This window comes from Vigna unguiculata, chromosome 5 (assembly GCF_004118075.2).
Source record: "Vigna unguiculata cultivar IT97K-499-35 chromosome 5, ASM411807v1, whole genome shotgun sequence".
Taxonomy (NCBI): domain Eukaryota; kingdom Viridiplantae; phylum Streptophyta; class Magnoliopsida; order Fabales; family Fabaceae; genus Vigna; species Vigna unguiculata.
This window is the reverse complement of record NC_040283.1, coordinates 45,918,655-46,058,762: the sequence shown is the minus strand read 5'-3', so window position 1 is coordinate 46,058,762 and position 140,108 is coordinate 45,918,655. Positions and strand designations below refer to the sequence as shown.

The 140,108-nt window shown below is 31.0% G+C and overlaps 22 protein-coding genes and 4 non-coding genes across 47 annotated transcripts in view; 16 read left to right on the top strand and 10 right to left on the bottom strand.

Annotated features, from left to right (window-relative positions):
* LOC114185157 (electron transfer flavoprotein-ubiquinone oxidoreductase, mitochondrial) overlaps nt 1-1,961 on the bottom strand; it is a 9,468-nt gene extending 7,507 nt beyond the window's left edge. Inside the window, exons 1-5 of the mRNA XM_028072713.1 lie at nt 1,397-1,961; nt 1,202-1,278; nt 990-1,096; nt 311-392; nt 132-240 (exon numbers count right to left, since the gene is read on the bottom strand). Of these exons, the coding sequence (XP_027928514.1) occupies nt 132-240; nt 311-392; nt 990-1,096; nt 1,202-1,278; nt 1,397-1,787 (766 nt within the window). The 5' untranslated portion in view covers nt 1,788-1,961. The remainder of the gene's footprint in view (nt 1-131; nt 241-310; nt 393-989; nt 1,097-1,201; nt 1,279-1,396) is intronic.
* An 836-nt stretch (nt 1,962-2,797) lies between these two features.
* On the bottom strand, nt 2,798-4,510 carry LOC114185158 (protein STRICTOSIDINE SYNTHASE-LIKE 13). Its single transcript, XM_028072714.1, has 4 exons — nt 4,131-4,510; nt 3,585-3,869; nt 3,321-3,488; nt 2,798-3,207 (listed from the first exon to the last, which is right to left on the bottom strand). The coding sequence occupies exons 1-4, from the start codon at nt 4,508-4,510 to the stop codon at nt 2,808-2,810; spliced, it is 1,233 nt and encodes a 410-aa protein (XP_027928515.1). The 3' UTR covers nt 2,798-2,807.
* Nucleotides 4,511-7,220: 2,710 nt separating this feature from the next.
* On the top strand, nt 7,221-7,371 carry LOC114186399. The gene has a single exon (XR_003605058.1). It is a non-coding gene; the product is annotated as a U4 spliceosomal RNA (small nuclear RNA).
* An 802-nt stretch (nt 7,372-8,173) lies between these two features.
* LOC114186406 lies at nt 8,174-8,290 on the top strand. The gene has a single exon (XR_003605064.1). It is a non-coding gene; the product is annotated as a U5 spliceosomal RNA (small nuclear RNA).
* A 1,638-nt stretch (nt 8,291-9,928) lies between these two features.
* Nucleotides 9,929-10,046, top strand: LOC114186407. Its single transcript, XR_003605065.1, has one exon. It is a non-coding gene; the product is annotated as a U5 spliceosomal RNA (small nuclear RNA).
* A 5,257-nt stretch (nt 10,047-15,303) lies between these two features.
* On the top strand, nt 15,304-17,847 carry LOC114183477 (protein ENHANCED DISEASE RESISTANCE 2-like). 3 transcript variants are annotated; one of them, XM_028070503.1, is made up of 3 exons: nt 15,304-15,500; nt 16,386-17,341; nt 17,632-17,847. In XM_028070503.1, coding segments are annotated over exons 2-3 (948 nt in total). In that variant the 5' UTR covers nt 15,304-15,500; nt 16,386-16,394; the 3' UTR covers nt 17,633-17,847. The 3 variants fall into 3 exon arrangements, with proteins under 3 accessions (XP_027926304.1, XP_027926305.1, XP_027926306.1); XM_028070504.1 differs by having other exon boundaries at nt 15,322-15,500; nt 16,383-17,341; XM_028070505.1 differs by having other exon boundaries at nt 15,322-15,500; nt 16,380-17,341.
* Nucleotides 17,848-23,472: 5,625 nt separating this feature from the next.
* Nucleotides 23,473-25,739, top strand: LOC114183169 (B-box zinc finger protein 24-like). Its single transcript, XM_028070085.1, has 3 exons — nt 23,473-23,956; nt 24,359-24,658; nt 25,222-25,739. The coding sequence occupies exons 1-3, from the start codon at nt 23,774-23,776 to the stop codon at nt 25,465-25,467; spliced, it is 729 nt and encodes a 242-aa protein (XP_027925886.1). The 5' UTR covers nt 23,473-23,773; the 3' UTR covers nt 25,468-25,739.
* A 365-nt stretch (nt 25,740-26,104) lies between these two features.
* On the top strand, nt 26,105-27,714 carry LOC114186280 (LRR receptor-like serine/threonine-protein kinase EFR). Its single transcript, XM_028074338.1, has one exon. It carries the CDS (start codon nt 26,379-26,381, stop codon nt 27,615-27,617), a length of 1,239 nt encoding a protein of 412 aa, XP_027930139.1. The 5' UTR covers nt 26,105-26,378; the 3' UTR covers nt 27,618-27,714.
* A 558-nt stretch (nt 27,715-28,272) lies between these two features.
* Nucleotides 28,273-32,958, top strand: LOC114183863. Its single transcript, XM_028071023.1, has 8 exons — nt 28,273-28,591; nt 28,672-28,781; nt 28,859-29,008; nt 29,106-29,347; nt 30,160-30,270; nt 30,521-30,565; nt 31,421-31,544; nt 32,853-32,958. Exons 1-8 carry the CDS (start codon nt 28,489-28,491, stop codon nt 32,916-32,918), a joined length of 951 nt encoding a protein of 316 aa, XP_027926824.1. The 5' UTR covers nt 28,273-28,488; the 3' UTR covers nt 32,919-32,958.
* On the bottom strand, nt 31,933-35,242 carry LOC114183862 (fructokinase-2-like). Its single transcript, XM_028071021.1, has 4 exons — nt 34,763-35,242; nt 33,197-33,529; nt 32,417-32,533; nt 31,933-32,283 (listed from the first exon to the last, which is right to left on the bottom strand). Exons 1-4 carry the CDS (start codon nt 35,174-35,176, stop codon nt 32,155-32,157), a joined length of 993 nt encoding a protein of 330 aa, XP_027926822.1. The 5' UTR covers nt 35,177-35,242; the 3' UTR covers nt 31,933-32,154.
* A 5,461-nt stretch (nt 35,243-40,703) lies between these two features.
* On the top strand, nt 40,704-43,643 carry LOC114183580 (protein FAR-RED ELONGATED HYPOCOTYL 3-like). The gene is made up of 3 exons (XM_028070653.1): nt 40,704-40,827; nt 42,049-42,617; nt 43,023-43,643. Exons 1-3 carry the CDS (start codon nt 40,725-40,727, stop codon nt 43,215-43,217), a joined length of 867 nt encoding a protein of 288 aa, XP_027926454.1. The 5' UTR covers nt 40,704-40,724; the 3' UTR covers nt 43,218-43,643.
* A 535-nt stretch (nt 43,644-44,178) lies between these two features.
* On the bottom strand, nt 44,179-47,719 carry LOC114183874 (serine/threonine-protein kinase-like protein ACR4). Its single transcript, XM_028071035.1, has one exon. The coding sequence runs from the start codon at nt 47,119-47,121 to the stop codon at nt 44,371-44,373; it is 2,751 nt and encodes a 916-aa protein (XP_027926836.1). The 5' UTR covers nt 47,122-47,719; the 3' UTR covers nt 44,179-44,370.
* Nucleotides 47,720-58,959: 11,240 nt separating this feature from the next.
* On the bottom strand, nt 58,960-61,174 carry LOC114185661. Of its 3 annotated transcripts, none has more exons than XM_028073525.1 (4): nt 61,104-61,174; nt 60,021-60,691; nt 59,467-59,504; nt 58,960-59,373 (listed from the first exon to the last, which is right to left on the bottom strand). In XM_028073525.1, exons 2-4 carry the CDS (start codon nt 60,666-60,668, stop codon nt 59,166-59,168), a joined length of 894 nt encoding a protein of 297 aa, XP_027929326.1. In that variant the 5' UTR covers nt 60,669-60,691; nt 61,104-61,174; the 3' UTR covers nt 58,960-59,165. The 3 variants fall into 3 exon arrangements, with proteins under 3 accessions (XP_027929326.1, XP_027929325.1, XP_027929327.1); XM_028073524.1 differs by lacking the exon at nt 61,104-61,174 and adding an exon at nt 60,780-61,050; XM_028073526.1 differs by lacking the exon at nt 61,104-61,174 and adding an exon at nt 60,842-61,047.
* Nucleotides 61,175-61,364: 190 nt separating this feature from the next.
* On the top strand, nt 61,365-61,446 carry TRNAS-GCU. Its single transcript has one exon. It is a non-coding gene; the product is annotated as a tRNA-Ser (tRNA).
* A 2,978-nt stretch (nt 61,447-64,424) lies between these two features.
* On the top strand, nt 64,425-65,802 carry LOC114183098 (calmodulin-like protein 7). Its single transcript, XM_028069964.1, has one exon. It carries the CDS (start codon nt 64,644-64,646, stop codon nt 65,295-65,297), a length of 654 nt encoding a protein of 217 aa, XP_027925765.1. The 5' UTR covers nt 64,425-64,643; the 3' UTR covers nt 65,298-65,802.
* A 314-nt stretch (nt 65,803-66,116) lies between these two features.
* Nucleotides 66,117-70,221, bottom strand: LOC114183513 (protein FAR1-RELATED SEQUENCE 5-like). Of its 3 annotated transcripts, none has more exons than XM_028070557.1 (4): nt 69,914-70,221; nt 69,593-69,655; nt 67,554-68,112; nt 66,117-66,587 (listed from the first exon to the last, which is right to left on the bottom strand). In XM_028070557.1, the coding sequence occupies exons 3-4, from the start codon at nt 68,103-68,105 to the stop codon at nt 66,483-66,485; spliced, it is 657 nt and encodes a 218-aa protein (XP_027926358.1). In that variant the 5' UTR covers nt 68,106-68,112; nt 69,593-69,655; nt 69,914-70,221; the 3' UTR covers nt 66,117-66,482. The 3 variants fall into 3 exon arrangements, with proteins under 3 accessions (XP_027926358.1, XP_027926356.1, XP_027926357.1); XM_028070555.1 differs by having other exon boundaries at nt 66,117-66,579; nt 69,914-70,140; XM_028070556.1 differs by having other exon boundaries at nt 66,117-66,579; nt 69,910-70,121.
* Nucleotides 70,222-70,908: 687 nt separating this feature from the next.
* On the top strand, nt 70,909-71,596 carry LOC114185760. The gene has a single exon (XM_028073665.1). It carries the CDS (start codon nt 70,974-70,976, stop codon nt 71,343-71,345), a length of 372 nt encoding a protein of 123 aa, XP_027929466.1. The 5' UTR covers nt 70,909-70,973; the 3' UTR covers nt 71,346-71,596.
* A 1,621-nt stretch (nt 71,597-73,217) lies between these two features.
* On the top strand, nt 73,218-82,995 carry LOC114184585. 9 transcript variants are annotated; one of them, XR_003604598.1, is made up of 22 exons: nt 73,218-73,365; nt 73,514-73,575; nt 73,847-74,007; nt 74,354-74,428; nt 75,244-75,359; nt 75,800-75,914; nt 76,159-76,287; nt 76,807-76,854; nt 77,036-77,238; nt 77,330-77,526; nt 77,618-77,910; nt 78,079-78,228; nt 78,318-78,596; nt 78,843-78,992; nt 79,726-79,801; nt 80,076-80,203; nt 80,340-80,534; nt 81,255-81,395; nt 81,472-81,594; nt 81,689-81,895; nt 82,224-82,522; nt 82,672-82,995. XR_003604598.1 is itself a non-coding variant. In XM_028071893.1 (22 exons), exons 3-21 carry the CDS (start codon nt 73,873-73,875, stop codon nt 82,383-82,385), a joined length of 2,922 nt encoding a protein of 973 aa, XP_027927694.1. In that variant the 5' UTR covers nt 73,218-73,365; nt 73,514-73,575; nt 73,847-73,872; the 3' UTR covers nt 82,386-82,433; nt 82,672-82,995. The 9 variants fall into 9 exon arrangements, 2 of the variants coding, with proteins under 2 accessions (XP_027927694.1, XP_027927693.1); XR_003604601.1 differs by having other exon boundaries at nt 82,224-82,545; XR_003604599.1 differs by having other exon boundaries at nt 73,514-73,579.
* Nucleotides 82,996-84,298: 1,303 nt separating this feature from the next.
* On the top strand, nt 84,299-87,517 carry LOC114184586 (endonuclease III homolog 1, chloroplastic-like). Of its 2 annotated transcripts, none has more exons than XM_028071895.1 (10): nt 84,299-84,454; nt 84,533-84,630; nt 84,829-84,883; nt 84,954-85,072; nt 85,532-85,598; nt 85,879-85,970; nt 86,072-86,209; nt 86,476-86,580; nt 86,852-86,935; nt 87,240-87,517. In XM_028071895.1, exons 1-10 carry the CDS (start codon nt 84,364-84,366, stop codon nt 87,294-87,296), a joined length of 906 nt encoding a protein of 301 aa, XP_027927696.1. In that variant the 5' UTR covers nt 84,299-84,363; the 3' UTR covers nt 87,297-87,517. The 2 variants fall into 2 exon arrangements, with proteins under 2 accessions (XP_027927696.1, XP_027927695.1); XM_028071894.1 differs by having other exon boundaries at nt 87,236-87,517.
* A 1,146-nt stretch (nt 87,518-88,663) lies between these two features.
* Nucleotides 88,664-92,027, bottom strand: LOC114186023 (protein farnesyltransferase/geranylgeranyltransferase type-1 subunit alpha). The gene is made up of 5 exons (XM_028074017.1): nt 91,714-92,027; nt 91,409-91,518; nt 90,540-90,660; nt 90,333-90,428; nt 88,664-89,352 (listed from the first exon to the last, which is right to left on the bottom strand). Exons 1-5 carry the CDS (start codon nt 91,954-91,956, stop codon nt 88,888-88,890), a joined length of 1,035 nt encoding a protein of 344 aa, XP_027929818.1. The 5' UTR covers nt 91,957-92,027; the 3' UTR covers nt 88,664-88,887.
* A 1,421-nt stretch (nt 92,028-93,448) lies between these two features.
* On the bottom strand, nt 93,449-97,397 carry LOC114185593 (histidine protein methyltransferase 1 homolog). Of its 6 annotated transcripts, none has more exons than XM_028073418.1 (9): nt 97,221-97,393; nt 96,892-97,022; nt 96,558-96,717; nt 96,401-96,466; nt 95,851-95,917; nt 95,361-95,461; nt 95,010-95,054; nt 94,119-94,589; nt 93,449-93,867 (listed from the first exon to the last, which is right to left on the bottom strand). In XM_028073418.1, the coding sequence occupies exons 3-9, from the start codon at nt 96,690-96,692 to the stop codon at nt 93,694-93,696; spliced, it is 1,059 nt and encodes a 352-aa protein (XP_027929219.1). In that variant the 5' UTR covers nt 96,693-96,717; nt 96,892-97,022; nt 97,221-97,393; the 3' UTR covers nt 93,449-93,693. The 6 variants fall into 6 exon arrangements, with proteins under 6 accessions (XP_027929219.1, XP_027929222.1, XP_027929218.1 ...); XM_028073421.1 differs by having other exon boundaries at nt 96,401-96,448; XM_028073417.1 differs by having other exon boundaries at nt 96,953-97,022.
* Nucleotides 97,398-99,602: 2,205 nt separating this feature from the next.
* On the bottom strand, nt 99,603-103,798 carry LOC114184376. Its single transcript, XM_028071689.1, has 2 exons — nt 103,693-103,798; nt 99,603-102,446 (listed from the first exon to the last, which is right to left on the bottom strand). Exon 2 carries the CDS (start codon nt 102,427-102,429, stop codon nt 99,940-99,942), a length of 2,490 nt encoding a protein of 829 aa, XP_027927490.1. The 5' UTR covers nt 102,430-102,446; nt 103,693-103,798; the 3' UTR covers nt 99,603-99,939.
* Nucleotides 103,799-113,423: 9,625 nt separating this feature from the next.
* LOC114185075 (probable E3 ubiquitin-protein ligase ARI7) lies at nt 113,424-121,408 on the bottom strand. 2 transcript variants are annotated; one of them, XR_003604743.1, is made up of 16 exons: nt 121,055-121,408; nt 120,362-120,486; nt 120,108-120,213; nt 119,886-119,976; nt 119,517-119,689; nt 119,089-119,193; nt 118,913-119,001; nt 116,165-116,272; nt 115,909-115,999; nt 115,685-115,774; nt 115,492-115,539; nt 114,896-114,967; nt 114,363-114,462; nt 114,151-114,277; nt 113,626-114,051; nt 113,424-113,535 (listed from the first exon to the last, which is right to left on the bottom strand). XR_003604743.1 is itself a non-coding variant. In XM_028072574.1 (15 exons), the coding sequence occupies exons 1-15, from the start codon at nt 121,229-121,231 to the stop codon at nt 113,781-113,783; spliced, it is 1,773 nt and encodes a 590-aa protein (XP_027928375.1). In that variant the 5' UTR covers nt 121,232-121,408; the 3' UTR covers nt 113,430-113,780. The 2 variants fall into 2 exon arrangements, 1 of the variants encoding a protein (XP_027928375.1); XM_028072574.1 differs by having other exon boundaries at nt 113,430-114,051.
* A 7,510-nt stretch (nt 121,409-128,918) lies between these two features.
* LOC114183633 lies at nt 128,919-130,993 on the top strand. The gene is made up of 3 exons (XM_028070715.1): nt 128,919-129,102; nt 129,278-129,354; nt 130,124-130,993. The coding sequence occupies exon 3, from the start codon at nt 130,163-130,165 to the stop codon at nt 130,577-130,579; it is 417 nt and encodes a 138-aa protein (XP_027926516.1). The 5' UTR covers nt 128,919-129,102; nt 129,278-129,354; nt 130,124-130,162; the 3' UTR covers nt 130,580-130,993.
* A 2,136-nt stretch (nt 130,994-133,129) lies between these two features.
* Nucleotides 133,130-136,504, top strand: LOC114185651 (cyanogenic beta-glucosidase-like). Its single transcript, XM_028073512.1, has 13 exons — nt 133,130-133,310; nt 133,489-133,558; nt 133,963-134,021; nt 134,139-134,214; nt 134,319-134,396; nt 134,492-134,579; nt 134,877-135,132; nt 135,223-135,338; nt 135,475-135,683; nt 135,773-135,804; nt 135,897-135,999; nt 136,127-136,235; nt 136,315-136,504. The coding sequence occupies exons 1-13, from the start codon at nt 133,149-133,151 to the stop codon at nt 136,484-136,486; spliced, it is 1,530 nt and encodes a 509-aa protein (XP_027929313.1). The 5' UTR covers nt 133,130-133,148; the 3' UTR covers nt 136,487-136,504.
* A 3,004-nt stretch (nt 136,505-139,508) lies between these two features.
* LOC114184117 (cyanogenic beta-glucosidase-like) overlaps nt 139,509-140,108 on the top strand; it is a 3,406-nt gene continuing 2,806 nt past the window's right edge. Inside the window, exons 1-3 of the mRNA XM_028071368.1 lie at nt 139,509-139,680; nt 139,842-139,911; nt 140,100-140,108. The exon at nt 140,100-140,108 is cut by the window's right edge and continues 50 nt beyond it. Of these exons, the coding sequence (XP_027927169.1) occupies nt 139,519-139,680; nt 139,842-139,911; nt 140,100-140,108 (241 nt within the window). The 5' untranslated portion in view covers nt 139,509-139,518. The remainder of the gene's footprint in view (nt 139,681-139,841; nt 139,912-140,099) is intronic.

The following is a 140,108-nucleotide window of genomic DNA, read 5'->3' as shown; positions in this document are numbered from 1 at the left end:
ACACAAAAAAATCTAGTAGAAAATCTGGACTAAAAAAAATTAAAGTATAATGTTCAGTAAAAAAACAACACCAAAAAATCTAGTAGAAAATCTGGACTCGTCTGAAAGAAAGAAACATGTGAAGTGAAAACCTTTGATCTCAACGCCACGTTGAAAATTCTCCTTCTTTGAACCATCTTTTGCAATTCCCATATCATTAGTTCCAATACCAATAACTTTGCTGTTTGCATCATATAATATCTGGCCAGGAAAAAAACTTGTAAACAGTAACAGACGTGGACAAGCAACATCCAAGCAAAAGCAGAAATACCTCACTAGCAGCAAATCCTGGATATATTTCCACTCCTAACTCTTCTGCTTTTGCTCCCATCCAACGTACTAACTGACTTAGGCTGTAACAGATGGTCTAAAATAAGAAGCTTCTCCAGAGTGAGAGGAAAGATACGTGAAGGAAAACATTAAACAAGCATCTTAATGCGGGGAAAATAACGAGATCTTCCAATCTCTATTTTTTCTTCAATCAACAAGAAAAACATTAGAAAGAAAGTATACAAGGAAACAACTATTTATTGACTAAAAAGTAAAAAAGAAAATTAAAATAATATGTTGTTCTTATAGGACTTCACATCATGAAAGACAGACTACGGATTGTATTCCAGATATATTCTCCATTTTAAAATTCTACTTTTGCAACCTTATGCTATGTATATTACACTCTCCAGCAATTTTAGTTTCTAATGGAACGTACCAACTGATCGATAATTTAAAACAATGTTTTTGTAAGGGAATAAAAGATCATTAAGCTTGAAACCATTATACATCAATTTCCAAAGAAAAAAAACACAGTTCCAAAATTGTAGATTCAGCAGTCAATCGAGTAAAAATAAAAAATTCACACAATTGATTCAGCACGAAGCAAAAGGTGTTGACTGCTCAGGTAAATTTATAGCCTCTAGCCGCATGAAATGAAAATAGAATGCTATAGAAACCTTATTACATAGTTGCCTTTGTTGTTGAAAGGAGACGGAAGCGAAATTGCACGACCTTTGGTCAGAAACCAAAACTTGTCAGAAGAAACAGGAGTAGTGATCGGAGCCTGCAGCAGATAAAAAACAAAACCTCCGTTCGAATCATCAATCAACGATCCTACAAACCACTTCGTAACACAATCAAGCACAAAAAAAAAAAAAACCGAACGCACCTCTTGCTCTTTCCACTGCGGAAGAAGCTCATTCAGTGCGCGAGGTTCAAAAACGTTTCCAGATATAATGTGAGCACCTAAACGCAACATCGCAGAAACCGCAGTTATCAACGAAGACGCATTCACATCAAGAAATAAAGTAACATAAAAAAATTCAACGAAAAAAAGGAATTAAGAACGTTAAACACTACTCACCTACTTCGGCACCTTTGTCAAGGACACAGACAGACAAATCGGCGTTTCTTTCGCGGCACATTTGCTTGAGGCGAATCGCCGCCGACAAGCCGGCGGGACCAGCGCCGACGATAACGACGTCGTACTCGATGGAGTCCCTCTCCGACGAGGAGGTGCAGAAAGTCCGAGAAGTCGGAACCCTAGAATCGGCGCGTGCAGGTGACTTAGAGAATGCGTAAGCGATGTGAGAATATCGAGGAGAAAATACATGATGAGAATTGTTAGCGTTGGAAGTATGGATGGTGGTAATGTTTGTGTGAAGGCATTGGGAAGTAGTGGTTGCACGAAGAAGATAACCGGTGCTGGCGATTTTGGATTTGGATTTGGAGAAGAGAGAGTGAAAATTGAGCATGATGCAATTGCAGGTTGTTCTCACTAAACTGAGTGATCTTTTTTTACATTATCATATCGCATACACGAGTTTGAACAGCGCACGTAACACGTTGACGTGTTCCAACACTTCTTCTACCACCATCTTCGCGGTTCAGTAATCTTTGGATATTCATCTGGATTATTAATACGGAAATCAAGAGAGAAATATAAATACAAGACCCAATTGATTTTCTAACTGAAAATTTTGATTGATCTAAATGATCACAAAATCAAGATTCTTTAAGATATTCTTTTCCTTTTATTCTATTTCTTTCCTTACCATTTCTTCCTACCAAATCAAAGGTTTATGATACGATAGAAGTAAAAATAAAAAATAAAAATAAAAACTCAATTGAATATTTAATTTTTTACTATAATAATGATATAAGTATTTATAAAATAATTTAAAATTAATCTTTATTTAAGATTAGACTCCACGAATCTTTTCTTATAGTATTTTTTTTAAATTTATAAAACTTGAATACAAAATTTAGTCAAAAATCTTTTTTTTACTATAATTTTACACATGAGAAAAATGGATCGGTTTGGCCTAATTTATTATAAGTTCGTCATAGGTAAAAAATCTTAGCCTAATTTATTAAACAGTGAGTTAATAGATTAGTTCATTAGCTTTGCTTTTTTATTTTTAATTTTAAAAAATGTGGATTAAGTCGTTTCGTCCTTACCCACTTTTGATAAGCTAGTTTGGATTCCAACTCATCAAATTTTGAGATGGACCAAGACACTTTGTCATCCTTAAATATAGTTGAATGGCAAAAATTTTCAAAGTTTTTTAAGCCATTCTTTAATCAGTGTTTGTATATTAGTATTATTGACGAAGGAGTTAAAAACACGACATTGAAGTTGGAAAGTTCATGTTATTGATTAATGCAATTACACCACTTAATAATGTAAGTAAAAGGAAAATCTAAATCCACACTACAACATGATAGCTTAAAAAAACAAAGGTAAATTACTGTTATATATATATTTGTTGATTTTAAGGGTAAGATAAAGTGGCAATGTGGTTATGAGCAACAGTTCCAATCCAAAGCTTCCCTTGTTCCTCCCTCACTTCACTGACCAGCTGCATAACTTCACCTTCTCGATCTTCAAGAACTTCCAAAACCTCTCCCTTATCGTTCAGACGTGAAATCACAGTGTACATTCTCATCCCCATCGCTCTAGCCAACAAGCTCATTCTAATGGGCAAACGGAAGTAAATGTTCCTCAACCATGGATTATTACTCAGAACTTCTTGTGCGGGAGTGCGACAACAATCTATTGCCACCCAGAATTGCCCTTTTCTGTTCATTCTTACGTTGTCGGGGAACCCCGGAAGATCAGCCAAAAGTTCCACACTTCCACTTCTGGGACCCTCTAGCCAAAACTTCATCAACCTGTCATCATTAAACAACACCAACTATAACGTTATTTTTAAGGTGGTTGGTGTCATTCTTTAGTTGTACCAATCATCTGGTATGAAACTGTTTAACATGGCTGGTGTAGTTACCTGCAATTGGTGGTTTCAGTGAAGAGGAGGAAGGATTGATCTTCAGAAAACTGCACCCCGTTAGGAAAAGCAAGACCATCCAAAACAACATGGGTTGTTTTTGTTGGAGGATCATATCTGAGGAGTCTACCAGTAGCTTCTCCTTCCAGTAATATAAAAAAGTGTGCACTACAAACAAAACAAGTAATCAAGGGAACCATTAGGATATTGCATGCATGAATATGAATCTAGTGAAATATAGTGTATGACTGAATGAACGTTTACACTCTGTTGTATCTTTTGCTGGTGTCAGTGAAGAAGATGGATCCGTTCCTATGAATGTCAAGGTCATTTGCAAAGAGAATGGGTTTTCCTTCAACATGTGTTGCCAATGATGTGGCTAATCCCCCATTTGGTCCAACCACAAGAAGGCCATAGTATGCATCTGCTATGTATAGATCTCCACTCTCTTTGTCAAATCTTAGACCTAAGGGACGCCCACATGTTTTCTCATGCTTCCATTGCTTCGCAGTGGTCGAATCATTGCCCCTAAAGCAAAGCTTCTCCGTCCTTTAAATCAAGAACAAAGACATAAACATAAGTAGACATATAAAAGAACGTTCTCAGAACATGTTTAGCTAAATTTAAAGTAGCATGTGAATTTGGTAGTTTGTTCAAACTTTTATTGGTATGATACCATATATGTCATTGACAAAAGACAATCTTATCTGGGTCAGCAAAATAAAACTCCTTTGAGTATTCAAAGTAGATGAATGACAGAATTGGTTTTTAAACTGAAACAAGTGTTGTGGTTTTGGTGACAATTATTACCAATTAGAAGTGACAACAGCAAATGTTTCCCAACCAAGTTCTTCTCCCATCCATCGAACAACGCGTCCATCGGCTAAACCAGTGTAAGGGCCACGACCCATGTTATCGAACTCGAGCGACTCTGGTCCAAAGACTTGGTTATTGAATTCTGATTTGGCATAGAGTGCTAACTTGCTCATGTTGTCCCTGGGCCAATTTTTCATGACTTGGTGGTATGGTGCAATGTCATGCTTCACGGGTCTGAATTCATGCTCAGATAGAGGACCCAGATGAAAAGGGTCCATCATAATGAGGCCAAAGAGCAGAACAAGAGTTAGCACAAAAGGGTGTTGGAGAAAGGTTTCATCCTTGAGGAGTAGTTTTAGTTTTATTTTCTCCATGCATGGAACGAGAGAATGAGAAAGGAAAGCAGAGAAAGCAGAGTTTAGGCACAATGGTGATGGCCTAACATGGTAGAAGTAGAAGCACTTGGTGGAGTCTGGTATTTGAAAGGTTTTTCAGACGTGTTGGTAACATGCATTGTTGATGAACAAATTTATGGTTTGGAGTAGGTTGTCTTTCGTTGTCCACGATGTTCGCATTGGGAACAACAATTGATTTGTGAAAAAGTGTTGTGGTAGTTCATTCCCAAATGTCGTGTGTGCTGACTCATTCATGACTATGAATGAACAAAACAAAATAACATAACCGTAGATATGAATTTATGAATGGTGATGCTGTGGTGAGAGTGACCAATGCTATGATCAAACAGGAACATGTAGTGTTGCTTTCATTATTTATGTATTTAGACTAAGGATACAGAAACCTTTTTTCACTCCTTTAACTTTATCTTTTTTCTATCGATGACAATTCAGGACGGGTCAAACGAATTGGTCCGCAAACTCGTAAAAAAAACGCGGAACGAGCTGGGATGTTGAACCCACTAGTCCACAATGGTCTGCTCGCAACCCGTGCGGACTAAAGTTGGGACGGGGCGGAGTAGGCCAAAAAAGTGAATCCGAAATTAAACTGCGGAACGGGTCAACCCGACCCGCACTTTACAGGCCAAAACGCGAAGCGAACCAAAATCGGCCGAGCAGACCCACTTTGTCATCCCTATCTTTTACTCTTTGTCTTTATAAATACAATAAAGTTCATTCTTTAATACAATATTTTGTAAATTGTCATCCATATCTTTATTCTTTGTCTATATAAATATAATAAAGTTCATTCTTTAGTACAATATTTTGTAAAACGAACGAAGAGTATGTCAAAATATTATTACTCATCTATTTATCATTTACGTATGTCTTCTATGTATATAGTAAAATAATATCTCATAAATTGCATATGATTTGTTGTTTTAATTCTTCATTTAATCATTTGTGGTAAATAAAGTTTAAGCATAAAAAAAATATTTTTATTTTTACTTGTTTACCTTTTACATAATTTAGTTTTGATATATTTCATAATCTTAATTAATCACATTGATCATGTTTAAAATATACGATTATTATTTAATTTTAATCACTTTGATTTATTGTAATGATAATTAGTATAATTTCATATATTTTATATTTTAAAACAAGTTTATTAGTTTTTTCAAATAATTTTGATGTATTTACTTTAATTATATAATATAAATATTTTTCATTTTGCATTTTTATAATAAATAATTACAATAAAAGTTATACATTAATTTTTAACAAGTAATCAATGCGATGAAAATTGAGAAAAATTAACTTTTAGAATTAAAAAAAATGTAAATTACAAAAAAATTCCTAGAATTTTTTAATTCTAATGTAATAGTCTCTCCCCTTTTCCTTATAAGTATCAATTGGATAATTCATCAATATTATAACAAATCTTTTATTTAGTTTATGAAAATAATAACTTATTTTTAATATATATATATATATATATATATATATATATATATATATATATATATATATATATATATATATATATATATATATATATATATATATATATATGACAATGTGACATCATCTTGACTAAAGTTAATTATGATGGATCATAATTGACAAATTTGTTATAAATAACATCATTGTTTACGAGGTTGATATCACAAATTTATTATAGTTTCTATTATGATCTAATACACATATATCTTGAAGTGTCAGAGTGTTTTTTGTATGAACACTCTTATCTCAAACACTGAAAATATTTGGTATCTAATCTGTCTCGAATTACCTAAAAGTATAGTGAAAACATTTCAAAGTGAAAAAAGAATTAGAAGATATTTCAACTTTGTAAGAATACTTATTTGATCTTAAATGTCCACATAAGAAATACTTAAATGCAATAAATGAATGTAAAACAGAATTAGAAATATTAAAATAAGTTTTAATCCCGAGATTTTTTGATCCACCACGAATTCAAACTAAATTTTTTTAGTTTTTTTCTTTTAATTTTTTCACACGTTTCTATTATGATTATTTTTTATTTCTAATTTTGTAGATTCACAATTTAATTGTTTTGAATATTAGAACGATGTTGAATAATATTTGTGTTCACTAATTTGAGATGTAAATAGGCATATGTTAAATATGGTACATGGTTGTGACATGTAATCATTAACATCCACTTAATTTCATTAAACGCCTAATGCATTTCTACTATATGACATATTCTGTCCTGAAATTAGCATAATTTCTAAGAGTATTAGTTAAATTTGGCACCAAGCAAGACATTAGATATCTACCTAAATAAACAAGAAAAATTATATGAAAACGAACAAGATTATTAGGTGAATATTGGTAGATGGATTTCCAATTTCCCAATGCACACACTACTCACCAGAACACTAATATGTTGCTTATGTACAACAAATAACATAATATAATATAATCAAACATGTGAAAAACATTAATGTTATCCAAAATATTTTAAATTTGTCCCTTAGTGGGTCTCCTCTCGTCTCTGAGTCATGAATTAATTTATACTTAAATCCTTCCTCTTTCTGAGTTTTTCTTGATCCAATATTGGATGTTCCACAGATGCATTGGCTAAGTCCCACATAGAATACAAGTATTTGTTGAGAGTGGCAAATGCTAATAAATTCCTTATGTGACAGCAGAGTTAGTTATCTTTGCGCTTGGGGCAATGACGCAGCTAGTGAGGTTCTAACCGAGGCGCGTCTATTGCTGGTTGAAAACTATTTCCAAACCCCCTCTTGGGCCTGGGTTTACCCTGGGCCTTCGAGAATTTCTGGAAGGGCTCCCTTAGGGGTAAAGCCCTGCATTTCTTAGTTTAAAGTTTTGTGATTAAAACCACTTTAATGATTTTAGTTCATAGTTTTATAATTAAGTAACACTTTAGTATTTTAGTAGTGGGATTTTGTGAGTTTATAAATCATACATATTTTCTGATTTAAATGTAAATGTATTTTTCTCAAATATTTTAGTAGTGGTATTTTGTGAGTTTTTAAATCATACATATTTTATGATTTAAATGTGAATGTATTTTTCTTGAATAAAAGTATGTTTAGTTTTAGGACAATAGAAGCTGAAAATATATAATAATTATTTGTGGGAAAAGTTAAAATTACAAAATATAATAGTTATGCAAAATAATTTATAATCTATACCATTTTCCTTTTTCATTATAATATGACTCTTTCAAAATGGTGTTTAATTATTTGTAACAATAGAAGCCGAAAAATATTGAACAATTGAGAAAATTTAAAATTACGAAATACAAAAATCATGAAAAAAAATTAATAACATGTTTCTGTTTCATAAATTTTCTTTATAAAATATTCAATAGTATTTTTGTTAAAAGGATGTTTAATTATTTTATAATAATAGAAACTGAAAATATTAATCCAAACTCAATAACAGAGCATAGATCTAATTAAAATCTTATATTAAGTGCATATTAAAACACATGAAGTGATGTAAAATGAAAATCAAGTAGGATTGTAATTTGTATCATGCCAAGTTAATATTTCGGACTAAAGCCCACATCGACTATGGTAATGTATGAACCTATCTATGATCATAATATAAGATGAAGATATCTTCTACATCATCCCACGGAGCCATGAGTTAAACACATAGCGAACTATTCTTTCGCCTTTTACTAAAGAATACCGTGTGTTTGTCTCAATAAGTGGCATACGCCTATTTTTGGAAGAGTCCTTTTGATAGGACTCTGCAATTTAAGTTCAAAGTAATTTCACAGTACACGTAAATCTAACTTGATTGGGTTGTTAACATTAAGGAGTAGTACCTTTTTAGAAATCCTTTTTAGAAATTTTAGAAGACTAAATTTTAAGAATAAAAATGATATTTTAAGTACTTCAAATTACTTCTTTTTAGAAATTTTGGAAGACTAAGTTTTAAGAATAAAAATGATATTTTAAGTACTTCAAATTACTTCATTAAGTTTGAAGTTTCAGTTTCAGCCTTCCTAATTTATTAGATGTTAATTGAGTCTTGTATGCGACTTAAATTTCAACCTTTTTGGAAAAATTATAATTTACACTTAACATATAGTCCTTTGTGAAAGGCTCTTGCAAGAGTAAAGGTATATTTACACTATATCACTCGATGTGGGCTTTAATCAGAGATGTAAAATTGGACAATGCACCATTTCTACTTCAAAACCGTCAATATTGTGCCACATTTCATTGAATTAAATTGATCACAAATTTAGTTCAAAAGTTGAATTTATATGCTTTTCTGGCTGTGGTTGGGGAGGACATTTCAACCTTGAGTTATGCATAAATGTGACAATTAATAAAATCATGCCATGCATTTGTGACATATTCTGCTATTCGTTAAATACTGATTAGAAAATATGTAAATATTTTCTTTTCATCTTATATTTGTATATCACATGACTTATTATGGGACATTTGGAAAGTGACTTTCACTAGAAAAGTTGTCGTCGTTTTCGGAGTCTGCTATCGCATTCGAATATAAGATCGAATCTCTGCTTAGGTTTTTTCCTTGCAACAACGTTGTTACGACAATGGCCAAGAAGAAGAAGAGTTAAGAAATAAATGATTCGAAAGGTAAGACGATTTAAGTTAGTATAGATGGGTCTTTCGATATTGAAGAATCTCCTACAAATGTCATAAATGACTTCATTGTCCAACATAATAACCACGTCGGAAATGCTTCAAGAATGAGTGGATGAACATGGCGTCGTTGTAAGGTTCTGATTGAAATGTGAATGTATTTTTCTCAAATAAAAGTATGTTTAGTTTTAGGATAACAGTAGCTGAAAATATATAATAATTATTTGTGGGAAAAGTTAAAATTACAAAATATAATAATTATGCAAAATAATTTATAATGTGTCAAATCATTTTCCTTTCTCATTATAACATGACTCTTTTAAAAACGGTGTTTATTATTTTGTAACAATACAAGTCGAAAAATATTGAACAATTGAGAAAATTTAAAATTACAAAATATAAAAATTATGAAAAAAAATTGATAACATGTTTCTCTGTTTTATAAATTTTCTTTATAAATATTCAATAGTATTTCTGTTAAAACTGTTTTATGACTTTTTAAAAGGATGTTTAATTATTTTATATTTTATAATAATAGAAACTGGAAATATTAATCCAAACTCAATAACAGAGTACAGATCTGATTTAAATTTTATATTAAGTGTGCAAATTAAAACACATGAAATGATGCAAAATAAAGATCAAGTAAGATTGAATTACATCATACCAAGTTAACATTTCAGACCAAAGCCCACATCGACTGTGGTAATGTATGAACCTATCTATGATTATGATATAAGATGAAAATGTCCTCTGTATCTTCTCACGGAGCCATGAGATAAACACATAGCGAACTATTCTTTCGCCTTTTACTAAAGAATACCGTGTGTTTGTCTCATTAAGTGGCATACGCCTATTTTTGGAAGAGTCCCTTCTCATAGGACTCTGCAAATTTAGTTCAAAGTTTGTTCACATTTTGAAATTTGATGAAACTTAGTTAATTCTTCAATTATTGTGTACTACATTCTGTACATCTAGATCTAAATTGATAATGTACATCTAGTTCTAAATTGATTGACTGGGTTGTTATTGTTAAGGATAAAATTGATATTGGGTTGTTATTGTTAAGGATAAAATTGATATTTTAAGTACCTTTGAAGTGTCAGTATCAGCCTTTCTAGTTTATTTGTGATTTATTTGAACATTATGTTTGAAAAAATCTTCTTCATATTAGCTTTACTCATTCACTAATTCAAGTGGTTGTTAACGGCACTCATTATAAATATAAAACTGAATATGTTCGAAACATTCTTCAATTCTAGAACAATAATCTATGCAGAATCGGCTAAAGTATTTACTTTGAATTAAATTAGGAAAGCAAGGAATAACTTCAAGTGTATTAAACATCCTTATGTATCACTATTAATAATTAAATAACTAGTAATTAAAAATAAATAAAATTCTAAATGTATGTCACTTAAATTTCAACCTCTTTGAAAAAATTATTATTATTTAAATTAACGTTATAGTCCTTCGAGAGGCTCTTGCAAAAGTAAAGATGTGTTTACACTGTCACTCGATGTGGGCTTTCATCAGAGATGTAAATACCATCCGACAGTATGCCATATTTCATTTAATTAAATTAATCACAAGTTCAAAAGTTGAATTTATATGCTTTTTGCGCTGTGGGTGCGGAGGACATTTCATCCTTGAGTTATGCATAAATGTGACCATTAATAAAATCATGTTATGCAGATTGTTACCCTGCCCGCTACATATTCTGTTATTCGTTAAATACTGTTTAGAAAATATTTAAAGATTTTCTAAAACTTAGAGGTATTCATGGATATTTAAAAATTAATAATTTAAGTTAATTTTTTTTTCTTTATACATGAAGAGAATTTGTTTTTATTTTTTACTTTATATCTTTATATCACATGAACTATCATGGAGATTTGAAAAGCGACCTTGACCAGAGAAGTTGTCGTCATTGTCGGAGTTTGCTATCACACACGAATGCAAGATCAAATTTTTGCTTAGTTTTTTTTTTACAACAACGTCGTCGCGATGGTGGTAAGAAGCGTTAAGAAAGGAATGAATCGAGAGATGAGACGATTCAAGTTACTGTAGATGAGTCTCTCGGTATTGAATGATCTCCTACAAATGTCATAGATGACTTCATTGTCCAAGAAAGAGTGGGTGAACATGATGTCATTGTAAGGTTCAAGTTGAAACTTGGGAGGAAGGTAGGAAATAAAAAATTAGGTTAAATTAATTGAGTCAAAGTGTAAGAGAGGTACGAGAGGGTTGATTGATGCATTGAGAGGAAAACCTAATTTTGATAAAGAAAATAATTTAGGTTATGTACCGTCCAGTGAATGACCGACCTCAACATGCTCATTTGGATTCCGACTCGATAAATATTTATGGCTTAAATATACATTTGGTCCCTATTTTTGTTGATTTTATTCAATTTGATCCTTATTTTCGTTTTATGTTCAATTAGGTCCTCATTTTCGTTAAATCGTGGTCAATTTGGTCATTTTCACTAACGGTGTTTAAATAGTTAACGTTTTTGAACAGTACATGCCACGTGTCAGCTCCTGGTTTTTTTAATTTTTTTTTAATTTTTTTAATTTTTTTTTTAATTTTTTAAAAAAAATTTAATTTCAAAAAAAGTGTCCACGTGTCAAGTTACAATTGTGCCACGTGTCAATGCTAGTGCCACGTGTCAGTTTCTTGTAGTATTATTTGTTTTGTTCAATTTAGTCCCTATATTCAATATTTTTATTCAATTCAGTCCCTATATTCGTTATTTTTGTTTAATTTAGTCCCAAATTTTGTTAAAATAAAACCATTTAATTTTTAAAATTGACATTATTATTACTTATTTTTTAAATTTAATTATAAATTATAATATTTAATTATTAATTGAATATAGTTCTTAGATTCAATTGTTAAATAAAATATAATTATTTAAATATTATTAAAATATAATTATTAAAATTTAAAAAATATATATTAACATTTGTAAAATTTACATTTAAATTTAAAATATTTAATATTTTTATTGCATTTTAGATATTAAAATCTAAAATATTTTATATGTAAATGTTAATTTTATAAATATTAGTTTATTTTTCTAAAATATTTTGAATATTTAAAATATTTTTATATATCAATTTTAAAAATATTTTAGAATATAAATATTAGAAAACAAATTAATAATTATATTCTTATAATATTTTAAATAATTATATTCTATTTAGAAATTAAATATAAGAATTTATTCAATTTATAATTGAATTTAAAAAATAATAATTTTAAAGGTCAATTTTTGAAAAGATATTAATATAATTTGTATAAAAGATATTAAATTTAGTGTCAATTTGAAAAGGACAAAATTGATTTATTTTAATAAAAATTGGGACTAAATTGAACAAAAATAACGAATATAGAGACTAAATTGAACAAAACAAATAATACTACCACAAACTGACACGTGGCACAATTGTGACTTGACACGTGAACCATTTTTTTGAAATTAAAAAAATTAAAAAAAAATTTTAAAAATTTTAAAAAAAATTTAAAAAAAATTTAAAAAAAAATCAAAAAAACCAGGAGCTGACACATGGCATGTACTGTTCAAAAACGTTAACTATTTAAATACCATTAGTGAAAAGGACCAAATCGACCACAATTTGACGAAAATGAGGACCTAATTGAATATAAAATAAAAATAAGGACCAAATTGAATAAAATCAACAAAAATAGGGACCAAATGTATATTTAAGCCAATATTTATCATAAAACAACGAGTTTTAGTCACAGACCGAGGTTATGAGCATTTGGACCGAGGTGGCCGAGGTGACGAGCAAATATCCCTGGATTTTAGGAATAACCACCCCATGCGAGATTCAGGAGAGAATAGTGGAGAAGTGGGTAGGTTGGTTAGCTAAAGATCTGGTTGTAAGATGACGATTTTAAGGCTAAAAGACCCTATATATACATGGGGGATTAAGAAAAAGGAGGAAGGATTATGGACGGTAGTTAATTATCATAGTTCGGGTTTGGTCCTTAATTCTAGACCGGAACAGTTAGGATGTATAAATTATAAATTGTAATTTTTAATTTTAATAGGTAATGGATTCTTGCGGGTACGGGTGGTAAGAAAAAGAAGAATCGAGAGTTTCGCATAAGTCATATCTAGAGAATGGAGAGTAAACAATTACTTGTAATTGTAGAAAATTTAAACAATATTGAATATTGTGTTGTCATTCATTAAGAATGTTATTTTGCAAGGATATCAAGTTTCTACCATAACAATATATATTAAAGAGGTGGACAAGACATGCGGAAAGTGATACAATGATTAACCACAGTGGAAAGTCAATTAATGTTGATAACTCAAAACACTTTAAACAACTATGTTCAAGACTTTTAATATTAGCTCATGATGTATTAGACTATCCATAATCATGAAACGTGATGTATTAGACTATCCATAATCATGAAACGTGATTTATGAAAGGGTGTTAGAATCCGAGAAGAAAGTGGTTGTGATTCGATTGAACCATCAATCACATGGTACTCATCTTACCACCATTCAGGAAATGGTTGAAACTTTAACATCCAAAGGTATTAACTTTAAAAAAAATAAGGTAAAAAAATAGAAATAATAGACATTTAAAGAGTTTGATGAATTAAAAAAATGAAACCTTCGTTACTTTAGTTGAGTCAAGATTTATTGGGGTCATCAACTTTAGTCTCATTGAAATCATATTTAATATTTGTTTTGTCTCAACCATATCAAATGAGGTTCATAAACATGCTTAGTATTTACATTTTTTTTTTAAATGTAACAATGACATACAACAAAATATTTATTAAAATTACTGACATACATCTTATATTATTTTATTTCAAGATGGATGCAAGATTACATCAAATAAATAATTAAAATTTAGTTAGGCTAGTTTAGATATTGTATCATTCTAAAATTTCAATGAATTTTTATTATAGAGACAACTAATGATTAATTTTTGTATGATTGAACTAAGTTAACTTTTTTTTAATTATGAAATTTGATATGTTTGTATGATATTTTTAGAACTCTATTGTATAAATAAGAATAAAAAAAATTCATTTCATTGACAATTTTTTATTAAACCAATTAAATTAAATTGTACATTATTACAGTACAAACCTTTCGATACCATTAACAAAATAAACTAGATATTAGAGAACGAAACTCTGCTTTAAATGTAATTCTATGATGGTTTATTTACAATATATACACACATGGTCAAAAGTCAAAAAACAATATTTTGATAGCTATTCTTCAATCAAATTCTTGTAAAGCTTTGATAACAAAAAAACCGATAGTAATTATCCAAATTATCAATCCCAAGACAAACAAGCTAAAAAATAGTTGTTGAGAAAAAGTTGAAAACATTCATGCAGAATAATATAGCTATTGATAATCTCTGAAAGTACATGTAATAAACGAATTTGAGATTGTATGTAATAATAAATAAACAAAAATTAACACAATTTGATAAATTTTCTTAACTAGAATATCAAACATAACTTAATCAACCTATTACATTAGTATCTTCATATTAATAGTAAAAACATTTGAACCATTCATTGTACATAGCCACACTCATGAACAACAAGCACACATAGCTTGAAAAATTACATTGTTCAAATACATCCTAAAAGGAAAGAAAAAATTAAAAGGAAATAACCAACAAAATTCAACATTCATTGTCAAACTGAACTCCTACCTAGTACACTAGCTAATAAACATAAAATGACACAGTTAAACAAATTTTATTTCATGAGTAAATTTTTCATTTTTTAAATAAATCATATTATTATATAACTATAATTTTTATTTTTGAAAAGATGATTGAATGTTTATTAAAATTTTAAAAATATAAACGAAAAGAAATAATTTGTTTGTATAAAATTAAAAGTAAATTAGAAAGAAATTAAAGATAATAAAAAATAATAAACTAAATATATTATAAATTATCTATTAATTGAATAAATTAGAAATTTCTAAAATAAATTCGTATAATATTTCTTATCTTCTATTATTCAAATTAATTTATAAAAGTCAAATAAGTAGTTAATTAATTTAATGAATAATGCACTTCCTTAACCATAAAACATATATAATATATGGATAGCGGATGACGTGGATTGTAAAGTTCGAGTTCTTCGCCCCTTTGTTTGTCGGTTGTGTTTACCAACACGAAAACCTTTTCATTTGTTCCTCCCAAACAAACAAACCTTTGATTTCAGTTCTTCCTCAATTCAACTTCGACAAGAGGATTGTGCTGTTTTCTTCTACACACCCTTTTGATTTCTCTGATCAGTTCAAACAAACACAGGTATTTCATTTCTATCTATCTTTGTTTACTTCTCATTTCTAAATTGACTGTTCATGCTATCTCCTTCGTCACTCTTTACAATTTCCTCCTCTCCCTCTACTTCAATTTTTCTAGTTAACCTTGTTTCCTTGAATTGTTTAACCAGCAATTTCTTATACTCTCCATTGTTTTGCCTCGTAATATTCTCTCTGACGTAAGGGTTTAAATGTTTCCTAAAGTAAAGTAAAGTTCTTTTCAGATTGTATTCAGTTATGAAATTAATGTAACAATCTTATAATTTCCAAATTTGATTTCTCGTTAGTGTAATATTTTCAACTGATGGTATAATTCCTTCTCTATATATGGGTTATTGGCTCTTTGCATTGTAGTTGGCTGCTAAATGACACAAAGGTTGTATCTTACATAGGTTGAAAAAAAGTCTATGAATTATTGCTGTTCATCTGGTTCTGTTGCGCGTCTGTGCTAGCAGAATTCAATGGAATTCTATGATCATGGTTTAAGTTTTAAAACCCAATGAAATTTACTGACAATAATAAGTTTTTAGGTATACGCCCTTTTTACTGGGAGTTAGGGATAATCTTTCCTTAGAGACAAATTCTGTCTATATTGAGCAAAGCTTGTAAATTTTGGAATTGGGTTGAGTTTAAGAAGTATTCTCGTTAAGAGATGAAATTTAAACCTAACTCAATTTCATAAAACCAACTTGTAAGATGTGTTTTGTGATACAAGTCGATCTGTGAATTGACTTAACTTAAAGCCTACCTATTAACACTTATGCATGCAGCATTCTTGTTTCTCTTGCAATCATATTGGTAAAGAAAATTTTTCCATTTTAATTTCATTACTATCAAGAAGCTAATATTGTTATTACTGGGGAAGAAGCAGCACCTATTTATGGCCAGCGTTGGTGATATAAAGGAATCTGAATGGATAGATAGGATAATATCTGAAGGGGCCGTTCCACTTCTTGAGCCAGACAATTGTTCAAACGGTTGGGCTACACCTCCTGGTGATGTGTTCATGGTGAGAGGCCCTGAGTATTTTAAGACAAGGATTAAGGTTCCTGCTGGTGATTATCTGCTGAAGCCTCTTGGTTTTGATTGGATTAAAAGTTCTGTGAAAATTGGGGAGATATTAAACGATCCAAATAGTAGGGTAAGGAAGGTCATTGATAATGAGTTTCCAGGAGCTGAAAAGCCCTTTGTATGGGCCTTCAATGTTCAAGTCCCAAACAAAGATAACTATAGTGCCATTGCTTATTTTACAACCAAAGAGAGAGTTGTTGAGGATTCCCTAATGGAAAAATTTTTGAAGGGTGACAATGCATTCAGAAACTCAAGGCTAAAGCTGATTGCCAACATTGTAAAAGGTCCTTGGATTGTTAGAAAAGCTGTTGGAGAACAAGCTATTTGTGTGATTGGGCGTGCCCTTTCATGTAAATATTGCACAGGAGAGAATTTCATAGAAGTAGATATTGATATAGGGTCTTCCATGGTTGCAAGTGCAATAGTTCATTTGGCATTTGGTTATATCTCAACTTTGACCGTTGATTTGGCTTTTCTTATTGAGAGCCAAGATGAATCAGAGCTTCCTGAGAAAGTTCTAGGTGCTTTCAGATTTTCTGATCTTGACCCTGCTTCTGCTAGATCAGTTGAACCATCACCTGTTGTGAATTGTGACGAAGTACAAACATCTTTACCTACTAGATTGTGGAAGTCAATTGGACAGGGCTTTTCCCATATTCTTCATTCAGGTCCTCAAGAAGATGGTTCCTCTTCTGATTCACAACATGCAAAAATTGTACCAGATCACAAAGATAATCCAACTGATGCCAAAAACTGGTGAGTTTTATGCATTTGTGATTTGATAACGGTTGAAACTCTCGTATCGGTGTAAACTTTATTTCACAAGCTAATTTTATGAGATTGAGTTAAGTTTAAAGTCTACTTCTTACCATGATTCCATGATATAAAAGTCTATTTTGATAACACACATACTTTATAATATAAGATCACCATCGAAAGATTTTGTGTTAAATCTTGTATTTCTCAACTTCCTTAATTTAAAAACATACAAGCACTTATGTTTGGTTTGTCATTTTGGGTTTAATGTGAAATGATTTTGTCTGCAGATAGATTGGAGTGAAGGAATTGGAAGGGTGTGGAGTTCAATTTGAGATGATTATTCTTTTAGCCATTTTTTTATTATTCAGTTCATAGCATCTGTTGTATTACTTGATTCTTTCCTATGTGAGTATTATGTAATACTACAGAAACTTAGAAAACCTTAAGAGTGGCTACATTCTTTTAGCTGGACTGTTATGTATAGATTCACTATTTCGTTTACAGATTTGAGAAAAATAGAAAACCAAGAAACAAACCCCATAACTTTGAATTCAAAAATTAAAATCCTAAAATTACATATTTAATTAAATATTAAATAATAAATAATAAACATTTTTAATTTACGAAAACAAGTTATTGAATTATTGGTAAGCATTTGATATGTCGTTTAATTGTTATTCTAAAACAATAACAAATATTAAAAAAAAAATTAGGAGGGAATAACGAATATTAAAAAAGAAACAAATTTGAGGAGGGAATAACAAATATTAAAGAGGAAGTTTTTTCTTGTCTTTTTTTTTAATTTTTGCATAGGATTGCATAATGTTTATACATAGAGGTTTAGCTATCTTTAACTTGCGAGTAATTACTCTGTACCCTCGTGATGTTTCTCTTATCATCCATTGTGAAGACAGATATACATCCTCTATGTTTCTCCGTCGGATATCAACTATTTATAATTTTTTTAATTTTGACTAAGTTTCATCACTCCTATAATATAAAATTTTTCTAATTTTTAGTTTTGACTAAATTTAGTCTTATGACTCCTATAAGATTCATATAAGATGCGTAAATTTGATTGGTAGGACTAAATTTACACATATTTTAAGTTAATGATCAGATTGGATCAAAATTTAAAAATTAATCAATTTTACCAATTAAAATATTAATATTTTTTTTACCACACAAACCAAAATCATTGAAACTAAAAATAGATTTAACAGAAATTATCAATAAATACTACAATATCACAACAAGGTGGGGGGAAATCTCAACCTACTACTAAAACAACATAAAGATGTCATTTTAACAAGCCATATGACATAACTTAAATGAAAAAACACTCTAAAAAAATTTATAAAAATATAATTAACTAATATTAATAAAAGCATTTAAATTAAGAAGCATAATATATAATTTTTCATGATAGATTTATTTTTTAAAAAGTATTATTAGTAATAAATTCAAATTATTAATAAAAAACTCACTTTTATAATATATCTATTAATATATTTACAATTTTATTTGTAAATTAATTTATTATTACTACATTTTTTATAATATTGTTAATCAATAAATAATTTGAATTAATAGTCAATAAAATTTTTTTTAAATTAATACTAATACATTATTAATTCATTATTTCTAATATAACATTAATTATGGCAACATCATTACTTATCTATTAAAAATTTAAGCTATTAACTGAAAATTTAACATTAACATTTATGATTTTTTAACATCAATTTAATTTAATAAATATTGTTGTTATTATTTTTGTTATAATAAATATAATTTTTATAATAGATTTATTTCTATAAAAGTATAATTAATAATAAATTCAAACTATTACTAAAAAAATTCATTTTTATAATATATCTGTTAATATATTTACAATTTTATTTGTAAATTAATTATTCTTCGTACGTTCTGTGTAATATTTGTAATCAATAATAAATTTAAATTAATAGTCAGTAACAATTTTATAAATTAATAATAATATATTATTTCTAATATAACATTAATTATAATAAATATATTACCTTTTTCTACATATTTAAGCTATTAAATGAAAATTTAACATTAACATTTATTATTTTTTAACATCAATTTAATTTAATAAATATTGTTATTATTATCATTTAAATGTTATTTAGACGGACAAAAATAGGTTATTAGTTAGATATAAAATAGTACAGATTTCTAAATTATATACATCATGTTACTTTAATAATTTATATAAATATTTAAAAAGTATGTTTCTAGAAGAAAAATATATATATATAAAAACCAAATGTGAATTTGGTTCTCGATAAATAGAATTTCAATCCATTCTTCTTCATCCAACTACCACATCGTCTCAAACAATTCAGATACTTGTGACCTGAATTTTGACTTGTTGCTGTAAATGGGTAGAGTTATACAAATAACGTGACATTGGTTTGGTGAAATTTTTTTGGGAAAAGTTTAGTTAGGTAATATTCAAATACACTTAATATAGTCCCAATGTCATTGGACCAAGAATAATTTAAATTTATTTTCTTTTTTATTTTTCCGAAGTGTCTTTTCAAAGGAAACCCAAAACTTTAAAATAAAATTAAAAAAAAAAAACTTAAGATATTCTAATTTTATCAATTAGAAAGCTTAATATTCTGCATAAAATTTATAAATTAAGACGAATTTATAAATAATATATAAATATAGATAAATTTTATATTACAATTTGATTTTACAAAATTAAATTATACTTAACATTCACGTATTAATATATTAATATATGGAAAACAAAAAGATGGTGAAAACTGTAAAAGAAAAAAAAATTAAAATATGTTTTTTTAAGTTACATATATTAAATATGCATGTAAGTAAACCTTTTAATTTACCCAGTACTGTCATTTAATGACAATAACAAATTCCACACATTATTAAAATATGAGAATAAATTTTATACGAACTTTTCAATGAAAACAAATTCCAATCTTGCATTCAATAAATTCATCCTTAACCATATACATATATATATATATATATATATATATATATATATATATATTTGTATTATAATTGTCATTTTTGTTGAGTGTAGTCAATTAATCACAGTTGGTAACGTTTGTATCACTCTTTTCCAAATTTCAACTATTTTGTTGCCATTTGGCAACAGTAGTAATGGTTTAGTTGCAGACTCCTTTTGCTTATTCAATGCACTACGCTGAATCAAATTCAAACCTTGAAAACATAATCAGAATCAGAAGAAGAAGAAATTAGTATCTAACTTTTGACCTTATCCGTTCTAGGAAGGAAAACCGCACTGCAACTTCGTGAATCTCATTGCCTTTCAACGGTAGTTAAAGATATCAACCAAAATTTACATTTCCAAAATAAATAACATGTCAATTTCAAGAACAATTTATACGCATCAAACTCTGAGCAGCATTTGCACATTAATCTTCTTCATCTTGGGTGTAACCAAGCCACCAACTTACACTAATTTCCAATACGGTTTAACCACTAAACCAAGTTTATCTTAAATATGTTACTAACTATATAAACCCTTTTGTTTCTACTAACCTTTTCTTCATATCCACACATGTGGTTCTCACTGTTTCTTCGTACTCTTGTAATGCGACACTCCAAGGTTCGTCCAAATGAAGGTTCTGATGAATCACATGTCGAACACAATCCACAGCTTGACCATGGAGGTTGGTCAAGGCGTGGTCGTGAATTTTGTGAGGCGAGAAGAGCGTTTCTGAACAGTTACCATCTGAGTTTGGAGAGGAACAACAATGGAAGCTTCAAGGAAAAGTTGAAGAAATCGGTGAAGGAGGTTAATGAAGCAGCCATGGGAGTTGTTTTGAGCATGCATCGTAGGGTGGTGTCTAAGAAACGAGTTAAAATAAGGGTTTTTAGGATCAGAATGAGTTCACACTCTTTGGCTCTTGTTACTGTTAGATGTTTCATTCCATGGGTCAACAAAAATGAGATTGTGTGAAGATCTTGTTTGTAATGTTGCTTAATTAGAAATTATACTTCATCTCAATAATATACATATATTATCCTTCGATGTAAATTTTTACTACAAGGATTTTATTTTCTAATTAAAGAATAGTGTAAAGAAAATTTGTGTGTATTATTTGTGATATGTAATAAATAACCACTTACCTTTTATGTGGACGTTGGATAATGTATTACTACTTGTTGAAATTTTGCCAACAAGATCTGTTACATTGTATGTCCACTAAAATAAATCTTTCCAGAATTGTTGTACACTAGTTTAGCCATTCACTAATAGATATTTTTAGTTGATATGTTTGATCCATGAGTATGATTATTTAATTATTTGTTTTTCATTGGAATGAATATAAATATTATGATATTCGATTTGTAAATATAAGTTGTTTACTACTATCTCTAGTAACTATTAATAAATTTTAGGTATAATTATTGATTTGATCCTCAATTTTTTTTATTTTGTTTAATTTATTCATGAACTTTTGAGTTTGTTAACATCGTTTTTATAGTGGTGAAGTGTTATTGTGCAATAAATTAAACAACTAATCTTAATATCATACTGAATACACATGATAAAGGAAACATCAAAAGAAAGACTAAAATGATATTAACTACACTCAACAAACAAATCAACCTAATTAGCAACTTCACTCACATTTTTATTGCATAGTGACAACTCATCAGTGTACATACGACCTTAATTGAACTATAACAGGAAGTACTAAATTGAACAACTTTAAAAAATAAGGGTATCAAATTGCATCTTCCAAAACCTCAAAGACCAAAGAACATTCCAAAAATTCAGAAACTAAAATGAACCAACTCAAAAAATTGAGGGACTAATCAATTATTATACCTAAATTTTATTTTAATGATTGTTAAAAATTAAGTAATCAAAAACAATGTTATATATATATATATATATATATATATATATATATATATATATATATATATATATATATATATTTGGACTAAGCTTATTTTTTAAAAATTTGTATTTTGGTGTAATTCATTTAAATTTATTTTTTATCAAAATTAAATTTATTCACTTTAATATTTTAATGTACAATTTTATTTTATTTGAAGTATACTTTAAAATTAAAAAATATATAAAAATATATGTGAATATTCAGAAATACCTACATGTATATTTTTTCAAATATGTCAGGTTTATTTTGTTAGACGGAATGATTAAGCACTAACTATATATTATCCAACCCGTTGTCATCTTGCACTACCATTCTATTCTGGATTATTTCAAGATATAAATTAAATTATTATCCTCTTAAAATTTCAAATTATTAATTATAAGATGCTTATTTTAAAATATTATATGTGGCGATGCTATGGCTGATTTTGATACCAATTCATTCCATCCAATTGGAAAAAGTCAATTTGTTGACTAAAATATCAAATGCACGAGGGTTGAACTTGAACGTTTAGTTTAATTAATCACACGTCTTCAAATATTTATAATTTCAGTTTTTTATTTTTACTTTTAATTGACTGATGTTCTTAATTTTCACTAAATTATTAATTTTTAATTTGTTTACATTAATTTTCATATTCATAGTAAATAAAAAAAGATGCATTTATCAAGACAATAGAATTACTTTAATAACATTATTTCAACAAATAACATTCATCATTATTAATCAGAAAATAATTTTTTATTATTAAATTTTGACAATTTTTTTTTATAATTTTAGATAGTATTTTTTAAATATTTTTTATTTTTAATATTTTAAAATAGTTTAAAAAATGATAAATTAAATTATAAAAAAAAATTGTCAAAATTTAATAGTTAAATTATTATTTTCTTTATTAATTTTATTTGCAATGCGTGAACAAAAAAATTAAGCTACAGATATTTAATATTAGATCAGAGAGAGGAGAGTATCTGTTAATTCTGAAAAATTGAGACACACAATTATTCAAAAGAAGTAGTTGTATCAGATTTTCAAAAGATACATTGCAGCTGTTTTTAAGTGTCTTATTATTTTAGAGAAGATAGAATGAATATGAAGGAAATATAGTGTCCACTCAAAAATGAGTTGTACTTGTTGATGCATTCACAGCCACACACACCTTTGACAAGGTAACCCCACTGATCCCTGTTGGTTTTATTGTTGTTGCAGAAACTGATATACAATGCAATGCAATGCAACATCCAACTCCTTATCTTCCTCACATGCTCTCAAATCTCATCCAGTCACTTCTTTTTCTGTCCTCAACCACATTAAATACTTGTTCTGTGCAGTACTTCAATAGTTAATTGTGTTCTTTTTTTGTTCTCATCTCCACAACTTGTCCTAATCTTTCTGCACCATGATTCTCCTTGTTTTGCCTCTGCAAAGTGTTGTCTGCTAAAGGGTTCTGAGTATTTCTTTGTGTGACAATTAAGGGAGAAGAACTGACATGAAAATTCAGTGTGATGTGTGTGAGAGGGCTCCTGCAACAGTGATTTGTTGCGCAGATGAGGCAGCTTTGTGTGCCAAATGTGATGTTGAAGTTCATGCTGCAAACAAGCTTGCAAGCAAGCACCAAAGGCTTCTCCTTCAATGTCTATCGAACAAGCTTCCCAGATGTGACATTTGCCAGGTAAGAACATCATATTTCTGTGTCTATATAGTTTTTAGGATTCCTTAAATAATTCGATGAGCTATTTCTATGCTGATCTTGTTCGGTTTTTTTACTAATGATGTTATACATGCCCCAGTTGAACCTATTAAACATTGGACAAATCTTGTTTTATTTCTTGAAGACATGTTAAGAGTTGATTAAACTTTCTGGTGGTGTGTGTTGAGAATGTTACTTGCTATTTTCTATGTTCTTAGTAGATGCAGACACTTGTTTTAACTGATGGAACCTGGTTTAGGAGAGTTAACAGCTTTGGTGAAATGGGAATACAATTGTCTTATAGATCTGATGGATGTTGGAATGTAAAAACATGAAAAATCTTTGTTGCTCATTTTGTCTTGTTCTTTTTCTCTCCACCAATAGGACAAGCCAGCATTCATATTTTGTGTTGAAGACAGAGCACTCTTCTGTCAGGACTGTGATGAACCGATTCATTCAGCTGGAAGCCTCTCTGCAAACCACCAGCGGTTCCTAGCAACTGGTATCAGAGTGGCCTCAAGTTCTAATTGCACCAAAGACAATGAAAACAGTCACTTGGAGCCTCCCAATAGGAATGCACAACAAGTTCCCACCAAAGTTCCTTCTCAGCAAGTGCCTAGCTTCACATCCTCTTGGGCTGTTGATGACTTTTTGGAGTTAACAGGCTTTGAATCACCTGAGAAAGTAAGAGGCAGCTTTGTTTCATAATGATTTAGTTGCATATGTATATATAATGAACTAACTCAACAAAGTATTATAGCTGAAATAAGTTAGTAGCATTACATGTACATGTTTCGTTTGTTGTCCCTTTGAATTGCCACATAGAATAATAACATGGTTGTAGCCAATCATCATGGTACATGTGAAAATTTTGGTTTATGCTGAGACACCCCAGAAAATAGAAAATTCTTTAGCTAGGTGATTGCTTTTCTGGGATGTATCCCACCGTCACTGACAATCCTCTTAGCCTTATAGCCTGATGCAAGTGTCAGATCAATGCAGTTTGGTTTTCATTGATTTTTTCCTGATCAAGAGATTGATAAGGACAAGAATTACATTGAAAATTTTATCTTGAATTGTTTTCTTACTTATTTTGACACATGCACTCACTTAATCAAGCATTCAATTGTTTAGGAAAGATAGCCATATGTTTATACATAACATTGTACTAAACTCTGGTACTTGATTTTGTGATGTGCCTCTTCCCTTATATATATTTGTGACTCTGGTTTTATGACTGTGCTCAGAAGGAATCTCTACAATTTGGAGAGCTGGAATGGCTTACAGATGTGGGTATTTTTGGTGAACAATTTACTCAGGAAGCCTTGGCTGCAGCTGAAGTACCTCAGCTTCCGGTAACTAATAATAGCAGCAGTGTTGCCTCATACAGAACCTCCAAGTCCTACATGTCACACAAAAAACCAAGGATTGAAGTCCTAAATGATGATGATGATGATGATGATGAGTACTTTACTGTGCCTGATCTTGGATAAGAACACGGATTCCATTTAGGATGTTACATGCATGATTGGAAAGACTAATTATGGGGTCTTCTGTAAAATCTCTTTCAGTGAAATATCGACAGAGATTATTATTTTCTCAAAAATAAACTATTCCAACCAGACACGTTGATATGTTGTATATTCAATTATTCATACTTCACTAAGGACAATGATTTTGGCGACATGTGTGGAGTTGATAAGTATTGTACTTTTGATGTTTTTCTGCTGGATAACATAGAATGAAATTTTCGTGTCTTTAGTCATTGTGCATGCTTTATACACTAGGGATTCTCCCACTGTCACATCTTCCTAATTGATCCCAATAATTTGAGTTCATTTTATTTGTATGCAAGAAATAAGGCTATTTAGTTTTGTTTCTTATTACTAGTTGATATAGTGTGTAGCTAATTAGTAAATATGTTTTTTTTTCTTGAATGGAATTGAACCTTATTATAAAGTTACTTTTTTAATTCTTTTATTTCCTATTCTTTTCTGTTACTGTTTCAAATATCATGCCCACTTGAACCTTATTATAATAAAATTACTTTTTTTAAGCCAATGATAAATTGGATATATCATCACTACTATATTTAAAGTGTAATTTGGCAAAAACAACTTCCTTAAAAAAGCTAAAACTACAACAAAAACAAGACTACAAAATTCTCTGAAACAAGATTACAAGAGTTGTGTCCAAAGTTCAGTTGGTTCAGCTGCTTAATCTTTATGATATGTATCTAGGTAGACCAAGTTCTTGGCGTGGCTGAAGGTATTTATATCACTTAGAAAATAATACTTTGTACTGGGATGACCAAGTTCTTGCCTATCCCTCAAGGGTGTTATAAAAAAGCATTTGGAAATTCTTATCCACAAACAACATCAGAGCAAAACCAAATTTCTCTCATATGATGGAGAAAAGAACACCTACTAAAATCCTCTTTCCTCTGTATTCCATCTTAACCATAATTCTCTGTCTCGTGCCATCACAAACCAATTGCTCAACCCTCCAAGACGACACTCTTTCCCTTCTTGCAATAAAAAATGCAATTGATCCCAACTCAATCACCCCCTCTTCCTATCTCAGCACCTGGGACTTCTCAGTGGATCCATGTGAAAGCACTGGCTCACAATTCCTAGGAATATTGTGCTACTTGCCCCTTGATAACTCCTCTAGTAGAGTAACAGAAGTTGACCTCGATGCCATTGGCTATGAAGGATTTCTAACACCAGCATTAGGGAACCTCACACAGTTAACAGTCCTCAACCTCAACAACAACAAATTCCGTGGTCCATTACCAGAAACCATTGGCAAACTAAAGAAACTAACAAGACTCGCAATGTCACAGAACTTTTTCACTGGGGCAATTCCACAAACAATCACAGGGCTCAATAACGTTAGATACATAGATCTTTCAGGGAACAGGCTCTCAGGTCTAATCCCCACTGATATCACTGCTCTGAGAACCTTATCATACTTGAGTCTGTCAAACAATGAATTTGCTGGAAGAATTCCAAACCTCACAGGGTTGTGGCAACTCAACACATTAGACCTCAGTTTCAACCAGTTTTATGGGGATCTTCCAAACCTTCCAGTGAGTTTGAGAAACATGTATTTTCACCATAACATCCTTTCAGGGCACTTGACACCCCTCAAGGGACTCATACACTTGAAGTGGTTAGATGTGAGTGACAACAGACTCTCAGGTGCCATCAGTGGGAATGTTCTTTCTTTGAGAAACGTTGTTCACCTCAATGTTTCTTTCAACCGTTTCACAGCATTAGAGGTTATCAACTATTCTCTGCAAGAGCAAAGTCTTCAGGTGCTTGAGGCTCAAGGGAACCATCTGAAGGGTCATTTGCCAGTGAATTTGGTTAGCTTTGTGAACCTGACCTCGATCAATTTGGCTAACAATCAATTCTCTGGTTCAATTCCCTTGGAATATGGCACAAAAGTGAAGTCATCATGGAGAAGACTGCACTTAGATTACAACTTTCTAACGGGAAATCTTCCTCGGGAGTTTTCACATTCCACAAACGTTAAAGGTAGCCTTGCAAAGAACTGTCTAAAGTGCCCAACAAGTGTTGGTCTCTGCCAGGGGAGACAGAGACCATCTACAGAATGTGTCGGCCAACACAACGTATGACAAATGATGTCCAAACAAACACAATCAACCATAAGCAAGTGCAGTGGTTGTTTAGATCAACAATGTGCTCAGCGTAGAATTTGTATGCAAATAGGAAAATAAATTTTGCTGAACCATATTTGTTTGTTGTCAATACAAGATAAATAACTTTGCATTTTCAGTTATTCACTAAGATTGCAATGGAAAAATGGCTTGTGCCAGAGGTTTAGAACTAGTATAAGTTTTGGCTACTCTTCCTTCTCCATCCTTATAAGTTCATCTTATTAATTCATATAAAATTTATTCTCTTAACTAAAAAAATTAGAAAATAGCAAAGAAATGTTTTCATAAAATTGATGAATCTAAATACAATCAAGAAAATGTTATAAATACAATCCCAGGATTGTTAAAAAACCAGTATAAATGTGGGTGGGAGCATCATGGGCCTGGTACAGGCTAATGGGTATCATGTCTGGGCTGGCCCAAAATCTAAGTAGGCAATTGCTTCCTGTACCCCATAATTACTAACCGTACCCCTATAATGTCAGAAAAAAACGTATTTTACGTGTTCTGATAAATTCTTTGTAACATATTTCATGTAAGGAGGGTGTTGAAAAACTTGTTACAAAAGACATTATGTGCATTCTAAAAAGATTACTTCAAAAAAAATTTTACAAAAAACTTTTTCCAAAATGTATTTAATACATTCTCGAAATTCTATTTCCAAAATTTAAATCTGAAAATAATTATTTTGAAAATTTGTGAGGTACGGGAAGAAGGATATCAGAAAGTCGATACAGTAACTGTAGGAAGCAGCAACTGAACTGCACTGCAGCGATACAGAAGGGTATCAGAAAGAAGGATATTGAATTCAATTCGTAACCACAACTTAATGGAAGCTTCAGATTTGGACGAAGGGGTGAAGGTGTTGGATGCGTGTTTAACCAATATCAATTGGCGCCTCAAGCCTTCTTCCAAGCGTCGCTTACAATTGGGTTTTTTTCTCAGCTTCTCCGTCTCAATTTCCATGTTTCTTTCATCGTTGATTTTGATTCGTTTCACGGCGTGGCTGCAGATATGCTTGCTCTGATTACAAGAATGCGTGCGGTTGTAATGGTAGACTACGGCGGAATCATGCCTCAACTCCAACACCACCTCTCTTCTCTCCTTCAACTCGCACAAAGGGTGAATCATCTTCTCTCGTATTCTATTCTCCTTCTCTTATCTCTTGTTCGTTATCTCATCTTCAGTTCTTCTTCCAGGAATCCCTAATTTTCGAGCATATACGAATAATGGTTATACAAGACATGATTTACTTAATACACCTCACCGAACTAACGCACTTTCTCAATTCAACCTTCAATTCTCACCGACCGTTGCTCTTTGTCGACCTTCAATCGGAAAACCCTAAGGTCTTCCTACTTCCACCGATTTCACCAATTTCTCCCTCTCCTGCCTCTACGATTTTTCGTGCTTTCAGTTTCGTCAATCATTTTTACGTGTCTTCAGATGGTAACGAAAATTGAGGAAAGCCAGTTAGCAATGCAGCTTGTATCGATTCAGAGGTTGTTTTTGACGATATTCTGTCCCGAGAGAGCCACTGACCCCTCGCCGTCGCAAGATGACAAATGTACGGACGAAACCGATGCCACTTGTCGGAGTCAGAGCTTACCTTCTCGTTCTACTACTGACTGCATTGATCTCAGTGACTGCATGGACAACACTGACATCACTGTGCCGACCTTGAATGGGTAATTCTAATTCCCTTTCAACCTATGTATGTACATGTTCATTTTATCCAGTCGTTCATTTGATTTTTCTCCCTTATAGCACGTAGATTTGACTAACTCTGATTATAAGGATTATGCTTTAACCGGTCTCTGCAAATTTTCTAGTTACGCATTTTGTTTTGCTTTTTGGTGTATTGCTATCAGTGTGGTATGATTGCAAATTTGTGGGGGAGATAGGATTGATCAGTCTTGTTCCCGTTCTTCACGGAGGACTCTCTTAAAGTTAATTTCTTGTTGCGCACAACACTACTGATTATCCATCTATTTGCTGTGTCCTGTAAATAGTGCTCCATGCACATTGTAGAGTTTGTGGCATTATTAGCCTGGAATGTTTCGCAGCTTGCATGTTATCATAGGTTATAGCTCATACTTTTTTTGTGCTGAATGGGTAGTTCATTGTGTCAGATTCTTAGCCCTTCCAAGACTTTACAGATTTCAATCATCAGTTTTTACTGTGTCTTACCTGATTCTTTAAATTCAAGGAGTGGGATGATTCAAATTCAAGTAAACTTGTTGTCTACAGTCTACACTGGTATATTTACCCTGAATGCCAACTAAACTAGATAGTTAATATTGTCACCTGTTATGGATAACTGGAGACTAGATTAGTTAGTCTGTCACGGTAATACGATTGTCACCGAATTTGGTCTATTTTAGAAACCAGTATGAACTTAGGCTGTTTCAACAGTGGTTCAAAGAATGCCATAGCTATTTTCATCTTATTTCATATACGTGATGGGAGTATCTCATTTTATTGTATTTACTTGCTTCAGATGGCTTCTAGGATATCCAGTGGTCTATTTGTTTGGCAAAGAGCACATTGCAGATGCCATTTATAATCTTTCGACCAAGTATCTCCATATTTTTCAAGTGTTTGTCTGCAGGTTTGTTTTCCTAGTCATTTGTTCATGCCTTAGATTATGAAACTTCCTTTATATACTTGATGTAGAAACTGTGTTAAATTCCCCAGAATATATTTGTTTTGATTTTTTTTTATCCAAAAAACAGAGTATGATGAAGAATAAATAAGACCAAGAGGGGGGATGGGGGGTTTAGATAACATGGATAATGAAATAATTAGTTACCAAATATGTTGGATTAACTATTAAAATACATCGTTTTGAGATCTTGCAGGAATAGTACTCTCAAGAAAGGGACCCGAGCTGAAGAGCTGCTAAGGTAATTACTACATTTGGATTTGTGAATATCATTTAGTAAATTAGAAACTTTCGCAATCGAACTAGAGGTATTGCTTAAGTGACAAACTGAACTCCATATTGGTAGATTTTAGTTGTATTGTATGGATTTGAAACCCACCGAAAGCATATTGTGAACCGGGCCCAGCTAACACCCAAGCTGGAATCTGTCCCACATTCAAAAGGTGTGAGGAGGAGATCTGATTTTTACCCCAAAAAAAAAAAATAACAATGATCTGGGGCATTTGTGTTAGATGGCTCTTGTCTACTTTAAGGTATACATGCTTTAGCTTGGAAGGAAAATGTAGAAAAAGTGACAATTGTATCGAGTATTCAATTCCCATGATTTTTAAGATGAGTTTTTGGTTTCATGTATGAAGCTGAGATGTAGAATAATCGTCTTTTTGCCAAATGGTTTTTACAATAAAAAGGTGGGGATGCATTATACGTTGCTATTTACACCATGGCTATTGGCCTTAGATTTGAAAACTAATATTGTCTTGCATCCCCCAACCCCCCAATATCAAGCAAAGAGCTTGTCACGGAGGAATGTGATACTGTTGCACAATATGCACACATTACTTTTCACTCTCTTTTTTAAGTATGCATCTGCCAGACCGTTGGCTTTAATTGGTGATCTTAAATTGCCACTCAACTCCACGGTATGGTCATAGCTCCTTCACAACCATAATATTTTGTTTTTTGTTGGACGAGTCTTAATCTCCTTCTTCATGGTCGCGTTGTTGTCTTCTGTTAGTAATGAATGGAATTGAAAGTCATACGAATGTTCTATGAAGTCAATCGGAAGATATCTGACACTTTAAGCACTTTGAAACAGTTTTTCAGTGCCTTATGATCTAAGCATGAGAGGGAGTAATGAAGAATGGGCAGAGGCTTTTCTGGCTCAAATGCAGGCTAAATGGGAAAGATGTGCAAGCGCTTGGAAGTCGTTAAAGATGGAGGTTAGTGAATGTAATCCTCAAGCTATCGTCCTATAAATGTCTCCTCTACCTGCCAGAAAAGGGTTTTGTAAAATCGTCCTATAAATGTCGTATAAAGGGTTTTGAAACATAAGTCCACGAAATTTTTGTTACAACATTTTCCGTTCGTGGACTCTAAATTCCTGTTAAAAGAACACGCCTTGTACCACCAAATCCTTGGTGATATAGTGAATAAATTGGCAAGTTTAAATTCCTTTTTATAGATTATTTAGTGGATGATTTTTGTGTGGGTTACTAATGCTTTTGAACATAGCAAAGACGTGAACAATAGTTTGCGAAAACAATCGTGCAAACTCAAACTGAACAAGGCATAAGAACTTCAGCTATTAAAAATATAAGGCGGTTAGAGTTGCAACTAATGATTTGGCAAAACTTCATTCAATTGCTAATTCTCAAAACTTCATAGAAAACGTTATTTGGCAAAACCTGATAACCCATGATCTCGCCACCAGTGCATAGGAAAAAAGAAAAAAAAAACAAAGTACTACAAAGAAAATCCAAGAAACATGAGGAAACTTGAAACATCGGGGGGGAAGAAAACGAAATGATTGGGCATTTTTGTCCAAAGATTCTATGCCCCTTTGATGAGTTTCAGTGCATCCTCCTCTTTGGGAAGGGCGGGAATTGCTCCCTTTTGGGTAGTTGTAATTGCTCCACATGCATTAGCAAACTTGAGTACGTCTCTTAACCTTGATTCATCCTGCAATCAGTAGGTAAAAATTTGATCGATCATCAATATAACGGGATCCGTACAAATATCACTTTGATTTTATCAAGATTACTAAATTAATATAAAATAAGTTATTTGGGGGATGTGGTAGCTAAGCACTCACTTCAAGGATGGTCTGATCATCGACAATCTTGGACAACAGAGCACCAACAAAGGAATCACCGGCACCAGTTGTATCAATTGTCTTGACATGGAAAGCATCCACTGATCCTTTGAAATTCTGGTTTAGGAAAAAATGAAGAAATTCATTAGTGTTTCAGTTCAGAAGACATTAGCAAAATTATTGTAAATAGAGACCCGCTGACACGTGCAGGCATTAGATGCCTTCCTGAATAAATTCTTCAGTTTTTTTAAGGTGAAAGTACCACACGATATTAAAAACAGGTTATTTTAAAAACAATAAAAAAAATTGAACGCAGACAGTTCAATTTTAGTTTGTAGCCACAGCATATGCATACTATAGCCATCAAAATGATATTTGGGGTGAGAGATGGCTTCATTGCAAACAACAAACCGTTTTGACGTGCTCTCTATTGCAGAATATTCAAATTATAATCTTTCCAAAAGTGGGCTGGAAAGTGCAGAGCTACCCTGGTAACAAGTGAGAATAAAGCAAACACAGAAGTTGATTTATTTTGATAAAAAGGGAAGAAAAGGATGATGAGAAGCAGAAAAACACGTGGTGGCCCCGTTCCTGCCAGAAAGAACCTGTTTACAAGCCTATCTTACTTGCAAAGCATTCAGAATGACCATGACACATCACAGCAAACGCAACAAACATCTACGGATCTACCATACTCTGACAGCATTAAAGCATCCAAGATTCAACACAAGAGTAAAAGACAGAAAAGGGATAGATAGGTGAGGTGAAGTTATTTTTTACCTTGGTGTAGTATCTGCAACCCTGTTCTCCTAGGGTGACAAGGAGCAACTTCAAATTGGGGTGCCACAATGACAAAGCAGAAGCATCATCAATCTTGTCACTTTTTGTGAGGAACTCAAGCTCCACATCACTGACCTTGATCAAATCAGCCTTCTCCCATATGCTCAGTATGTGCTTACGAGCTTCGTCGGCCGAGGGCCACAAGGGAAGACGGAGGTTGGGGTCATATGAGAGCAGACACCCAGCTTCTTTGGCAACTTCCATTGCCTTCAAGTGTGCTGATCTGCATGGCTCCACGATCAAACTAATTGATCCGTAATGAAAAACTTTCGCCTGCCAGTTCAAGTTTCAGTTAGACACCCACCTATTTCACTCTACTAAATGTATACCAATTTAACAATCACCAATAATCTTCATCAATACACAATTGGCTTCATTGTACTAGGCATGATGATACGGTCACCGAATCATACACTTTTTTTCTATTCGTTTATTGTAAGTATAAAACCTTACCTGCTATTATAGCCTATAGGCTATAAATTATGGACCCACAGTCACTGCCCTTCATTCACAAGCTATGGATATATATAATTAGTGCAATACAACCGACCGTTTTTTTTAATACCTTTTAATTATTTAAAAAACATTGAAAATCATAACCCATCTCAAAAGTTTTATCAGTTCTACCGATCAATGCATACAATTTTGAGATTCAAACAAACAACTAAATTCGTTGAAGCGGAAAATAAACGAACCAATTTCCAATTTTTCTAAACATTTTCCTTAGAGTATAAAATCCATACTACTAATTACTTAAATTAAACAAAATATATAGTAAAAGAAAAGGGAATAAAGGCTAGAATCGCGTGGAGATGTTGGTCAAAGCCACCACAGCATGGGTCATGACAGCACGGCGGCTAAAGGAACACATCAAAAATTGATCTACGAAATAGTCAAACAGATACAACACAAAAACGCATAATCCATCCTCTCAAATCCCACTCTCATCCTAAAGCGTGCACAACCACGAACGACAAAGAAAACCCACACAGGAAATAAAAATTAGAAAATTGAAAAAGAAAAAAAAAAGAACAAAACTTTGGTTGCGGAATAGTACTATATTTGTTTTGTTTTGTTGGATCGAGAGGAAACATAACCATCCCCCAAATGAATCTGGCACGTGACTCACGTGCCGCGATGATCCACCAACCCCACCCACCACCACCAACCAATGTTCATGATCGGTGCTGTTCGGTAATATTTCGTATTAAAGAAAATCATTGATTTTCGAAAAGTTTAACGTAACGAAAGGGTGGTGACTCCTACTCGTGAATCCTAGATCTAGTGATGGACCCCACTTCCCATAATCTGACGTGGCAACATCTTAAAAGTCACGCCCACGTGTACCGCCACGCGCGTGACATCACGGTCTCTCTCCACAGGTCTCACATCTCGATCATGAACGGACGCATAAAACAAAAGACTTGGTTTTCCGGGAAAAGGTGAAGAAAAAAAAAAATCGCCAGAAAGTATAGAGAGAGTGTGAGAGAGGGAAAAGATGCATACAGATCTGATGAGTTCGAGGTTGAGTTCTTCGGGTTGGAGGAGCATGTCGGCGCTGGGGTTTCTGTAGAACATGAATTCACGCTCTCCATCGGCGCGTAGGGTCACGAACGCCAGGGCAGTGCGGGCGCCCTGGTCGAAGGTGATCCCGTCGGCGCGGACTCCGTTCTCCTTCAGGATTCCGGCGAGCATGTGGCCGAACTCGTCGTCACCGAGTTTTCCAACGAAGGCGGCCTTGCCGCCGAGTCTCGCGACGGCGATGGCGACATTAGCGGGGGCGCCGCCGGGTGCCTTTAGGAAGCCAGGAGCCTCCGCCAGGGAGACGCCGGAGACGGTGGGAACGAAGTCGATGAGCATCTCGCCGAAGCTGGCGATTAGGCCGGTGCCGGTGGCAGGGACGCCATTGCTGAAGGCCATTGGAAGAGAGAGAATGTGTTTGGACTTTCTGAAACGTTCTTTGAAAGGAAGAAGAGAAAGAGAATAAAACGCTGGTTTGGTAGTGATTATATAGAAGGAGCTCATTCAGAGTTGAAAATTTTAATTTTTCCTTTTATTATTATTATCATTATAATAATAGTAAGAGTTTAATGGCCATTGGATTATATTTTAGCCATTCAACCAACCAATCTATTAAATATTGAACCTTTTAGAATAATCATAATTATTATCAAAATTTGTGATTTATTATATGTTTTTATTCAACGTACTACATTCAACCAAACCAATGTTCTCAACATGTGGTAATGGTTTGTGTTCAGATAGTGGTTTAAAATTCTAATTATGATAATATGAAATAAGAAATTAATTCTTTTTATAACAAACTATATCAATATTTATGATATATGAAAATAGTATATCATTCATTGAAAGAGTGAAATGATTTTAAGAAATAATGGTATTAAGGGAAGTATATAGGATTATTTAATTAATCTAATTAATTAATTAATGCAATTTGATGCGCATTAAACTTCTGCAACTTGTTGAAGTTTGGTAATAAGGGATTGGTTTGGGTTGGGGCGTGAATGTTGATGGATTTGGACCGTACCCTACTTTTATATTCAAACTTGCTTCTTCTCTTTTCATCTGGAATTAAATTACTAATACTTTTAGGTCCAACGGCAATTAAAAAGTATGCAATTATTCAATATTTTACGTGTGAAAATAAAGTATATGTTTAATCAAATTAAATTTTTGTTTACTGGGGATTGTTGAATCTCTACGGTTCGAAGATTTTCTTTAGAGTAAACAGATTTTAATTTTATTTTAATATATTGTTATTTTAATTTTTTAAAAGGTGAAATTCATTTTATTTTAATTTTGTTACTGATGAAAATACAACAAGAGAATTTTTCAATGGTACAAATCACCGCTTAACGTTATGTCATGAAATAAAATTGACGCTTAGCGATACAAAACCACCGCCCACTTTGTATTGTTCAGTGCCATGACAACAAATGCATAAATATCAAGAGTTTTCATTATCATACCAGACCAACACAACAAATTGCATACATGTTTCTCATAAATCAAAGGCAAACATCGCAAATAAATGACAAATTCAAATATCAGATAGTACAACACATCACAATCAACAATAATAATTCATAGTTCATGCTTCAAGCAAACACAAATTATAGAAAATAATTAAAACATAAAACAACATAAAGGATGCAAATTTAGCTACCCCACGTGTGAAAGCATCTCAACCAGCTACAGATTTTCAAAAACATCCCTAGATAAACATGATGTTCTATTTACACATAAAAATATCACAAAAACAATCTAAATATACTGTTATGATCATTGATTAATAAAAACTCATGTTAATGATTTAAAGAGCATACGAAACATAAAAAGTCCACGTACAAGACGGAACAAATTAGACAATAAAGAAAAACAGAAAACACGACTCACACAATTGAAAAACCTCATCAATCCAAATTTAATAACTAGTCCTGAGAATCATTCTTACGATCTCTAGAACGTAAAATTAAAATTATAATTCCTATTTGTTCAAATCATTTTCTAGGTAACATGTTTATCGGTACTTTCTAACAACCATATAAACATTTGTAATTATTAAATAATACATTCAATTATTGAAAGATTAATCCAACAATATTTACCGAATCACACGTCCATTATTACAACATATAATCACGATAATTATTGAAGATCAAATCCATCAAAAATTTAGTGATGTAAGTGTTTGTATGCAAGTACACGGACAGGACAATTTCCCAGTAAATACATGTAAATGTTCAGTTAATAAATCAATTTTGAAAGCATAACATTTAGATATGGATTTTAAATCGATGTCGAGATTATAATTAGAAATTGATGAAGTTAATAAGTTGCTAAAACTTGAATAGATCAGTGTGCTTCCTTTATTGTTTTTATTTTAAAAGAATAGAATTAATATCTTTAATATTCTGAGGTCCAAAGACTATCATCATAAATTGTCATCCATTGCCATTATAGTTCAAAATTTTACCATCCTCGTAATCTTCTAGAAATTGACGACTTCACAAAATAATGATACATTTCTCAGCCTTCTCACGGTGCTCCTCACTAAAAACAAAGCATATATATTTATTGTACGTGAAAAAAACTTGGTATATATATCTAATATTTCTTTTAAGAAATCATTAGTTAATGGAAAATGAATTTAGTTTTCCTGTGGAGTATAAAATAAAGATGTCAAACTTATTTGATGTGATCGTTTATATATATCATTTTATTGTTGAACTGTATGTGATATCATGCTTACGTTTGCGTTAAACGTAAGCGTGCATGTTTTTCAGTTTATGATTTAATAAATATAAACTAAAATATACATTATTAAATATGATTTGTGTTTTAAAAAATTCTATATTAATTTTTATTAACAATGTAATAAAGTTTGTTAGAAAAAAAATAGTCATTTAAATTTTATATTGAAAGTTATTTTTCTTCATAATGAAAACGAAGCTGAGGTTGCTGGATAAAAAAATTAAGATTGTTAAACTTTTATTAAAAAAAATATTATTTGTAAAATATGATTAAATTCTAATTCCGTGGCTATTTTTTCGTAGTGGGTTTTTTTTTTGTTAGTTATTATAATTTTCAAATAGATCTCTTCAAAATTATATTTATATATATATATATATATATATATATATATATATTATTTTAATAAAACCTACTTGAGATAATTATAAAATATTAATAATAAAATAGTCTTTAACTATATCACTTTTTAAACTTATTGTTTTAACCTAACATTTTATTTAGTTTTTTGTCATTTTTTCCTATTTTTATCCCTTGTCTTGGACTAGAAACTAACATTTACAAATCAATATTTCAAATATCATGTGTATGATTTTAGCATATAGGATTTTAGTTGATGTCTAATATCTTCTCATTTCTTACATACGAAGAACTCGATTAACACAAACATAATTTAACTTTTGCGACATCAAAATTACATGATTAAACCTTGAAATTGTCATGGTCTTTGTAAATTGTAATCACAAATATTAAAATATTATTTATAAAATGACAAAGAGAATAAAAGTTGTGAAAAGGAGAAAAACAAAAAGAGTGGACGCAATGCTCTGTTAATTTTCCAAAAGCACTTATTCCCTCATTCCACTTACTTTGCGTAAACAAAATAACAATTTGGGTAATCAGAAAAAGACCCATAACTAAGAAATAAGAACGCAGACAAAACAAACAGGGAATAAGACAACGAAACTCAATAAAGCATGATAGAGGAAAATCTCTATGCACATTTTAAATTTCTCAAAATACCATAAACTGAATAGAGTATAGGGACTACGTTTGGCCATACAACAGTTAAAAGAACAAAATAACAAAATCCGATGAATCCCAAACGGACTTCTAAGCATAAAAGCACTTCTCGTGTGCACGTAACTTTAGGTAAACTCAATTTCACTTACACGGATCATCCATGCATGCATCTTTTGACCTACCTTCCAAACTCTATTACTTTTTAATATTCCCTTATCTCCACTTTATTTTTTATTTTTTTATGTAAAACTAGATATTGAGAAATAAATTTAAATATAATTTTGCAAAACTAATTTATAAAAGAAAAGGTCTATAGAGGGGTATCACTAGCGAAATACAACACCAATGAGACCTGAGCCCAACCACACAAGTCATTGACACCACTTTTAATCAAAAACATTAAGGTATTGAGTTTATGAGTCTTTATTCTTATATAGTGCTCTATGCTCTATTTCCTCATTTCTAGTCAATGTGGAACTTAGACTCACACTTGAATTCCTAACAATTATTTAACTTAACATTCAAGTAAAAATGTGTCAAACAATATAAATAACTCAAATACAAATTTGAAATGCATGCGAAATATTAAATAAACCTAACAAAATCTGATTAAAATTATTAAATTCACGTATTTTGAAAGATGAAAGACTAAATCGGTCTAAAGTTTTGAAATTGACTAATTTCAAAATTTGTTGAAAGTTATTTTTTTAAATAAAACTATTATTGAACACTTTTTTAGTGTGTTTAATTTGATGTAAAACTACAGCTTATTATAAAAGGGAAATCAAAGAATAATGCGTATATAACATGGAAAAATAAAATAAAAAATAGGACAACAAATGAATCAGATTCTGAAGAGAAACCCGTGAAGAAAGAGTCAGCATAGAGACCCATTTAAGTGAAAGAGTACTTTATAGTATTAAAAGATGCTTTAGAAAAAATATATATGTGTACACCAAAATAATTTATTGAAATGCGTAAGAACATTATCCTTAAGAATCTAGGTATATAGCACAAGTCCCCAGAAACATTTTTTTACAATTTTTTTATTCGTATTTATATATTATTTGTTATCATTTTCAATAAAATAATTTATGTTCCTCTTGCTTATTCTCTGTCCACTTTATATATTTACTTTTTCTCCACCAAAAGCGTATGTTAGTTTCCCTGGTGCACCTTTAACATTAGGAAAATTTTGGATTCTTTAGTAATTTTTTTTACTGTATCTTTATAATATATGTGTCTTTACAATATATTGATTATATTATATAATTCATCACCTTCAAGTTATATCATAACTTTTACCTTTCGTTGTAGCTCCTCATTTTGAAGTTTTAATCTCTCTAACAAAAGGTTTTAAAAATATAAAAAAATAATTATATAGATGCTTTTGGTGTATTTTTTAAATTATACATTTTACCTTTATTAAAATAATTTTTCTATTTTAAAAATATATAAATTATACCATTAAAATACATTCTTTTTATGTGATATTTTAATTGGAAATGTTTACTCTTTAATAAATTATTATTTATTTTACAATTAATTACTCATAAAAATAGTAGAATTATATATAGTTTTAATACAATAAAGATCTGATATATAAGAAAATATATGTTTCCTCTAATAAACATCTTTCCCATTATATAAAGAAAATATACCGTTTGATAATATCTTTAATGTCATCTTTTAGTTTAAGAAAACTATTCTTTAATAAATATTTTTTTCATATATTTAATTAAATAAATAATTGAATGACTTTTTTATTTTAAATTAAGCAGATAACTTTTTGTTTTAAATAATAATTATATAATTTCCTTAAAATTATTTTTAATAATGTCGCTGAATTATTTTTTATTTTATAATTAATTAATCATAAAATAATAAAAATTTAAATATAATTATATCATAATCAGAATTTGATAATTTAATTTGGTTAATCTTTTAATTGGACAATGTCAAAAAACAACTGCTAACACGAGTGGGTTGTAAAAATGGGCCTAGTGCAAATCACACGGGCCCAGCCCGTGTCCACTTCAGGACTTGGGAAAAATTGACTAAACTGAGAGGGTTGACTTTTTATGGGATTCCAACGAGGAATTGACACGTAAGGTGAGGTACACAGGAGAGTTGATATGGTTGCCCTCAGGTGAACCCCTCTCCTCTGTTCTGAATGAATCTGCTCTCTCTGCACGGAACACAAAAACATAAAAGTAAATTTTCACAATCACGGTCGCTTCCTACGACAATCGAATTTGCGTCAGCCTCAATTCTCAGTAAGTTTTTTTTGTTTTACCACTTTTACGACTTCTCCCTTTTCTCTTTGGCCACTCAATTGCTTCAATTCCATTCCGATTGAGTTCTAGGGTTTTCCTTCTTCCGCATTCTTAAACGACCGCGTTGCCAGTATTCAATTGAAGCGCTTCAATTATTCTTCCTTGTGATTAATTATTTTTTTTTTTCCAATGGGAATGAACCAAGTAGCTGACTATCTGAGTTTCGTTTGAACTGTAGTGTGTAAGAACTTTACCCGAAGACCTGGAAATTCGCTTTAATACTCTGTTTCACGAGTGAGAAAATTTGGAAAGAGGGTAAAAAGGTCCATCTTTTTTTTTTCTCTCTTGGATGGAACGTGAGACTAGACTAATACATTACACTCCTCTGGGATGATGGAATGTTTTGGGGTGCAAAAGCTTTATTCTGTTACGAAATGATGGATTCTTAAAAATGTTAGTTGGCTTTTTTTTTTTTTCTCACATTTTTATAGAAAATGATTTGTAAATTTCAGTGCTTGTTAACTCTTGGATTAGTTAGCGGTTCTTAATTGTTGATTCCATTTGATAATCAAACTCAAAATTCCGGCAGTTTTTTGTATGTGGTGGTATTGGTGTTCGATTTACAATAAGCTCTGGAGAAGTGGAAAATGAACATAGAATATAATTTGAAATGCTTCTGTTAGTATGTTATGAGTCATAAATTTCTCGTCTTTTTTCTCTTTTATTATTTGGAAGCATAAATTTTGTGTATTAAAAACAAAAAAGAAACTTGTTTGAAGTTGACTGATGTTTTCCATACGATGACATGATTGTTTGTCATACTTTTGAAAGACACGTTCTTCCTTCACATTGACTCTGAAAAGTCTTTGATTTGAGCTTGGTAACTGCCTAACTGGTAAATCCATTTTAACTGTTGTAGTTGTAGCGGAGTGTATTTGTCCTCTGTTAATGACTTTGACTTGTATGGTTTTCTTTCTCTGATACTTTGTTGTACTTATTACATTATATGACGTTTTGTACTCATTTTATGGTGTCTGCTGTTATGCTTTCTTCTTAAAACGAACACATCACTTAAGAATTTTTTTAGTTAGGACAATATAGTTCTCATTTTCTTTCATCGTTTTTATCTTCAATGAAAGAGTGATTTTATCAATTTTATACCCTGTTGTGTAGCATATCACCTGGCCTGAAAATCTGATAGAAGATATTTTGTTGCTGCAGTGGAGTTTGGGATTGATGGCTCCATTAATGGTGAGACGGTAGGAAATGTTACTCTAGGGCAGATTAACAGTTGCAGCACAGCTGATGAAAACAAAGTAGGTTGCAGCTCTTTCAATCCTGCTTATAAACATGATCATGATGATAATATAACTCAAGATTCTTCTGGAGGGGACACAATCCCATCAGGAATTCCTGCAGTATCAGTTGTTTCAGCTGATGAGCCCTATGTGGGACAGGAGTTTGATTCTGAAGCTGCAGCACATGCATTCTATAATGCATATGCTACCCGTGTTGGATTCATCATACGTGTGAGTAAGCTCTCACGATCAAGGCGTGATGGATCTGCTATTGGACGGGCTCTTGTTTGCAACAGAGAAGGTTACAGAATGCCTGACAAACGTGAAAAGATTGTGAGGCAAAGGGCAGAGACTAGGGTTGGTTGCAGGGCAATGATTTTGGTGAGGAAAGTAAGTTCCGGTAAATGGGTTGTTACTAAGTTTATACAGGAGCACACTCATCCATTAACACCTGGAAAAGGTAGAAGGGATTGCATTTACGAGCAATACCCGGTGAGTTAGTGTTCTTTTCTGCAAAACGTGGTTATGATTGTTCTGTTAATAGTTACTTTATCCTTGATAGATAATAGATTAGATAGTCACTCACTTAGAGTTTGAATTTTGCTTATAGAATTTCCACCTTACACAAATTACCGAAAATTGTTTTATGCCAAGCTTTCTCAAATGTAAAATCCCTGATATTTATGCCTACTGACTATTGGTTGCAAGTTTAGTTGATGTTTGAGTTTCCCTATTAAGATGCATGGAAAATGTTTTGACAGCATCTTCTGTTTGGCCTATATGCTTATGTTAGTCCTTGTGAGATCTTATGTGAAGAGTAGCTTGAAGAATTTGAAGATGGTCTCCTTGAATTTAGTTTTTCCCATTCTTACATCTTTTGTTCTATGCAATTTCCAGAATGAACATGATAAAATTCGAGAACTGTCTCAGCAGTTGGCCATTGAGAAAAAACGGTCTGCAACCTATAAAAGGCATCTTGAATTGATATTTGAGCACATTGAAGAGCATAATGAAAGCCTTTCAAAGAAAATACAACACATAGTGGACAGTGTGAAGGAGATGGAAACCAAAGAACAACAGAGTCATAGATAGATTCAGTTCAGTATCCAGTTTTTTTAATTATTTTTCACTGGATGTAACGCAGAATCAAGTGTCAGGGTCATAAGTGCCGCTAGAAATGTCGTGCAATAATATAGTTGCTGACCTAGATATTTACTTCTTTAAGCTTTAGGTGTCAGGTGAGTTCTGTAGTTCAGTTTGCTAAGTTCAATGGAACTCAATAATTCATTAGATTGCTTCAAATTCTGTGATATTTTAGTTGTAGAAGAAACTAGTTCAGTCAATGTACAGGTCCTTTGAATCCATTCTTCTCAAGTTAAGCTAACAATGTGCAACTCATAACAGGCATGCAAATGTCTTGACAGAATTAAATTGTTCCATTGTTGATGTTGTAAAGTTTTATCCGTGGTTCTCTTCTTTGTATAGCATTCAAATAATATTCAGAATGAACAATCAGAATTCAGTTTGTTATTGTCAAACTTCCATCAATGAATTCACTTTTTTATTGCCCGCATTGAGTTACCATCGAACACCGCAATTTTTCTGTAATAAGAGGTGTCATAAGTGCATATGACTAAATCACAGGTATGAAGTTTAAAATAAGGGGTGTTATATATATATTTCGAAACAGACAATCCCTAATGTTACTTAAGAAACACACAGAACGTACAAGTTAATTTTAAAAATACTTATGCATTAACTTTTAAAAAAATTATCATTATCTCATGTATAAATTAATTTTAGTTCTTAAAAAAATTCTCTTGCAAGAGTTTACACTCGCTAAAACCCAAATTAATGCGTGATAATGAAAAAAAGTAAAGTAGACGAAGCCGTAGAAAAAAGTAAAATAAAAAAAACTAAGTCAATGTAGCCATTTGAAAACTCTCTCTGATAATCCAATACATAATTTGCTGTATTTTCTGGTTCTTACTAGATAATGATTCTAACAGTGACTTAAAATTACTCCGTATCTAATAAAAAGGAGCCAACGGTATCACAGAATTGAAGACAAACGAAACTCTTTACATCCAAGTGCAGTTGCAGAAAGAATGAAAGCTCCACTAAGATTCTGAAACACAACTCCATGAAAATAGGAACTGAATAATCCATGACCAAACTCAGTTAAGCAAAACAAAACAAATCAAAAAAATTGTTGAACAGTAAGTACTGATAACATCATCTGCTGTCAGAAGTTGTGCTGCAAGAAGAGTTTCTCTCGTGGAGAAGCAAGACCAATCTCTTCCTCAAGACTTTTCAGAGCATCACCACCACCACCACCACCACCACCACCACCACCTCCAACATTGCCCAAATTCCTCCCTTCTACATTTTTTCCCTCAACATCAGCCTCTGAGCCTGATCTTCTCTGAGAAGAAGTCACACTGGGGAAAGTGATCCATGAGGGTGCTCTAAACTCAAACCTCTGATCCTCCACATCAGTGCTTTCTGAGGCAGACCTGTTTGAAGATCTCTGAGATGATTTTTTGTGCAATCTGTTGCTTCCCAAAACCACTTCAGTTGGCAAAATTGGCTGCTCAATGCAAGGACTCCCCATCAACTGTGCAAGAGCTCTCTCCAAAACTGTAGTCACTTTGTCCATTGAAGGCCTATCCTTCCCTCTCATCCTCACACTTTTACAAGCCACATTAGCTATTCTTCTCAATGCATCAACATCAGAAGGAGCTTTCAAAACCGGATCCAGAATTGAAGCTATATCTCCTGACTTTATCAGAGGCACTGCCCATTGAACAATGTTCCCTTCTTCATACTGCATGTCAATAGCTTTTCTGCCACTCAGTATCTCCAAAAGTAGAACTCCAAAGCTGTATACATCAGACTTTGTGGTGAGGTAATGGAGTCTGTAGTATTCAGGATCAAGATAACCAAGAGTCCCAGCTGGTAGTTCAGCCAGTGGGGAGCTGCTATCTGCAGGACCAAGCAGTGACAAACCAAAATCAGCCACTCTTGCATTGTGTTCTTCATCAATGAGAATGTTTGAGGATTTGATATCTCTGTGAATCACTGGTGGACAAGCATAACCATGCAGATATTCGATTCCGCGTGCTGCTTGCACTGCAATTGTCACCCTTCTCACCCAATCCATTTGCTCTTTCATCACTTTGTTGCCATGAAGGTGTTGATGCAATGAGCCATGAGCCATGTACTCGTAAACAAGTAGTCTCTCTCCACCCTCCTCACAGTAGCCTAGTAGATTGAGCAAGTGTGCGTGGTTCAGCCTAGAGAGCAAGTCAAGCTCGGTGTGAAACTCCTTGGAATTCTTCTGCACGTTGGGATACATTATGGCCCTTTTGACAGCAACAACAGTGCCATCTTTGAGAACCCCTTTGAACACACAAGAGAAACTTCCCTTCCCCACTATAGACTCCTCTTTGAATCCACCGGTTGCTCTTTCAAGTTCCTCGTACGGGAACATCTGTGCTCTCCTAATCTTGAACTCCTCCATGTCTGGTCGGACCTTGGATTTCTCCTTCTGGTGTGAGGAACTCCCTCTTAGTTTCTTCCCCTTTGACCCTCTTGCTGAAGAAGAAGAAGAACACTGACAATCTCTTAGCTTGTAGCGAACATACAACATTGCAGTTATGGACACAATGCAAACAAAGAAAACAGCAAAAGCTATCTCAGCAATAACCACCGGCAGTTGAAGAGACCAAAATCTTTCACTTCTCTTGCCATTTGCAGCATTGGAGTAAGAAGAGGAGCAATTGGAGAGGCATTCTGGTGAGGAACACAGAGAACAGTTATATTCACAAAGTATGTCAGATTTCAAATTGCATCCACTTCTCTTGTACATCTCAGGAGGACAAGCAGCACTGCATGGCATGCAAACATGGGAATCTGGTGTTTTGCAGATACCATTTTGTGAGGTTTCAAAGTACCCTGGAGGACATGGAGTAGACCTACACATTCTTGGTGAGACAGGCAAAGGGAGAGAAGTGGGGAATCCAACACCCCAACAAACAGGCATGTGAGATTTCTCAACAAGCACTCCACAGGTAAAGTAATTCCCAGCACCAATCTCAAAGGCCTTAATCCCACTAGGAACTCTTGTGCCTGCTTTGAAACTATAGCCCCAACAAACCACTCCATGATCATAGGTCTTAATCCCACATGCATGGAACTTCCCTCCCACCACAGAAAGCATGGGATCATTGGGAGCCAATTCAACTTTACCTTGTCCTTGTCCTGAACCTGTCAATGAAATTGAAAGTTCTTCACCCAAATCCAGCAAGCTCCTCCCCCAACAAACAGCTCTAGAATTCACCCCTTCCAAGATTCCACACACATGGTACCCTCCAGCAGAGATCTTCTGGAACCTCATGCCTCTAGGAACCATGTTAATAACCTGGCTACTGGTCTCATCCCCCCAGCAGAACACACTCCTGTTCTGAGAAAACAAGCCACAATTGAACTGAGAGCCTGCTGAGATTGCTTGAACCTGCCCATCAAACACATAGTTATTTGTCATGTTGTAGCCCCAACAATCAACCAAAGAAGTGTTCCTGTGTCTTCCGGTCAATGGTTTCCTCAATCCGCAAACGTGAAAATCCCCGGCACTGATCTCTAGGTACTGAGCTCCCTTAAGCATAGGTTGTGGCACACCCATTTCAACATGGCCACTGCTACCCCAGCAATATGGTTGACTAGAACTCATCAAGAGCCCACACACAAAGCCATCACCGGCCGCTAGACCAAAGAACGGAAAATGTGTTGGTGTTCCATAAATTATGGCTGAGTTCATCCCGTAACAGTTTACAGTGTGAGATCCATCCGGTTTCAAGCCACAAAACGCGGACCCTTTGTCGCCGTAAGAGACGGCAATGGAAGACATGGAGCCAAGACTTGAAACTTGCAACCACAAGCATGAGAAAACCACAACCTCAAATATAGCAACAAATCGAACTGGCCATAGGTTCATGTTCAAAGTGCAGAAATGAAGAACTGATACACTGGATATTGTTCAGAAAAAAAAAAAAAGTAGAATCCTCACTAATGATGTCAGTTGGAAACACCCTTTTGACCACTCAGCAAGAAACACGGTTTAAAAGGAGAGAATCAAGTCCAATATAACTATCAAAAAACATCGTTACCTCATGGTTTTTCACAGTTCCATGGATGCAATGCAAGGAGAAGAGACCCCAAAAAATGAAAAAAGGGTGGTGGGGACATAAAATAACCAGTGGAACAAGGCCATTGCTGGTAGCAAAATCAGAATCTTGATTGTGGGTTTGTATGCATGAGTAAGCAACAATCAGCAGCACAAATGGCAAGAGAGTTTGACTGGATCTTTTGTCCACTTTTGGTGCTTACAATAGAGAAGATGCTATGGTTTTGTTGTCTGGTGAGTTAGAGAAAATTAGCAGAAGAAAAAGCAGGTCCATGCTGTGTTTTGAAAACTGACATGAAATGAAGAAACGGTCACAATAGATCAAGAATTGAAGGTGTTTGAAGGTTGCAAGAAGAAGAGAAGAGAAGAGAAGAGAGAGTGAGGGAGAGAAGGTGCATTAAATGACACAAAACTGCTACTTCTGAATATGTGGAAATGTAGGTGAAGGCATTAAATAACACAGTTAATGCTTTTTGATCTTTCCATTCCAAGTTTTCCTGAATTTTACTTACGTCAACAGAGGTATATTTATCATCCCATGGGAACAAGAACAATCCTTTCCCCAAAAATATTTCCCATTTCAATTCTTTATTCTCATGCCTTCGTGCGTTTATTTTTCACCATGCACCACTGATACCTGTGTAGTAAACTTTCTCATGCATTTTGTTACATTCTTTTTGGTGTAATATAAAATATATTCTTTTTTTTTAAACTATCTTAATCGTTTCATTCACTGGCGGACCTAGGTTGTGACAGGGGGGAGCCACGGCTCCCCCATTTTTTTTTTTTTTTGAATTTTTTTATATATATTTATATATTTTTTAAAATTATATTATATATTATTTATATTAAAATTATATTATGGAAAATTATAATAAAAGATAAAATAAAAAATTTTAATAGAGACATTAATTTATAAAAGAGATTAGGGTTTTTTTCTGAGTATAAGATCTTTTCATCATGTAAATTATCATTAAATATAAAGGTTGGGAAATAGAGGTTGGAAACACATAGATTGAAATTCATGTATACATTCTTGCATGATCTATCACAAATCAAAGGTTAGTATCTTATTATGATTTATGTATGTTAGTTTATGATTCTTTTTAGGATGTTTCTTCCAAATTAAGTTTATCCTAAATTAATATAACCCCTAATTATGATTTTAGGGATTCTTTTATGAAATTGGTATGAATCCTAATTATAATTTTTCCTAAATTATTATAATCCTTAATTATGAAATTTAGAGATTTTGTGTTTTTCGCTACCTATGGTATTTTTTTTTAAGTTTTGAATTTATACAGTATTGCTTATTTAATTAAAGTAGTATGAGTTTTATTATGTTTTGCATTGTGATAATTGTGATTTGTGAATATAAATTTTATTTATTATAAATAGGTAAGAGGTGATAAATTTATATCAGAAAGATTATGATAAAAAGTAAAAAAATTGATTTCTTTTTTTCAAAGAGGAAGGTTTGTGATGAAGATGAAAAAAAAATGCATTTACGTTAACTAAGCTTGAGAAATTTAATAAGAACCAAGAATTTAAGACAATATAAAACAAATCTCTAAAGTTATCAGAGTTACATATAATGAATTTAACAATTCAATAGAACGTGATATGAAAAAAACGACATCAAATTTGACAATATCACCAAATCCAATACCACCAAATCAAATTGATGAGATACGAATGTTTGATCTAAAATGATATCCATGAATTGGTATCATGATATAATAGCGAATGATAGTAATATTTTTTTGAATTCTACTATTATATTGTTTGTTATAAGAAGAGGAAATGAAGAGAAAAAAATGAATAGTTTTTCTTCTAAAAAAAATTATATATAACAAATCTAATTTGGCCCCCCTATAATTTTAGTCCAAGTTCCGCCACTGGTTTCATTACCTTTGATTTGTGGTAGGATGAAAATGTAAAATGTTCATTACAGTAACTAATTTTAGATACTATGCTGACTAGATATCATCTTATAAACATTAAAATAGTTTTTGTTGTAAATAAAAAATTATAATTGATTTGTTAATTAAAATATAAATTGAATTCTAATATTACTTGTCAAGATTTTAATTACATATCTAATTTTAAATTAGAGACCAATTTAAATTAATAAAAAAATATTTTAAATGTTAATAATTTTTAGTTTATATATGTTACTTATATATGTTTCGATTCCAAATTCGTCGAGTAAAAATCATTTGTGTCAATTACTTCTCATTCGAGGTATTATCATCAATCTAATGATGGGATGTCAATGTTCTGATCACAAGTGCGTCGAGTGACATAGCTAGGGTCAATCACCCCTCATTCGAGAAATTGTCCTTTTAGAGTATGTCCATCACAGTTTTACTCTTAAAAGATGTTTCAGAAGGTGAGAAGAGAATAAGTCTTTAAATTATATTTGACCTCAATATCTGAGCAATGTGAGAATTAAGTGTATCTTAGTAATTTTTTAAAAAAACTTTGTTATTTAATTTGTGTATTTGTTAAGAGTTTCTTAAAATAAAAAACATGAAATGAGATGTGTCTAAAAATAAATTAATATAGTTAGGATTATTTTTTTCATTAAATATTTTCAATACTTTGACCAATGTAATGAAATTGGTGAGTCAAGAATTTGACTCTCTTAGATGAGAGGAATACAATTCAAAGGTTAAAGTAGACTATAGTAATGAGCATTAATTATAAGATCAATGTTGATATTTACAATTAATTATATATTTTTGTTAAATATCTGTTTGATTATCAATTAATAGGTTGTAAGCGAATTTTATCACAATTTTAAATTGTTCATTGATGGTTAAATATATATCTAGAAAAATATTTGTGTGGGGGAGTTTTTGAAACTATCATTTATAAAACAAGTACCTGAAGAGGATTTTCTACATTGAAATTTAAAAAAGAACAAACAAATGTAAGAATGAGAATCAATACATGCATCTCTATGAAAGTTTGACCAAGTATAGTAAGATCCAGAAGATGGATTCGTAACAAGTTCATTAGAATTGACTTGATCCTAAAACTTAGCACATTGGGACAACAATACTCTTCACATCCTTAACATAAAGAACAACATTAAAATCACTAAAAGTACACAAAAAATCATGGAGATTACAATAGAAGACCACAAAGAACAATGAACATTGTAAGTAGTTACACTATAAACCCCAACAACCTGTATTTTAACATCATTGACCATAACAACAAATGAAATAAATTTACCAGAAATATTAATAATATCAAACGTGAAGTCACTTGTACTCAAGAACCACAATCTAACAACCTTGGCAGAAGAATCAAAGACAACCAACAAATTAAAGTTCAAACAATAAGAAAAATATCATGATAAGAACTAAAAGAAGTTATTGGTTCAACTAAAAAAGAAAAGTGGGTTGGTGCTCAGGAATCAAATTTCGTAGTATATTAAGAGTTTTGTCATCAGCCAACCCCCTTAAATTCCAAAAAATGCCTATAAAACTCATGATTGTTTTTTAGAATTCCCAACTTTTGAGGATTTAATGATGGTGTTATTTGGAGGTCTTCCCCTGCCTGCATTCCTAGTAGTTTGAATCGGCTCATCATCTTTTTTTCTATAGTAGAATCTTCCCTTTCTTCCATCACATTAGCCCAATTAAAAGCTAATTTCAATTCTTCCACAAGGCGAACCTCCTCATGCGTAAAAGAATTAGGGATTATTTGATTTGGAAGAGGTGAAGCATGCAATTTTTTCACTTAATGCTGATAGTTCTCCTGGTCTAGATGACTTAGGTGGATGTTTTTATCACTCTTTTTGGGATATTGTTCCTATTGATGTTTGTAAAGTTGTCCAATAATTCTTTTGACATGGTTGGATCCTCCCTGGTATGAATTCGAATATTGTTTTATTTATTCCTAAAGTTGATGGGACAAAACATATAATTGACTCTCGTTATATAGCAATGACTAATTTTTGTTTCAAACTCATTATGAAAATTTTAGCTTCGACTTACGGTAATTGCTAGTAGAATTATTTCTCTCAATCAAAATGGTTTCATTAATTGTAGAAGTGTTAAATATTGTATTTGTGTTACTTTTGAAGCTATTAATCTTCTATCTAAAAAGGTCAAGGGTACGTAGTAATATAGGCGTTAAGATTGATATAATCAAGGCTTTTGATACCGTCAATTGACATTTCTTGGGAATTTTGTAAAAAAGGGTCAGTTTGACCACAAATTTGTAAAAAAGGGTCGTTTGAATTTTTAATTGCAAAATTGGGTCGTGTCGTCAGGGGGAGGACGACTTTAAAGGTGAAGTCGTCCTCCCAAAGGCCGGTTTTCACTTTGGCGTTAGTGAAGTCGTCTTTGCAGATGACGACTTCATTTTAGGTTTTTTTTTTTTAAACAGTAAATGATAATAAATTGAAATAAAAATAAAAATAAACTTTAATATATTTTTTAAATGATTAAAAATTAAAATACAATAATTTAGTAACTTGAAAATAATGAAACAGTCATCTACGTCCTCCGGTTCCACATGTTGGTTTTCTTCTGGATCTGTTGGGACGTGTTAGTGGTTATTTTTATTATGTATTGGTTGCGAATTTTTATTATGTTATTTTTATTATGTGATGTATTTTTTAAAATTAATTTATTATACTAATAAAACAATACCAATAAATTAAATATACTATACAAAAATTTAAGAAATGTAAATGATTGAAAAAACTGGAAATTAAAAAATTATAAATCATAAAATAAAACTGGAACGAAAAAAAATCAAAAACTAAAATCGGCCTCCTGCCGGACGACTTCATCACAGAAACCGGCCGGAGGCCGGACGACTTCATTAAAAAAAAAAAAAAAAGGAAACCGGCCTTTGGGAGGACGACTTCACCTTAATGTCGTCCCACGCCAGACGACACGACCCATTTTTGCAATTTTTTTTCAAACTGACCCCATTTTACAAATAAGCCTTCAAACAGACCCCATTTTACAAATTTCCCACATTTCTTACTTCAAGTGTTGCGCTGTTTTGGTTTTCATGAAGGATTTTTGACATGGATTCTTCATATTTTACAATCTGCTCATATTTCTATCCAAGTTAATAGTGGTTTGGTTTAAAAAATTTGTAAGCATATGTAGTTCAAAGTTTTTCATCTTTCTCATGAAAGAAATCATTGTGCTGATAAGTTAGTTAATTTAGTTTTGATTCTTAGAGAACAGTATAAGTGGTTTAATGTTTTATCTCCATGTATTTTATTTAGATTTTGTTCTCATAATAGATATAGTTTGTTTATATTTTGTGCAGTGTAATTTTTATCATGGATTTGGTGTGATTCCCTGTGCGTTTGTATTCTTTTATTTTATTTTTTTTAATAAATTTTCATGTGATAACAAATAATTGATAAACTTTGGGATGTCAACATAATTGAGATATCAAAGTTTATAGTGATGCATAATATAATCTTATTTGGAGAATTAATAGAAATTGTTCTAACATTTAAGTTGGTGGTCATTTAATCTATATCGTATTGGATAATAATTAAGATAATGCAGAAGTTCAAATTTTTTGTTAATTTTTTTTATATTGTTCTTTAGTGAGTACTAAAAAAGCATTGATATTGATATATTAATTTTTTTAATATATTTTAAAATGTCATCCATCAACATATTTTAAAAACACAATAACATAAGAAAATTCAATAAAAAATTCAAATTTATAATGCAACATGTTTCTTAGTTTTACAGAAATGAGAATGAGAAAATATATTTTTTTTTTGTTTTTTAGAAAATTATATTAAATTTCACTATAATAATATCACCCGAGAGAATGATTAAAATAATGGTACTAAAATATCTATACATGTACTCGTAGATCGGTATTTCATTTAGGTTAAAATACTCCCTTAGTCCATGTTTTTGTTGAAAAATCTCAAATAGGTCCTAAGATTTTTTTTAGTCTCAATTAGGTCCATATTTTTGAAAATGTGTAACAATTAGGCCCATTCCGTTAGTATGATGTTAACGGTGTTAAGGACATGCCACGTGTCAGCTCCTCATTTTTTTAAATTTTTTATTTTTAATTTTTTAATTTTTTTTTTTAATTTTTTTTAAAATTTTTTATTTTTATTTTTGAAAATTATTCATGCCACGTGTCACATCAATATTGTGCCACGTGTCAAGTCAGTAAGGTGACACGTGTCAAGTCATTGTTTGAATCTCAATTTGGTCCATATATTTGTTATTTTAATTATATTTTAGTCCATTTTTTTTTAATTTTCAATTTCCTCTTCTCTAAATTGAGATCAAATTTAACTTTTATATAAATTTTATAATGATATTTTTATTAAACAATTTTAATAATATTAAGTTTATTTTATATTTTGTTTTAAAATTTTAAAATATTTATTTTAACTTGTTACAAAATTGTTTTAAATAATTTATATACAAATGTTAGAGTTGGTTTAAAAATAAAAAATTTATAAATTTAAATATAAAATTTTAAAACAATTTTGTAAAAGGTTAAAATAAATATATTTAAATTTTTTTAAAAAAATGGACTGAAATGTAATAAAAATAACAAATATATGGACCAAATTGAGATTCAGACAATAATTTGACACGTGTCACCTTACTGACGTGACACGTGGCACAATATTGACGTGACACGTGGCATGAATAATTTTCAAAAAAAAAATTAAAAAATTTTTAAAAAAATTAAAAAAATTTTAAAAAATTTTAAAAAATATATTTTTAAAAAATCAAAAAAATGTGGAGCTGACACGTGGCATATCCTTAACACCATTAATATCATACTAACGGAATGGGCCTAATTGTTACACATTTTCAAAAATATGGACCTAATTGAGACTAAAAAAAATCTTAGGACCTATTTGAGATTTTTTAACAAAAACATGGATAAAGGAAGTATTTTAACCTTTCATTTACCGCGCCTAATAAACCTCGTGATTATCACGTGGGGATCCAAAATTTCATATATGTTTTAGTTGGCTTTGATCAATTTTATTCAAACTCATTGTTTTATAGCGCATTTCTTTTTATTATTATTATTATAAGTTTTTTGGTAGCTTCTAATTACTTTTCTATCAAACACAAACATAAAATTTTGTTTACTTTTCTTAGGCTTTGTCATTCAACCACGCCACATCTATTAAACAAACCCTATCAATTTAATATTAACCATTAATTAAATGCTAATCAAAATAGTTTCTATATTTTGATATCGGAATTTTTTATTTGTCGTTTCTCATTAATTTGCTTTAAATTGTCTGTTTTTGAGTTAAAAAGGTTGAAATTTCAACTTCAACTTTAGTGAGATAATATTGTTACGATGAATTACTGTATTCTATATATATTCATTTTGAAATCTAAAAGTTATGTCATATTTTTATTTCTAAAAGACATTTTGACGTCTTAAAAAATTAAATGAGAAAAATTTATTAAATCATCTTTGATCTTAACTCCTAACTAATATATGACGTAACAAAACAAAATAGGATATAAAACTAACTTTGCATTAGTTCATGAAATAAATTGTCATAAAAATAAAAATAAAAGGATTTCTTTCTTATATTTTATTTTATACCTTACTAAACCTCATCCTTCAGTGATATTTTGAAATAAAATGGTCGTAACTTGGAGAATAAAAGAATCTATTGTTTTTTTATATTGAAATTTATTTTCGTTTTAAAGATTAAGAAATGCTAAGCCTTAAAGATAAAGGTTTAATTCTTAGTTATACAATAATAACGATATATATATATATATATATATATATATATATATATATATATATAGAGAGAGAGAGAGAGAGAGAGAGAGAGAGCAATTAATGTTCTTAAATTGTTTTTTGTGTTGGAGAAAAAAACTTACCTAGTGACAAAACAAGATTATTTTTCGAGACACTCATTTGAAATATCACACACTTTAATTAACTAAGAAAGGACCATGTTTTGAAATTTCAATGAAAATTAATATTAATATATTTAGATTTGTTTAGAGAAAAACATGTTTACAGTGTCTGCAGTTTTTTTGTCAAACTAGGTTTTAGTTCCTACACTTTAAACGTGTTGATTAGTCCTTCAACTTTTATAATATGTAAAAGTAGTTTTTCTTTGTATTTAAATTTAGTATTTGCTAGTGAGTTTCTACTATTACAGCTAAAAGAAATAATTAAATTCACATAGTTTCCAAAGTTTGAGAACTAATTTATTGATTTAAAATGTATAAAACAAATACAGAAAGTGTATAAAACAAGGGAAAAATACGTTTTGATCCATTAAATTTCATAAGAAAAATACGTTTTGATCTATTAAATTTCATAAAAAATTATAGATGATCCCTCATCGAAATTTTGTCACTATTTGATTCTAGTATTATTAATCCTTCGGTTAGAACAGTCTTAAAAAAATTGATAAGTGACAAACAACAACATAATAAATGTTGACACGTCTTGTAAGATATCTTTCACATATAATTATATATATATATATATATATATATATATATAAATGATATATAAAAAAGACTTAAAAACACATTTTTTCCAGTTATTTATAAACAATGCATGGTATTTTTAAGTTAAAAAAATTACAGTAAGTGTTCTTCATGTAATAGATAGATAATTAAAAATAAAAAAATAAAAATAAAAATATTACAGTACAGTTCATCATATTTTTTAATTAAAAAAAGTCATTTATTGTTAACCCTATCATTCTGCCTCGAGCCCACAAAGTAGCAGATTTATTAGAAGTTCAATTGAGGAATTCAATGTAACGTTAACAATTTCTTAACACGTTAAACGAAGAATGAATAACAATTAGCTAAAATTATTATGCAGGTTGATTGTCATATTTTCTAATTTAAGTTGAAGTTTCATATGGATAATTCTGGTTAATTTTCAAGGTTATTTTATCCTGCGAGTAACAAAATTAACTAATTAAGGAAATGAGTAATCTTGATTTTGTAAGTCTTATATAAATTTAAATACTCTATATATATATATATATATATATATATATATATATATATATATATATATATAAAACTCTAATTCCAAAATTGCTAAAATGAGTTTTTAATTTATGATGTGAAATTTATAATTAACGTAAGTACACTTTATCAGTTAATTACCTAAACAATTTCGTCACAAAAAAAAGCTAAATTATACCATGATGACGTTACTTTTCCGATATGTCCTAAATATATTGATGACCTGAAAAGAACTTTTATATATGTGTTTTAAAATAACCTTAAATATAGAGACTTATTCACGTTTTTTAACTTTCATCAAATAAAAAATAATAGATTTAGGAAAATTACTTTGAAACAAATTTTTTATGATAAACTTTTGATAATGTACAAATGACAGCATCTTAATAAATAAAAGAAAGATTTTATGTAATTTAAAAAAAATGATATATATTAAAAAGTAAACTTTGTCTGTTAAAAAAGAGTTTGTCAAATATCATAGTCGTTGTATTTATATATGTGTATAGAAACAAAAGTTATTTTGTTTCGATAATTTCGCGTTTGTTACGCGATTTTAGACTCAATCGTCAAACACAAACATACCTTGTCATATTTCCGAATCAGAAAAAGCAACAATACAAGTTGGAGCATAATAATACTTAAACTTATATTAAATTTTATGAACATGCTATCAATGTTCAAATAAGATATTAACTTAATTATTTAATATCACCATGGAATCTAGAAGATGACTAATGATAAATCAGTCTATATAGAATAATAATTATTAGTATAAAATTAAACAGATCAGTAACATAGATAAGAATAACGCTGAAAAAAAAAAGACATTTTTATGCAGTCTGATTATACCTAATGTTTATTTATTCCAGACAAAATTAAGTATAGTAGAAGAGAAAAGTGATAAAGTGGATTTTTTTTACATAGGAAAATTTGCATTATACTACGGAAGTAGGCAAATTTAAAAAAAAAAAAGGAAATAAAAATAAGAGTTAGGAATTCAAGTGTGAGTTTTAAGTTTTATATCGCATAAAAATGAGATATTGGAGTACCATACAAAGATAAAAACACATAATTTAACTAACCTTTTCATTTTAATTATTTTGGTTTATTTAATTTTTCACTTACATTAATCATGCAAGCATAAATAAAATATACGCACTAAGACTAACTTACATTGCATTTAGATGGTAATGGGAACTAGTTTGCTTCACATTTAGCCCATAAAAAATAGGTTAAACTTATCGAGTCAAGATTTTTTATTGGTTTTTTTGGTATTGTTTTCTACTCAGCATTGAAAATACATTGTGTTGATATTTTAAATATCTTTTTAATATATTTTAAAACGTCAAAATTAATTGTAATCATTATATTATGGAGATACAGTAGAGAAATAATACAACAAAACCTAGCAGAGAATCCAAATTCAACTTATCTAATCGGCATAAAAATTAAAGACTAATTTTGTTGACCTACTTTCACACAACACAATAATTAGTTCACCACAAACCCGATTCAACCCGCATAAACTAAATTTTAAAATTTATTTTATGCAAATATGATAATAAGAATAATAATAATAATAATACTTGTTTTAATATTTTTTATTTTTGTTTTAGACCTATTAATTTATTATTGACAATAAAATAAATATAAACTAACTAAACATAAAATGAAGACCAACATAAAATAAATGTGAAAGTTAAATCTTTTATAACACAAGGAGCATAGCAATAAATTGTTATTTAAGTTACCCGAAAACTTCAACAATTAACCAAAAATACTGGTTTAAAGATTCTAGAGTAAAGAAATAACAAAATAAAATAAAATAAAAAAGTTTTATTTGAGAGAGAAATTAAAATATAACATTTACGTACCTTTTCTTCCGGGCCGGGCTAGAGAGTCTCTTCACAGGGTCCACCCAGCATTACCATGCTCCTCGCATTATTATTAGCGAACACACAGGCGCACGCATGTGTATTCGCATTTTTTAATTTTATAAGATTAATAATATTTATTTTTAAAATATATATAATAAATTTTAAAATAATTGTTAAATAAAATAATTGTTTGAAAATGTTTTTAGAATAACGGTCAAAATAAAAAAGATTTAAAAAAAAAACGGTTACAGAAAAAATAATTATAAAATAATTAATTTTTAAAATAGTAATTAAGGATAAAATTAAAAAATAAAAAATGAATACAAAAGAGGAATCCCCTTTATATATTGTTATAAATTATTATTTTTCTTCTGAGTATATTTCTTTCAAAAGAATAAAGCAACATGCAACTTATTATTACATTAAATGAATAGCTTTCACTTTTAAGTTTAATTAGTGGGATCCTATCCATTTTCGTTTGGATGTATCAGTTTAAAAGTGTTAATCAAATCTTAATTTAAAAAAAAAAATTTAATTAAATCCTTTCGGTACAAAATTATTAAAGACTATAATTTTTTTCTTTGAAAGAAATATAATATATTATTTCAAAAATTAAGATTTAATTACCACATTTTTTAAAACAGATATCAAATATATATATATATATATATATATATATATATATATATATATATATATATAAACGAAATTGAGTATCTCTGACTAATTAAACCAAATTTTAATAAATGATACTGAACATATGGGAAAATTTCGGTGTTGTGTATACCTCAGAATATAGTCCAGACGCATAAAACAAGGCTGCAAAACAAAGCTAACAGCAGCAACACCATACAAAATTCTTGGACAGGGAATTCATGTATATTTATTGGTTTCAAATTTCGGTGTTGTGTATGCTTCAAAAGAACAATCATGTACAGCAAAATTTCGGCTTTGTTACTAATTCTATTTAATGCAGTGATTGTTGAAGCACCTTGGAGAATAGCCGTGTGGATCTTCTAGGCCGAACTGTCACAGATTTCTTCATGCTTCTTAAGAACATTCCAACACCTTTATCACTGCAACTTTGACCCTTTGAGTGTCTGTTTTTCTTCTGATGTTTCATTTTATATTCCTGATCACCACACTTTTCAAGCGGCTCATCAAATTGGTAGCATCTGGAAGAAACACAGTATGATTATGCTCAAAAACCAGTTACATAAAACCTTAATTAACTAAGAAAAATGTTGCTGAGGGGAGTAATTAATTACTCTGAATTCTCCCTTCCCTTAACATTTTTTCCCACCTCCTGCAGATAACGAGATGTTTTATACATTCATCACAAGAAAATTCATAAAAGCAAAGATAATAAGTATTGGTCTCATAAAACTGTTTAGATTGTCAATACTCAGAGAAGTTCATAATATGTTCCCTCACAGACCCTATACTTCATCCCCTTCTGCAACACACACAAACATATAAAACAAATAGTTCTTTTCACAGATATGTTACAAAGGATTAAAAGAGTACTATCACAAAAATAGAGGACAAGATACAAATTATTGAGAGCCGAGTTTCACTAGAAAACAACTAGCAAATAGTGAGAAAATAAAATACCATACAAATCCCTGTTCAAACTACAGTGAAAAAGATATCAATATCAATAATGAGCTGAACTTTACAAAAGTGGACAGAGTTAGGAAACTGCATTCAGTAAGAACATGAATCTTTTAATGATGAGATTACTTTCACATATGTAAACAAAGATCCAAATAAAAACAACACATTACATATTTAGAAGGCCAGAGATAGCATAGCACCATACCTCTTCTTCAGCAAATGAAGGGATATTCTTCACATCAGTATCCAAATCAATCTCCCTTGAATTTCCCTGTTCCACAACTAAATCGTTCTTAGGATCAACTAAATCTGGGAGTCCACCATCTTCAAAAATTTCATCACCAGGATTTGAATCATGATGCTTTAGTGTCTCGGAACCACATATGAATTTAATGAATGGAGTATTAATAGCCTTAAGGGTTTTCTCAGATACATCTTCAGCACAAGATTCAGCACCAGAAAGATAATTGTTTGGTGCAGCATATCTGACTAAACCTAAGGCAGTGGATTGCTTTTCATTTATACCTTTTCCTTGTGAAGAACTCCCTCCTAAGCAACCAAGATCCTGCAGAAGACTCCTACATTCATTCATCATACACACATTCTCACTCACACATACCTCATTTCTATACTTGTTAGCCCAATAAGATGGGGATGAATTCAAATCGACACAAAGGTTAATCCCCTCCTCTGACCACCCATGGTACTCAAAACAAAGAGGGGAAACATCAGTAATTTCTATCAGTGAAGAAGTGAAATCTTTCTCCTGTGAACAAACACCAGATTCTACATCTCCACAGTTATTCTGATGAATATCAGACAACCTTGTCTTCTTTGAATCTCTATCAGACATTGTATACAATACACAAAGTGAACCTGTAATTGATGAACACAGCTTCAAATGATTGTACAAAAAAAGAAAGAAAGATAGATGCAACTAAAGGTAGAATAACTCAATCTACACCTCATGTTCCCTAACCCCTATCCATTAACTGTAAGTTTGTAACAGACACAATGTGCAACTACCGTCCAATCCAATCCATAGTACGAGGAAGCATGAACTTCATTAAGGTTAAGATCATATTCTTGCAACTTCCTTTTCTTTTCTTTCTTTTTCTTGATGAGGGTTTGTTTTTTCATGGCTGAGAGAGTTTATTAAGACACGCAACAGCTCTCATTGGTGGCATTGAATGAGATTGAAGCACAGAAGGAAGAGAAAATAAAGAAACAGTTTTTATTTTACTTTAAAGGAAGTGGGAAAAAGAAAGAGAAGGAACATGAGTAATACCTGATCCCAAATCTTGCGGAGAATGTCAGAGTCACCTAAAAATGGAAAATAAAGATTTGGAAAGGTTTACCTTTAATATAATTGTTGGGAGAGTCTAAAAGCTATTTTTCACAAGTATATTTATCCTGTTATTTTATTTTGTTATGATATTTCTCGTATTGTAATTAAATGATCTGTTTCTCTAATTAATTTTAAATATTTAGATAAAATAATATTTTACTGTATTTATTTAAATTTATTTTCCCTCATTAGCATCGAATTGTCGCTTTGGCCGAGTGGTTAAGGCGTGTGCCTGCTAAGTACATGGGGTTTCCCCGCGAGAGTTCGAATCTCTCAGGCGACGATTTGAATTTTCATTTATTTTGTTTTTTCTTATTCAGTTTATTGTTTTTTTTTTTTCATAATCAACATTTTAAATCATTAAAAATTAAAGCAGCAGTGAACATAATAAATCAAATTTTAACAATTTTAGTTTTGATATACAACAACAATAGACTAATTAATTATTATGGAAGTTATATATTTATTACGAAAACAAGAAAATATCTTCAAGAAATTAAATATTATAAAAACTTCTAAAATTTTATCATTAAGATTATCATATTCCAGATAAGTTTTTCTAAATATTTTCAAGGTAACTTTAAGTACTTATCAAATAATGATTTAAGCTTTTTTAATATTAAACACAAAAATATAAATATGCCTTCATATATGTTATATTATTTAAATATTCTTTTAGGTGAGCCATTTGTTTGAAGTATAATGTATTACCAATCATTTATTTTAGAAGACTCTTCAACTAATTCAATTTAATAGTATGTCTTTAAATTTTTGGGAAAAAGAATCACATTTAATTAAGTCTTATTTTGGAATAAATATGCTTATTTTTTCACTATTTTTTATATTTTTTTAGTAATTTTTTTCATTTTTTTTATACAATCACATCGCTACAATTTAGATTGTAGATATCTATTTAATAATAGAAATTACAAATATTTCTATTCTCATTATTATACTTACTTTGGTAATTACTAGAAGGCAGACTTTAAAAAAGTAGTATTCTATGCAAGGTATTTTACATTTCCCATAAATTTAACTGTTTAATAATATGTGATTACTTTTTCTCCTATTAAATAATGAAATTTGAGAACCAATAATTTAAAAAACATTCTTTATTTTTTATTCTCTTGATTCAAATTGATATTCTTATTTTTTTTTAATATTATCATATTTGAACCATCAAATGCAGAAGAGCTTTAAAGGTTTATTTAAATTTGGGAAATTGTTCAAGATTTATATGGAAGTGTTAAAAAAACTGTTAACGATATTGAAGATTTTTGTGAAGGTGCTGTAACAACCATATAAATTAATTTTTTTTAATAAAATATTCAAGGCAGAAGTAATGTTCAACCAACTTTGTTTGAGTTGATGTATTTCTTTAAATTAAATCGGTTTCGTTTATGTTTTTATAAAAAAGTTAATAGATATGTCTATTAATATATTCTTTAATACCAATAAAAACGAATTATTTTACTTCTTTAAGTCATAGATTTTATTTATAATACTCTATAACTCGGTTAATGGTATTTTATTTTATTGTCTCTTTAGTCACAAAAAGAAAATACACCTATTTTTTTCATAAAATACTTAGTTTTCTTTATGCATCAAATATTGAATGATTACAATAACTACAAATGTTACATTTCCAATAAAATTCTTACCTTTACAAGTGTGCATAGTTTTTTTTTTCCATATATAATAACAATTCATCAAAACACTATAATCTGGAAATTTGGATCATATGAAATGCTCATTGATAAAAAAGACTCCAATCGAATATTTGAATTAATTATTTTTTTAACCTTATTTAAAGGGCCTAACCGGCATAGATTATATAAGTAATACACCAACTAAATTATTATAACAATTATTATCTTTATATATACAAACACTAAACGCTAAGAAAATTAAGAGAGGAGACATGAAAGGATGCCACGTGTTAGCACCCTACCAAACACACGCAAATAGGTGTTTGAGTGTAATAAGTCACAGAAAATAATAAATAATAATAATAATAATATAACTAAAGTCTCTCTTTCTCTTTCTCTCATTATTTTATATTTTAGATCCGTTATCAACGCTCTTTCACTCACCCCATTGCATTTTTAAACTCCTCTTTATATGTTACAACCTTATTTAACTCACTTTTTTGTTTTACTTCATCCATGTGTCTTTTCATTCAGGTCACTCTTAAACAGTAGATGTCCGGTTTTTATTTAATTTTTAAATATTTTTAATAACTAAAGTTTGATAATTCTTTTTAATTTGATATTTTTTAAGTAATTTTAAAATATAAAAATAAAAAATATCACTTAAAAAATATTATCTCAATATATAAAAAAATTATTAAAATATTATTTTCTTTTATGTAACTATTATGTAATAGTAATAAATCATTAACTCATATTACTAGTACCATTAAAAGTTTAAATATGAGTTCTTTTGTAAAATAGGATTATTTTAAATTTGTAATTATAAAATAGGATCACTTGATTTTTTTTGAAACAGAATGAAGTCGTCATAATAAAGTCGTCAGGACTTATGACCATATTTAGATTAAAGTTGTCATGAATGTGACCGATTTTTATTTTTTATTTTTGTAAAACTGAAGTTGTCAAGACTCATAACAACTTTAGTTCTATATTTTATTAAATAACTGATATAAATGTTAACGACTTCTTTTCTAAAAAAAATAAATAAATAAACCGAACACATTTATGACGACTTCGTCTTATTTTAAAAAAAAAAGTCAAATTACCCTATTTTCCAATTACGGATTCAAAATTTTTGTTAAAAAAAAGGCCTTGGATCTGATATTCAGCTTTTAGAAGGATTTTACTAGGTCATTGGGTACTCTGGAAGAGAAGAATAATTCATAAAAATGGTTATGCTTTGAAGGAGGAAAAAAGAATGAATACTTAGCCTCTGATCCATTGAGAGAGGAGAGAGTCATGATTGGCAGACCTATGTTAATTTATTGTGTATCATGGCACCACTTCCACATTATATATTAATCACTCCATTAATTACATCAAAATCACTCACTGCAACTCAAATTACAGGTAAGCCAACACCATTGATGGACCCTTCCAAACCCATTATTTAATGTCAACGCGTCTTCCAACAACCAAGTCCTAACCATCATTATGTTTCTTTATTCAAACCAACCACATTTCACTGCTTTCCCTTCTACTCCAGTACAAAAAAAAATCTGCATGCACAGTAATTTATAACAGTATTTTGCATCAAACACTCTCTTGCATTAAAATACGATTCCTTCAACAAGATGAAAAAACGCGTGAAAAGAAGAATCAGCTCTTGCATGGCTTCATGAAGTGTGTGTAAAGTGTTGTAGTTGGAATTGGTTTATCTTATATAAATGCAAGTAATGAAGCTAATTTACCTAACCTAAGAACTCTTTATTTAGAACCCAAAAATCTCTCTTCATCCGACAAACAAGAACCACAAACATCTCTTCCGATGCCAACTATTATGCTTAGGTTTTTTCTTCTTTACAACCTCCTTCACCCATTTCTTCTGAGTCTGGTTCCTAAGAAGGTGCGAGCCATTCTCTCTCCTTCCTGGTTCCGATCCTCCACCACCACCACACCACCAACACCAACACCAACACCAACACCATCATCTTCTTCTTCGAGTGCCTTCACAAGAATTTCAATGTCGATGGATCCCACCGAGCTGAAGCGCGTGTTTCAGATGTTCGACCGCAATGGCGACGGGCGAATCACGCAGAAGGAGCTGAGCGATTCGTTGGACAATCTGGGTATTTTCATTCCCGACAAGGAACTGGCCGTGATGATCGAGAGGATAGACGTTAACGGAGATGGGTGCGTGGACATCGACGAGTTCGGGGAGCTCTACCAGACGATCATGGACGAGCGTGACGAGGACGACGACATGCGAGAGGCCTTCAACGTCTTCGATCAGAACGGCGATGGCTTCATCACCGTGGAAGAGTTGAGGACCGTTTTGTCCTCGCTCGGGTTGAAACAGGGAAGAACAGTGGAGGATTGCAAGAAGATGATCATGAAGGTGGACGTTGATGGAGATGGGATGGTCGATTACAAAGAGTTCAAGCAGATGATGAAAGGGGGTGGCTTTAGTGCTCTCACCTGATTTTTCTTCATCTGCTTCCGTTTACTTTCATGTTTCGGATCCGTTTTTTTTGGAAGCTATAATGGTTGTGGTTTCCACGTTCGAAACGTCATCATCGTTCCATTCTTCAATTCCCATGTTGTAAATAAATCTGGGGAGAAATTGTTACATGATTTAGGATTAATCTTCATATGTCAGGTAACTCTGTTATGTATTTAATATATATATACATGTGTGTGTCTCGTGAAGATTAGTCCAGAGCATCAATGTGATGGTTTTTGTTTATCATGGGAGGGTGTAAGATTTAGACCAATCCCATCTCATTCATCTTCTTCTAGGTGTGTAACCTGAGCTCGTGCCTCGTACTTACCATGCATGTCATGTTTTTATGGTTTTGGAAGAGGCACGCGTCCAGGATTGATTGTGTGCGTGTGTGTGCGTGTTATTTTTTCCAATGGACTTTTTTTTGGAGGGTTAGCACCTGGTTTGATATCTATAAATGAGATGAGCCTTTTTGTCTTGGTAATGCAAGACTTAATTTTCTTCACTTTGGATGAAGGACATTAAAATCAGGGAACTACTCTGTTATTTTTGTTGAAGTTTTTAGGCGAGAATGGTTGATTCTATTTTTTCACTCTACAAAACTGTGTTGGATGATTCTGTTGAATTTTGAATACTTTTTTTTCAATCAAGTTCAGCATTGAGATTTGGGATAAATTCACATGAAATAAGAAAACATGACTTTAGTCACAGGTTAAGTGATGACCAAATATCAAAATAATTTAGTAAAATAAAGAATGAAATGGCTAAATTATACTTAATGCTTTTAAACAAAAATAATAAATCATGTATAAATTATACTTTGAAATCAACATAATCCACAAAATGGTAAACACCAGATAATAAATTTCCAAGTAAACTATATGCCGCCTGAAGTTTAACTTGAACGTTACATGATATAACAACACTACTTCAAGCAAAATCACGTCTACATGCCGACAGAATAATGTTAGTCTCCGATGTTTAGAAGACTCTTTAACAATCTCAACCAGAATGTCTCCAATTAGGAAACAGGCTATAATAGCACTTGTTACCCACTATCTGAATCTGATTTTTCTTCCTCAATCTCTCTAATACTTCGTACTACAGCAGCAACTTTTTCAGAAATATGTTCGGTGTGCTTCTCTAAATCATTCAGAATCAAATTTAACTGCTCTTCATATGCAGCACAACGACGTTTGCACTTTTGCCTTTCATTGTACAACTCAAGTGATAGCTCACGGATTCTTCTATCCTTCTCATCCTGCGGCACTAAGAATGAAATTATCAAAAAACTTATCCAAACAGCTTGAGATGTGCTTTCGATGTTATTCAACAATTTAATCAATCAGATTCACAACTATTTTCTTCCATTTTTTCTCTTTCTCAACACCGGTCAATGTCATGTAGATGTAATAATTTACTAAGAGGAGTGTAACAAGACACTCAATTATTGGTTAAAATTTATGAAAAATACAAAATTATGGTGTGACTCATTTATTTTTTGGAAAAAAAAAGTGGGACCTAAAAAAGTTGGGTTTTCTTTAATAAATTTTAGCCAAAATTGTTTGTTAAAAGTTACTGCTATATCTCATTTACTGATTATCATATCTTCTTGATGCAAGACTGACAGAACTCCATTATGGTCTAAAGAATATATAAGATGTTTAGGAGAATCAATGGTAAACACTGCTTTCAAAAAACTAAAAGTCTGCATGACAGGAATGCTAACAGGAAGGTTTGGTTGGGCCAATGGAGAACATGTATAAAAACAGAGGCACCAGTAAGAAGGCAACAAAACATGAGAAAATGGTTGGGGTCGAGACATAAAAGACCAAAGTGATAAATGTTTTGCAAACTCAGGGACTATAGTAATTGGCACTCACAATTTCAACCCAAAATTAAGAATTTACTTGTATTTTGTTAGACAAGCTTATCTTAATATGTCTATTTCAATCCCCCCAAAACTGATGTCAACCCCAGACATTAGGAGTGGAGATCTTATCAGTTCAATCAAAACATACTTATATGATGCCCGGTTCAATCAAAACATACTTAAATTGTTCATTAAAAGTGCACTGTTTGACTGATCTTCTTAGATTTCATCAGTTTGACGACAACAGAATAACAAATAACAAAGGAAACAGGATTTGGGAACTGTGCATTCAACTATAGATCACAAATCATTCTTCTTAAGAATCATCTAGTCACATTTGACGTTGTAAAGGAAAGACATACCTCGCTAACCAAGTGCTTCCCAGATCCTCGCCATGGAACTTTACTGGGACTCATTAGCTTATGATTATGCTCCTTTACAAATTTGGTGACAACCCACTTCCCTCCATCCCGTAAAGCCAGCCTTATCATGGCCTGACAACCTTCACGAGTGGCTGGTGGTGGAGGCAGCACCCTATCTTTTCTGTGTACATACTTTTTTGCACGAAAGCCTTCTTTTGAGCAGACAAAATCTTGACCAATAACCTGGTTATTTACTCGTGAACGACGGTTGTGATGTATTCGTACCGTAAACCCTATTCGCCTACCATAGGCAATGTAGAATTCTCTCGCTTCCTCTCTTGAATTGAACTCCATGCCTATGAATGGTTCAACAGCTTCTATATCTGTTGGAATTTCTGTTGCAGGTAGTTCGACAAACTTCTCATCTTCACTTCCACATAATTCTAGGTTTTTTGAAAATTCATCTATTTTCCCGTGTTTCTCACTAATTTCTGCTTGCATATCAAGGTCACTATCATCTGAGTCAAATCCCTGGACAGATTCGTGATCCATAGCCTCACTATGGCAGAAGAATTACACAAATAATTAGATTATTCTTCCAAACCAGTTTACCTAATATAACAATATATTAAAAAAAATCACGGCATATGCATAACTTTAGTACTCTTGACACAACAATCATGTAACATTTCAATTCCATAATAAAACAAAGTAACAAACCAGTGAGACAGTACATCATTATCGAATAAGGTCAAAATACACATGACCAAATCATATGTAAATTCATAATAACATTAGTTCTTAAAGAGAAAACATTTCAAAAAGAGTTATTTTCTTTACATCATTTAAGTCATAGTAAAATTTTACATATATGTTGCCTTCAGAAACAGTGCATAGCATACAACACTGACTTCGGATTCAATGAGGGGCAAAAGTTACATTTGATTTCAATGCCGCTAACTTGCTTCTTGACTTGAGAGTTTATACAATATTCATAGTTCTGCAAGTTTACCAAGTTTCTCCAAAAAAGAATTTGGTACGTTAACTCATTTTCTCTACACATTATTGTGAACTCATAACAGTCTGCGCCTTATCTTAAAAGTTTTATTTGACAAACAATAGCTATTTGATTATCTAACCATAAATACTGATAATAACGTTCAACCAGAAAAGGAAACAACAAAGCCCAAGGAGAATTTGAAAGAGATTCTAAGAAGCATTTCTTATAATATGAACACTTAAGATGAAAATCGAAAGAGTTTGACAAAGCTTGTGAAAATAATAATTAATCCTCCTTGAAGCTTTGTTTAGCTTATCAAAACAAGTACAGTTAGTATTTGACCTTATTCCTTTTTGACTTCCCATCTCCTTAGAAGAAGCTCCTCCAGTTATACTCTACTTTCCGATTTCAACTTTCCCATCATTAATAAAAACTAACTTTCCCAATAGAAAGAAGAGAAGCGTAAAAGAAGTTGGGTCAAACATTATCTAAAGGAGCTAGAACTACATTGGACTGAGCACTCACGAGTTGAGACCTCATAAAATGAATTTGGGTTCAAATGTGCAGTTTGCACCTCAACTTCCCAAGGCCATTAGGCGCTAGACTATGTGAAATGAAGAATGCTTCGAGTAGAATCTAATAGCTCGTTATGGGCAGAGAACTTAGGTTCTGTGGAGGAGCTTAGCTCAGTGGCAGTGTGAAAGTTCATTCCACTGAAGTTCCTACAGTTTTCAGAAATAATACAGACCTTGTTTTTCCAAATGGAGATACACATTTCACTAACAAAGATCCCAATCTAGATGAGCATTGTGCACGACTTTTCTTTCACCATTGCTGCAGGTAAGGTACCTCTAAAACCCTAGACTAAAAAATAATGGCGGACACGGGATAAGTATATATTAACACAAAATACATTCATGAATCTAACTATGATTATTTTGTCCAAGTAAAACAAACAAGAGAATGTTAATTTTCATTAACTAAAAATATACATAGAATTTTTCAAAAATGCGAGAAGATGAAGACAACAGTTTACTACCTGTCCAGCACAAGAACCACCCGAGATAAAAATCAGCCAGATTTCAACATGTTACTGTAAAACCTGCAAGAAGAACATGCAAGTTATTAACATTGCATTACGGTTTCCTCTTCACCCATGAATGCCCCATCTAAATTCTGAATTGTCTGTGGAATTGACTGCTCACGAAACATAGTATTTCCTGATGGAAAGTTTCGAAATAACCGAAAAATTCAAAGCACGAGTTCTAAAAAAAAAAAAAAACGTTGGTTTTCTTGATGAATACAAATTCGGAGCAGAAAAATGACACCAAGAAGAAAAAGTTGAAGAAGCCTTACTTACCCCTCCTCCGATTAGGTCCGCCAACCTAGAGTGGTGAATTTGGATCGGGTCGGGCTTACCGATTTGGGTCTCTCCGAATCCGAAAGAGTCGCAAACAATCAGTCACCATTGATGTACGGACGCATGACCAACAGTGACACCACAGACTGATGCAGTACACGCTCGCTCAGGTGTTATTTATTTATTTCAAAATTAAAAAAAATAAAATAGGCACAGTTCAAATAACTATTCCCACCACCTGACTACTATTTAAAGCTCCACCTACGCCTTTAAATGACCTTCTTACCCCCACACCGAACTGAACGGAACGCTTTCACAAATATTTCCGGTCACCGGAGCAAACATTCATGCACTCCTCTCGTAAGAAAACTTAAATATTTTTTTTCTCAAGTTTATACTTACGTGACTATATTTTATTAACTTTTGAAACACGAGATGAAAAACATAACAAAATGTTCCATAAGATGTTTAATAATTATTGTATGCACTTCGAATATAAGTTATTAAAGTTAAATTTAATTTAAAAAAGCAATCAAAATTATATGAAAAATTAAATATTATTCATATTCATATCATATTAGAAGAATATCTATAAAGATAAATTTATTTTCAAAATGGAACACACTTATATTTACGATGTATATTTATTATGAGACATTTGATTAATTCATATTTATTGAGTATATTAGTTTGCTTAAATTTGATATAGATTGCCAAATATTTTTTATTGATATCTTAATGCATTTTACTAATATAAATGTTACTTTAGAAGTGTAATCATTTTTAATTCCAAGTAAGAATTCTTTCCTCTCAGGAAATATAGTTTATATATTTAAAATGTTGACATTAAAACTATTTTTTTTATTAAGAGTTCATTACAATTTCTGATATAATATATAATTACAATATGTTAATAATTACACTATAAACTGTGTGTAAGTAATAACATAATAATTAAGTATTATAATATTCATTAAAACAGAAGGAAATGGAATAAGCATGTGAATATGTGTTGTGATGTCGTCAAACTAACAAAAAGTTGTCGTACCGTGCGAAAGAGATGGCGGGTACCTACAATAACCAACACCGCCACGTGCTGCAGCTGGTGCTGTCATGCCGGAAAATCACCGCCCAGGTCACCAACACCACCACCTCATCCATCATAGCCATGGCCTCCTCGTCGGAGCAGGAATTCGCGGCTCACTACCGTGCCCAGCTCAACCGGTTCCCCAGATCTCAGCGCTACTGGGACGGTAAAGTGGCCTCTCGCGTCGGGGAGAAGCTAGGGTTCCGCCTCAGAGAAATTGGTATCACCACCGTGCAAATCGACCCTAGCGAGGAACAATCCCGTCCACCACACTACCGCGCCATGGTCTCTCCCTTGTTCCATTCCATCAAAAACGCCGGCGTCCACGTTTCCGGAGTTCAGTGATTAATTTACCCCAAATTGTGAGTTTCAATTTTGAGGGTTTTTCATTCTTGAGCCAATTTTTCACCACACACAATAAAATTTTGACTCTGAGCCACTATTGCCTGTTGCTATTATTATTATTATTATTATTATTATTATTATCGGGATCACAAATTGTTCAGAAATTGGTGATCGTTCTTGTTCTTTGCTAGTATCAACATTGATTGATTAATAACTTGGCCGCTCCAGTTGCCAGATTTTTGTTTGTTTTCTGATTGATTTGATGGTTACGAAGTTTTGTTCGGTATCCAAATGGCGTTTGGCATTGATTTAATACTGATAGAAGAATGTGTTAGTGACTTTTTTCGCAATATTATAACGTTATTCCCATTGAAGAAATGTGGTTACCAATTCAAGAAAAATTGGATTGGAACATTGACTAATCATGAAAATTGAAACAGTTGGGGGGTTGTTATGAACATCCTTCATACTGCACCATGAAAATTATTAGAATATGCATCCACATTGTCTGTTGATTTTTTTTTTTTTTGTTATTGATGTTAAAATATTAATAAAAATAGCATATTTTAAAACATTAAAATCATTGTGTATTTTAAAAATATGACAGAAGAAAAGCACTAAGTACTCAGTAAACAAATTCAAATTGATAAATCATCCTTTGAGTTTGTATTGACATGATAAAGATAATAATATATACATTAGGTGGGTTGAACCAGTTTGTTTGTAAACTTTTGAACTAAACAATCAACCCACGAAAACCCATTTGTAATGGTAAAATTTTAGTTTTCAAAATACATTTGTTATAAACTAAAAATATTTATTTATTATATATATTCACATCTCCACCAACTTAACGAAGTAAGAAAAAATAATCATAAGTAAGATATATTAAAGAGTTAATTTTAAGTTTAACGTAATTTTATAAGAATTTTATAGATATTTGATAGGGGATCTTTAAGATAATTTTATTTATTAGGTTAAAAATTACTACTAATTTTATTTAATATTTAAAGTAATACTAACACTTATTATTTGAGCGTATTTATTAACAACCATCACATTTGTTTTTTGTGTGCATGCACTTTTAAAATCCCATTCTCTTACCACCCATCGATGTTTTATATTTTTCACTCCAATTTTTAATAATATTTGGTCAATTTCTAAATAAAAAGCCACTTCCAAATTTCATTATAGCAAAACTAATTCTTATGCTAGTCACATAAAGGATAAAGTAAATTTAACTATTCTCACATATTAAATTTCACTTTACATTTAATCTTAATAGAATTTAACACATGCATACTTTTGTTTCGATGATATCTTAATAATAATCTTTTATACAAATAAGAATAATTATAGTATTTTTTCAAGAGTTTTTTTTTTCAACATGTTGATCGATAGAGAGACATGTGCAACCAACGAAAGCGTTGGCAAAAAGATGAAAGAAATGATATGGCGTGAGACCATAAAAGTAAAAAAAAAAAAAGAAAAAAAAAAGAAAATAATGGAAGTCACTTTCCTTTCCTTCTTTTTCAATTTTACTTTCTAAAAATCAAATTCCAATATAAAAAAAGAAAAAAGCACCAACCCATAATTTTCGGACCGTTGGAATGAACAACTCCAACCCCCTTTAACCTATCAATCAATAATTTTTATCTTTCTTTTTGTAAAAATAAAATAACAAAAGCGATCATTCTTATGACAAAATTGATAGCATATGATGATGAAGCATTGGGTGTAGTCAACTTTGTATTACTCACCACATCATCATCATCGTTCCACGGTATGCATGCGATGCTATAATCGCGTAATTTTTGTAATAAATAATAATTTATGCAACATTCATATATTATATAGAAATTACTATATTGATGATAAATGACCACTATGGGTTCATGGTGGTTTAATCGTCCAACACATTTTGTTTGTAAGAATTAAAACGTTACATTTGATAATAGTGCCAAGGGTAGGGGAAGAGTTGCACCTGACTCTGACCCTGACCCCATTGCCATTTTCCCTGGTATTTTTTTTTTAATTTAATTTTATACGGTTTTGTTTTCCGTTGGATTTGATCGAGTACATACAAAGATTTTAAATATTCGATTATTTTTTCTCTTTTCCTAAGCGTAATACATCCCAATTCTCTGATAATTTTGTTTTTTGCATAGATCGCGATCGGCGAAGCTTCATTTTGCGAAGGAGTGGAAACTATATAATTCGAATAGGTTAGGTAGGTAGGTTTCGGACGTTTCTCGCTGTGAATTGTTGATGAGTTAATTCAGTATATATCGCTCGTTTGGTCCTCAATTTTCGAGCGTTCGTTTTTTTTTTTTTTTGTTATTGGGAAATTCGTTAAACCCTGTGCGGACTCTTGATCGAGCTGAATTGGATTCGGTTTGTGAATATTGCTTGTGAATTTGTATGAATTTGAGTTCTGATCACTTGAATGTGAATGGTTGAGGTAATTTGCGAAGTGAATTTTGTTGTGGAAAATGTTGCAGGGCAGGGTTTGTGAATTCATTGCAAAATGGGGGTTATGTCCAGGCGGGTTGTGCCCGTCTGTGGTAACCTCTGTGTGTTTTGTCCTTCTCTGCGTGCAAGATCAAGGCAACCGGTGAAACGTTACAAGAAGTTGATGGCTGAAATATTCCCGCGTAATCAGGTGAAATTTTCAGCTTATGTTGTTACAGTCATTACTTGGTAGGTATTAGTCTCACGAGACCCAAGAATTATCAGTTGACTCAGTAATTTTATCTAATGTATGCATCGGATGGTTATTTGTGTACTTTTTGAACCAAGTAATACCATCTTGTGTATCATTACTGTTGCTCTTAGTGGCTGGTGTACTGTTATGTTAAGATGAATAATGATAAATGCAGTCAACGGGGTGATAAGACGTGTTTCTTGTACTGGTTTAGGTTATTTTAATTTAGCAAACGGAGAATGTTTAGAAGCCCTTCTTAGCCCTATTTCGATTCTTATCAGGTGATGATTACTGTGATTTTCAGGTTGCTGAGCCTAACGACAGGAAAATTGGAAAACTATGTGAGTATGCTTCTAGGAATCCATTGAGAATTCCTAAGGTAATAATTCTTAATAATCTCCCCCTTGTTTTCGTCTCTTCTAGGCTAGTTTGTTTCATGCAACCAAGAACATCATGACATGGTGGAGGAAATTTAGATAATCATTCCGTAAGAAACTGTCAGATTGATTAAATTATCATTGTAGAAGTTCCAGTTGGATGCCATTCAATAATCACCTGTTTGATAAAATATTTTAAGATATTATATCATATCTTAAAAAATACCTCTTAGTAAATCATTTCTTTACCTCTTAGTAAACTGATAAACACTTGTATCCCTAATTAACTAGGATTATGATTAGTATAAGTAAGGGTTAGTAATAGGTTTTATGAATATAATAAATTCATCAATACATTCAAATACATCTAAATTATCAGTTTGCTAAGTTAATATCAATTTACTATACAAGGTTTAGTACTATAGTGTTTCTTATATATAAAACTATATGATTTCAATTTAAGCACTGAGATGTCCAGTGATAAAATTTGAAGCACTGATCCGTAATGCTTCACAATATTTTCATAAATTCTGAATATCTTATTGAAGGAAAATTTGATTATTTAATATTTTGAATGAGGCTAAACTAAAGGAAATCATTGCTCTTTAATATCTAAATAAAGAAACTTCTCATGAATGCATTTATAACCCTTCCATGACCTCAATGTTTTCATATTTTCTTCACCCAAAATCTTATTTGGAATTAGTTAAATTTAACAAACACCATTGAGTCACTTTAAGTACTGAATCTTTTCATTTTCATTGTTGATTTCTGATCTCTGACATATCTAAATTTATTTGGTGTTTTGTCTTGGCAGATTACTGAAAACTTGGAGCAAAGATGTTATAAGGATTTGCGTCATGAAAACTTTGGTTCGGTGAAAGTGGTCTTGTGCATATATGAGAAACTGTTATCGACATGTAAGGAGCAGATGTAAGTTTTCCACAGTATAAGTTAAGTGCGTGTTCCTTGGATTTAAATATCATTTGATCCTGACCAAATTCATTTAAACACATTTGGGTGTTGGGGGAAGGACTCAGGCACCATAAGTGTATTACATTGCGGAGGCCATTTTGAAATTTATGGACATTTATGAGTTCTGTGTCCAGGTTTCATTCTTGTAAACACATTTGGCTGTATGGGTACTTTTTAACACATGGTTACGCTTACAATTCTGTTTTTTTTTCTTAATTTATTTTTCTTGGTATTCTTGAACAGGGTCTCGCAGTGTTAATTTGTCTCCTCTAGTCCTATTTGATATTGTCAAAAGCATCTTGCCATAGAGTTCTTGTTCATTTGATTTATTTCCTTATTGGATGCTACCCTTTACTATAGTGAGTGATAGTATTCAAACATGCTTCTTAATCTTGCAGGCCGCTGTTTGCCAATAGCTTATTAGGGATCCTTCAAACGCTTCTAGAGCAAACTCGTTCAGAGGAAATGCAGATCTTAGGTTGCAAGACTCTTGTAGAATTTACAAATTGCCAGGTATTTGGTTAATCAACCTTTCGGACTTTCTAGTGTTAAAATTATAGTAGGATTGCTTCAATTTGCAACAGATATTCCACCCATTTAAATCGGTTTTGCTGATTTAAATTTAACTTTAAAGTTTGTATTATTATAGTTTATGGTCATGATACATTGCATTTTGTTGTAGACCAAGTATTATTTTTCTACTTTTCTTTTTTCAATTCCATAAATTTAGTGATATTGACCCTTTGAGTTAAAGTAGACAAATGGTACATACATGTTCAACTTAGAGGGTTTTATACCAAAACTATGTCAATTGGCTCAAGAAGCGGGAGATAATGAACAAGCTCTGCTTCTACGATCAGCTGGCCTACAAGCACTATCCTACATGGTACTTTTCTTTGGTCCATTGTTCTTGCAGTATTTGCTTATGTATTCTTGTAAATTTATAATTTCAAGGACTTCTCTATCCTCTTTTTATAAATATGAGCAAGAATCTATATATTTTGATGATTTTTAAGGAAACGAACCCTCTGAAGAGTATGTCAAGGATGGTTACTAACAGTTTTAATTATTTCTGATTAATAGTCATTAGATATTGAACTTCTTCATACTGATTGGAACTTTGTTTAACTTGGTAAAATTTTCTTAAAAAAATTGAAGCCATTGTAATCTAAATAAGGAAATGAAATTTACTAAAATTAAAGAGTGAAAGTGGACTTTTTAGTAATTTAAACTGTAGCAGGATAGAAGCTTTATTTTGGGAACAAAATTATTAAGTGGTACATTTCAATCATTCAAGTTGTTTACTGGCTATCCTTTTCCAACCACAGTATCTTTGGTTAATTGTTCTTCAAGGTCACTTATACCTTCAGTTTGCCTGTTGTTCTTCCTCCCTATGTTTGTCCAGGTGCAGTTCATGGGAGAGCACTCACATCTTTCCACGGATTTTGACCAAGTGAGTATTATTTCCCTATTCTTATTCCTTGATTCTGTCAGAGACATTAAGCAAAGGGTTGCGTTAAACATGTTAATTTAGTTTGTATGTATTTATTAATAACCACAACTCAGCTTTTGATTTTAAAAGTTAGTTTATACTTGTCTTAATTTGTTGGGTGGGTGGGTATGCTGTTCAATAGATTATATCAGTGATTTTGGAAAATTTCCCGGATCCCCAATCCAAATCCAATCTTGCCGAAGTAGAGAAATTGAATTCACAATCTCAGAGCCATCTGGTCCAACAATTTCCCAAAGGAGGAGACCTACGTTCTTTATCAGCTATCAGTAAGAAGGATGCTTCCTTACTTAATGGTGTGACAGGAACTGAGACAGAACCCAAGTTGTAGGTGTTCTCTATCTGTTCTCCCATCTCCGTCTTGGTATAAAGCCAACATATGACATCCGGACAACCATTTTGTTCACTGTTTTTACAGAGATACTGCTAAAGATCCTGCTTATTGGTCAAAGATTTGCCTGTATAATATGGCCAAATTGGCCAAGGAAGCCACAACTGTGCGCCGTGTCCTTGAACCATTTTTTCATAATTTTGATGCTGAAAACTACTGGTCTTCTGAAAAGGGAGTTGCTTCTTGTATTTTGCAGTATTTGCAATCCCTTCTAGCAGAATCAGGTAGCCTTGTAATGTTCAATATTATAACTTTTCTTACATATGAAGTTTTTATCTAATTTTCTATAATCGATTATCACTTTTTGAACACCAGGTGATAACTCCCATCTTCTGTTGTCCATTTTGGTCAAGCACTTGGATCATAAAAATGTTGCTAAGCAGCATATCCTTCAGATTGATATCATTAAAACCACCACGCAGCTTGCACAAAATGTGAAGTATCAGGCTTCAGTTGCAATCATTGGTGCAATATCTGATCTCATTAAACATTTTAGGAGATGCCTGCAAAATTTAGCTGAAGCATCCAGCACTGGAGATGGTACATATAGGTTGAATACTGAACTTCAGTCCGTCTTAGAAATGTGTATATTACAACTTTCAAAGAAGGTACTTGAACTAACTTTATGTATCACTTCTTTGTTTTCCTTTCAAAATTTATATTATCTCGCACTTAGCATCATACTGGGGGGTACCTTAGATGTGATTTTGAGTAAAGTTTCCTGGATTCTAGATATCTGTAGATCCAATTTGTTATCTGTTCTACTATAACAACAGGTTGGGGATAAAGGACCAATTCTTGATTTGATGGCTGTGGCATTGGAGAATATCCCAGTTACTACCGTAACAGCAAGATCGACAATCTCTGCTGTCTATCAAATAGCAAAATTAGTCACTTCCGTTCCAAATGTGTCATATCGCAATAAGGCAAGTGTTCCTACTTGGATTGAAAATGGGATTTTGTGCTTAGCTCTAGTAGATTTCTAAACTTTTGGGCCACCTTTTGACTTATCCAGGCTTTCCCTGATGCCTTGTTTCATCAATTGCTCCTGGTCATGGTTCATCCTGACTACGAAACACAAATTGGAGCACATAGGATCTTCTCTTTGGTGCTTACACCATCCATGGTTTCTCCTTGGTTGGACCACAAAATAATGACTGCTCATACTGGAGATGAAAACTTTAATGGAAAACTTGAAGAAGAAAAGACAATATCTAGTGTCAAATCGAAGAAATATGCAATTCATCCATATAGGGGCTACAGCTTTTCTCCCAAGCTAACTAATGGAAACGACGTAAGAATTTTTTTTATGTGTCATTATTAATTGTTTTCACTTAATAGTCTGTTTTTGGTTGGAGAAGGAAAAGAATTTGCAATTCGTATTCATCTTAATTTAGTTTTAGTTATTCTTGTTTAGTTTAATTATGTTAAATATATTGTTGAGCTACTTAGGTTGTTTCTTTTTTCCTCTTTCCAACAATAGAGACCCTTGATCCTTCATTGCTCGGGTTCCAGACTAAATTGAGTCTGAAATTTTCAGGATAAAAGTTCTCTTAGGCTAAGCAGTCATCAAGTCAGTCTTCTGCTTTCTTCAATCTGGGTTCAGGCAACATCTGTGGGAAATGGCCCTTCAAATTATGAGGCAATGGCACACGCCTATACCATTGCTTTATTATTTACTTGTTCTAAGGTGAGTATGGTTTGCTGCGTAGTTGGTGTTCTCATTGCTTATAAAGATCCATGATCGATAAAGACTACTGACGTTACTTTACTCATTTTGTTTAAATGTTTCTCATTTATAATTCTATAAAGACATATGCTAACCAGTGTCATTTAAAAAAAAACAAAAAAGTAGAGAATTTCATTGGGGAAGGAAGTATCTATTCTATTAGAAATACAAAATATTATTCAAAACTTACCCTTTTTAGGCAACTAGAAATGTTTAATAATGTAATTAATGCTACATAACTAGTTCCATTAGGGCAGTTGTTATTAGAATAAAGAGAAATTGTATTTTATTATTGGAAATTAAAAGCCAAAGTACAAGAGTGATGCCAGTTATACATAGCTGATCTAGAGAGTCTAACAGAATGTAACTGACTAAGAAGAGTATCCTAACAACCTATAACTAACTAGGTATTAGTTTACCAAGTACAGCTATCAAAGTAATACAGCTGTCAAGAGCTTAATACAAAAGAAAGGGTCTATTTACAATGAGTTATACTATACTCCAAAACCTTTTTAAATTGGTAATTGACTTGGTGGCAGTGGTTGTATTTTGACAGGAAATTTTATCTTGTCATAAATGAAGAAAAGATTGTGCATATTATATATGTTAAAATTAATCTTAATGATTTCTAAGCCTTGTAATATTACATGATTGATTTGCCTAAAGTTCATGAAGTTCTAATTGTTTTCCACAGGCATCCAGTCACACGGGTTTAGCAAGATCTTTTCAACTGGCATTTTCCCTCAGGAGGATCTCTTTGGACCAACAAGGTGAGATTTACAGACAAATTTTCACTCTGGATGAAGGAACAACATTGAGAAATCTTGTCCCTATGGAATCAAGTCTTGAGAAGTGGAATAATCATTCCATGACTTTTTTCATACAAAACAGAAATGTTCTTTCCTATGGAATGGAGACAATAATGGAATCAAATTCCAGGGTTCTCCAAATGTTCTGCTACACATATATAGGAAATCGTCTTAACTGAGAATAATATTTTCTCTGGTGAAACTTTTCTGACATTTTCTTACATGCTTGTTAAAGGAGGCTTACAACCATCTCGTAGGAGGTCCCTTTTTACCTTGGCTTCATATATGCTTATCTTCTCTGCCAGGGCTGGCAGTCTCCATGATCTAATTCCAATAGTTAAAGCTTCTCTGACCAAAGAAACAGTTAATTTCTTTACCTTACCTCTGGACTTGATCCACATTTTTCTTTCCTTCATCTTCCTTTTAAAATTGGGTGTCACTATATACTTTCCCTTTTTACTCATGATTAGATTGACCGATTAAAGTTATAATTCCACAGGTAGATCCTTTTCTTGAATTGGTTGATGATATCCGACTGCTGGCTGTCCGTAAAGAATCGGAGAATATAATTTATGGATCTCAGGAAGATGAGGCGGCTGCTGTGAAGTCTCTTTCAGCTGTAGAATTGGATGACAAGCAGTTGAAAGAGATTGTAATATCGTACTTTATGACTAAATATTCAAAATTGCCAGAGGTAATGTGAATTTATTTGGGTTGACGAAGAATACTTTGATAATATGCTTGGGAAATTAACAGTGTAGGTTTTACCTATATTAATAGTCAGTTAATGATTTTTCTAAAGAAATGTGGCTTTGATACACTTTAATATGTACTGACATACAACCCTTCCACATGCAATAAGGAGTAGGGAAAAATGAAGGTTAATAATGAGGAGACATGTGTTTTGATTTGCTTCACTATGTTGAATGTAGTCGGGGAGAATATAAAGGAAGATATAGCATAGTGTTTCAGAGAGAATTCAGAGAAAGGAAATGCTTTATTATTATTCAGTAGAGTGTAACATATTGCATAGGTTCTGCATGTCACCCATATTTATAGTTTCTTGAAAAATACTTAGTTGAGGTAACTATTTCCTAGGCTGCTATTTGATTGTGCAACTTCGTAGACCCTAATGCCCGTAAGTGCTAAATGCTTCTTTTTTTGTGTGTGATAACATGAACACAGTAATTACTAGAGTAACAAATACTATGTGGTGTATCGCCATGAACTTTTGAGTAGCAAGGATGTGGAAACTATCAAAGTATATACTTTTTTAATTTAAAAAATAATACTTGCGAAGCATGCAAAAAATGTGGACTTTATAAAAGTATGTGGGCTGGGGGCTCAATTTGTGGCCCATGTACTGGTGTATAAAAATGTGGAGATAACTAGAATTGTTTTCCATATTTACCAGGATGAACTGTCTAGCATAAAGAATCAACTTGTACAGGGATTTTCCCCCGATGATGCATATCCATTAGGACCTCTGTCATTTATGGAGACATCAAGACCATGTTCTCCTCTTCATATGATTGAATTCCCAAGTTTTGACGAGGTAAAATTCTCCAAAGTTGCATCTACATTAGTGGCTTGTCAATCTTGTGCGTCAAATTTTGTAATTGGTTTTCCAGATAATGATTCCGGATGATTTCACGGAGATAGAGACTGGACATAGTGGCAGCCAGTCAGATCGCAAAACATCACTGTCAACCAACCACCCCGATGTTCTAAATGTTGATCAACTATTAGATTCGGTAAAAACTTGCGTGCTTTTGTTTGTATAATCGGAGAGAGGATATTTTATTTCTTCTTTCCTTAAACATACTGTGGGCATCATTTTGTGGATAGGTTTTGGAAACTGCACGGCAGGTTGCAAGTTTCTCCACTTCCTCAACTCCTCTACCTTATGACCAAATGAAGGACCAGTGCGAGGCACTTGAAGCAGGGAAACAACAGAAGATGTCCGTCATTCAGAGTTTCAAGCATCAACAAGAGAGTAACGCCATAGTTCTTTCTAGTGAAAATGAAGTTACAGTTGCCCCTATACATGCTAAGGTTAGCATTTTTTACAGAAGTTTAATTTTTCAGTGAAGAAATATTTGTCGTATTTGCCATTGAATTTTGCGTACATATTTTGAAGAAAAAAAAATCAGGATCTATTGCCATTGAATTGGTTATATTTTTTTAGAAGTTTGTCGTATCGACTACCATGGTTGGTTGGGTAACAAGGTAGGGTTTGAACTAATTAATTATAAACGATTTGTGCCTTGAGTTATTAGTGGAGCGATGTATTTACTCCCAAAGTACATTAAGAATAACTTGGTATGGTTTAGTTTGGTTTTCTGGAAATGATTATTATTTATTGGCACTGTTCATCGTGCAGGCACTGGAATATTCAAAAAGTGATTTGAAGTTAGTAACTCAGGAAACATTTAAAGAACAGGATGGAGCACGCGACCATTACGATGACTATGGGCTGCAACATTCTTTGAGGCTACCTCCTTCGAGCCCCTATGATAAATTCTTGAGAGCTGCGGGATGCTAATGACACTAACCTGCAATAGATGCCATTTTTTCATTCTTTGCAATGCTGGTAAAATGTTTCTTTAGATGGTTTCTACCATTCATGCCCCAAGTACGTGAAATATGCAGGAGAGTAAATTTTTTCTTTTGTTGGGAGAGGTGAATGTTTGTTTCCAGCAAATGTAGGATTTTGTCTATAAATTATAATTATATTTGTCAATATTTATTTATTTTGTTTTTTTCTTTTGTGAATAAAGGGTTTTGTTGATACTTTTGTTTTGCTGAAACCGTTTTCTCTCGTTCTCTAGTGTGGACCAAATGCTAGAAGCTCCTAATGATTCATGAGTTGTGAAGAATGATTTCCTGTGCGGCTGCTCCGCTTTATCTCTGCCAAATTCCAGTCAAAGCATGCTCTGGGCGTATTACCATACGTATATTTTATTTTTAATTTTTCTTGCATATATTAATATCAAATATGTATACTATTTCACGTGGAACACGTACACGCTTCATTGTTATTCTGTATGGGTGAAAACTTTAATAGATGTGAATGTGATAACGTGATGGATAATAAAGCGATACACGAAAATGAGATGGAAAGAAAAATTTAATACATGATGATAACTATTTAATTGATATCTCTTTGATATTAATGTAAAATATGCAGTTATTTGAAGAGATAATGCATTATTTATCTCTATAATTTGAAAGAATTATTACTTAGATTGTATTTTGGGATATTTTAAATTTAAATTGTTTTACTGACTTTTATTCTTTTAAATTATTTGTTTGAATAAATCATTTTTATTTTTTATTTTTTATTTTGAGTTTTTAACTTTAACAGAGTAAATTAATTTTTCCATATGCATTTTTTTTAAATTATATATACTGTTAGAGAACATTATAAAAATAATACTAATGTTGGTTCCTTCAAGGTTAATATTGATAGAGATGGAGCAGAAAAAAGAATAACGAAGGGAAATGTGAGAGAGAAAATTTTCAAATACATACTTGTTTGCCGTATTAGAATTATAAAGTATTAAATAATAAAAGGTTCATGAAATTTTAAATTAATTGGAATTTTGGTCATATATTATGTATTTTTTCCATTCTCGTGTCATGTTTAAAATAATGAATTAATCTGAAAATATAACAAAGATACATGTAATTAAAAAGTAAGGGACTGAAATTATCTAAAGAATTTTTTTAGCCGAAATGACGAATAAGCAAAAATTAAATTACATGAAGAAAACCAAATTAAAATTAGAGTTACATTTTTCGTGAAAACATTCACACTAAAAAGAAATTACATCAAATTGATTGCTGAAGAAAAAAATGTTATGACAATCAAAGTAATGCTGTTAATATGTGTTTGTTGAGGGTTGAGTCCTGTAGCATAGGATGGAAGAGCACGTGTCCCTCTCTCTGGTTTCGATCTATTTGGAGGGGTAAATAGACGAACCAACCGAATTTGGATTTACTTTTAGTTTTTTCTTTTCTTTTTACTGTGTTTTTAAAATATACAGATGATTACCGATTGAAAATTTGAAATATTTTAACAAAATATTTAAAGTATTAATATAGTGTATTTTTATTAGTCGATGAAAAGTAATATAAAAAATTTAGTAAAAAATCTGAATTATGGACCAACCACATCACATTATACACAATTACACTTTAAGCCTTCACTTTTGCATGTGTTTGTTTTACTTTTGGATTGTGCATTACACTAGTTAACTATCTCAATAAAAGATAAAAGAGCTAAATTAATTAGAAATAATGAAGCTAAATTTCAGCCTAGATTATTAAAATATCCTTTCGGTATTTAAGTTTGATTTGGTTTGGTTTTTCATTAATTGGACTTCAATGTACTTCTTTATATTCGTAAAGTGATTAAAAGAGCATGTGACAAATTTTAATGGCGTCTATAACCAAGAAAAATACTTACTCTTTTCTCTTCACTCCGACACAAACATCTAAAAGACAACATTTTTCCTCAAATGTTGGTCGCTTCTGTGTTTGGTTTGGGACGAATCCATGTCTCCCTTCTTCCCAAAACCACTCAATTTTTTTCCTCAAAACCTCACCCAGGTTTTGTAAGAATATCTCTTCTTCATTTTTGCATCTCCATCACAAATAAACTCACTACTACTTTCTTTCCTGCTTCAGTGTCTCAACTTCGAGCCTCTGTGACTAACAAAAGAACCAGAAAAAGCTTGCAGCTTCAGCAGCACGTTCCCGAAATTGAAACGGAAAAGCATCAGAAAGTGAGACTTTCAGTTTCATTGTTGTTTGAGCTTTTCCGACCTCCGGAATTTCAATTTTCAATCTGAACTTTTCAATCCTTTAATTGGTCCCATTTATGGAAACTTTTTCACTTGTGATGTGATATGAACCTGTTAACTGCATCTTCAAGAGTAAGTTTCATTCGAATGTGATGTAATGTGTGAGTTTACCCCATGCAGGAGATCCCAGATTTTGCACTTGCACGCGCAAGATCAAATGAATTGGTTCATAGTGGTGAGTTTTTCTTGCCTCTGGGCTTCGTCCTTGGTTCGGGAAGCTCAAATTTTGCAGTTGATGTATGTAGGTGAAGCCCCTGTCAACTGGGAAAAGGTTCTTCAAGGAATTCGCCAAATGAGGAGTTCAGCAGATGAACATGAACCACTTGCGCGCGAGGAAACTTCTCATAATACTGTACCTCCTAAGGTCTACCATTAAATGCATTGCTTATTCTCATCGAACTCATCTATAACCTATTTTCTGTCTCCTATTAGAATTACTCATTAGTACAAGTTTTGTGATGGGTTTATATATTTCATCATATGAAGGGGTTATAATCACCAAGAGATTGTGGTTCTTTATATATATCACATTAGTTTTATATATATGATATCATTTTTACTCAAAATTTTAAGATAATACTGTTATGAATATTTATTTTTATATAATGTTTAATTTTGTCTATTCTATTGACTTTTGACTCACTGGTTATTCCTAACATTTTGAACCACATTTTGAATCCTGAATGGGTTGGATTGTCACAGGGACTTTCTATTAACTACTGTGATTGTAGGAGCATTATTTTCTTCTAATTTCAGAATACTGTTTGAAGCATGATGTTACGGATAAATTTACCCTTATGTAAATTCTGATGATTACAAGTAGGAAAGAAGATTTGCTGTTCTTGCATCTTCCCTTTTATCAAGCCAAACTAAGGAGCATGTTACTCATGGTAGGTATTCAAGCCCTTGGTTTTCTTTTGTTAGATTGTAGTATACTAAGACTCATTCTAAGGACAAAGATATACTGATATTATTTCTCCTTAGTAATCCAAATGTGAGTTTGAGTCTGAAATTAAATAGAAATGAAAAAGTTGATCATCATTAATAGACTCACAAATCCATTATTTTAATGTTTTAGGTTGAAAATAATATCTTTTATACGTGATTAATCATGTTAATGAAGTTGCTTATTTTAAATTTTTAATCACAAGTGTGTACTTTCAAGAATAGGAGCGACTCAACGTCTTCAAGAAAATGGCCTGCTTACTGCTGAAGCAATGAACAAAGCTGATGAAGAAACCATAAAAAAGTTGATTTACCCTGTATGTTCTTTGCCAAAGTATCTATTGTAGTAGCTTCAGGAAACCAATTTCTCATCCATTATTTCCATAATACCCATTCTTATACTTTATTCTTTTCCAAGGTTGGATTTTATACAAGAAAAGCGAGTTACTTGAAGAAAGTTGCTGACATTTGCCTCATGAAGTATGATGGAGACATACCTAGCTCAATCCAGGAACTACTCTTGCTCCCAGGAGTAGGTCCTAAGATTGCTCATCTGGTCTGTACAAAATGCTTTTCTATTTCAAACACCATTTTCCTTTCAGTTTTTATTAAAATATTTATTGGTCCTTGTACATAACATTTATTAGGAGTTATGACAAAGGAACTAAAACTTGAGTATTTTTTTTTTTCATAGTAGGACTGATTCCTAAATGAGTGCAGGGACAAAAAATTATTATTTATACTTTTTAAGCTCATTTTATTAGTGATAATAGTGTGGGTTTTTTTTTCCTCTTTAAGCTCACTTTGTCAGTGGCAGTATAGGTTATGATTTGTGGATGGAACAATGTCCAAGGGATATGTGTAGATACTCACGTACACCGTATCTGCAATCGTCTTGGGTGGGTTTCTAGATCAGGCTCAAAACAGGTTCACATCTTTTGCTTCTCTGATTTTCTGAAATTGACATTCATATTGCCAAATTTTTCACTTCTATTTGATATGAAACTTCCAACTCGAACTTGAATTCAGCTTAATATGTATGTTAGAACAAGAGAATGTCACTGATAAATATCACACAATATCACTTGTTTACCGTGATATCTGAAAGTTGCTGCAACTATGAGTCTGTTCAGCAAATAAGAATTACTTGCTTCTAATGTCACAATTTGAAAGTCATTAATCCTCTTCTATGTGCTAGAAAACTTCGACACCAGAAGAAACCAGACAAAGGCTGCAACTATGGCTTCCGAGGGAAGAATGGGTTCCAATAAATCCTCTTTTGGTATGCTAAGTTTATTTCTTTTACTGTATATCATTTTCAACATATGCCCAGAATGGTTAATTTGGTTATCACACTATTCTGTTTTTACAGCATCATAGAAATGCATGTTGGAGCTTGTTTACCCCAAAATAGGAAAAAAGTTTTTTTCGCACCTTTTGACAACTATTTTTTGTATTTGTAAAGAAAAAAAGAAAGTAAAAATAATAAAAGGTAGTATCAGATAAGAGTAAACAAATTTTGGGTGTCAAAATAGCAGTGTCATTTTTATATTACAACATTGTCTTACTTGAATACAAACAGGTAGGATTTGGACGATCAATTTGTACTCCTCTACGGCCTCACTGTGGAGAGTGCAGTGTAAGTAGCTTCTGTCCATCAGCATACAAGGAGGTTTCAAGCTTTTCATCAAAGTCCAAAAAACTTACATTGAACAAGAAGCCTTAATCGAGCCAATGTTGCTTTAAAGGTTTAAAGTAATGATCTTCTGATTATAAGATAATATAATAACACTATCATGCGAAGACTGCAAAATCTTCATTTTGAAAATAGTACTTATTATAACATCACACATAACTTTATTCATGTACTTGATTTATTAGATGTAATCATAATTCCCATTATAAGTTGGCCAAAAAAACTGTAACCTTTTTTTGAAACTAATTTTACTTGCACACATCTTTCTCCATCACCTTTTTACCAAACACCACACAAATATATTTATGCTGTTCAGACCCCAAATATAATTATAATTAACAACCTTTTTATGGGTATGTTGTAAAAAACATGGTAAAATGTTGGTATATAAACTATAAGAATAGTTTATCTAAACAGTTTTATATTTTATAGTTAAATCCAATAACAAGCGGGCATTTGCTCTAGTGGTATGATTCTGGCTTAGGTGCGATAGGTCCCGAGTTCATATTCTTTCCGTGAGCTTGTATTGGTTCCTGATGGCCCATCATGATACTGGGCTTGATGTCCAGACTTGGCCCATGACGGAGGCTGATGGATATGTTGGCTGTCACGGCCTCACTCAAAGGTTTATATACATCGATATATATATATATATATATATATATATATATATATATATATATATATATATTATTTTTTATATACAATGTATTAAAAAATAAATAAAATAATTAAAGTTTAAGTAAAAAATATAGCCAGATATAATTCTTGAAGTATAATTTAAGTTGAATGCACTAAAAATATAAAGAAGTTTTACATTATTTCAAAAATTCTAAATTATTATATACGATATGACGAGCATATTAAATTTTAAAGATAACTAGTTTAGAAATTATCTAACATTTTATTTTTCTTTTCTAAAAATTATCACACCACATTTAAATATTTTATAAAAACAATTAATCAAAGTAACCTCATTAAGAATTCAAATGAAAAAATATTACAACTATGCATTTTATATATATGTTATATCTTCAGATTTTTTTTTTTTTTAACCTTCACATCCCTATCATTTCATTGTATCCGATCGATTAGTTGGTTTTTCAAAACAGATGTAAGATCTGGTAGGCTCCGCCGCAGAAACCGTTCTTCTTATTTAGTAAAAAAAAAAAAATCCTTTGCTGAATTGCGTAATGTTAATCTAACAATACATAGATTCTCCAAATTTTGTTAATTTTAATTTTTAAAGATCAACGGATTCATTAATTCATTAAATTTATACATGGATAAGCTAGGGATGATTTATGGATCCCATTTGAAACCTATCATGCGCCCCAAAGGAAAAGACTTCAATTTCTTATTGTGCAGTGACTAAACTATATTTGCTTTTCAATCCATACACTCAACATGACAGTAATAACATGACCAAAATAAATAAATCTGCACCAAAAGAAACAACATCACAACACAGCCAAAAATCAGGCATCACTTCAATGAGCTTTGGTACACGACATAGTTGTCCTTTAAAAACTTTGGTATTAGGCTGAAAGAGAAAGCCTGCTCTTGCGCCAAATCCAATAGTTGGTTCTAATTGGATCAACGTGTTCTAGGATAGAACAAATATTTCGTGCTATATTTAAATTTTGATGTTCCCCTCTCCCATCATCTTCTAAACTGTGTTTATCCATATCTACTGCATTCACAGCCTCAATGGCATTTCTCATGTCTTCATTTGGTTGATAGCCATAGCATATGAGATCCAAAACGGTGCCAAGAGCAAACAAGTAGTTGCTTTTGGTTCTTAAAATCTTTAAACACAAAGAAGAAACTTGAGGATCATTTACCCATGAAGTGATTTCACCTTTATAAAGTCCTCGTAGATATCTCCACGAGCTTTCATTTTCAGGTTGGGATATAATGGCTTCAATGGTGTAAAGCACTTCAGACTCTCTCATAGCTTTTAGCCCCCCCAAGAAAGGAGACCTTGTTATGACAAAATATCTCTGTAAAAATTATTAAATGTTAATTTTCTAAATTATGAAAACAAAGGAAGAATACTTGTTAAAAGTAAAGTACATTTGTCATGAACATTAATAACTTTACCCCTGAGCATATCATATTACTCAAGGATTTTACTTTTAAGGGTAAGAAGACGACAAGGTGTCAAGCACAATATGTGGCACATCTTTCCCTTTTAACAATTCTTATAGCAGAATTTAGTTGACTCACAACCATATATTAAATTTGATACCTCATTCTTGTTTCTCACGAAGTTAAATGATACTTTTTCTTCTGAGGAAACCACATCATATGTAACTCTTTCTTCTTACGACGCCACATTTTACATGCAAATCTTTATTCAGTTAAAACCACGTATTTATTGTAACATGTGCCAATAGTTATTCAAGTAAAGAAGATTTTCACTTTTCATAACTATTAATTAACACTTAAATTTCTTCAATCAACAGTAAATATAAAAATGTTTGTGAATCATCATTAATACCTTTCTACTAATTAGAATAGTTCAGAAATTTAGAAATTAAAAAAGAAATCTCTGTTTATTAGATATTATCATTGAAATAATATTTATCAATTAATTTAATTTTCCACAATATTTTAAATTAATTTCTTACATTTTTATAATATGACTGCTCATTGCGTTGAATTCTTACTGGTTAAATTATATTGAAGAGATTGAACCTCAACTCAATTTACTATTAGAGATCTTATGTTCGTAAAGAGCCTATAAGAGAATAACGACTCTCATAAGCTAAAATTAAAGTTGATACGGAACTTTAACAAAATACAAGGAAAATAGTTACTTCTCAATTGTAATTATTGGAAATGTAAGATTAGGCGTGGGGGGACGTGTGAGAGAAGGAGTCTGACATCAATTAGTTAGGCAACAATCAAGCAAATCCATGATGAGTATTTATGACGTGTCCTGTATAAACTAAACAAAACAGGTAACATAGTTGCATACCTGATTCCAAGCAGAATTATTAAAAATGTCTTCTTCAAGAAGTTCTGAGCAATAATTAAGCTCATCTTCCCATCCTCCAAGTGCTTGAAGAGCCCACTGTCCACGCAACAAAAGAAGGGTTTCAATAATTAAACTATGCCTCAGATAGAGATACCAATGCTAAAATAATGAGCATTTACATTTGTGGTGACAATATGAGAAACAAACCTGTCTATGCGACCATGCATGATAATGTTTGGCGTCATTAGAGAGTATCTTTTTGGTGAACTCAAGCTCAACCTTTCTAGCTTCAGGTCCTAACTTCTCAGCAACCCATCGTCTATGATGCCTACAAAACATCTGACATGAAGATCAATATGATGGTGTGTGTACAAAAGTTGTATTCAGAAGAACTTCAATTCACGACGATTTACATAAGAAACGACTGTCAAATACCAAACATAGCACACAGAAGAATCATGCTAAAAATGCTTTTGTGCAACTGAAATGGCTAGTCATTATGAACAAAGAAGCATTTCAAAGCACCAGCTTCAGAGACACCACAGTTCATAAATTTTCACACTATAAACCCTTTGTCAAATAAACTTCTTTATAAGCATTTAATAGAGAAGAAAATAAGAAGATAAAAATGAATTGTGCTTCTCCTGTGAGCTAAAATCAACTTATACCCCTAACTTTAATAGCACTCTTATTTACTTAACTGATCCAAAAACTATAGCGCTTCCACTGTGAGCTAAAATCAACTTATCCCTAAGTTGACTTTAATTTTAGCTTATGCAGAAGTTCTACCTTCTTATTTTCTTCACTTTCATAAATAAATTTATCAAAATAAAGTCTATGACAGAATTTACTCAAATGGAAAAGACAAAAATCCTTATAAGGTTCGGGATAAGTCAAACAACCAATCTCAAGGAAATGCTAGTTGCATAAGTAGATTTTAATTTATGTGAAAATTTTGATTCAACGTTATTTTCTGATCCTATAACAGTTGCTGGACAAGCTAACAGGATTGTCAGTCGCAATGAAGTAACGGCAAAGTAACAAAGAGCAGAGCAGAGCAAAGCAGAGCATCTCACCACATCTGATAATTTTTGGAATTTCCAGCGGCCATACGCTCCACAAACTCCAGTTCACTGTGCAAGTCAACTTTTAGCGACTCAAGTAACAACCGCCGGAAATGCCACACCTACAAAACAAACCACATACAACTCACTTCAATCGTCATACGTAAAAAAAGATAATCAAATTAACTTCAACTATCATTATACCACACACATATTGGTGAGGAGTGAGTAATGAAGATTTATAGCAGAGAAAAATTGAAACGCGTTTTGAATTGATTTAGATTGTAAAATCGAGAGAGATAGCTAGATAAACGTACAGTGTAATTGCCGGAGTTGAACTGGATAACTTCGGCGGTGAGAGCTAGGGCGCGAGGGGAGCGTTCATCGGCGTGGTAAACGGCGCGAAAGTAGTCCATGACTTCGGCGAAGTCTTGCGTGTATTGGATCGGAACGACGGGGCTGGGGCCGTCGTTTTGCGGAAGTGGAGTAACATCTGACCACTCCGGTCTCTCCCTCAGCGGCACGCGTTTCTGCTCCTCCTCTTCGCCTTCAGATTCCATCCTTCGATAACCTTCTTCACTTCGCTTTACTCCTTCGCACGCCCTCCCAATTTAGACTGGGGTCTTAACTTTTGCTTTAAGACTTGGGCTTATGAGCTTGCTTTTGTAGGCCCAATGCGATAAAAAGCCCGTGTGATGTGTCATGTGAATGTGATTCCTTTCTTTTACCTTGGACAAAAAGGTGGGTGAGGGAAGCTTCACTTTTGGCATTTTCTTAAATTTATTTAATTTTAACTATTATTTATTAGCTAATTGGTTCTTATTAAAAGAATTAGAAGAAATAGTATTTAATATTCTCAACACATCCTTCAATGTCGACACACTATTTTACTTCCTATTTCCAACCAATAGTTAGTTATGACTCGCTTCTATGATTCTATTCTATTCATGAAAGTTATTCCTTCCCCCTAATATTAAGTGTCGTCACAATAAATATGTATTAATATTTCTTAATAAAACAAATCTTACTTTTAATTCTTTAACCTGTACCTTTAGGATACCTGTTAATATTTTTAAAATGTTACTTCCTTCTTTTCATGTTTAGGATTATTCATCATACATGGATTAATAAACGTTTGCTCAGTTTAAAACGGTGTAGCAAATTCTGTTATGCTCTATATATTTTCACTCTCTCGTAAATATATAAGATAATAATTATTCTAAAATAAATTATTTTTCTTGGAAATTGTAAAACATAATTTGTTTTAAGAAAAAAGAATAAAAATAATATTGTTTTTAGATAAAACAGAGTATTATGGATATAAACGGGGGAAAAGTAACTGCTATTGAAAGTTGAAATAACACTTGTTTCAAAACCTATTTTTTTCCTTCGAACACGATACTATTATAAGAGGAAGTCTTTGCCAAATTAATTTTTGGATTGTCTTTGTTTGGTATGTGTCGTGACTAAATATTATAACCCTTTACAATATTTTATCGCTAATCTTAGCATTTCATATATATAATTCAGAATAGAATCGAAAGAACATGTTTTTGGAGTTTATGTTAAAAAAACATACTCATGGAAAATCATGTTTAGAGTTAATTTTTTTAAAACCAAATTCTAAACTCACAGTAAAAACATACTACTAGTAAATAAAAGCTAAAATATACTATTATGAAGGAAAAAAAATGAAACAGTGTGCTATTTCTATAAAAATTCGCACCTTCTCACTCTATTATGGCGTTCCACTCAAATCCAGCCATGTAATACATTACTACTACTTTGTCAATACACTACCGCTTGTTTGATTTACAATTCCAATATCTTAATTTCTTTAACATCGAGATAAGTGTGCAAAATAATTTGGAGTAAATCTCCACATTAATTCTCGAGATTGTACAATCATATATTAATCTCTAAAATTGCAAATCGTTAAACAGATTTCTTTTTTACTTTATTTTCTGCTATCATTTTACACTTAAAAAGACTAATGAATATCACCTAGTAAAATCAAAGACCAACAGCTTTTGAATACCAAGGACTAAAATATTCAACAAAAGCAATCTCGAGGATTAATGTGCGATTTACTCAATTAAATGAGACAGTATCACGGTAAACATAAACTAATAATTCAAATTTAGACCTCCATTATTGCTAAGCTATAAGAAAAATGGAGAAACTATAGATTTAAAAAACAAAAGAATGCCTGTGATTCATATTATAAAAATGTACGGTGTCATTAGAATTTTTTATCGTATGTCCGCCAACGTAGTATCTGATTTTCAAATTCTCGTTTACTTGTGAAAGAACTTCCAGATATCCCTATCAGCCAAATCCTTGACTAAATGTGCTCCAAAAATTCCCTCCTCGTCTACGAGACTTCTTAGTTGCCGCACTCCATTACTGAATCCAACATAGTGCCTCTTGGTAGGAGCTATATATACCACACCATATGGCGGCCTCAAGCACTGATCTCAAGAAAAATACAAAAGATAAATTAAATGGTAATAATTCAGTCAAAATAGAAAAGGACAAACTTCGAAAATCAACAAATGCATAATAAATCAACAAATGAGGGTGGAAGACACAACCCAAATCCAACCACATGATAATCAGCCAATTGTCTAATAAACATATGCCACATGTACCAGAAGAACAGAATAAGTAAAGCATTTACAATATTTCAGTAAGTATAGACAACCAGCACAGGAAAACAAACCTTCTTAATAAGTGCATACAGCTTCTTCAAAGAGGTAATGGAGTATGGAATCTCTGTCATTAAGATAACATCATAGCCACCCTCTCCTTGATCCGCCTCACTGCCTCTTTCCCATGCTCGACTACCTGAGAGCTTCCTAGACCGTCTTGAGTAAGATTCATGACCAATGATGCTACCATCTTGGCTGCTACATCCTTCCATAAAGTCTTCCTCCGAAAAACTCAAACTCATTCCAGGCATAACTTCATATCCATCACTTTTCACAACAGACAGCACGGTTGGTAATTCCTCCCAGTCACCAGCGTAAAAGTTAACCGATGGTGCCAGAGTCTGTCTTGAAGGGGTAAGAGGAGATTCAGGCTGTCGACTCTGCCTATCACGGGCTTGCTTGAGATTAGCAAGGACATTTGGTATGGTTGTGCATCTTACAGTTTCTGCACTCTGATCTTGAAAATGCACCACAGAAGCTCCCTGTTAAACAAAACCAAATAGAGGACAAACCGTGTTATTTCCAAAGCGTGAGTGTATTTCTTTAAATATGCTGGTAAAAAATTTACTTGATGCTATTTATTCTCCCCAAAACACTACAGGTTTCTCGTATTGCTATTTACCTGATTGTCTGTCACTAATATTACCCTGAAAAAAGTTGAAACTTTTGGCAATCACGCCAAGAAGACAGTGTAATTCGAGCAATCAAATCACAAAGAACCACAATGCCTACACAATTTAAATTTCAGTCTCTGTCTATCAATTGTCTAAACAGCTTGCCAAACAGACTATGCTTTAGGAAAACATCTACCTAATGTATTATTTCCAGCTTATACATAATAGATCAGTGACAAGTGAAACCAGAAAAAAGATCAAGTGATACCCCAATACTAGAGTGCATACCTTCAAGCAAGCGAAAATTCCAGGCAGTCCATAGTTGCAACTGAGCTGCAAAATACATGAAAGCAAAGAGATTTGTAAATTATGAATAATCAATACTACCTTCAGTACATTTTATAAGAAATAAATGATAGTGTTTTTAACACAATGACTTGTTTTTTATAATAAGGCCCAGGGGGAATAGAATAAACATGATTGAAAAAATAGGTACAAGGAAGAAGAAAGGAACGAAATCTCATAGATGTAGCTGACATTTTGAGCATTTGAAAAGTGAGGAAAGGACCAATGAAATGCAAGAACTCAATAAGATCAAGTTAAAAATAGCAAGCAATAAAATGTTCATTCGCAATATACTTCAAGTACTCTTTTTCCTCTGAAAGTCAGTTGCCCATCACGAATCTCATGCTTAAGAACACTAACAAGATCAATGGAACTAGTCCAGGATTTCAGATAACCTACAAAGTCAAATGAGTAAATTTGATAACATCAGTCCTTCATATTCGTGAGACAACAAATTACATGTATATAGCAAAGACATAACTGTGAAAAGACATTTTTCTCAACACGAATCTTGTCATTTTTTTTTTTCTGATTTAATATGGATTTCGGGCTAGGTTAAATTTGTTAGGATGATAATAAGCTGACCTTAAAGATTTGTCACCTTCCTTTCATGCCAAATAATATTTTGGTCTAAGAATTATTATAACATCATAAGGACGTATGCTGTGTTAATTCTCAAGTACGTTACTTTTATGGATTTATGAAACTGGAAGAAAATGCTTCTTCGCAAGAAAACATCAATCATGTATCCAACGCATACAAGTCTGAAACATCAAATGCATACCGTCAGGTTTCAAGGATATTGCCTCCGAGCCACTGAATCCAACAATATCAGCAACACTAACTAAACCCTGTCAGAGGTTTAAGAGAGCATCAGTGCGTAGCTATAAAACTGACCGGTACAAAAAAATAACATTATCTTAATCTTGCAGAATAGAAGATTCATACGAGGAAATTTTCAAAAAGAATAAATGAGACAGTTTTCAAGAAAATAGAAGAATAATAGGTGCTCTTAAAAAAATATTAAAACCCATCGTGTAAAACACTTCAAAAGCACACAATAAACCATGGAAATGTAACCAAAAGATCTTATTTCAATACGACTTAGCAGACAAATTTAGTCAGCGAAGTATAACCTTTGTGAAACCAATGCCTCGCCTACGTCAATTTCAAGATATAAAACTTGCATCCATGTATTGAGATTTATCACAAAAAAGACAACAACAAAGAATCTTAAACCTTTTTCTTAACACCAATCTGCCATAAAGAATTGTACATTCAGGAGTCAAGCCATCCTTCACAAAACAAATACAACAAACCACAATAAGATTTACCTTAAAATGATCCATATTCTCCCCATTATCCTTGTCGGTGTGAACTGCCTGCAAAGCACGACAAATCTAAAACAGCGTCACACTTTTTAACCTCGACATTTTTCAGGGAGTTGAGTGGCGGTGATAGGATAGCAGTTTGTAGAAACATGAATTGTACCTTGGAAGGGAGAATCTCCACGGCCGGTGACGGGAGCTGAACATCTTTCTCAGGAACGGAGGATATGCTGAGACTTCCACGATCATGAGGCACAAGGCCAGGTAAGCACTGAGCAAGTAACGCCGGTGCACGCATTGCAGTTGAAATCGAAAGCAATCTCCTGCAACAAATTTTAAGTAAGCAACTCCAACATATTTAAAATTTAAATATAATACATAAAAATAAAAACAATAACAGCCAATAATCACAAACACTCAGCGCGTTTTACTGCCACGGAATCGTGCAATCATAAAGCAAGAAGCAAGAAACAAAGTTTGAGTAGTCAATTACATACAAGGATAGAGAGAAACAAAAGCTTTTTCTGTCTCCGAGATAAAAAAGAGGGGAAAATCTACCGGTGGCTAAAAGGAAAAGACAGTAGCAGGTATCGAATCAGCACGGAGCTTCAAATCGAAAGTGCCGCGGCTAGTAAGAAAAAGAACTTAAGAATTCAAGCGACGCAAATTCAAATAGCGAAATTAAACAACAGGAGTAACAGAAAGTAGAAGTGGAATCGCAGGAATAATTGACGATCAGCAACACGGACTATTGATTAACAGTAATAATAAAATGAATTGAGGAAAAAGGAGAATTGAAGGAGAATCGCGCGAGAGAGGAGAGTACCTGAAGAGAGAATAGGTCAATGGCAGTGTGAAAGACGAAAGCGGAGTGGGATTTGGTGAGGAACGAAAAAGAGCCAAAAGTTCAAAGCTGTGATTTCTAAAGCAGAAAGAAAGAAGAGCAGAAACAGGAAACAGAGAAGGTTCGACGTTAGAGGCCTGCACCGCACGAATTTCCCAAAATGCCCTTTCCTTTCCATGTATGTATGTATGTGTGTGTTTTGGTTGGACGATTACGGGGTGGGGCCAGATCATATCACACGCTTGTCTCTAGACTACACCTTTTTCACTTTTCTTCTTTTTGGTAATTAATTAATTAATTAATATTAACATCAATAGTTCCTTCGCATTAATAATACGTTTCATATTCCATAAAGTGAGATATAAATGAAATTAAAAATATTTTATTTTTCTACTATTTTGGAAAACAATTTGGAAGGGGGTAAATGACTCTTTCTATTTCATTTTGTAATTTCTATTTAAGTTATTAATATCATTTTTTAATCTCTAATTCATTTTTAATCCAGGTTTAACGTAACAATACACGTTGCTATTTTGAAGTTGTTGCTTCTGAGATTCGTTGATTATCTTCTCGAGACTTCACTTTTATAGTCTATGATTATTTATTTTATTTTTCAATAAACTCTCCCATTTTTTTACTTTTAAAGTTTAGGTAAGATCTGTGTAAGGATCTTTGGGGCACTAACCACATGATAATCATATTTAAAAAATAGATAAACTTAATTATCTATTGTTTGGGTACACGACACGGCTAATAAGGGCTCAATTAATCGTTCACATTGTGTTGAGTTTTTGTAGGTATGTTTTAATTATAATTGGAGACTTTGACGAATCCACAACTATTTAAAAACTAATGCATGGAAATTTTTTCTTTTCAGAAAAATTCTGTACTACAAAAAGAAAAATAGTCATAATATCTAAAATAATTGCTATTAGGAACTTTTTAATTACTCAAAAGTTAATGAACAAATCTTCTGTACGAAATCCTGGTACATTAAAAATACTGACTTCAATTTTTGTTCAGTGTGTCTGTACTACTTTCTCTAATTTTTATTTTTTTAATTTAAATATGACCATTCAAGTTTTTGGATCAAAGAATTATTTTTTTCTCCAGCACAGGCTTAACATGATTTTGTGTTTAACCATCAATTGTTTCAAATTTAGGATATACTTTGATAAAAATGCATTATTATGGGATTAAAAACTGCTACGAAAGTCTTTTCAGGATGACAAGTTAGGTTTTGTAGATTTTTAACCATTATGTATTATATAAAATTATTAACAACTTTAATCATGGATTACATTTTAAAATAAATAGTTAAATTGAATTTTTAAGATATATATAATATAAAATTGTTTTCAAATAAAAAATTGTTTAAATCTAAATTAAAAACAAAGGACTATAAAGATAATATAATATTTGAAATATTCTTCTAACTTAAATAAATAAATATATCTTTTTATATTTACCAATTACTTTTTTTAGGTAATTTAATTAAAAAGTTAACTTATAAGCCTCCAACTCTTAGCTTATATTCTATGAGCCAACTTTTAAACTACTTCTACCAAATATATCTTAACATTTTTTATGCAAGTTGTTAGTAAACTTAATGAATTAATTTTATGAAACATATATTATGCTGCCCAAATGGTTTGGTATTTTTTCACCTTAGTTTGTTTGTACGAACCATTTATAAACGAATAAAAATTAAAAACTTAATCATTTCTCTTTAAACACCATATATAACCATCATTATTAGTTAGCATAAGTAGTAGGGACTTATGTCGCATAATTGAGTAACATAAAACTTGATTTTAGTTATAAATATTGAGAATAATAATAATAAAAAAAAACTATATTGACATCCGACAATAAACACTATATTTTAATTTATAGAATTTGTAATGAGTAAGGAAATTAATAGTAACAAAAATATATTCTTATAAAGAAGTTGTACATACAGGTATCATATGAATATCCGTTTAATTTGTTCTTAAAAAAAGAATTTGAAAGTCTTGGCAAGATGAAGATTAACGTGAGATTACATTGGCTCAATTTAAAAAATAAAAACATAATAAGTACTTTGTTTTTGACAAACAAATGGGAAGATAAAACAAAATGAGGAGTTGTTGAGTTTTATTATTCTTGTGTCTGCATTTATTTACCTGCCGAATCCATTCAATTATTTAAAGTTAGTTTCTTAATTTTTGTGGCACATGACAGTGAGTTGACCTGAAATATACTAAACAAGCTCGTGGGGGAGGCGAAGGAACGTTGATTTCCACTTCATTCTCCCTCTCAGCATGAATAGTTAGTTACCAATAAACTGCTATAGAAAGGTGCAGCAATGGATCAAAACTAACCTGGGAGGTAAAATTAAGTGATGATGATGACAGTATCAGATACAAATGTCTCACTGTCTCATGATGTGATAGATACCAAACAAAAACAAAATGAAGAAACTGTGAAAATAAGCACAGGCTTAGTCAAAAGTTTAGCCAGTAACCTAACTATTTCTGCTGGAACATGATGTGACCTATATGTACAACCGTGCCTAATTACCTGTTCTATTCAATTAGGATAATACATATTTAATCAAGACACAGAAAAACATTAGATCATATAAACAGGTAAGGTGGGTTAACAACCTAACTATTCTGATATCAGGATTTACTATAGTAAGTTGCAGTCATCTTGGTCTTCACAAGGTTAGGAAGGTTATTTGCTTGAAAGCATCATTGAATTCTGAATCAAACCCCTCATGTCCATCAAATTCCTTGAGCCCCACCAATGTCTCAATGGGTAGCTCTTCACCCAAAGCAAAATAATATTTTCCCACCAAAAGAAAATCCTTGGCTGATTCGAATTCCTCAGACTCTAGTGGTACTATCTTTGTTGAACTTTTAGGCCACATGCTTAACCTTGAAGTTTCACGGTTCACTCTGCATGGAGCCTCATCGCCTTTTTGTTTATTACACTCCTTTATCTTTGAAGTGATTGGTGCAGAGTTCAATGCAAATCTTCTCCTCGGGGAGGTACAAAATGAGCTCCAGGGTTCCTCAGAATTCCAATTGAGTTTCCCTTCCAATGGCCAAAAAAGTGGTTCATCGGCACTGAACTCTTCTTCTACTCCTGCGGTTTCTGATAGATTCTCCACTAAAATACTATCTTCTGAGTCGTCAAAGTTTACCAAAGGAGGAACTATAATGTCCCAACTAGTTGAATCTGAGAGCCACTCAGAGTCTTCATCTTCAAGAATGAGTAAGGAATCCAAGTAACTTGCTTTGTCCAAATCTGAAACATCATAGTAAGAATCGCACTTGGAGCTAAGAGGAGTTGAATTCTCAGAGGAACATCCGTAATATGATTTATAATCTAAGAGCCGGTCGGAGTTTTCATCTTCAAGAGTGAGTAAAGAATTCAAGTGGCATTCTTTGTCCGAATCTGAAATATCAGAAACAGCATCAAACTTGTAGCTAAGAGGAGTTGAAGGGTTCTCAGATGAGCATTCAAAATGCATCGAATCTGAGAGCCACTTGGACTCTTCACCTTCAAGATTGAGTAGCGAATGCATGTAACTTGCTTTGTCCAAATCTGAAATCTCAGAGAAAACGTCACTCCTGTGGTTAAGAGGTGTTGAAAGGTTCTCATATGAACATGCATGAGGTTTTGAATCTGAGAGCCACTCAGAGTCATCATCATCTTCAAGACTTAGTAAGGAATGGAAGTAACCTGCTTTGTCCAAATGTGAAATTTTACTGTTGTATCTAAGAGGAGTTGAAGGGTTCTCAGATAAACATTCAAAAGACTTTGAATTGGAGAACCAATCGGAGTCATCGTCTTCAGGATTGAGTAAAGAATCTATGTCACTTTCTTTCCCCAAATCTAAAATCTCAGAGAAAGCATTACTCTTGTTGGTAAGAGGAGTTGAAAGGTTCTCAGATGAACATGCATACGGCTTTGACTTTGAGAGCCACTCAGAGTCATCATGTTCAAAAATGAGTGAGGAAGGCAAGTACCTTGACTTGTCCAAATCGGAAATCTCAGAAGCTAAATCAATCTTGCAGCTAAAAGGAGTTGAAGAACATTCAGAAAACTTGGAATCTGAGAAACATTCAGCGCCTTCATTTACTAGATTAAGTAAAGAATGCATGTAAATATCATTGTCCAAATCTGAAATATCAGAAGCATCATCAAACTTGTAGCTAAAAGGAATTAGAGGGTTATCAGATGAACATCCAAAAGACTTTGAATCTGAGAGCCACTCAGCACCTTCATCTTCAAGACTAAGTAAAGAATGCATGTAACTTGCTTTGTCAAAATCTGAAATCGCATAGTGTGAATCACCCTTGTAGCTCAGAGGAGTTGAAGGTTCCTCTGATGAACGTCCAAAAGACTTAGAATCTGAGAGCCATTCAGAATCTTCATCATCAAGACTGAGTAAAGAACGAAAGGAACTTCCTTGCTCAAAGTCTGAAATCTCAGAAGCAACATCAAACTTGTAGCTAAGAGGCGTTGAAGGTTCCTCTAATGAACGTCCAAAAGACTTCGAATCTGAGAGCCATTCAGAATCTTCATCATCAAGACTGAGTAAAGAATGAAAGAAACTTCCTTTCTCAAAGTCCGAAATCTCATAGTAAGCGTCACACTTGTAGCTAGGAGGAGTTGAAGGCATTAAATCAGAGGGCCACCCATCACCATCTTCAAGGCTGAGTAAAGAATTCATGTAACATGCTTTGTCCAAATCTGCAATCTCGTAGAAAGAATCAGTGCATAGCTCAGTATAGCTGTTACTGTGAGAAATTTTATTAGAACACCCTGAACTACTAAGCCTATCACTTGCAGCGGTTGCACCATTCTTTATGCTTGCATTTGAGACAGTACTGTCAGATGAAGAAACTTTCTCTGCATGTCTTTCTCTGCAACTGCCAAAAGTATTTACACCTTTGCGCAAGAGAAAATAAGAGCTTGCGACCAAGAACAACCAAAAAGTTAACACATTGGTAAAAAGAATAAATGAATTAGCAGGATAAAATATGTCTTCAACAGACAGGGAAGGCCATTTTCTGCTGTTGTCTGATGATACTCGCAGGTTTCTAAGATCACAAAAGTGACCTGTCATTTTATGTACAGGTGCCATGCAGAAACAAGCCCCATTTGCAATCAAACTCATTCCAGTTGCTATCCTCATCAGGAATCAATGTCACACTGTTAGCAAGAAAAATTGTGTTAAATATATTTGACAGTTTGCGGGTATAAAGGAAGAGCAAAATGAACAAGAAGAAAAAAAGATCACTGTAAAAGCAGTTCACTACCCTCTCTCACTGAAGTAGAGCTTCGTTACAATAAATGCTTGTTTGAATTCACATTTCATCATCCAAATTCACATCATTAAATTACAAACTATGTTATTTAGTTTCACACAAAAAACTTGATAAAACTCTAACTCTGATTTGATTAAAACAAGTTTAGGTGGGTTTTGTTTTGTGTTGATTAAAAACATTAAACCAAATATTAGCATTAATTTGTTCCGGGATAAAAGCATATAAGATGAACCACTCTATTCTAAAATTAATTAATTTAAATCAAGTAAATTCAATTCAAAAATAAAATTTTCAAAAGCTTCCCTAAAAGCAACCCCCAATGAAAAACAGATATCAAATTTGAAAACTTGAAGAAGAATAAATTTACAAAACACATTTTTGTACAAGGTGTAAGCAAGGGTTAACTAACATGTTTAGATTTTGGTTAAAAGGGACTAAAAGGTATCTTGTACTTTCAAAGTAAAAAATTCTTTTCTTTATTTTGTGTACTGAAATTCCTTAATATAATTTCTAAACTTTAATCCAAATGTAACTGATAATGATCAAGCACAGTGGTGGTTGGCATTCACCTGTATATATATCATTCATTGTTAATAATTAAAATGAGGAACAAACAAAAAGAAGATATCAAATATGCTAATGAATGAGAAAGAAAAATAGTGGCACATCATATCATCACAAAAAAATAAAATAACATAAGGGCTAAAACCTAAGAAGATTGGACAAAGCTCAAGCAGCAATAAGTTAACAAGTATATGCCATCAGATAAAATAAACACCAATATACACAGTATAAATTTATTTTTAAACACCTTAAACATCAATTATTATCTCTTTCATTCACTTCATATAACCAATAATATAAGTGTTCATCTATCACTTCTTTAACACATCGATATTCAATCGTGAAAATTTCTGCAAATTGACCGATTCAATAAAAATAAAGCACTGAGCAGGTACAACCTCGCATTCATAATTCATAACAGACTACGGTAACGCCAATACGCAGAATCGAAAACGAAAGAGAAAACGACGTACAAAGATAATACACATAAAAATAAAAATAAAAAACACCGTAAGAAGAGGGTGACGAAGAGAAAAGATGAAGAATTGAAAAGAAAAAAGGGTTACCTGAAATTATTTTGAAAGCAGCGTAACGCGGTTCTGATCATAACCAAGAGATTTTTTGAGAAGCAGAGGAAAAGGAATTAGAAGAATGCATTATGGTAAGAAGAGCAAATAACGCCACTAACGTGGTGATGTGTGTACTAAAAGGTCATAATTGGCGTTTAATATCAATTAATTCAATCTTAAGTAAAATCAATGTCAAAACAAACAAGGTAGCTTCGCGCTTTCGATTCCAATAATAACCAATATTATTAAAAACCTCAATATCGCGTTTTCAGAAAGTCACTATTATTGCGCAATTTATTTATTATATTTTTAAATCTATATTTTTATTTAATCTTTTATGTATGGCAAACTCATTACAATTTTTATAATATTTCTCTTAAAAAATTACACAAACAATTTCTCTTGGAGACTTTTTTTTTTATGTATATATAAAACTGAACTTAATTAATTCGATCAAAAATGATTTTGTTAAGTTTTAAAGTAAAAACGTATTGACAACGCATTCTCTCTCTCTTTTGGTGCCGTGTTGTAATTATTAAATTAAGAGTATGTACAGAAAAAAAAAAAGTAGTGATGTATTAAATATAAATTCTATAATAATCTTACAAAAAATAATAATTCAAAGAGTCGTATATTTATTTAATGTGGTAAATATTAAAGTCATAATAATGGTACAACACATGTGTTACTAACATAAAAGTTGTTACATTGTTAATGAAATGAATTCAGTGTAAAAAATAAAAAGCAATGTTAGATTGCATGTATAACAATTTATGATTAGATGTGATAACATAAAAACCCACACTATTAGTATTATTTATTTTCACATCAATTATTTCCATAGTTCATTTATTTCTATTTCCTTTTTTGTTCCTCAAAAATATATTACTGCGGTAAATTTTCCCTTCATTTATTTAGTCTTTTGCGAATAAAAAGTATTTCATGGTTTATTAAAAAAGAGAGACTTATTTAATGGTTATAAGAATGGAATAAAAGTATACGATGTAATAAATGTTTAATTCACAAGAAATATATCTGTTACATAAAATCATTTCACTAAAACTACATACTAATCTTAATTTTTATTGTTTACTATTATTTAAAATAAACTATTATGATTTACTTTAAAATTGTATTTATATATTTAAAAATGTGTTATCTAGAATTAATATTCATCAGATACATTTTAAATTGATTATTACAAAATTAGAAAAGTGTGATATAGTTAAAGGAAAAATATAAATAATTAAATTAGTTTCCTTGTATAGTTGTTAAAATGTAAATGAGAAATTATTATAAATATTGTTTTATGAATTCTAAAAGATACAAACTCTAACAATATAAACTAGTATATAAATATAATAATATTTTTCCATATATCTTCAAATTTTCATTTGTTATTTGTATGACACTTAGTAGGCTTCAAAGGTATTGAAATTGAAGAGAAAATGTTGAGAGTATCATCTCTCTTATTCTTGGTAGGTTACTGCATCCAAAGAATATAAAAGAAATTGAGGAAATGTTAAAATAATATACTATAAATAAAATATCCATGTGGTTAAATATGTTTTTCTTTTTTTATATTATTATAAAAAGGTTGTGTTTCGTTTATAAATTAAATCATAAAATATTTAATTTCTGAATTTTATGAAAGTAATGTAAAATATTTTTTAAACAGTCAAGTAAAGTGTTTCCTATATGATAAACATATTTTCACAACTAATTATAATATAACTTTTACATGTTTGCTGGAAATAATCTAACTTCTGTAAAATGCAGATATAAAAAACTTTATGATTTAATTTAGAAATAAAATTATTTTTTATAATAATTTTGAAAAAAAAGAAACATTTAATAAGGATTAAGTATTGAAACTACCAAGCATATTCATAAATGTTCATTTGGTAAAGGGCTTTGAACACAAATTCAATGTTGTTATCAATATAAAGAAGATGAAGAAATGAAAGTGAAGAATCAAGTTGACCAAGAGATGCAAGTGAAGTTGGGTTGACCAAGAGATTTACTATGATATAAATTATGAAATAAAACCTATTTATTTTTAAAAAATAAATTAAATCGACAAAAATATTTCTGATTCCAAATTCCTGGAAAAAAAAAATTGTACTAGACGTTCTTTGAGGAGGTTTTTCGTACAAAGAAAAATTGGAGTTTTATGGGAATTTTAAATGAAAAAAAGCATATAATTTACTTCCTAAAAATAACGTTTTTAGAAAATAATGTTTTCTGGAAATGGCACTATATGTTAAGCTTTTAAAAGAAAATATTTTCATGGGGTATTTGATTGTAACTTTCCTAAAGTGAAAGAAAAAAAATTAGTGAAAAACGTATTATGTTATTCTTATTAAATAATTTAATATGATAATTAATTACAAATTTAAGTGAAAATAGCACAATAATTAATTTCAGAAGATTTATATAAATCTTTCAAGTAATATTTTTTATTAACTAAATAGAATTTGATCATTTATAAAAATTACAATTATCAAGATTTATGATTCTTATATATGAAAAAAAAATGTATTTGATGCAAAAAGGTTTTTTGTTCTATTTTTATAGATATGTAAATAAATAATTTTATCCTTATATTGTACTATTATTTATTCAATTAATAAATGTATCATATAATTAATTTTTATAATATTATTAAACATTTGACTTTTCAAAAGAATATATTAACTGTTTTTATAATATTATTAATGAGTGTATATATTAAATTCAATATATATAATTATATTTAATTGAAATTAAATATAATTCATTTATTAAGCTTTAATTAAATTTAATAGAGTATTTACTACATGTATAAATTTATAGGCAAATATATAAAAATATATTTTCTTGATATGTTATTATTGTATTTTAATTGTATAACGTAGTTAATTATTAGTCCTGTAAACATCATTGAAATTTCTTAATACAAGATACAGTTATATCAATAATATGATTAAAATATAGTGCTTTTATTAATTATAGTAAATGTTTATACTAATATTGATGATATAGTATTTATTTAATAAATTAAAAAAAATTAATGGTATGTTTGTTTTATGTTTGACTTCTTGGTAGTTATCTGTAATTCTTAAGGAAAAACTCTTTGAATAATCAAGTCATTGTCTCATAAGGAAACAAATCTAAAACATCATTATGTTTGGCAATTACACGAGCTTGAAAAAATTAGAGATTTTGAAGTTGGATATTGTTTTTTTTTTTTTTGTTGAAATTGTTGAAAGTTAAGCTTAATTGTATAATTAGAGTTTAAAATTTTAAGATTTGATTATTTGAAGGATGTAAAACTGATAGAGATGTAGTTATATTTTATATGCGCTGAAATTTATAAATTATGATTGTTATTGATATTTGATTTGGAAATATAAAAATTGGCATGTGATTTACATGTTTAATGATTAGTATGAAAATTGGAAGTCAATTTGGATTAAAAGAGTTTTGGTTTGGATAAGAAATGGAAATGACCTATTTTGAATCAAATTTGTTGAGGTTTAATTTAAAATTAAGTTTTTTTTTGTATTTTTTTTATACCTATTTATTTTATTTAGGATATTAGTTGGTTGCTTTAGGTACATGAAACTAGCAAATAATTAATTGTGTTAAAAAAAAATTGTTCAAGTGCTTATATGTTGGTCAAGTGTTAGCATTTAAATCATCAAATATTGGTGTAGGATGAGGGAGTAAGAGAAAGAATCAAGTACTTTTCCTCTTAGAGTATAGTTGTCTAGGCAATTTATGACCATTAAGTAATATATATATATATATATATATATTATTTTTTCTTTTAGAATAACACTCAAGTAATGTTTAAGCAAGAATAATGTCACATATTGTATTTTTTTTTTATTTAACAATGTCATTCTTTACTCAAACAATATTTCTTATCAGTTAGTAACATAATTTAACCCTTTATAAATGTATTTTCAAAAGGTAATTAATGAATTAAAATAGTTTGAATGCATGATGATACGTTATTCTTGACGGAAAAATATGTAAATTATTAAAGTTATATGGTAAGGTAAGACGTGTAAAGTTAGTAGTTATCAAGAATGAAGTGTCAAGTGAATATTAATAAGTTAAATGATATATCTTATTCAATTAATAACTCAAGTCAACTTTTAAGTGTTTTGTTATTCTTCAAAAAAATGTTGGTGAAGCAAGTAAGTATTACTCAAGTGTCATTCCTTTATTAATATTTTGACATTTTGTTTAACTTGATTATTTTACTGATGGTTGGTTGTTTAAAGTGAATATTTAGTTATTTTAATGCTTATATTTAATGATAGTGAGTTGGATTGAATGAGTGGGTTGAGAATGTTGATGTAGAGTCATATTGTCTAATAATGTATAATAAATGTATTAATGGATAAAGCATTGCATTGAAATGTATTATGATATTTTAGAAATAACTATAGTGGTATTACGGAGTTGAAGTGATATGCTATTTAAGTAAATGTAATAAAATGAGTTGAACTCGACGAACTAGCAAGTAGTTCGATTACAATCAAGCAATTTAGGTTGTATTTTCTCGACATAACCTGGTTTGTCTAACCCGTCAGGTTATAGGACAATCGGGTTAGCTCGTCAACCCATAACCATGAGTAAATAAAGAAAGAAGTCCTGCATTGCATTCCATTTATTCACAAAATACAATAGAATAACACACACACACACACCATAGGAAGGCGCAATCGCACCCCTCATCTCCTCCAAGTTGAACCACAATCATACCTCATCGAGCAATGACAGACCATTGCTGAACGCATGCCAACCACACTATCAACTACCACAACTTCCTCCTTTCACCTTGCCAACAACCCACAAAGAAACACACTTGCATCATGCGCTCACAATGAAACAAATCAACCTCCTCGCACCATCGTGCCTAAAGTGGATCCCATCTCACCAACCTACCCTGTTGCGAAATAGATTCCACTATCTAATCCGATTTGAGTTGATGGGCTAGCTTGACTCGACCTATTTTCGGCGGGCCTATAACGGGTCTGGTTAACCCGATTTAACACCCCTATATATAATTTGTGATGAAAAAAGCGTTTTTGATCTGATGATGTACAACATAAGTATTTAGTTAGTTAAGTAGCGAGAGTGTGTGAAGGTTTATGCTTTGAAGTTGCTGATGAATTGCAATTGATACTTAATATGTTATGCATTAAGCCACCCTACTGCATAGATGAAATTTATACCAAAGACATTAGATTATTTTACATACCAAATGTCATGGCATACATAAATATGAGTTTAAACTCAATAATAGATTTTCCGAAGCATTCATTTATTATATATGTATTGTTAATTATTCAAATTGCCTTTAATAGGCTTTTTTCATAAAGATGTGCTAACTTTCATTATAAAAAAAGTTATTAAATAGAAACTAAATTTAGAGACAAAAATTAATAATAGTTTAAAAACTCTATTTTATATTTTTATTATTAAACCTTGGTGTGCGAAGAAAATTAATATAGAATATTTACAAATGTCAAGAGTATATTTCATCAACTTCATTCTCATGCATTCATAAACATTTTAATTCCAATTCCAAGTCAAAATCAGCTCACAACTATACTCAAATTTTATCCCCAGTGACTTTAAGCCTATGAATCAAGTTCTCGAATATTCATCACGTAAAATCATATTAAAAAGAGTTTTAAGATCAATAAAGAACCATAATCAAGTCATGGGATCAAATCACAACAAACATTAAGCATAAAATCAAACGCTAACTTGAATTAGAAAACCACATATATATTAACAATACAAATTACACAATAATTGTTATATATTTATAATAATATTGCAAAAATAATAGTGTTGTTGTTGTTGCAACGTGAGCAAGCCTCCCTCCTTTTAAGGATGGTGCATCGAGATCTCCTCCACATGTTGATCCCACCTCCACATTTTATGGGATATTATTTTCAACACTAGGCTTCAGTTACAGAGCATGGATTTTTAAATCCCTTCATCACACAACCATTTTCTGATCTCTCCTTTTCTTATTTCTTCCTTCTCTATTCTCTTATATCCTGGGTTACTTATCTTGCTAGTTTTTGCTATTCTCGGGATATATCTGAGATGTTCCTGCTGTACCATGGGGGGTTTGCGCATATACTGCGGATAAATCCTTAAGGGCAGTGTTTTCTACATGCCTCAGAAATTCCTTTTATTTATGGTTTTATCTATTTTATGCATATTTGCTAACAATAATTTAGTTTGTTATATCTAATATCAACAAATAGGGTTAGTTCTCCATGGTGGAGAACTTACGTCATACAAATTCAAGAAATAAGAAAGAAATTGAATTGTGGTGATTACTCTCAAATCACCTCTTCATTTTTTAATAGTTTTCTTCAACTCTGGTGATGTGAGATTTTGAAGAATACCAATTAAGAACCAACGTCTTTTATATTTGATTCTTCACTTTTTTTAAAAATTTAATAATATGCCACATTGTTTAGAAGTCAAGGTCTAAGGTGGTTTAAATATCATTTCCTTCTTTCACCCTCCAAGATGCTTTTTAGGGGACTGATAGTTCTGTTATCGGTCCCACAGTGGACAACAATGTTTCGATCCCAAGTCTGACGATAGAAGAGGATAGTGTTTCGTCACGATTGTTTCCTTAAAAGATGTCTCAAAGGATGGAAAGAGAAGAAAGAATATTTAAATTGTCTTAGACCTCAACTTCTAAAGAATGTGGGATGGATAGGCGTGGTAGGAACAACATGTAAAATAAATAGTATATTTAAAATTAGTTATATCAATTAAAATTGTTTTTGATGTTACTTCTTATTTCTGATACATATGAAAGGCCATGCATGGACGTGGTCTTTGCATAGAGTTTTATGATTGAATTGAATGCATGAATTTGTTTGGAATATGAATTTAGGCAAGTTGCTGCAGCTGATGACACTACATATACTTCCCCCCAAACATAGCAACCAGGTACACATAACCTTAACTTAATTATTAAAATATCTTTCTCATATCTTCAACTTCTATGCTTATATATAACCTCAAACACCCATCTCAATAATCACAATATTTTCTGACATCATCTTTCTTTCTCTCTCTCTAAGTGTTGATCAATGACTCAAGCAAGCTTCTCAGAAGAGATGTATCTTTGTCTCGCAATTTCTGTTTTGTTGGGTTTGTATATGTTTCTGCTAGCCTTGGATTCTCCATTCACCAACAAAGGGCTTTCTTTGAAGCTGCAAGATTGCAGTTTCCCGATTCTCACAGAAACTATGTGTCACTCAGAAGAGGGGATGTAACTCACAACAATTTGTATTTGTTTTCTAATTTGAGGATTAAACTCAAGAGTTTATTTTCAGTTTTCTTAACTTCTACAGTGATGGTATAAGCAGAATACAGATTCTGAACTTCTGCTTTTGTTGGGAAGGGAATTGAAGATCATTGATTAGTTGAAGATACTGAATACTAATGACGTAATTAAAGGATGCTTTCAAAAAAATGTTGCAATATCTGTTATTATATTATATAAAAGTTGAACAGATTAAAAGGATGGACGAGGTCAAGACTAATTTATTTGTTAGACAAAATGGATTTTAATTTGAAATAAAATATTCTTAGAATCCTCATTTAGTGATGGGTAGGTCCAAGTGGCTTGCACCTCCAAGTCAACGACAACTTTCTCTTGCTTCATTCTTATTGTGGAATCTTTCATTATAGTTTATCTTGGTGTCGTTATGTCACAGAATTTGCAGAATCTGAGCAAGCTTCGATTTGGTTAAGCAACATGATAATATTACATGATATCATTACTTCTGGAGAGAAAATAATAATAATAATTATTATTATTATTATTTTACAAAACTTATAATTTATAGAAAAAAAAGCAACTCCATAAATAAAGTACAGTTTAAATAAAATGTTTTTTTTATCTATATTTATTTTAATTATTTTAACACATAAATTTAAATTACATTATTTACTATAAATATTAAAATTAAATACTAATTATTTAACTATTTTTTAAGATTGTACTTTTTACGATATAAAAGTGTGGGTTTATAAATAAAATATACCTTTATAATCTAGCTAAAACCATATTTTTATGATTACTGTAGTTTGAAAAAATATAAATCTACGTAACTTAAAATTTGTTAAAATTTTTATGTAATATTTATTACTTTCTATTATTATCATTTAATTTATTACTTTTAGACACTAAATTGGATTGAAGTATGAATTTTGAAAAGTGAATTTGTATCAATTTGAGATAATTTGTAGGTAAAGATAAAGTTATTTGGATTAAAGAAAAGATAATATAGTTTAAGTAGATATGAGTAAAATGAAAATTTGTGTACCATTAATAAAATTTAATAAATTATAATTTTTAATAAAGTAAATTATATAATTATCATAAATAGAAAAAATGATATTAAAATAAGATTAAAAATGTTATTTAAAATTAAAAAAATATGATTTATTGATATTATCATTAATAACTTGAAATAAATTATTATTTTTCTCAATAACTTAAAATAATTTATTAAATAAACTATTTAATTTATATTTTCACATTTATTTAAATTTATTTTATATACAAAAAATATTTATTTGAATAATAATAATACTAATTATTATAATAATTATATATATAATATGATTATTATATATATTATCGTTATAATAAATAAATATATATTATAGTACAGAGTGTTATCATAATATACATATAATTAATATATAATCTATAATAATGTATAAAAAAAAATTCTCTTTTGTGCCCACATTTCAAAATTGTAATTTTATCCTTTAAAATATAATTATTTATTAAATTTTTAAAAATTGATTGTTACTTATACAAACTTTTTATAAAATTGTTTATCTTTACTTCTTCTCTTCTTTTTTCTATTTATTATTCTCTTATCTTTTCTTATATATTTCACTTTATTTTTAATAAATATAGTTTTATTTTATATATTAATTTAATAATATTACAATATCATCACCTACTAATATAATATTACACATATTTAAAAAATACATACATACATACATACATACTTTATATAACGTATATATATAAATATACTTTTATTTTATATATTAATTTAATAACATTACAATATCATCACCAACTAATATAATATTACACATATTTAAAAAATACATACATACAAACGTTATATAACGCCTATATGTTTGCTAGTTATTATAATTATTTATATATATATATATATATATATATATATATATATATAAAAGAAGGTAATAAATATAAATAAATTAAATTATTAAATACAAGAACAATGAAATAATTTTATCGTAATAAGTATTTTTTTTCTTTCATTTAATTTTAAAGAATACTAAACTCTGCGACTCATTTACAAATTTGTGCAAACTTTCCATCCACGTACTGCTCGAATATATTTATAATCTATGATGTTATTTATCCTATCACATTATTTAAACCAAGATATATAGAACCGCTACAGATGGTTGTTAAAAATACAAATTACCATAGACATATTTCATACCTTTAAAAAAAATATCTCTAGCAGTGGGAGTTCAATGTCTGCTTTAGATTCACACGCTACATATAGAACAAGACCTCGCCAAATTCTCAGTCCAGTCAAAATTCAAAGGTGCTATAAAACAGAGTAATACTTGTGTATTTCTGTCAAATGGTCCCTTATTCGTGGAATTTAAGAAAGAAGAACTTAAGGTAAAATAAAAGAAGCTGCAGAGAGATTCAGAAGAAATCAGGACACAAACAAGCACATTTGTGTTCATCTCCAGTATGTTCTGTGTATGATATTCAGTTACAGAAGCCTGTTGCATAAACCCAACACGGAAAGTTTAAGATAAAACATTATATACATTAAATTGTGATGTATCCAATAGGAGTGCGAGGAGGATAACCTTTCTTACGCGACTTAACCCCCTTTCACATTAAAATAGCCTTACAAAAGGGAGCCAGTATATGATATAACAGGAAGTAAAGACTCCATTTCAGCTTTCGGTGGATTGGATTGGCCTGAGGCAGAAGACACTTTGTTTCTAATGGAGGATCCAAGTCATCGCCGCTGTTGATTGCACATCTGGCATGTGGTGGCAGACCTAACATTTGCATACGTACAATGTTCACAAGACCAATGATTATCATCACTCATTCTGCTGGATATGCTAGTTCGGATAGTTGCTTTTCCTCTTCCTCCTCTCCCCTTGCTGCTCCCTGCTGCATTTTTCGAGCTCGTTGCTTTGCTAGAAGCAGCCCCATTACTATCAACATCAGATAAACCATTCTCCAATGCCCTCACCAAATTCTCAAAGTAGTTTCTAGTCACACTGCCAAAACAAAATGAATTAGAAAACATGTATACACCCTAGGGTGGACTTTCTTGGTGTATCAGATGTATACAAAAATATAGAGACATGAGCATCTACCTGGTCAATCCAGCTAGTTTGGTGCGGAAGTCATTGAATTCTCTGGATGGGCCATCGGCATTTAGGAATAACTGTAGTTCCTTTTCAGCACATTGATGAAGTCTCTCCAAACCCGATTCTGCCTCACCTGGTGGGAATAAAAGTATCGTTTGTAGGAGAACCACCACATATGCAAGATATTTCAAATTAGTATTAAAGTTGACAAACAAAACCTTGTAAGTACTCAAAGAATTGCTTTTTAGCATGTTCATGCTCCGGTAAATAGTACCCATATGCATATGTCCATTTCAGCACCCTCCTGCATTCAACAATCTGCCAACATGAAATTCAAATTAGAAAGCCTTCCAGTTTACAACAGTTGAAAATATTCTCATCATAGGACCACCACCTTCAGAAAACAGTTAAATTAATAGTGAATTATGAGTCCTAAAACTTGTTTGAAAAATCTTTTCCATGAACACTTCTAGGAGAAAAAATAAAGAAAAATTAAAATTAAATAATGCACAAGTAAATTTGCAGAAGTTTTGCTCATATAATTTCTCTTAAGTTTGTACTTTTAAATTGTGCAGCAGAAACTACTTTTTGCTTCTTATTTTTCTCTCCCATAAATGTTTATAAATAAGATCGTCCAAACATGTTCCTAGTAAAACTACTATGCAGTCCAAAATAATTGAAAGGTTCGTAAAACAATCAACAAATTTTACTGCTCATTATACCAAGTTCAAGACTATTAATATTCATTTACCTGTAACCATGCCTCCGTTATGAACTTAAGCTGTGATTCAGGCTGGCACTGTGTGTCACTAAGCTTCTCAATCTGCCAAAGGAAAAAAAGACAATTACTACACAATTTTAAAGTTCCTGAAAAGCAGATATCAAGCCCTAATTATAAGTAAGAAAAATGACAAAGCAATAGAGCAAAAGGTATATTTTTCCCTTTTTTTTAGAGTTTATATTGACAGACACGTGACAGTAAAATAATTAAAAGGCTAAGAAAGAACAAAAAAATAAAATTAAAAATTGCAGCCATGAGGAATGCGGCAAAAACTAAGACCTTGGCTAGTTATTTTCAACGTTCAATTGTTTATTATTGTACAATGAAAGGATGAATAACTTAATATTTTTACTGCGCCAACTTGAGGGACTACACATATTTTTCCTTTTGCAATTTCACTTTCCATTATTCCTAAAAGTTTCAAAGCACGCTTAAAAATCAGCTTTCCTACCGCAGAAAATTAGATTTCACATCAGTTGTCAAAACACACTGCAAGCTAATTGGAGGGAAGAGGAAGGTGGGAATAAAATGGAAGAAAACAAAATAAAAAAGTATGTGTAACATACATGAACAGTTTGCATCTGGTGTAGGTCTGCAAGAGCCTTTTGCCTTGACTGATAGTTAAAGAAAAATAAAATTAGTTATACGTCATTAACCCAAACAAATTCAAGCAAAATAAAATTTAAACAGTGGATGTGGGAACTGTAGATAAAAAAATCATAACGATAATGGACATTAAAAGTGTCAAGTGGTGCATACAGATTGGTTGCTGGCCCACCGCTCATAATAATGTGTGTACCTCTCCAACGAATTCTTTGCCATTTCTCTTCTTCTTTCAGTTTCATCATACTACATGTAACAAGATTAAGTTCAAAAGCGGATATCATTATCATACTACATGTAACAAGACTAAGTTCATAAGCAGATACTGGTAGCCTGAAACCTGAATCAAGAAAAGTACAGCATTACAAGGTCACTCTTACCACTCCCTCTTGTTTAGCTGCTTCATAACGATTGCATGCATAAAAACCACCCGTCCTTTCACCATGGTCAGACCACGCACCAAGGCATAGCCTATGCAGATAAAACAAAATATCAAGTTTAGTTAAAATTCACATAAGCTAAAGTTGTTTGGAAATAGACATTAGACGTGTTAAATATGAAAATATAAAAGCATCATTCATACCAATAAAAGGAAGAAAAAGGAAGTGGAAGCATGCAAAGGTGGGAAAGACGTACCAGCAGAATTCAAATTTACAAGGTGGAGTACAAGTCATATGCATGCACCCTTGGTTTTTTTCAATTGGTCGCTTGCACTTTGGACACGGCTTTGAGTTAGCAAGTATCCTGAAAAACACTAATTAATAGCTGGTTTGGTGCATCAAATCCAAAAAAAATGACACTGTAGTAGTGTATAAAATGGACATTGGTTATCATATATCAAATAATTCTTCAATCTCTGAATTTTTAAGTGTGAATCATAAATTGTAACAGATCATATGATTCAGAGAAGTAATGAAGCCTAGCTTGAATTACATTACAAATTTTATGAATAGTTATATGTTATTAACAAAATATACAACATCTATCTCTCAAAAACAAAAATGAGGATTTATGTAGAGAATGAATCGAACAAAAATTTGAAAGCAAAAATTTACACTGATTTGACGTGCAAGTTATGATCTGAAATTTAAAAAGAAAACACCGACCCCTATTTATACTCTATAACCTAATGAAATCAAATAAGGAAAGAAATCATGAAAGAGCTAGAAAATATGAAAGTCAATCCTAAGACATCACTAAGATCCTATACAATATTATAAGATATATTGATAAGAATATTTTTCATATGCTTTTAGCTAATAACTAGTAGGTAGACAAGTAGTCCAAATCTGAACTCTAAAGTTTGTTCCTAGCTCTGTTCACAGGTACAGTTGAGGACAAATTGGTAGAAATAGATTAATTATATAGGTTTTTTCCTACATACTAATGTGGAAACTGCACACTATGCATATCTGTCCATTTTTATTTTTAGTTTAAGTGTCTTTTCGTTTCATCAGATCACATTGAATCATATTGACCCAACTGTGTGGCCCACACAATTTACAAACAACCCACTCAGTCAGTCAGTACACGACAATTCCAAACTTTAGATCTGTATCAAGTAAATCTACTAATTTGTGCCACAATTTCAGCTGCCATGTGATTGTCTCCTCAATTTGTATATTTTGCGTACCAAATCATATTGAATCATTAAATGGAAATCATGAACAGCTAGGTTCCTACAGTGAACTTCACTGCTTAGAGCAGTGCAATACATGAATATTCCATGGATTAAGAACTGATTCAGTAAAGTTGCATATAGAAAAATTAAAAACACAACAGTTTGTGCGTTTTTTTTTTCCTTTACACCTCCAGCTATCATTTAACCAAATTCAACTATAAAAATAAAATACTCACATGGGATCATCAGTTTCTTCCTTTAAAGATGGTTTAAAACATTTCCAGAACATTATCTAGTTTTGTTGCGCAAAACCATCACACAGGAATCATTTGTCATAAATAGGAAAGCTACATGAAAACGCGACATGCAGTGGTGATGGCCAGAGACAAAGCATGAAATCTAATTGATCACGTGGAAGTACGTTTTCTGTTTGAAGAAGCTAGGACCCAATCCAATCGCTACGAAATCTTTTCAAAACACATCATTGATTTTGTTTTCTAAAAACATTTCATGTCGTTGTTCACGAACTCAGTGACTCAGACTCATGAGTCCACCATGAGTGAACCAAATGTGGTCAAGTCTACTCTGAGTACACCGAGAAACAAGTTTTGAGATCAGTCATTTCATAGACAGTGAGCATACTCATAGACTCGTACAAGTTCGTGAGTTGACCTTTGGGTTATAACCTTGCTTTAAACCCACCCACAGGCAACAACACACTCAAGAAAAAATAATCTCACCCTTCCATTATTATTCCTCAATTCCTTTATCCTATTTCATAATTGAATGTGCTTAATTTCAAAACAATAAATATAGAAATATATTTTAATATAATTAAAACCAGGAGTATTTTTTATATTACAACACTGTTGTATAATGTTGCTCCCCTTTGGTGTCCTGTGATGTGTTCATTATGGGGAAATTGCCTATGCTAAATAACACCCACGTTCTCTCTAGTCTTAAAATAGACATCCCCCTTTCTTATGTTTTTAATAAAAGGGCATTCATATCCCCTCTATAGTAGACATTTACCCCCTTATAGTTTTGCTAAAGGACACTCAACTCCCTTATTGTATTTAAAAATACCATACTGACTAAAATTTAAATAAAAAACTATGAAAGTTAAAAAAAATAAAATTAAGGCATTAAAATATAGAAATTAAAGTTTCTTTTATAAACAAAGAAAGAACATATGGAGTGTAAATGTCATTTATTAAAATCATGAAGGACGTGAATGCTCATTTAAAAATTATAGGGGGTGTAAGTGTCATTTCATTAAAAACACAAGGGAGGTAAGTGTCTATTTTAAAACTAGAGAGGATGCAAGTGTCATTTAGTATAACCTTAACGGAGATATGTACAATATACCCTTTAATTAATATTGTGTTATCAACTAATATGCACACCCAGATGCAAAGATTTTCAATAGAACAAAATGATTGTAATGTGCATTAGTCTTCACATAAATGAGTTTAATTATTTAATAATATTAAATAAAATTAAAATACTATATAGATACCAGTTCGAACCAGGTTCAGCCCTTGAACCAGTTTGATAATTGGTTCAATAACCAGTCCACTTTAAAAAACATTGATAAACACGCATTAATAACAAGGCATCGATGAATATACATTTATAACTCATTGACCTTGACATAAATGAGGCATCAAATACTATAATTTTTATTGGCAACTCCAAACAGGGACAATCAGCACAGCACAGCAAGAAACTAACATCTACAGATTTCAAAATATATTATGTACCAGTTCATGTTCTCGGATTCTGCACTATTTTTTAAAATCCACTTTGACACAGTGCCACAGTCCACTGGACGGTGAGCCTCCTCTGTGCACTGTACATCCAACACACCAATTAGTGGAATATGAAAATTCTAAAATGTAATGCTATAAAAATCTAAAACAGATTCTAAACAACTTACATTCCAGCAAAAGCTATATGAACAGAGGCAAGATACATCATAATTTCCACTTCCAGCATCAAAAGTAACTGCGTACTCACAACCTGGAGCAGGACACCACTTGGTCTACAATAAAACAGAGAGCAGGATTAGACAACGAAATAGAGAATGGTGTCAAAAAGTGTAGAACTTCAATGATCATAAAAAACAAGCAGGACTTAAATAAGAAAGGTAGGGAAACATTACGTGTTAACTAATGGACCATTTATCACAAAATGTAGAAATTTATAGCCATTTGTAGCCACACTAACACTTAAATCAACATGTAAAGAATTATGAATGCATAATTTGGACATAAATTGTCAACAAATCAATACAAGATTGCAGTTGGCAGAACAAAATGCATAATTTCTTTACTATCATCACCAAATCAAAAATCTACAACATACCTTCTTATTGTCTTCAATGTAGGACCTAAGAAGGTAACGGTCATACTTCTGTTTATCTTCAGGAGATGCTAAAAGATTAATCATATCTTGACCAACAGCAGCACCACAAGTGGGATCAGGACATCTCAGCCCCAAACATCCCGGACCATCATTAATTGATGTGCCAATATATCCTAGCATGTAAAAAGAATAGAAGAACGTGGTTTAACAAAATTTTAAAAACAATAAGGAAAGAATATTGATGATACATGTATTCACACTAGTCAAACAAAAAAAACACAACAGCGCAAGGCATGATTTAAAAACAATGTCAAGACAGACAGGTATCCGTGACAAGCAAAGAATAGAAGGATGGCACACAGCTAATACCTGCCCAGCACAAATAGCAGTAAGGATGACCACAAGCAGCCGATTTAACTCGTGAACGAGAATACATCTCAAAACAGATGCCACAAGTAAGCTGACCGACCACAAAAAGGGGTAAATGTGAGATAATTCATGCAGTGAAGATTAAATGAAACCCAGGCAGCATATGACAAGAAAATTAAAACTTAGTCAACCTGTTTTAAACCCCAAACAACCACGCCTCACCTCTCTAGCATTAGAATTTTGGAAAACTGGCTTATCCAACAAACCAACTGTCTTTCGAACTTGTTCTTCGTCAGCAAACCAAGCATCATGCACCTTACTGACACTCCTGCATCACCAATTCACTCTCCTTCAGTGTATTAGTAAACGATAAAAGAGACAAAACTTTATCAAACAAGGCAGCATCAAACTATACGTTCACATAAAACTGCAACAGGAAACAAGACAAATACAAGGTCAAAAGGTAACAAATTTACCAATTATAGTGACGAAGTAGGATGCTCGCGGAAACCCGCGGTATTGAGAGAACTGTCGATACTCTTGTGATGTCATCTTCCTGCCTTTGCCGGATGTCCAATTCCCTCAGTATGGTAAAATTTTGCTGAAATCCAAACAGGGATCCGTCAATCGGACAGAGATAATATAATTCCAGAAACAAACAGAGACACGAGTAACAAACACAATAGGTCCCAAATTAGAAACAGAGCACTCATGATCGTATCCATAAGACAACCAAGAGATTGCATGTTATAATTCTTTCGATATTTTTCATTTCGAAGAAAACGGCAGCGCAATGGAGTGAAAAGCGTCTCCACCGTTTAAACCAACGCCCTCTCGATACATCAACCGACTCCAGCGATTGACTAATACTATTAGTCATCGAGATCAATTGAGCACAAATTCCGGCCCTACCAACCACACACTCCGGTATAGTTCCAGAATTTATTAAAATCAACCACGTGTCGTAAAGCTTGAACAGTATCCTTTTCATCTGAATACATCCACCACTCTCGAGTGTAACAAATTACTCCGCCGCAAGAGCCGCCTTATCAGCCTCCTTCACTCGAATCACTTAATACTTCACAGTCGGCAAAAGTAGGTGATAACAACGACATTCGCAGCTGAAAAAGATAAATGAATCAGAAACGTAAGTCCAAAACTAGACCTACCTCGGGGCGACGCGACTCAATCCGGTCAGAATCATCAGCGTCTTCGAAGTAGTCGTCGGCGACGTCATCGTAGTCACTGTAGTAATCCATGGGAGCATCCTCGGTCTCGCCACTGTAGAAATCGTCGTCGAGTGACTCGATATCGTTGGCGTCGTGCATATCGTCTTCGGAATCCATAGGAACCCTAATGGAAGAGTGAAGGTTTTGGAATTTAGGAACGATCGAAGGGGTTAGAGAAAATCTAGGGCACAGCACCGAAGATTAGAGAGGAAGGTGAAGGCGAAGGAAAAAAGTGTCTTGCTTTATGGTTTCTGCCTTCGATCCTTTCTCCTCCTAACTAACGAGAGGCTTGGAAAGTGGAAGAATAATAATTTAATTATATCTTTATCTATATATTTTTAAAATAATAATAATAATAATATTAAAGATGGAATGTGTAATTCTTTTGTAATGGTTATTTTTTACTATTCAAAATATTGAATGATACACTTTTATCACATGTAGCTTGTAAGGATGTCTTCATGTTGAAGTAGGTGAGTGTTTAAATAGATTAATATGGTTAATAACAAGTTTAAATTTACTAAAAAGAAAATATCTATTTTAATTTATGAATAATTTAGTGCCAAATTTATGTTTTCAATGTTCAGTTTAACTTTTTAAAAAATATATATTTTAAGATAATTAATTTTCATCAAACTTTCAGTCATTTTCACATAAGGACGTAGCAGTTTCATATTTTCAAAAGTTTTAATTAATGTTTTTAATTGACACTCAAAAATTATAATTTTAAAAACTAATAATTCTTACAAACCGCATTTTCTATTATAAGTAAACACAGTAACGAGCGTTGTCCTGGTATAACTCACAATGTTCTGCTGTTAATTTTATTATTTTAAAAGCATAATGATGTGACGGTTTAAAAAATTAAAATATATTTAATTTTACTAACCGTTTGAAATTATTACAAACATCTTTTAAATATTTCTATCACCCCTTTTTTTACCGCAATCATAATAAGAAATAAATATAAATGTTATAGAACGAAATTTATTTTCTCACTTTCAATTCTAATATCTCAGCTATACTATCATTCAACGAAATTTCTTTCTCATTAATACTGTTAATTTTGTGTATTGTTGGTTTATATTTTAAAAAGGATTAAATATGTTTTAGACCCTCAAGTTTAAGTAAATTTTAGAATTAGTCCATCTTCGAAACTTTATACCAATTTAGTCATTCATTTTTAAAAATGCATAGATTTAGTCATTCTTACCAAATTTTATAAAGTTTATTTGACATTTTAAACGCATTTGTGATAATATTTGAGTTAACATGGAAGCAAAAATGTTTCAAACGGTGTACATAATTCAAATACTATCATGATATGCGCTTGAAAAGTCAGATAAACTTAACAAAATTTGACTAAAATGACTAAATTTACGCATTTTTAAAGATGAAGACTAAATTGATCAAAAATTTTGATAAGGGACTAATTCTAAATTTCGCTGAAACTTGAGGGACCAAAAACATATTTAACCCTTTCAAAAATAACATTGTCAATTATACTTCAAAATAAATATGTGAAAGGAGTAAAATAAACATTCAATTAAAATATCATATATACATTTTTAGACAAAACTAAGAGTAAATTTTTAAAACGAAATAACAAATATGGTAATATTGACATATCAATTTATTTTTAAATTGATACAATTCAACACAAAGTGAACTTATGCATATTTATATATTTAATGTATAATATCGCTCATTTTGTTTATTTTTTTAATTAGATTATTGCATGGATTGTTATTGAAGATCTACAACATAATCTAATCATATTAGATTTATTGAGAGTTTTACCGATTGATATTTGCATTATGGCAGATCTCTTCAATTCTTACATTTTATGTCTTAATGTAAATCTACAATGTATATTATCGATGTGAGAATGTGAAATTCAAGTACATTCATTACAAATTAAGAATAAGATTAATTTATAATACATAAATAAAAAAATTCTAATTTTGTAATATTGAGTTGGATTTAAATTTTATTGTCTTAATAATTATGAGAAATTAATTGAATAGTTTAAAGTGTGTAAATATAATTGTAAGAATATAAAAAATGGTTTAAGAAAAATAGTGTTTTTTAAGACACTAACATATTTTAATAATAAAAGGTTAAATTATAAAATTAATTTTATATTAATTAATGAAATCCGTTTTATAAAAATAACAATTTATTTGGATTTTATTTCTAAACTTTTTCTTTATCAAAGATCATAAAATTATTTCTATTGAAGAATTATACACATTCATCCGATAAGAGTGAATAATAGATAAGTTCATTTTTTTTTACTTTTTTATATTGTTTTGGTATTTGTATTTGCAAGTGAATTATAAAATAATGTATGTGACTCAAAAGTGGTGTAAGTAAATATTTGTATTAATTTATTTAGAAATCAATTATTTTTAAAAAAATAAATCATAGATACAGTAATGATACTTTATTATAGTCTATAGGTAGAATCATTCTATTTTATAGTCATTACAATAAAAACTAAAATGTACAAATGAAAACTTTTTCTTTATTAATTAACTTTGTATTATGTTTTCTATCCACCTTATTTCTTACCCAAAAGATAAATCTATAACTTTTGTAATACTGTAATTCAACCATAATTTAATACGTATGGTGAATTTATTAATTTTGATGCTAATCATCCCAAAAAGTCAAGCCAAAATTGTTTTGAAATTGAGTAGCAAAACCTTTGATTATATTTATGTTAAAAATCTAATTAGTATTTTTTTTTATAAAAGTCAACATATTTTAAAACACACATTTTTTGTCTGTACCCTAATCTCTCTCTCTTTTTCCTTTTCATCTTTTGACCTGTTCGCTTAGAAAAACGTAAACAGGAGTTGGTAAAAGGAAAAGGAAACTAGTGAGAACAGAAGCACACTCAACTGCAACAATAATAACAAAAACCCCTTCCAAAAGCTAAAAAGAACAATTGGTGATGATGTATCATGAAAGAGGAAACTGGTATGGAAAGGGACCATGAAAATAAAGTCAGTGAGAAGAATTAAGATCTTGTTGAAAGTTTTGATGGAATTGTTAGAAGTAAATTCCACAAAATCGACTTGTAAGGTGAGAATTGTATCTATTTATGTATTATAAATTGACATTATCTCTAGTCGACGTGAAACTTCTAATAATAATAGAAATGGTTTAGGTTTTAGAATTATTTTAGGGTTTATCCTATTCATCGGGTGAAAAACTATTTTCACAGTACAATATTTTGTATTAAAAAAAAGAGTGTATGGAGAAATTGAATCTTGAAGTTGAAGATGTAAGTGGGATCAATTGGTTGGATGAGTGGAAGAATATAAGTTGGTGTTTTCCATTATAGTTTGGAATTTGTGTTATGTGGAGGATCAAAAGCTGAAAGGGTGAAATCGATGTATGTATGTTGCTTTGTAGCGAGTGTAATCGAAGGCTTTCATGTGTCTTTGTCATGGACAAATATTCCGCGATCCTTATGTTTGATCAAATGGTTTTGATGCTTTTGGTTGATTTCAGCATATAAAATATATTTTAATGATTAGGACAAAATGATACTAAAACATGTCCAATCATGTGATTGCAAATTTTTTTTTACACATTTTACTTTTTCAATAATTATTTAGTAAAAAATTATCAAAAATTATACATTAATTAGAACACAACTATTTTTACTTAATTATCTATAACTATATATAAAGGGGATTCCCTCTTTTGTGTCCACATTTCATAATTCCAATTTTACCCTTTACAATTTAATTATTTATTAAATTTTTAAAAATTAATGGTTAATTTTACAAGTTTTTATAAAACTATTTATTTATCTCCTTTTTCTTTTTTCTCATACTATTCATCAACAATTATTTTTTTCATATTTTCTCCATATATTTTACTTTAATTTTTATAAATATACTTTTATTTTGTTCATTAACTTAATAACATTACAATATCATCAATTATAAATATAATTCGAAAAATGCGTACACGCAGGCGCGATAGCGCCTGTGTTTACACTAGTAATCATTAACGAGGATGTAACTCTTTTTATTAAGAGTGTAACAGTTTAAATATTACGATTTGATTATAATTCAGTTCATTTGATATTTATCACAGAATAATTGATGTGCGCGCCACGCATATATATATATATATATATATATATATATATATATATATATATATATATATATATATATATATATATATATATATATATATATATATATATTTTAATGTAAACACAGTAGGATTGGCATAAGGGGTAGAGTAACTTTGGTGACATTTAAAAGGCAAACATGCGTGTTGAGATAACTACGCTTTATGTGCCATATATTAACACCCTTTTTGACTTTCTTAATTATGTACCTTCTTTACATTGCTAAATCTTCTCATTTTTTGCACTAATGTTTCTTCCCATCATGCTTTCTGATACTCCCTAGATTGAATGAGCCAATTTTCAATTAATGTGGGAACATGTGAGAGAGATTAGACAGTTATACTAATAGAACATGCAAATGAAGAATCAAGGGTCGATACTTCTTTTCCTTCTGTCCTTACATTCAATTATAATTTTCAAAATATTGTGCATACTTTTTTTTTGACTAAATATGTTTTTAATTCGTGATATTTTAGTAAAAATTTAAATAGTTTATTTTTAAAATTTTAAACTAATTTATATCATATTTAAAAATATATAAGTTTAATTATTTTAATCAAATTTTATTAAATTTATTTAATGTTAAAATATATCTTTCGTATAACATTAAAATAAAAATGTATCAAGACAATATAAACAACTTAAATAAATCAGTTAAATTTAATAAAAAGGTTACTTAAAAGATAAAAAAAATAGAATAACTGATTTAATCTAAAAAATAAATATTTATAAAAAAATAAAATTATAAATGAAAATGGGTATCGCTAGGTATAAAAGTATCTATGTCAAAGCTTTAATAACATTAAACATAATCATTATTCATAACGAATAGTATCTACCACTCGAGTATACAGCCAAAACCAAAACAGTTTTTATTTCCAGTAGATAGAGAATACAAAATAGTGTATAAACTACATTTGAATAATCCCCAACATCAATGTTCTCAAAATAATTAATATATTATATTAAACTTCATCCAACATTACACAAAATATATGTAATCGTAGTTTGACATAACATAATTTCAATATCCAATTAAATAAATGTTAAAAGTTATTATCATGTTTACCTAAACTTAACATGCGTACTTGTAAAATTATTCTTGTACATTTTCAAAAGACTAATTATACTACTATAAATTACAAAGTTTGACCCTACACTATAGTAATATACTCCCTTTATTGACACTAAAAAATTGAAACAAAAGATTAAACATAACAAAACAATAGAAAAATAGAAATTTATTCTACTAAAAATATCTTAACCTTCTAATTATTGTGAAATTTAAAATATAATCTACCGTGAGCAAATAACTCTAAAATTCAATATTTTAGAAAAAAAAATTAAAGAGAATATATAAAGAAAAAAAAAACAAATTACGCTTTTATAAAATAAAAAAATGAAGGTGTCATAACTTAACGATAATTTTATTCATTATTTATATAAATTTTGTATTCCATGTCCATTAAATTTTACATCTTTTAAAAGCACATTCCTAAATATTCTGTCACATCCCAAATGCTGGTGTCATATGTAAAAAAGAAGTATATTAAAACTTTTATTCTTTAAGATTAAGTCATCAAAGGAGGAAAACTTGCATAGGGGTAATACCAATTCTAGAAACCAAACAACAAATGCATTTTTTCAAAGCCTTAAATTAGACTAATGTTCTATGTGTTAGGTGTGTATTTTTTTTACCAATATGAATTAAAGTGATTTTTCAAAGTGAAATTCAGATAGTCAAATTTAATGTTGATTTGTTGAAATCTATATATTGTTAATTAATTTGTGTGAGAGCGAGTGTCCCACTTTGAGAAAGTTGAATAAAAAATAAAATGCACGGGGTCTTAAGGTGCCATGATTGTGTTTCTATTTTATAAAACTTTGGTTGCAAGAGTATAAATACACATCTTTATGCTGTTTCATATTTATTATTTAATTTAGTAACTACTTTTAATTAGCTATTTTGGTAAGTTCCCCTGATAATTTCTTTATTTTTATAATGTTGCACTTCTATTTTATGTAAGTTCATCATTTGCAAGAGGAGTTTTTTATTTTATTTTTATATTAACCTATTTTAATGAAAGTTTCTTTCCACAATCTTATCGAAACAAGGTGTACTGAAATTATACACGTGTTCCTGAAAGATCTATTAATAGTTGTTTTTATTTTATTTTTAAAGAAATAAGCTGATTTAATTTTATGTTGAACATAAATAAGAATCAAATAAATAACAGTTTCTATAATAACATTTAGACTTCCTTACTAAATCATCAACTACTTGATTTGTTTGTATTCAAACGAATTTACGTGTTTTTTTTTGTTTGAACCTATTTCTGATTTTTGTTTTCTTTGTAATTTTGATGGACCAACGTGTTTTACCTATCTACAAGTATTTTTCTATTTAAGCATATATATATATATATATATATATATATATATATATATATATATATATATATATTTGTTTTGCAAAAGACTCAAAATTTTCCTTTGTGTACATATAATTAGGAGTACAATTTTTTTTTTTGGGAACAAATTTTTAAGATAAAAAAAAAACACTTTAACCGGGGTATAGATTTAAAATACAAAGAAGGAATTGTATTACCTTTTTTTTTTTCCCGAAACTGATACACAATTGTTTTTTAAAATTCTATTGAATAAAAAATTATTTTCTTTAGGAAAAATGAAACAAATAAAAGTTTTCCTTATGTTTTTAGTTGGAAAATGAAAAATAACACAACAGAAACAAGTTTCTTTTACGTTGATTTTAATCGGTGAAAACATATTTTTGTCCAAAGTATTTTCAACCATGCACCAAAAGTATATTTTTGTCTTTTCATTCTCGCTAAGACTTTAAGACAAACTTGGGGTGTCAATAGCAGGGTCCAAGAGTTGATTTTCAACTCGCTATATTTTTATTCAACAACAAAAACAGACAAAAATAAACTTAGTACCAACTTGGGAATTTTTTGTGTCTAAGATTCACTTGATTAATATAATCACTTTATTCCAACGAGAAGTATTTTTTTTTAACATATGGGTACGTAAAACAACAAAGAAAAATTACAAATTCAGATGACGGCTTATTAACTTGAATCATCAATATATATAATTAAGTTTAATTTTTATACACAGTATAACGTTTTTTCTCTCTCATAGATTTCAGTTTAATCCTTTTTCTTTTTTTGAGAAAAAGATATTCCATAATATTTTTCTATTACTATATATACAAAATAAAGCAGTCTCTGAACCCTACTCACATCACGTATTCTAGTTTGTAACCATGATGCAATAATGCAATAATCTATGCCCCTAATAGCAAGAGAATGTCTCATTTTCCAATTACCTAGGTTTCAGTTATCGTTGTTGTTGGAACTTGAAAGACATCACAGATTCCATGCAATCTGCACTTGGAAATTCGACATGCACTCAACTAGGTTACACAAGTGCACTACACACGTAAGCACCAAACACAACCACTAACGGTTATTTTATGTGTAGTTGCTCACTGTACACAGTTTTATTATCTGTACAAACACTATGATTCTGAATTTACGAGAATGGCCCTCACGATTTAACGTTGTTCACGCTTTGTATTGTGCGATATCAGCAATAAATAAATACACCCAAGTGTGTACAGTGTCACAGACTCATGAACCAATAGACAAAATATCTATTAACGCTTCTTTCTTTCTTTCTATCCCTACTTCGCCTCTGTTTCATTTGGCCCCTTCTTTCTCACAAGCCACTCTCTTCATACTTGGAACTCCGTTAGACCAAATCCCCATTTTACTCGTTCAATCTCTCTCAATGTTTCATCAAATGGGTATTACTTATTTCTTCTTCTCTCATTCATTTTCTTAAGATCATTCTGCCTTTTTCTTTATGCCCTTTTCAAATTTACGGTTTTTGTTTTTTTTTTTAATGTTTTTCACTGTTCGAATCTGCTTGCTTCCCAATAAATAATGATAGTAACTCTCTGGGTATTGCTTGTTCTAGAGTTCTTCTGAGCGCTTTGAAAGATTCCATTCCTTGAGTCATGCTGCCTGTGTCAATCTTTTCATCATCCTCATTTCTGGTGAGTATTTATTTTTGCATTATTTCTTTCTATTTTTGATGTCTGTTGTTTTTGTTCTGTCTGTTGAATTTGCATTAGGATTAAAAATGTTTTTTTTTTCGATTTTGTTTCTGGATGCTTTAGGATTTATGGGTTTCCGAGAGTTTGAGGTGACTTTATGGATTTCAATTGTTATCAGTTCTCTCCAATTGCAAGTTTGTTGCTTTCATTGCTTTCTTATGAATCTTGTGAAGGTTCTTTGGGTTTAGATTAGAAACTTTTTCTGTTCATTATCTCGCATTGATTTACAATTTCACTGAACTGTCAATTTCTCTTGGCGTTCCTATATGCCCTAATCTATTTTTATATGAGTTTTGGGAACATGCATCTCTCTTACCAAGTTTTCATCTTCTTAAAGACTGAAGTTTTTTCCATACTGCTAAAAACTGAAGTGTTTGGTAATTTTGTGGCCTCACTGAAAAATCAAGCCCTAGAAGTAAAGTATATTGGTTTAATCCAGGGGAATAAAAAGTTTTTTTTCTTTCTATGTGAAAAAAAAAATGGAGGACTATGTTTCTTTTTATGTCTTCTCTTGCCATGTAACAGATCATAGCTATGATATTACATTACATTATATCAGATCAGATTTTTGTTTTGTAATGGCTCTTAAGCTTGTGTTTGTGCAACCCTTTTTAAGTCATGGCTTTACCTCTATATCTGTTCCATTGAAGCCACTCCAACGTTTTCACATTTGAGCAGATTAAGAATCCCATGTGTGTTTTTCTTGCAGGTATCATCCTTGTTTGCATGAGCAGGTGTGTTTAAGAGCATGGGTAGAGGTAGAGGAAAGGGTAAAAAATTAACTGTTATCAATCACGAGGATCCTGCAAGTGGGGAAGATGAAAAAGTTCCCATGCAGAAGAGAAGAGGGAGGCCACAGAAACCGTTAAAGGATGATTTTGATGAAGAAGAAGTAGAGAAGATAGAAGATGACAGTGACAACAATGTGAAGAATGGAATCTCCAACAAAGAGATGAAAAGCCCCACGGCAACAGAAAATGGAAGGAAAAGGAAGAAAAGCTCACAGGTAAAAGAGAAACTGGAGTCAGTTGAGGAAGAAAATGGCATTGGCAATGGATCAAACACCACTGCTGCGTTGACAAAGTCCAATGGTTTTAGGCATAATGGAAGCAGACGCAAGAACACACCTCGTCGAGCTGCTGAAGCAGGTGTGCAATGCAAGTAACCGTAATCAAAGGAATTTGGATTCTTTGTTGGGTTTGTCTGTGTTGTTTCTCTGCTGTGTCTTCAAAATATCCAACATTGTTTATGTTTAATGCTCAGCAGAGAACAACACAAAAAAAATTCAGTAGAGAATCTGAATTCTGATCGAAGTTGTTGTGCAGTGACTTTCTTCCTTTTCATATTACCAATTACAATCAGATAGGAAGTGAGGCTCAGTAGTATCATTTATTTTATTTACTTGTTTTGTTTCTTTGCTCTCATTTTTAGTTTCCTTTTTCCTGGGTGAGTCTGATTTTGAGGGTTTAATTCACTGATACCCTGTCATTAATTCCTTCTTTTCTTTATTTCAATCATGAATTTGAGAGTTTACAATGCTACCTGTTGTCTTATAATGCTATAACACTTCCAATTCAAACCTTTTCTACTTTCACTTTCACTTTCGATTTCATTTTCTATACTCTCTTTCATCACAAGGTGAAAAAGGAAATCATACCTTTTGCTTCTAATTATAAGTATGGTGTTGAATTGCTGAGAACTACTCAAGTGCTTACCTTATTTTTCTGTGTTATTGTCACATGCCTGAAAGGTAAAAGGAAAATTCAAATGAAATTCACGAGTCTGAATTTCTGAACTTCTGAACTTAAACTCATTTTGTTGGAATGAACTGGAATTAACACTCTGTTTGTAGTTTCATTAAGTATATGTTGTTAGTATTAACAAAAGAAACTGGGTGCATGAAAAGTCATCATATACTGAAACTGTTTTACTGCTGTGGTAATTCTATAACAATGGTTGGAATAGAAAGATTTTTATAAAGTTGTGTTGTTGGCCAATAAAAAGTTATGAAGAATATGGATTTTTTGTTGGCCAATAAAAGTTATGAAGAATATGGATTCCTTCTTTTCAAATAGTCATATATGTTTTTTTTTTTTTTTTTAAATGCACCCTTAGGTGTATTCTCGTATGTGCTACTGCTAATTATCTTCAATTTTTTTTTTTTATCTTTTATTGGGCCAACCAAAATGAATGAATTCAATGGTGCAATATTTCGTTTGTTTTCTTTATAAGAGAAAAGTGTATATATATAATTAAATATATTATTTACAAGGAATAAATAAACCTTCTTTTTAAATAAAAAAATGGAATTCATGCTTTAACACGTGCAGCAACATAATTAATTTAAAGTTGAATATTTCTTCATTAACAAAGATGAACTTAATTCAAAATGTGGTGGATACATACTACTTAAAATCAAACTACATAATTCAAAGTTGTAAAAATTTATAAAAAAAATTTCAGAATTCAAAAATTGAAAATAAAAAGACTGAAATATCATATATTTTTTATTACACATTTTAGGGTGACATGAATGCTCAGGTCAACCCACTTCTAAGTTAATGGGTTTCACAAGATGGGAAGGATTCAACTATTGACAATAACATTTTATCTTAAATTAATAAAACTAATAAATTAAGTTTTAATAATTAATTATAATAGAAAATTCCCACTAATTTATGGCACTCTTTGTTATTATGTTTATAGTTTTATAATTTTAACCTTGAATTTGGTAGTCATAATGATAGTACGTGATTTATGCTTATTCAGCACCTTTTTTAGCAAGTTATTAACTTACAGGTTTATTACATTAAAAGTGCTTCCACATTTGTAATGTATTTTTTAAATTTACGTCCCATCAATTAATGATTTTTTTTCACATATATTTAATTCTAAAGTAGCTGTATTTTTTAATAACACTATAGTCTAATAAAAAAAACACAAACAAGTAGCAAATCGCATTTCTATCTTATATTAACAAAAAATAAACTAAATATATAGATTTTTTCATTAAAAGTGGCATCCTTATAGCTAGAAATTTTAAATTTTTTTAAAAACTAAATACCACTAAGACTATTTAAGTAAATTTTTTTTTATAGGTAAAAACAATACAGTTAAATGAAAAAATTAGATTGTTCCAATTCCTTTATAAAAATTGTCAAAAAAGAAGAAGAAAAGTTCTATTAAAAAATAACAGGTAAAAAAACAACAGAGACATGAAATTGGAAAAAAAATATACAATTTTTAGTAAACATATTAATTGAGCCTAAAAAAAAAAAAAATCCTCAAGACATATCTCTGGTTGACTTCTCTGAGAAGATACCTTATCTATCAAACTCTAAAAGGTGATAAACATATTTACAACAATTTATAATTTTAATTAGTTTCAAATTTTTAAAAATATACTATTTTTTTTTTTGAATTTTTTTTGAATTAGTTTCAAAATTTTAAAAATATACTATAATAAAAAAAACACCATTATCAATATATTAAAGCCTAATAATAAATATTATCAATAATATAGTAGCTAAAATCATTCCAAACTGCACTAAAACCCTCACAGTATGTAGATTAAATTAGAAGTATTGACCAGTATAGTTTGAGTTATGAATGGCTGAGCTTCATTCTAAATTACTTAAAACTATATTTAGCTACAACTTTATGTTCTTCTTCTCTATAAAAGGAACATTTACACATCATAACTTTGTGCAGTAAGAAGAATCTAAGATTCAGCAATGGCATGCAAACACTTTATTCTCCTTCTCTTCTTGGCTCTTCCTCTCACATTACCATCAATTACTTTCGCTCTTCGTACATCTGTTGTCGATGTTTCTTCTCTCAATCGAACTAGTTTTCCGACAGGCTTCGTTTTCGGAACAGCATCAGCATCATACCAGGTAAAACATATTCAGATTTCATTTTTGTATTACATTCAAAATTGTTCTTATCACAAACCTTGAGATTTCAAACTAAACATGACATTATATATTTTGATGATATGTTTGTATAACAAGAACTTATAACCTTTGAGATTCGAACCTAAACTCACATGATTTTGTTATGTTCATGTTATAGTATGAAGGTGCGGCAAAAGAAGATGGAAGAGGACCAAGTATATGGGATGAATTCACCCACAAATATCCAGGTTTTTTTTTTTTTTTTTTTTGTGTTTCGATTTCTAACGTGATATAAAGTAGAAGAGTTTGCTCATGATGTTAGAAGTGAGTCCCTTTCAGAGTTGGTTAAAGTCTATCCTAGTGAATTTTTTTGGAGATTCTGTTCCACCCGTTAACGGATCATTTACTAATTTTTAGTCTCATGCACGAGAGGAATATAACTTAGCGTGAGGGGATGTGTTAGAAGTTCCACATCGACTAGAGATAAAACAATTTCATAATATTTAAGTAAAGTGTAAACATCACCTTACAAACTGATTTTATGGAGTTGAATTAGGCTTAAATCCGATTTCTAAGACTTGACTTAAGTTATTTACTGTCTCTATTTGTATTTCTAAGAGATAGAAGTAATATAAATGTGTAATACTTGCAGAGAAGATAAGAGATAGAAGTAATGGAGATGTGGCAGTTGACCAATATCATCGCTATAAGGTACAATATTCTAAATTCTTAATGATTACAACATCGAATTAATGAAAAAACCAATTATCTTCTTCATCAAAACAATTAGTTATATGTTTCGGATGTTGTTTTTCATTTATATAACAGGAAGATGTTCAGATAATGAAGGACATGAATGCAGATGCATACAGATTCTCCATCTCGTGGTCTAGAATCCTACCAAGTAAGATCAAAGTTGTTGATCAACAATTATTTATTATTTTCGTAATTATTGTATGTGCATTTTCATGTTAATGATTTCAATCTTTTTTTTTTAACCATAAATAGAAGGAAAGCTGAGTGGAGGTATAAACCAAGAAGGAATCGATTATTACAACAACTTTATTGATCATTTGCTAGACAGAGGTCAACAACATTCATTCTTTACTCTCTCATTTTCTCTTAATTAAAAACTTTACATTTTATAATAGTTTTATAAGCGTGAAATATTAATGTTTTAGGTCTACAACCATATGTGACACTTTTTCACTGGGATCTTCCCCAAGCTCTGGAAGAAGAATATAGAGGTTTCTTAAGTCCTCGCATTGTGTAAGTTTCTCAAAATTTATTTTCAATGCTATCATAACTACAAATAATAACATCTAGTTTATTTACGTTACAAGGTGAATTTTAATTTTAATTTTGTTAGAAATCCAAGTGTGAGTCTATGTTTCACATTGGATAAAAATAAAAAAGTGGAACAACATATAAGGATGAAGACCTATAAATTTATCATCTTAAGATTTTGGGTTAAAAATGGTTTTAATATTTTATATGGTTGAATTCTAGTCTCATCAGTGTTGTGTTTCTGTTTTGTCTCCTAATTTATGGATGACTGATTTTCAGAAATGATTTTCAAGACTATGTGGAAGTGTGTTTCAAAGAATTTGGAGATAGGGTGAAATATTGGATTACTTTGAACGAGCCATGGACTTTTAGTAAGGGTGGTTATGCACTTGGAACCTCTGCACCAGGTCGATGTTCTGAATGGCTAAATCCAAACTGCACCGGTGGTGATTCAGGAACAGAACCTTATTTAGCTTCGCATTATCAACTACTTGCTCATGCAGCAGCTGTTCAACTTTACAAGAAAAGTTATCAGGTTTTTTTTTATACTCATTTTTAATTGCTCTATGGGGTTCAAGTATTTTTGCATAATTCTTGTTCTTAACATTTGAAACTCTCTACTCAGGAATCTCAAAAGGGCTTGATAGGCATAACAATAGTGTCTCATTGGTTCAAGCCAATCTCAAATAAAAAAGCAGATAAAGAAGCTGCTCAACGAGCCATTGACTTCATGTATGGATGGTAAGTCTTTTTTCTAACCGAAACACGCGTTCCAAGGTGAACAATACCTCAGATACATGGTGATCGTGTAATTAAAAGTGTAATTGATAGAAAATATAAAATTTGGTATTTTGATTTGTGATAATGATTATTGTAGGTTCATGGAACCATTGACATCAGGAAAGTATCCAGAAATCATGCGTGACTTAGTTGGTAAAAGATTACCAGAGTTCACTAAACAAGAATCAAAGCTTCTTGCTGGTTCATTTGATTTTCTTGGATTAAACTATTACACCACTTACTATGTTTCCGATGCACCCAAAACACGACCTAATTATGACACAGATTCCAATGCCAAAAGTTCATGTAAGAACAACTTTATCTATGTCACTTTTATTTAAATTATGTGTTATAATTTCATAATATCACATTTTGTATTTTGTTTCGTGGTGTAGCATTTCGCAATGGCGTTCCAATAGGTCCATCGGTATGTATGCAATCATGTCAAATTTTATGTTCATATTATTATTATTATTAGTTTATTTGGTTTTATATAACTTTATATAATTATATTTGCAGAGCGGTTCTGAATGGTTATATGTTTATCCTAAAGGAATTAGAGAAGTGTTGCTCTATACCAAAGAAAATTACAAGAATCCTTTGATTTACATAACTGAAAATGGTAATTAAATCAAACATCATTTTGTTATCTTTGAAATATATCTCGTAAAATAGTTATTCAAAATTAATTAAAATTATATTGAATCTTTCTTCTAACATTTGTAGTGCTTATTGCTTTTAATTTGTAGGTATAAGTGAATTCACCGATCCAAAACTATCGTTAGAGGAAGCTCTTCAAGATATATACAGAATTGACTATTACTATCGTCATCTGTATTACGTAAATTCAGCAATTAGGTAATGAATAATTTATTTTTATTGTTTAAAAATAATATTTTTTGAAAATGTAATTTATTTATTTTGTTGACTTTACAAGGGATGACGTAAATGTAAAAGGATATTTTGCATGGTCATTATTGGACAACTTTGAATGGGTTTCTGGTTATTTGGTGCGCTTCGGAATACACTATGTGGATTATAAGAATGGTTTGAAGCGATATCCAAAGCTCTCTGCCATATGGTTCAAGAACTTTCTTCGCAAGTATTAGACCATAGAGAATCTCTTTAGAAACACCCATTCATGTAATAATTTTAACTATAAATTATTGTATGATTGCTTCTTAGAAATAAAAATTTATTTTTGAATTATTCTTTCTCCATCGTATTTCTCTTTTTTCCTTTTTTTTCTTTTAAGTTGAATATGTATTTAATGTTAGGATCGAGTGTAACTCTTTAATTTTTAGTCAAGACGCAACTCTTTTTACTTAAGAGTGTAACTTATATCAATTGTTAGGATCGAAAGTTTACTACTTGGTCAAGAACTATAATTTTTAGTCAGAGCGCAACTCTTTTTACTTAAGAGTGTAACAGTCCAAACGTCATGATTCGATTGTGACTCGGCTTATTTGACCTCCGTCATGGAACAATTGATGTTACATACAATAATCTCCCCCTTAACAATTGTCTTATTAGAAATTTCACTTGGATTATAACTTGGCCCATCTGACTTCGTCACAAAATAATTGTGCAACCCACAACATTTAAGATATGATGAATTCATTTTTTAGGTTGCTTCTGACACAAACAATGTTCTTCCTTAAAGCTACATACTGTTAAGGATAATTTCAGATTTTATGATTGTTCTTATTGCAAGACTTTCCTTAACTTTTGTTCTTGAAAAAGATATTCTATAAATAGAGCTTGAGAAGGAAAGAATCATTAATAAAAAAAACAGTATATGAAAAATTTAAAATTAAACTAAAATATTAGTTTTTTTTTTTAAATGTGGAAAAATCAATTAGAGCTAGATGAGTCCATCATAAATCGTATGTGCTAATTATTATCTTCTAAAACGTTTCCAATTTTTACCTGTATACTAGAAGAAATTATGCAATGCAGGAACAAAAAGCCTTTTCGGTATTGGGCCAACTAAAATGAAAGTCCAATAAACCTAACAAAAACGAACCGTAAGTTAGTAAATGAAAAAAACAAAAGTTGATTATTATAATGACATTTTAGTAAGAATTCAATGTTACAATTTATATCTAATTTTTTATAAACGAAAAATGTGTATACTAATTTTAAATTTTAAAGTTCAAAAATATCAAAGTATATGAAGTGACAAAAGAACTTATATATACTTAAGTCAATCTATTATCTATATATACTAGTATACAAAAAGATATACTTGGTCGAAACACCTTATTTTTATTTCCCCCCCAAAAAAAAACACCCTTAGGTGTATCATCGTATGTTTCAGTATCTTCTAAGACCTTAAGTATGAGAATATATCCACACCAAGGGGTACTGAAAGAAATTATGCAAAGCATAAACAACGGCCCCCTTTTTTTTGTTGGGTACTGAAAATGAATGGCAAATGAACTTAAAAAAAGAAAAGCAAATGAAAAATACATGTATGTTCACATTTTTTTTTACATTAAAATGAAATTAATAAAGTATATATATATATAAATATAATTTTATTAATATTATTTTAATGTAATAAAAATGTATATATACTTCTTCATATGTGACAATTTTAGCATATATAAAAATATATAATTTCATTATTTTTATGAGTAATTAATTAAAAAAATTAAGGTGCATATAATTGTATAAAAAGAATATTAAAAAAATTATATAACTCATATTTTAAAGAATAATTTCTTTTTTAGTTATTTGTTTTCAGTTAGGAAAGAGAATTTTTATAACATTGATTATGCATTGATATCATGGTTCAAAAATATTTTTTTCAGCCTAGTATTTAGTTTTAGAAAAATGAGATTTTCAACATCTCAGATCACATTCATGGAAAGAAATTTGTAAAAGAAAGTATATAAGGACTTGTTAATATTACATGTAGCAAATAATAATAATAATAATAATAATAATAATAATAATAATAATACCAGAACATACATTAAAATTCTATCTTGTGTAGCTGAATAAAAAAATTAAACAAAAATAAAAATATTGTAGTAAAACCATTATGCTTCAAAGTTTAAAGAAATAAAGAAAAGAAAAGGGAGCAAACAAAAGGGTCATGGAGAGTGGCACGATGGAAATTTTATTGGATAATTTTGTAGAGGTTTTTAATTGAGAAAATTGGAAGATATGAAAAATAAATGGTAAATCAATTGAAAACATGGTGAGATTGCTTTTATTGACTGATTGAGAAAGAGAGAAAGAGAAAGGAGAAAAAAAGAAGGTCCCAATAGAAAAAATGATGTGGGTAACACTATTTTTGTGTTTTTTTATGAAAGATCTGAAAGGCCTGATAGGACTTGATAAATGAAAAAAAAAAAACTATTGATCCAACATTAATTAAGTAACCTAACAAAAAAATTTAGTTAAATTTGTGAAAATTTTTAATTCACTTTTAATAAAAAAAGTATGACTTTTTTGTAGTAAAATTAATTAAAAAACAACTAACTTTATTTAAATTATCAAAATACTTTAATTTTTTGATTTCAGCAACAATAAAAACATATATAAAAGAAAAAAAATATCTTTGAATTAACATTTGTGTAATTGTAGTATAGTGAAGTAACTAGTACATATAATTCCTTAACCTTGATTTATGTGTTTATAGTAAATTTATTTATTGAAGTATACATATAAAAAATAACATATACAAAAAATAAGCACATTCATACCAATGTTTTATATAATTCACTCTAGTCATATACTAAATTAAGCTTTTTTGTAAAATTTTATATAAAATTAGCAGGGTTTTAATAGATAAACTTGTTTGGCTGTGTTTGAATACGTAGTGAAAAATTAAGTATTTATTATTTGTAAAAGGATTAAATGCATAATCGATATATTTCTTTACTAATAAAAAAAATCTTTAAACTAAATCATATCTCATTTATACACTTATTTTTCATTCAGTCATTTCAAACTACACTAAAACCATTGAAACATGCAGATTAAATTAGAACTATTGACCTGTTCAATTTGAGTATTAGTGGCTGAGCTTGTAATCACTTAAAACTATTTTTAGCCATAACTTTATGTTCTTCTCTATAAAATGGAACATTTGCATATCATAACTTGTGCAATAAAATCATAACACAACATGGCATGCAACCACTTTATTCTCCTTCTCTTCTTGGCTCTTGCTCTCACATTACCATCAATTACTTTTGCTTTTACTGCATCTGTTGTCGATGTTTCTTCACTCAATCGAACTAGTTTTCCGACAGGCTTCGTTTTTGGAACAGCTTCAGCAGCATACCAGGTACACAGATTCAGATTTCGTTTTTGTATTATTACATTCAAAATCTGTTCTAATATTAACTATAGTCAGATTTGAATAAAAAAACAAGAGCATGTGGTTATATAAGGAAGTTAACTTTTGAACCAAAACTCATAAGGTTTTGTTGTGTTCATATGCTATAGTATGAAGGTGCGGCAAATGAAGATGGAAGAGGACCAAGTATGTGGGATGAATACACCCACAAACATCCAGGTATTTTTTGTCTGAACGTTAACTAGAGATACAACGATATCATAGTATATAAGTGAGTGCAAATATCATCTTACAAATCGGTTTTGTGAGATTGAGTCAGGCTTAAAATTCACTTCTTAATATTTTTATGATGTTTTAATTTGATGATGTCTGTTCAACGTTTTATAATAGTCTGATTATACTTGCAGAGAAGATAA

Coding starts and splice junctions, on each gene's coding strand:
- LOC114185158 (XM_028072714.1), bottom strand. CDS start 4,510: ATGGAGAAAATAAAACTAAAACTACTCCTCAAGGATGAAACCTTTCTC. Junction 3,489..3,584: donor AGCAAAAGATACAACAGAGT/GTAAACGTTCAT, acceptor TTTTGTTTGTAG/TGCACACTTTTTTATATTAC. Junction 3,208..3,320: donor ACTGAAACCACCAATTGCAG/GTAACTACACCA, acceptor TAATGATGACAG/GTTGATGAAGTTTTGGCTAG.
- LOC114183477 (XM_028070503.1), top strand. CDS start 16,395: ATGGCCAGCGTTGGTGATATAAAGGAATCTGAATGGATAGATAGGATA.
- LOC114183169 (XM_028070085.1), top strand. CDS start 23,774: ATGAAAATTCAGTGTGATGTGTGTGAGAGGGCTCCTGCAACAGTGATT. Junction 23,957..24,358: donor CCAGATGTGACATTTGCCAG/GTAAGAACATCA, acceptor CTCCACCAATAG/GACAAGCCAGCATTCATATT. Junction 24,659..25,221: donor GCTTTGAATCACCTGAGAAA/GTAAGAGGCAGC, acceptor GACTGTGCTCAG/AAGGAATCTCTACAATTTGG.
- LOC114186280 (XM_028074338.1), top strand. CDS start 26,379: ATGATGGAGAAAAGAACACCTACTAAAATCCTCTTTCCTCTGTATTCC.
- LOC114183863 (XM_028071023.1), top strand. CDS start 28,489: ATGGAAGCTTCAGATTTGGACGAAGGGGTGAAGGTGTTGGATGCGTGT. Junction 28,782..28,858: donor TCCTTCAACTCGCACAAAGG/GTGAATCATCTT, acceptor TTCTTCTTCCAG/GAATCCCTAATTTTCGAGCA. Junction 30,566..31,420: donor CGAGCTGAAGAGCTGCTAAG/GTAATTACTACA, acceptor ACTTTGAAACAG/TTTTTCAGTGCCTTATGATC.
- LOC114183862 (XM_028071021.1), bottom strand. CDS start 35,176: ATGGCCTTCAGCAATGGCGTCCCTGCCACCGGCACCGGCCTAATCGCC. Junction 33,530..34,762: donor ACCTCGAACTCATCAGATCT/GTATGCATCTTT, acceptor TTGAACTGGCAG/GCGAAAGTTTTTCATTACGG. Junction 32,284..32,416: donor ATGATCAGACCATCCTTGAA/GTGAGTGCTTAG, acceptor TACTGATTGCAG/GATGAATCAAGGTTAAGAGA.
- LOC114183580 (XM_028070653.1), top strand. CDS start 40,725: ATGAATCTGCTCTCTCTGCACGGAACACAAAAACATAAAAGTAAATTT. Junction 40,828..42,048: donor TGCGTCAGCCTCAATTCTCA/GTAAGTTTTTTT, acceptor TTGTTGCTGCAG/TGGAGTTTGGGATTGATGGC. Junction 42,618..43,022: donor GCATTTACGAGCAATACCCG/GTGAGTTAGTGT, acceptor TGCAATTTCCAG/AATGAACATGATAAAATTCG.
- LOC114183874 (XM_028071035.1), bottom strand. CDS start 47,121: ATGAACCTATGGCCAGTTCGATTTGTTGCTATATTTGAGGTTGTGGTT.
- LOC114185661 (XM_028073525.1), bottom strand. CDS start 60,668: ATGTCTGATAGAGATTCAAAGAAGACAAGGTTGTCTGATATTCATCAG. Junction 59,505..60,020: donor CTTCATTTGCTGAAGAAGAG/GTATGGTGCTAT, acceptor CGTTATCTGCAG/GAGGTGGGAAAAAATGTTAA. Junction 59,374..59,466: donor AAGGGAAGGGAGAATTCAGA/GTAATTAATTAC, acceptor TGTTTCTTCCAG/ATGCTACCAATTTGATGAGC.
- LOC114183098 (XM_028069964.1), top strand. CDS start 64,644: ATGCCAACTATTATGCTTAGGTTTTTTCTTCTTTACAACCTCCTTCAC.
- LOC114183513 (XM_028070555.1), bottom strand. CDS start 68,105: ATGGATCACGAATCTGTCCAGGGATTTGACTCAGATGATAGTGACCTT. Junction 66,580..67,553: donor GGAAGCACTTGGTTAGCGAG/GTATGTCTTTCC, acceptor TTAGTGCCGCAG/GATGAGAAGGATAGAAGAAT.
- LOC114185760 (XM_028073665.1), top strand. CDS start 70,974: ATGGCGGGTACCTACAATAACCAACACCGCCACGTGCTGCAGCTGGTG.
- LOC114184585 (XM_028071893.1), top strand. CDS start 73,873: ATGGGGGTTATGTCCAGGCGGGTTGTGCCCGTCTGTGGTAACCTCTGT. Junction 75,915..76,158: donor TAGAATTTACAAATTGCCAG/GTATTTGGTTAA, acceptor GAGTTAAAGTAG/ACAAATGGTACATACATGTT. Junction 80,204..80,339: donor CTTCTCTGACCAAAGAAACA/GTTAATTTCTTT, acceptor ATAATTCCACAG/GTAGATCCTTTTCTTGAATT.
- LOC114184586 (XM_028071894.1), top strand. CDS start 84,364: ATGTTGGTCGCTTCTGTGTTTGGTTTGGGACGAATCCATGTCTCCCTT. Junction 84,631..84,828: donor AAACGGAAAAGCATCAGAAA/GTGAGACTTTCA, acceptor TACCCCATGCAG/GAGATCCCAGATTTTGCACT. Junction 85,971..86,071: donor TAAAAAAGTTGATTTACCCT/GTATGTTCTTTG, acceptor TTCTTTTCCAAG/GTTGGATTTTATACAAGAAA.
- LOC114186023 (XM_028074017.1), bottom strand. CDS start 91,956: ATGGAATCTGAAGGCGAAGAGGAGGAGCAGAAACGCGTGCCGCTGAGG. Junction 90,661..91,408: donor TCCAAAAATTATCAGATGTG/GTGAGATGCTCT, acceptor GATGTTTTGTAG/GCATCATAGACGATGGGTTG. Junction 90,429..90,539: donor ATGCATGGTCGCATAGACAG/GTTTGTTTCTCA, acceptor TTGCGTGGACAG/TGGGCTCTTCAAGCACTTGG.
- LOC114185593 (XM_028073416.1), bottom strand. CDS start 96,692: ATGCGTGCACCGGCGTTACTTGCTCAGTGCTTACCTGGCCTTGTGCCT. Junction 96,467..96,557: donor TGGAGATTCTCCCTTCCAAG/GTACAATTCATG, acceptor ACGCTGTTTTAG/ATTTGTCGTGCTTTGCAGGC. Junction 95,055..95,360: donor GAGGAAAAAGAGTACTTGAA/GTATATTGCGAA, acceptor TGTATTTTGCAG/CTCAGTTGCAACTATGGACT.
- LOC114184376 (XM_028071689.1), bottom strand. CDS start 102,429: ATGAGGATAGCAACTGGAATGAGTTTGATTGCAAATGGGGCTTGTTTC.
- LOC114185075 (XM_028072574.1), bottom strand. CDS start 121,231: ATGGATTCCGAAGACGATATGCACGACGCCAACGATATCGAGTCACTC. Junction 119,002..119,088: donor CATATAGCTTTTGCTGGAAT/GTAAGTTGTTTA, acceptor TTGGATGTACAG/TGCACAGAGGAGGCTCACCG. Junction 115,540..115,684: donor GGTGGGCCAGCAACCAATCT/GTATGCACCACT, acceptor TTTAACTATCAG/TCAAGGCAAAAGGCTCTTGC.
- LOC114183633 (XM_028070715.1), top strand. CDS start 130,163: ATGGGTAGAGGTAGAGGAAAGGGTAAAAAATTAACTGTTATCAATCAC.
- LOC114185651 (XM_028073512.1), top strand. CDS start 133,149: ATGGCATGCAAACACTTTATTCTCCTTCTCTTCTTGGCTCTTCCTCTC. Junction 133,311..133,488: donor CAGCATCAGCATCATACCAG/GTAAAACATATT, acceptor TTCATGTTATAG/TATGAAGGTGCGGCAAAAGA. Junction 135,684..135,772: donor TTCCAATGCCAAAAGTTCAT/GTAAGAACAACT, acceptor TTCGTGGTGTAG/CATTTCGCAATGGCGTTCCA.